The 136,775-nt window shown below is 37.9% G+C and overlaps 2 protein-coding genes across 5 annotated transcripts; both read right to left on the bottom strand.

Moving 5' to 3' along the window:
• Nucleotides 1–2,744: 2,744 nt before the first annotated feature.
• Nucleotides 2,745–7,657, bottom strand: LSM5 (LSM5 homolog, U6 small nuclear RNA and mRNA degradation associated). Its single transcript, XM_036327683.1, has 5 exons — nt 7,575–7,657; nt 5,441–5,536; nt 5,135–5,162; nt 4,329–4,401; nt 2,745–3,934 (listed from the first exon to the last, which is right to left on the bottom strand). Exons 1-5 carry the CDS (start codon nt 7,618–7,620, stop codon nt 3,902–3,904), a joined length of 276 nt encoding a protein of 91 aa, XP_036183576.1. The 5' UTR covers nt 7,621–7,657; the 3' UTR covers nt 2,745–3,901.
• A 12,177-nt stretch (nt 7,658–19,834) lies between these two features.
• Nucleotides 19,835–82,636, bottom strand: CD36 (CD36 molecule). 4 transcript variants are annotated; one of them, XM_036327681.1, is made up of 15 exons: nt 82,493–82,636; nt 51,440–51,532; nt 50,760–50,953; nt 40,640–40,800; nt 35,663–35,810; nt 35,051–35,230; nt 33,427–33,518; nt 31,199–31,245; nt 28,482–28,551; nt 27,188–27,375; nt 26,021–26,139; nt 24,999–25,072; nt 24,379–24,433; nt 23,380–23,544; nt 19,835–20,787 (listed from the first exon to the last, which is right to left on the bottom strand). In XM_036327681.1, the coding sequence occupies exons 3-14, from the start codon at nt 50,877–50,879 to the stop codon at nt 23,380–23,382; spliced, it is 1,419 nt and encodes a 472-aa protein (XP_036183574.1). In that variant the 5' UTR covers nt 50,880–50,953; nt 51,440–51,532; nt 82,493–82,636; the 3' UTR covers nt 19,835–20,787. The 4 variants fall into 4 exon arrangements, 3 of the variants coding, with proteins under 3 accessions (XP_036183574.1, XP_036183575.1, XP_036183573.1); XM_036327682.1 differs by lacking the exon at nt 82,493–82,636 and adding an exon at nt 76,654–76,751; XM_036327680.1 differs by lacking the exon at nt 82,493–82,636 and adding an exon at nt 58,701–59,117.
• Between the last annotated feature and the right edge of the window lie 54,139 nt (nt 82,637–136,775).

Here is a 136,775-nt window from a genome sequence, read left to right as displayed (position 1 = left end):
CCTCTTGTTTTTTAAATATATTTTATTGATTTTTTACAGAGAGGGAGAGGGATAGAGAGTTAGAAACATCGATGAGAGAGATGTGCCCTCAACCAAGGTACATGCTCTTGATCGGAATCGAACCCGGGACCCTTGAGTCCGCAGGCCGATGCTCTATCCACTGAGCCAAACCGGTTAGGGTTCACCATCCTCTTGGGCTCCAACAAAGTTCTGAGGAAAACTAAAAGCCTTGGCTTAGCAACTAGCTGCCTGTTCCACAGTGCCCTCTGGCGACCAGCTGATGTCATACATGTTTTTTCTTAAACTCAAGAGTAAAATGTCTAGTAATCAAAGATTCAGCCAGCAGCCCCTCGGATAAAGTAGATTGTGTTTTCCGACCATTCTCTGCTCCAGCCTCATGCCTGCTGACCTCACACTCCTCACGCCTGCATAGACAGAGCACAGACCTGGGGATGAGGCTGGCTGAGGGGAGTGCTAGCTACACCACTCAGCCGTCAGTGGGTGGGGCTCCGCTGCAGCTCCCAGGTCCTGCCTCTGACCCTCCCATTCTGTCAACCAGCCATGCCAGCCGAACTCAACCTAATCACCATTAATCCTTCCTTTCCACGTTTCACTGACTCAGTATTTAGAGGTGTTTTTTCCTTAGTATACATAATTATTATCTTTAAAAAAAAACAACTCAATCTTGAGGCTGACCCAGAATAAAATTCCTAATCAGAAGCTTTACGACCTTAGTCAAAGAGGTGAAGCCTGTATCCATTTACTACTTAATGCGCATAAGGGTTTTCAAAGTGTTTCTTACCTCACCACGTACATTCTCATAGTTGAATAATGCTTCGCTGTCCTTTATACATTTATATTTAATAGGTCTACCATTATCCCATTAATAACAAATCTACATTTATAAAGTCAATAAGAATATGATCTTTATTCCTAGCATCTCTCTGTAGAGACAGCTTCAATAGAGGAAAGAGACTAATGAAGTTCCACATTGGACCTGTTTTAGATATTTTCGTCCATGACTCATTCGCCACCAGTCTTTACCATTGGTCTCTCTTTGCTCATTTCTACATTTGTATCAATTAAAGCATTAATTCATTGGTTATAATTAAAAATACATGGTTCACAAAAACTCAACAAGATCCTTGAATATCCCTAATGTCACTTTATGAAATTGGAAAAAACATTCAGAAAAGAGATATTCAGGTGGTGGCAGCACTGGTTGTGTGGCAGCCCAAACTCTACAGTTTCTGACCCAACGGTGCCAGGATCTGTTTCCTCTGAAACCAGGACTTTGCATGGCATGAACTGTTTGAGGACACTGTTCACGACAGTACAATCCAAATCACTTTTGAAGTCTCCATGACCGACTATCACATATAAGCACCGAGAAGTGGTGGAAGGATGGGGGATCTTGTAGGACTTCCTGGAGGAAGTTAACTTGAAGAGAAATCGAGTAATGTTTTAAAGTCAAGGGCATTCCCACAGGGGCCCAACATGAGTAAAACCAAAAGTTCAAACAGTCAGCATTACAAATTCTGTGTTACTAAGGCAAGATCTAGTGTGGTTGTTAAGGTCAACAGGCATCCCTCCCTCATGGTCTCAGGGAACTTGGGCTTTTGTCGTGCAGAGGGTAAGTTCCTGAAAGATTTGAAAGACAAAGTGTCACATGACTATATTCTGCATTTTAAATAAACCACTCGAATGCTCTAATGGCCTGGAGGACAGATGCACAGGGGTGACAGGAAGCTGTCAGGGAGAGAAAGGAAGTATTTGTACAGCAGAGACTTGACTGACCAATAATCAGCAACCCTCTTCCAAGATTGAGTTCCGAACCAATTGAGAAAAAAGGCAAAATGGTAAAGACAGGGGTTGGAATATCATTTTTATTGACAGATGCTACATAATGTAGCTTTCATCTGTGGGCTGCAGTTAACTTGTTAGTCTGGAACTCCCAAATTATTCAAATGTATCACAAAACCACAGGCATGCTGGACACCCCCGACTTCATGGCTTCATGCAGATCCCTATACGTCACAGTACCTACTTGAATTTTGTAAAAGTGTAAGCAGATGGGAGAATCATACCCTCATCTTTATTACTGTTAAAGACTAGATTAAGAGACAGTTTATCTGTAGGCAAGTGAACTTCCTATTACTGAACCCCAGAAGTCACTGGGCCACCTGGCCACAGACAAGGTAACTGCAGGCCTCCCTAAGTGAGGTCAGGCTGCTCCGACACTCAGAGCATGTCGGAATCAAGAGCATGTGCTCCCTGCAGGCAACGAACTCCTGGAAGGAAAAAAGAAAGAGCTGGGCATGACCACCGCAGACAGAGAGTAAAGGGTGGTAAGAGGATGGTATTACATCAGTTAGCCTCCCTCCAAAAGGAAAGAAGCAACAGGAGGGAAAGCATTCCTCCAACAAAGGTGGGAAGCAGTGGCTCCTGAGAACCAACTGTTAAACTTGGGGAAGTTTGCAAGCCAGATGTTAAACCCTGGGCAGCTTGAAGTCAGCCACGGCAGGAGTATGTACACCATGAAAATTAAAAAAAAAAATACCACAGATCAGTGCTTTGCTTTTAGAAAATAAAGTTGGTCCTTTTCTCATGTGGAAACATTAAAACTGAAGATAGGTTCAAGATTTAAAAAGAAAATATAAAGTACCAAGAAAACATATCAGCAAAGGAGGTCTTTCTAATCATGTATACCATAGACAAAAACTATAAAGGACAAGACCAACATATGACTACATAAAATATTTTTTTATTTGTCAAAAAATGTACCCCTAACAGGCAAACTACAAACTGGGGAATTTACCTGCAAAATACATGACTAAGAGGAACTATTAAGAATTCTTACAAATTAGTAAGAAACAAGCATCTCAATGGCAAAAGCCTCATAGACATAATCCACAAAATATAAAATTAGTAAAGAAAATTTTAAACATACCAAGTTTTGTCTATCACAATGACAGAGAAGAGAGAACATAGCCAATGGTGGTATATAAAGTATGAAAAACTGCTGACAAACATTTTGTTAGCAACATGACAATATATACCTTTTGACAATATACACTTCTCAATTTCTTCTAAGAAAAATAAAAATGTATAAAGATTTAGTTAGACTACTGTGGCCAATAATAAGAATAGGCTAAATAAATTATGGTAAACCCATTTAAAGAAATACTGTGCACACATTAATGTTGCTGAAATATGACATGGAAAGGCATTTACCACTTAAATTTTTAAAAACTCTTCACTGGAGGCCACAAAACAGCATCATCAGGGCCAACATGTTTTTGTAAATATAAAATGTGTACTGAGAAAGTCTAACAGGACAGAAAGCAAAGTATGATGTTTCCCTTTTCATTTGTCTGCATTTCTACAATGTGCACAGATTACCTGTCTATTTTGCTTGTTTGTTTTTAAGAGAAGTTACTGAAACTTGAGTGCAGTGGAAAAATCCTCATTTCAAAGCACCACAGTTTGAACTAAATTGAATAATTTCAGGTTAAATGCACCTGTTCAAAATCCAAAGTTCACCATTTTGTTTGGAACAGTTTTTGAGAACCAAGTGGTCATGTAAATAAGGAAGCAGATGTAAAATGACAAGAGAGCAACTGACAAAATAATCACGAGCTTTGTTCCAATGGCTATTGGAGTATAATAAATAAAATGACAATTAACCAAAACCACCTTTATTTTAGTCTTCAATGTTCTTTTTTCCCCAAGATAAACATGATTAACTTAAAAAATGGCATTTACAATGCCTCTTCAAAGCATTCCCCTTTAACGGGAAACTTGGCTTCACAGAATCCAGACAGTGAAAGGTTTAAAAATAATTATATTTTGTTGTCATTATAAGACAAAACAGAATCTAGCGTAAGTCAAGGAAATCCATTCATACTTCAGGTCCTTCTCCTCCAGGAACCAGCTGCAAAAGAGAAAAAAGTTGAATAACACCACCACTACCATCATTTAAAAACACCTACTCAGAGCTCTCCTTGACCAAAGCCACTTTTGCCTCTGCCCCTCCCTCACATTCCCATTTTCTCCATGGCCCCATCACAATTCCACCATCAGCAATTAATACTTAGTGCCTCAACAATAATCCTTAGTAACATAAATTATTAAAAAGTACAGCAAACTCATCTTCAGGCCTAATGTCATCATCAATAGCTCAGCTTTCAAGCCCTGACCACCAGAGCATCCCTATCCCATCTAAAGCACCACTGGGCCATGAACACTTAGGCAAGCAAGGTAGCTCTGTAATCCCTTCCCCACAAAAAATGGTCTAACATCGAAATAAAACAGCTTTACTGTCTTACCATTGTTATGTTATTTCCATTTAGCAAAATCTGGTCTAATTTAGTGATCCTTCTTCCTTCTGGTGTGATTTCACTAAACGAATACATTAAAAAAAGAGTCAAGATAAACAGAGATAATCAAAGCCAACATTTTGACCCCTAAAAGTTATTATTGTATATAAATGAACATGAGGTCAGAAATTGTATCAACCGTTTTCAGAGACGCAGGCTATCTCCTGGATGATGTACTATCTTCCCCAACGGCGACACCGTAGACTGCCTGGCCTAAGGCCCACACCGACTAGGGCTGATCTTTATAAAAGAAGCTGAAATTTGCCAAGGAGATCAAATATGAAATAAAAGGTTTACTATCTTCACTCTGTTACTATTACTTAGTACTGATTCCTATCCATTAAACCAATCCACAGTCATTTCAATTTTGAAAGCAGATACTGGTTGCAATCTTCATGTTAATATAATTGAGCCATCATTTACATTTAATATTATACATAAATTACATTAAATGCTCTATCAATTCCTTGATTTGACCTGAGCCCTATTTTAGTATCTTTTATCTTAAAGATAACTTCCACTAAATTAGTCTCCACTAATTTCCTAGCAATTTAGTAACATTTCATTAGGTAACAACCCTCAGATCCAAATTTACTAGCATTGTGTCAGTTGATAAAATTTCTATCTTTAAAGTAATTCCAACAGGCAATGTTTTCTCATACATCATTTTACTGACTCAACAGCACTAAAACTGCCTTAAAGAGAGATTCTCCCCCCACCCCCACCCCAAGTCTTTAATTTTTAACACTACTTACAACTCAGTGACATCTTCCAGTACCATATCTGAAATTTGGTGTTAAGGAAATAAAGTAAAATTTACTCTGGCTTTCTGCCTTTATTCAGTTTCAATGGTAACATTTAACACAATAGCTTGAATTCAAAAAGCTTGTGATTGGTAGGAACTTTGTCTTCTTTCAGTTACACATCCACTTAAAATACTATTACAGCTTCCCTGAGAATGCATTGATTTTCTTATAGTTATCAGCAAGGAGACTGTCTATAGTTACTTCCGTTCTTAAATATTGAGGAAAAACTCATACCACCATTTTTTAAAAGGATACTGACAAAGTCATCAAATCCTAGAAGCGTGCCAACAATTTCCTTATCACTCTTCATCACAATGTGAATTCTTGATCCTATACACTTGTCCACAAGCTCTAGGTATTTTTTAAGAAAGAAGAAAAAGATTATTTACCAATTCATTACTCCAACAAATATTTGGGTGCCTATTGGTACTTATTACTTGCATATGATGAAAGATAAACTAGGAAAAGTATTCATTCAAAAACTTCAGGTTTTATACCACATACCTCTGTTCAATCACTCACTATATTACATTAAAGTTTCCTCTGCGCTCTACTCACCTCAATTTTGTAGCAATTTATCATGGTTGTGGTTTTATATTAGACCAGAGGCCCAGTGCATGGATTTGTGCACTGGTGGGGTCCCCCAGCCTGGCCTGCGGGGATTGGGCCAAAACTGGCTCTCCGACATCCCCCAAGGGATCCCACATTGTGAGAGGGCAGTTCTCGGGCAACCCATAATCAGGTTCCCTCCTCTCTGGTTCCAGGTGAGTCACCTGAGAACCACAGCTGCCAAGTCACCACAGCTCAGCAGCTCCTGCGTTGAGCATCTGCCCCCTGGTGGTCAGTGCGTGCCATAGCTACTGGTCGGATGGTCCAATGGTCGGTCGGTCGCTTAGGCTTTTATATATATGTGATTGCTTAACATAGAAACTCCTTTCTAGACTCTCAGCCCATGAGACCAGAAACAGGTTGTATTTCCTTATCACTGGGTCCTCAAGGGACAGTGCCTGGCAGATGCTGAGTATTCAGTTTGTCACGCACGGAGGGACCTGGAGAGCAGTAGGCTAAGCCAAGTCAGTCAGTGGGAGAAAGACAGGTACCACATGATCTCATTCATATGTGGAATCTAATGAGCAAAACACACTGATGAACAAAATAGGTCCAGAGACACAGAAGCATGGAACAGACTGAGAATCTCAGAAAGAAGATTGGGGGTGGGGGTGGGGGTTGAGGGAGAGATTAATCAAAGAACTTTATGCATATATGCATAACCCCTGGACACAGACAGTAGTGTGGTGAAGGCCTGGGGGGGAGCCGAGGAAGGGAGGGTTTGGGGGGGGGTCAATATAGGGGGGAGGAAGCGACATCTGTAATACTTTCAACAATAAAGATAACTTTTAAAAATAGTTTGTTATTGAAAAGTAATTTCTTGCCCTCGCTGGTTTGGCTCAGTGGATAGAGCGTCCGACTGCGGGCTGAAGGGTCCCAGGTTCAATTCCAGTCAAGGGCACATGCCCGGGTTTCGGGGTCCATCCCCAGTTGGGGGCGTGCAAAAGGCAGCCAATGATTCTCTCTCATCATTGATGTTTCTATCTCTCTCCCTCTCCCTTCCCCTCTGAAATAAAACAAATTTTCTTAAAAGTAATTTCTTAAAAAGATTGCCAAATGCAGAAAAAAACTTCAGTCACAGCCACACCCACTAACTCAATCACTCTGGGCTACTAAATATTAGGGCGAGAGGCACCACTGCCTTCACCAGAGCCTCCTGGCCGCTGCCCCCCTCACCCTAACTCTGGCCCGTCCGCTGCGTGGCAGCTCGCACGTCAATCAGCCGCCGGACGCTGCCTGGTCTGAGGTTTACTTGTCCTGTATCCTCTCTCCTCCGCTGGCTTGTGTGCTAAAGGCGGCAATGGCCGTGATTTCAATGTGTCCAATCGTGCCCAGCCACGGGGTGGTGCGCGGATGCTCCACAGCTGCTTGTTGAATGAATGAATGAATGAAGACAAATAGGGCGAGTTTCCAGTTCCCTCGGTTAAGGCTCATTCCAGAGCCCAGTGCTTCTCTCCATAAGCGGCCAGATCAGGGACAGGGTCTGTCTGGGGAGCTTCTCAGCGCCAGGCTGAGGAGTGGGGCTGCTCACGGCGAAGAAGGCGGGCGACGCATTTACCCGGCGCGGACCTTCCCGGGGACCCTGGGGTTCGGGCCTAAAAGGCCCTGCGCGCTCCAGAGGCGGGCGGCCTGGGACCGCGGAGACACCGAGCCTGGAGACAAGCCGCGAGGGGGACGCATTTTCCTAACCCTCGGCCGGGGCCGCCTCCGCCCGCGGCCCCGTGGCCCCCAACCCTAAGCTTCAGCTCCTCGCCCCCGTTTCCCGCAGGACCACCATTACCTAGAGGCAGCAGCTGCGACGGGTTAGTGGTAGCGTTAGCCGCCATGGCGACGCCGGAAGTGCATCGACGTCAGGATTGCAAGTTTGAAAGAGCGCGCTTCCGCCTCCCCGCCCCCGCCCCGCCCCCCGCAGCCGGGACAGGCTCGACCAATCTAAGGCCAAGCGTGCGATCGGGCCAGTCCACGTGGATCCCACCCGGGCCCTTCTTTCCCCGGCAGTGAGATCCCAGGCAATAGTTCTCTCCACTGACCATTCTGTGGTCTCGACAGGTACCCACTCTCCTCTCGAAGTTTCTGAGAGACATTAAAAATACCCTACCTTGTGAATAAATTCATTTGGAGACACTAAGGAATCCCACAATTGGCATTTTTTGAAAGCTTTTGTAGGGTGGGGATAATTTTTTTTTTTTTTCTGCTGTAGTTAGTTCATTTTTCTTAACCTTGTTATATCGAGGAGTCTAATTTTTTTAGACTTTTTGTATTCACTAATTCGTAAACGCATTGTCTAACGGGCAACCACCTGATGGCGCTCCATGTTAATGTCATCATCACTCTTAGGACACCTTAGCTTTTGCACTTTTTTGAATAGAAAGCAAATTCTCTGCCTTACTCTATTTTACATTTATGTCCTAGGAACTTAAAGCTAGAGTCAAACCAAGAGGGGCCAGGAGAACATTATTTAATGATATAACACATGGTTGTAAAGCACCCATCATTTACTCATTGAACAAGTAAGTATTGGTTGCACACTCTTTGCCCAGCATTTTGCTGAGTATAAAACAGTGTACAGAATAGAGCTACGAGCTCGTCTGCCTTGAAGAAGCTTAAGGTGTACGGGGGGGAGAGACAACGAACAAACATGTACAAGGCACATGAAATTTAATATGTTAAGCAAAAAGACCTCTTTCAGCTTCAAGATTTCTAGAGAAGTAGGTATGATTTAAGGCAGGGGTGGGCAAACTTTTTGACTCGAGGGCCACAATGGGTTCTTAAACTGGACCGGAGGGCCGGAACAAAAGCATGGACTGAGTGTTTGTGTGAACTAATATAAATTCAAAGTAAACATCATTACATAAAAGGGTACGGTCTTTTTTTTTTTTTTTAGTTTTATTCATTTCAAACGGGCAGGATCTGGCCCGCGGGCCACAGTTTGCCCACGGCTGATTTAAGGCAAATGTCAGTGAGGAGGTTCAGAAGCCCTCACAGAGGGGCCCTTGAGTTCAAAACCCTATAGGATTCAACCTCCTTCGAAACCCCAAGCCCGTCCTGGCTTTGTGCATCTCATAAATATTAAGCACCTACTGTGTGCCAGGAAACTTAACCAATACACTTACTCCTAATCTTTATGACTAGCCTTTGAAGCAGGTGTTAGGATGAAGTTCCTCATACTCAGAAAGATTAAATAATTTGCCCACTGACCAGATAGATAAGCTTGGGAAGCTTCAGAGGAATTAACAGGAGTCTAGTCATGGCAGACGAATAAGAACTGGATAGGCAGAAACGGGCAGGAGCAGCATTCCAAGTAGAGAGAACACCATGTGTCGTTAGTGTGTGCCCACCTCCAAACATCTCCTATTGCACTTTAATTTTAATCTTACATATTTTCTCTAAGTTTGGCATGAAACCCTTCCTTTCCCAAATGTTTACCGTAATCACTCCAGTCCTTAGTGATTTTACTTTATTACTCTTGGGATGCTCTGCCCCCAAGTTCTGAGAAATCCTGTTCATCTTTCAGGGCCAATGTGACTTTCTCTGGGAAGCTTCTCTGACTTGCAGGCTTGGTGGGCTCTCACTATCCTGCAGCAATGTTAATAGTTCTTGGAATGCTCTCAATATATTCTCTTCTAATTATCTGTCCAAGGGGTTACCACCTCCACAAAAACTGTGTGTTCTCCAGAGTCAAGAATTTTTCGGAAGCAGTATGATGATTACATCAGTTGGTTCTAAAGTTAAATTACTTTGGTTCAGATCTTGTCTCCACTACAATTCCTTCAAGTTATTTGACCTTGGGCCAGTTTAACCTTTGTCTTAATTTACCCATTGGAGAACTCTGCTTGTTGTACAATTGTTGTGAAGGTTAAATGAGATAATCCATCAAAAGTGGTTAGCAAAGGACTGGCACATTAGTGCTTATTTATTAAATTTGAGCTATTACTCCTTACTTATCTGCATTTCCTAACACCTAACATGATGCTTGGCTTTAGAGTGGGTGCTACAATAGCTAGTGTTGCTAGTTGCTTTCACTTTCATCTTATAGCTAGACATAAGCCACTTTAAGGCAGCAATTTCTTTTTTCTTTCTTTCTTTTTGAAATGCACGAAACTTACTACACACAGTTCCAGGTGTATGTTACAGTCTAATGAATGTTCTTTAAATTGATTCTCACTGCCCTGGCCGGTTTGGCTCAGTGGATAGAGCGTTGGCCTGCAGACTCAAGGGTCCCAGGTTCGATTCCGGTCAAGGGCATGTATCTTGGTTGCGGGCACATACCCAGTAGGGAGTGTGCAGGAGGCAGCTGATGGATGTTTCTCTCTCATCGATGTTTCTAACTCTCTATCCCTCTCCCTTCCTTTCTGTAAAAAAAATCAATAAAATATATATTTAAAAAAATAAATAAAGAAAAAGAAAATACTTAAAAAAATTGATTCTCACTATTTCAGTCGTACCCATCAATATCCTCCTAGATCTTCATAAGATTCTAAAGACAACCTGGCCGGTGTGGCTCAGTGGTTGAGCGTGGACCTGTGAACCAGGAGGTCACAGCGGGTTCCCCGTCAGGTGTACTCCATTCCTAGTGTGGGGCATGCAGGAGGCAGCCAATCAATGATTCTGTCTCATCATTGATGTTTCTATCTCTACCTCTCCCTCTCTGAAATCAATAAAAATATACTTAAAAAAAATTCTAGCCAAAACCGGTTTGGCTCAGTGGATAGAGCATCGGCCTGCGGACTGAAGGGTCCCGGGTTCGATTCCGGTCAAGGGCATGTATCTGGGTTGCGGGCACATCCCCAGTAGGGAGTGTGCAGGAGGCAGCTGATCGATGTTTCTCTCCCATCGATGTTTCTGATTCTCTATCTCTCTCCCTTCCTCTCTGTAAAAAATCAATAAAATATATTTAAAAAAAAAAAATTCTAAAGCCAAAGTAATGCCAAATTTGTTTGTGAAGCCCTTTTCTTTTCCTGGTTTCTCTTTCCTTGTTCTATTTTCTCCATACTGGAATGAGAGCAAAGACCAAATTCAAGTCATTACTTGATAGAGTTTAAAATTCACAAAAATATGCTTTAAGAAAAGTTAGTACTTTGTGTTCCCTTACAGTAATAAAATGACCATTAGCAATTTTCAATACTATTGATAAAGAAAGTCTCTTTATACAGTAGTTCTTGCTTATCTGAGGCTTTGTTTCCATGGTTTCAGTACACTTGGTCAAGCATGGTCTGAAAATATTAAATGGACAATTCCAGAAATAAATAACACCTAGCTTTGAAATTGCAGGCCCGGAGCAGTGAAGAAATCTCCCCTCATCCCTCTCATCCGATCTGGAAGTGATTCATCCCCTTGCCCAGCGTCTCCAGGCTCCCGCCCATTAGTCACTTAGCTGCCGTCTTGGTGATCAGATCGACTGTTGTGGTATCTCAGTGCTCACATATCCTTGTTTTACTTAATAATGGCCCCAAAGCGCAAGAGTGTCGATGCTGGCAATTCAGACATGCCAAAGAGAAGTTGCCAAGTGCTTCCTTTCAGTGAAAAGGTGAATGATTTCAACTTGAGAAGGAAAAGGGGGACTACTGTAATCTGAGAAAGGAGATCGAGTTCATTTACACGGTAGAGTTCATGGAGATTGCAGGAAGGGAGTGGTTTTATTTTATTGTGTTGTTTCCTGAGGCAAGATACAAAAAAAAGCAACAGGCTGATTCCAGATGGAGAGTTCACTTTTAATGAACTTGAAAACATGTCCTAGCTCGATGTCTCCAGGGTTTTCTCCCTTTAGCTCCCATAGAGCAGTCACAAAATAGACTTTATATCCAACGTAAATATATGTAACTAGAAGAGGCTCTTCAATGTATTATGTGTCCAGAAAAGCATTTCTAACTTTTTCCCTGGAGAAAAATACCATCAAAATACAAGCAAGTTTCCTGTCATAATAATGTTCAGAAAGTATTCCATTAACTCAGATTGTTATTTCCAATCTTGATAATCTCCTTCCAACACTTTTTCTAATAGAGGATAAATTTCTGGTTTTTTTCTCAATACATATTTGTCCTTATAGACATCTTATTAATGAATTTATTATTTTAATGCAACTCAAAAAATGTCACATCTAGCTGAAGGTGATTGATGGGGACTCATGAAGACTAAGTTTTGCTGTTACATGTTCACAGTGCCAGACTAATACTTGAGCCTGGGAAATAAGCCTCCCAGAGTAGCTTTAAAACTTCTTGCCCCCCCCTCCCCAACTTCTTTAAAAAAATGCTCTCTAAAGAATTCTGTACTGTATTTCTCTTCTAAAAATATGAATCGTTCAACCAGGCTCCTGGTGACAGATGGGTTTCCTTTAAGCCAAGGTTTTTTTGTTTGTTTGTTTGGTTGGTTTTTTGTTTGTTTGTTTGTTTGTTTTGTGTGTGTGTATGTGTGCGTGTGTGTGTGTGTGTGTGTGTGTGTGTGTGTGTGTGTTGGGGGTGGGAGGGCAGTTCTTCTTCTTCTTCTTTTTTTTTTTTTTTGCATTAAACAAAAAGCTAGTGATGACTTCCATGTGAAAACAAAGAGCCATAGTGTCAGCCTTGAAAAAAATTATCACAAATTGATAAAAGATCAAGCTCTTATTGACATATTTCATATATAGCTTCATAACTATATGTGATGTGAAAGAAGACAGAACAAATGTCCCCAGTAATCCATAAATTTGTTAGCTTAGCATCATAGAAGAAAAGTTTTGATTCCCTCACTTCTTGGACACAAACTCCTGGACAGCAAATTTGTGTGGGCTTTCTATTGGGGAATGGAGGAGAGGACTGTTCAGGTGGTTTATCCTTAATCAACACCAGATTATCTTAATTACTATAGCTTTATAATGCTTCCTGATATTTTATAGGGTAATTATTCGCAGATTTAGATCTTCCTTAAGACTATCTTACCTATGCTTTGTACTTCAATTTGCACTTTTTTGACTTAACTTTTCAAATTCCACAAAGATAATATTTGGGGTGTTAATGGACACTGATCAAAGTATTGACCAATTTGATAAGAATCGATATCCCTACAATATTGAGTCTCTGGACTTCTTGTTCATGGTATATTTTGATATATTTTAGTTTTTTAAAACATCTTCCAGTAGAATAAAGGTCTATAAGTAACTTTGTTAAATTTCTACTATGTACTTTACATTTTCAATGATATTATAAGTGACATCTTAGAAAAGTTAAAATTTTAAATTGATAGACTGTATTTTTAAAATAGTCTTAGACTTACAGAACAATTCAGCAGATAGCACAGAGAATTTGCATGTGCCCACCCCTGCACCATGGTTTTCCTTATTCACATCTCAGTGAGTATGGTGCATTTTTATAATTGATGAACTGATATTGGTATGGTAATATTAACTAAGTCCATAATTTATTCAGATTTCCTTAGTTCTGACCTAATGTCCTTTCCAAAAGTCTCAGGATCCCATCTAGGGCACTACATTGCATTTAGTCATTATGTCTTTTTAAACTCTTTTTTGCTGGGACAGTTTCTCAGGTTTTTTTCTTTTTGATGGCCCTGCCTGTTTTTGAGAACTACTTACTATTCAGGTATTTCATGGAATGTCCCTCAGCTGGGATTTGTCTGATGATTTTTCTCACGATTAGACTGGGGTTGTAGATTTATGGAGGAAGGCCGTAAATTACATTTTCATTACAACATATCAAGGGTACTTCCTATTTATATGATTCATGACTGTTGACGTTGACCCTGATCACCTGACTGAGGTGGTGTTCATCAAGATTCTCCGCCATTATAAAGTTACACTCCCTGCTCTCCCTCTTTTCTATTGTATACTTTTGGGGGGAAGTCACTATGAACAACCCACACTTCAGGAATGGGGAGTTATGCCCTCCAAAATTACATTTTTCCGCTTTATTAGCATCAAATTCTTGCTAAGTGACCCAAAACATAACCACAGATCAATTTTGTGACAGCTAGGAAATATATAATTTCCGGTTTGTGAAACCATCTCCTCTCCTGTCTCCTATGTATTACTGGGTTTTCCTTCTTTTTTGTCTCTAGCAGTTCTTCCCAAGTCCTCATTCTCCTCCTCTTAACTATGGAATCTGTCCTAGGCCTTCTCTTCTTTTTTCTTAATATGTTTTGTTGATTTTTTTTAGAGATAGGAAGGAAAATAGAGATGATAGATAGATAGATAGATAGATAGATAGATAGATGATATATGCATAGCCCATGGACATGGGCAATAGGGTGGTGAAGACCTGGGGCATGGTGGGCAAAGGGGGAGGGATGGGAAACATCTGTAATACTGTCAACAATAAATATATATATATATAAAATAAATAGTCACGACCATTTTTCTCCCTTCGCAGCCACTGTATTTAACATTGGATTTATTCTGCCATCTGGTGGAATATTGACAAACTACAAGTAAAACCTAGGGAATTCCCTGGAGTGGGTATTCAATATTTTTTTAAATTAATGTCTTTATGTCTTCATCTTTACCCTACCTCTTTAAAACACTTCTATGTGCAGATTATTTTTAGTCTCAAAAATTAGTCATTGTGCTTTCATCTTGAATTTTTGTACAACCTAGTGTTTTTGTGTTTATATTTTTAAATCTTTTCATTTTTTCTTAATAGACTTACTAGTACAAGTCCAGGAAACTCAGAGTCCCGAACAAGAGGAACAAAGAGACCCACACCACGATAGATCATAATTAAAATGCCAAAGGTTAAAGACAAAGAGAGACTCATAAAAGCAACAAGAGAAAAGCAGTTAGTTACCTACAAGGGAGTACCCATACAACTGTCAGCTGATTTCTCAACAGAAACTTTGCAGGCCAGAGGGGGTGGCAATAAATATTCAAAGTGATGAATAGCAAGAACCTACAATCGAAGTTACTCAGCAAAACTAGCATTTAGAATTGAAGGTCAAATAAAGAGCTTCACAGACAAGAAAAAGGTAAAGGAGTTCATCACCATCAGCACCAAATTAGTATTACATGAAATGTTGAAGGGTATTCTTGAAGCAAAAGAAGAAGAAGAAGAAGAAGAAGAAGAAGAAGAAGAAGAAGAAGAAGAAGAAGGAGAAAAAGAAGAAGAGGAGGAGGAGGAGGAGGAGGAGGAGGAGGAGGAAGGGTAGTGGAGTGACACTAATTACCATGTTTCTCTTTTATTAGATTAGATATTCCCCCCCCCCCCTCTATATTTGTAATCTATATAAATAGTGACAATTTTACTTCTTCCTTTTCAATGTGGATATCCTTTATTTCTTTTTGTTGCCTAATACTACTGGCCATCCTTTTCTTTTTTCTTGATCTTAGAGGAAAATCTTTCAGCTTTTCACCATTGACATGTTGTTAACTGTGAACTTGCTATATGTGACCTTTATTATGCTGAGGCATATTTCCATTATACTCAATTTGTTGAGAGTTTTTATCGTAAATGGTGCCCATCCAGGGATAGAAAGAAGTTGGTGACTTCTAGCTTCTATCCTTGGAAAGCATCCCAGCAGGTTCCTACTATATGTTCAATTAGATGCCTGCCCCTCAGGCCAACACTTTAAGATTAACAAATGAGCCTCTTTCACACAAAGCCTGGACCCCTTGAGCTGGGTCCTCAGTTCAGTGAGTCTGAGTGTGAAGCCCTTTAAAAGCTGTTTCTCAGTTTGCTATAGTCTTGTAGGTCATATGGATATGAGAACCACTGGCTTTAAAGGCTAGATGTTTCGGGAGCGCATCTTTCAGGAACAGGTCTTAAAAGTTGGGGTGTCTCATACAGGGTTCAAACCTTTCATTCCTCAGGCAGAAGCTCCAGGTTTTGCGTCCCCTCCTGAATGTGTGTTGCCATGCCACAGGTGGGATTTACGGCAAGATTGGGTATCAGCCTCTCCTACCCTCTTCAATGTGTTTTTTTGCTTGTTTTCCCAATGTGTAGGAGTTGGTAAGCTAGTTTTTAGTTAGTTTGTTTGTTTTGGAAAAAGTTGTTCCATATGCAGTTACAGATCTGGTGTGTCTGTGGTAGAAGGTGAGTTCAGGGTGCTTCCATTTTAAACCAGAACCAGAGCTGAATATCCTATATAATAAAGAGCTAATATGCTCATTAGACCGGACGTCGGAATGACCTTCCAGAATGACCAGTGGGCGGGGGGCGGCACCTCGGGGCCTCGAGGCAGCTGGGGACGCGAGGGCCAAGCCCCTTGCATGAATTTTGTGCATCGGGCCTCTAATTTCTAAATAACTCAGCAAACATAAATAACACAGCAAGATAACACATTTAGCAAGAAATTATTTGCAGGAAAACGTTTAGAATCAAGTGATCCAACTGTCCATTTAGTTGGGTACTCTACTCTGGTCCCTGTGTCCACTTGCCTGGCTATGCAAACTGCTACATGTGAGCTGGTGGCAGGGATGGGGGGGCATGGGACAGGGGAGCGGGGGAAGGGAAATCCCTACAGTAGTGGCCAATATAGTCTTCACAAACTTATAGGACCGTTATTTTTAAATGATTAGTCATAAATCTCTGGGGGATCCTGTTACACTGCAGATTCTGATTCAGTGGACATGCATGTTCAACAAGTCTGCAGGTGACGCTGAGGCTGTTGGCTCAGCCGCAGCACAAGTAACGAACTATTGTAAAATCTATGTTTTTCCTAGCTTTGTCACAGTTTCCCTTCTTAAGTGTGTAGAATGGGGGATTTCTGGAATGTGTAGACATAAGCTTACTAGCGTCTGAGAACAGTTGGCAAAGGAAATAAGAGTAATACGTAAATAGCCCATGAATAGACAATAACAGCTGCTTATAGTAGCGATATTAAACACCATTTCCATAATCAAAAGTTAAAAAGAAAAAGCCAAATTATTTTTCTGATAACAAAAGTATTTACAGGCACGCCTCAGAGATATTGGGAGTTCAGTTCCAGACCACTGCAATAAAGCGATAAAGCGAGTGCTACAATAAAAGAGCGTTGTAATCTTCTTTTTTTCGGGCAGAGGGGTCTTGCCTTCAATTTATATAAAAAAAAAAGCAACATCTGTGAAGCTCAATAAAACCAGGTATTTCACGAATACTTAAAAATGCAGCTACCTTTGAGCCACAAAAGAAGAAAAGCAATGTTCATGTGTGTATTTGATACAAATACAAAACACTCATTTTTAGTTTAGCTCAGATCACTCCAAATAACTCAGAAAAACCCGTCATCAGTAGTTTTGTTGACATATGCAGAAAAATGTAACGAGTAGTGGTTTTTTAGGTAGCGTTCAAAATCCACTTAACATGGTAGATAAGCCGGAAGAGGTGGGTATAACGAAACAGCCACAGTGTTGCAAGCATATTAGACTTTAACTACAAAAAACTGAGTTGTCGGCTCAAACCAAAAATGAACTCCAGCTAAAAAGATATTGTGGAGCTCTGACCGTTGACAGTATGCTAAAAGATTGACAGAATATTGCATGCATATAAATCCAAACACAAATCTCCTGAATGTTCAGAGTAAATTTTCAGAAAAAAACATTTCTTTTCCTGATATGATATTCACTCTACCTCTTTTTATCCTGAACATTAAAAACTGTATAGATTGTTCTCTTTCTTTGTGCACTTGTCAGCAACAGTAAGCATTAACCCATTTTCACAAGCTATAGATTTTCAAGCTTAAGTTATGAACAGCAGTTATAATTTTTGTGATAGTTAAACATAGTTTGAAATGAAAATGTGCCTCTCTACCAAATGGTAGAGTTTTCTATGGGATAAAATATACAAACTCATCCATGTACAGTTATAAGTATTCAAACATCTACGTTCCCTGCGCACCATACTATTTCTTTAGAGCAAAACAAAAGGTATTTAGTTAAGCAATATTAAAGGTACATTAGTCAAAACTTTTTCCCTCATACCTATGAACTGAGATGCATTTCTGTATGAACATTATAAAATCTGAGTCATTGATTGAATATACAGACCTTACTTGAGGTGACTATGTATTTTCTCATCCAATTCTTTTTTTTAAATATATTTTCATTGATTTCATAGAGGAAGGGAGAGGAAGAGAGAGAGAGAAACATCACTGATGGGAGAGAATCATTGATCGACTGCCTCCTGCGTGTCCGCTACTGGTAATTGAGCCCACAACCCAGGCATGTGCCCTGAGTGGGAATCGGACCATGACTTCCTCATAGGTCTATGCTCAACCACTGAGCTATGCTGGCTAGGCTCCTCCTCCAATTCCTTAGCCCAGTGCCTACTTTACATAATTTAGACCATCTCAGTTCAAGAATTAAAGAAATTTCCTTTATATTTCTCTTAGATCAACGTGTCCACAAATATCCTAATGCAAAGAGAGTAAAGTTTTCTCTTAATCCTCAGCAGAGGATTTCTAGAATCTCATCTTACACTTCATTATCTTAGGGCAGTGATGGCGAACTTTTTGAGCTCGGCGTGTCAGCATTTTGAAAAACCCTAACTTAACTCTGGTGCCGTGTCACATATAGAAACTTTTTGATATTTGCAACCATAGTGAAACAAAGACTTATATTTTTGATATTTATTTTATATATTTAAATGCCATTTAACAAAGAAAAATCAACCAAAAAAATGAGTTCGCGTGTCACCTCTGACACGAGTGTCATTGGTTCGCCATCACTATCTTAGGGGGATATATTTCCCCCTGCTGGTTACTGTAAATGGAAAGATACTAAGTCAGTGTGCTTTGAGTACCTTCGGATTTTTGAAGGATCCCTCTGAACTGGTGGTGTCTTGGTTGGGGTATTCATTATTTACCCTGGAAGCTAAAATTAAGACCAAGTAATTCTTAGTTTTATTATCCAAATAAACCTGTTTCTAATACTTCATCCTATAAACCTCTCTGTATAAAACACAAGACATAAAGTGGCTCATCTTCTCTCTATATAAAGAGCTTTTTAGGTAGACTGGTGCTCTCTGCAATAACTGAACCCTTGCTAAAGAAACCAGGATTACCTAACAATCTACAGTATATATATATAAAAAGCCAGTGACCATAACGGCCATAACGACCTTAACGACCAGTTGCTATGATGCCCACTGTGGCCAGCGAACTGGCCCGATCAGGGTGTGGGGCCAGCTGGCCAATCTCATGGCCCCTCCCCTCGCCGGCCTGCCCCTGATCGGACTCTCCCACCCTGATCAAGAGCAGAGTGGGCTGGCCAAACACCCCCTCCATTCCCCGCAGCCAGCCCCGCTCCCAATCAGCTGGCCCCACCACGATAGGCCCGCAGCCCCTCTCCCCAGCGGCCTGCCCCTGATCACACCTCCCCACCCCAATAGGGGGTGGGGTTGGGTGGCCAACCTCCTGCAGCTCCTCCCCCACAGCTGACCACTACCCTGTTCAGCCTGAAGCTCCTCCCCCTGGCCGACCCTGCCCCTGATCTCCCCCTACTCCAATAGGGGGTGGGGCCAGCCAGCCAATCTCCTGTAGCCCCTCCCCCCACCCTGCCACACCCCAGATCAGCCCCCCAACCCTGATCAGCCCCCCAACCCTGATTGGGGCAGAGCCAGCCGGCCAACCACCCATGGCCCCTCCCCCATGCCACTGGCCCCTGATCGGCACTCCCCACCCCATTCGGGGGCAGGGCTGGCTGGCCCATTGCCCACAGCCCCTCCCCATGGCCAGCCCTGCCCCCAATTGGCCCCCAGCCTCAATCAAAGGTGGGGTCCACTGGCCAATCGCCCATGGCCCCTTCCCCCAGCCAGCCCAGCCCTGATTGGGCCCAGATCGGGGTGGGCCAGCTAGACTCCACCTGTGCACGAATTCGTGCACTGGGCCTCTAGTAGGTCTAATAAAAAAGAAATCTTTCCCAGTCTAGAACTTAAGTCATGCTGCTATAAAGAATTAAACCAAATATCTTTTGGTTGTCTTCTAAATGACTCAAAAATTAGGCTAGGACAAAGTGTCAGTATTAAATTAGAAAGAATATTTCAGAAGGAAATATGGATTCACAAAGAAATATGGATTCAAAGAAAATACTTTAAACAGAAAACTGGGGTAAATGTTTTGTGACACAAGAGGAACTAGGCAAAGTGCAGGAGTTTAAGTAAGAATGTCTTTTAATGGTTGAAATCATTCTGTCTGAGGTGACAATGAAAGCAAAAATGATTACAACAAATAACTATTAATGCATTCTCTTCTTCGTCATCGTTCATACATTAATTCCTTTATTCTCATTTACATATTTTCATACTAGGACAGCATTCTGAAGTCATGAAGCATAAGTTGTATGTAACTGAGTAGAAAGATCATAATCAACTCAGATTTCCAGAAGAGCTGCAGAAGGTGGAAAATTACAAAGACCTTAACATGGAAAGCCAAATGTGCTACCAATGACTCCCGTCTGCGTAATCAGTGTTAAAAATAGAAGCCCATATTGTTATAAAGTAAGACCATAATTATAATGCCTGCTGTTGCTATGCAAAGAATCCCATAGAGAAGGAGATTTAGGTAACATATAATAAATAACGCACAGGCTAATCATTTATTTTCCATTCTTAAATGTCTTTCAAAATAATGATGCTCATGAAAATGCAATGTACTGACAGTCCTGGGGTCTGTTGCAACGGAACAGGGACACTGCCGAGAATGATGCTGTCTTCCCTTGATGAGAAAGAGAAGAGTTCAGGGTCCAGAATTTGTTTAGAATGTCCACTCCTCTGCTGAATTTGTCACCAGGGAATCAATTAGTGAATCAGCACCAAATAAAAATAATTTGTCCATGCTAGAACCTGGTCCGTAGAAACTGTGCACAAGATGAATTTTAAAAGGTGCTGGTTACTTGTTCAGATTATGGATTTTAATGACATCTTAATAATCGTTAGAATTGTATTGCTGCTTATTGCAAAAATGAATGGTGCCACCATTTCATCAACTATAAGATTAGGTATGTTTTGAAAAAATAAAGCGTATTAAATCTTCATTTGTAGTTCAGTATTCACAAAGGTCTTGATGTTGCTGGTACATAAATGTAAAAATTCATTTGCTGTCTAGAAAGTAGAAGAAATGTTATTGTTTATCAGGAAGCAGTGGAAAAAAAACAAAACAGGTAATACTCAAATTTTATATATCCAAGATGCCCTACTTCCTGTTATTCAGCATAATTTGTTAAGCTGCAGAGAAAAGCTCTCTGGTGGACTGTATAGTAAGACAATGCATATTCCCATTAAAGAAGGATAAGCTTCCCAATTCTAAAGACCCGCGTGTAGCCAGGTAAGGATTGCACCAGTGAATCTGCTCTGGGCAAGCATTTCTACTCTTGGCTCTCCCTTCAGGCCATCTCCCATTTGGAGGTGTCTATACTATTCTATTCTTTTCGAAGGGACTATTTGCTTGTGCTCTTTGTGATCCATTGAATAAAGCCACTCTTCAGCTCCACCATCTTATATTTTATTTCCTTTTGTAAATCTATCTTGTTTTTCCAATTGCTTACAAATCTTCCCAAAGGCATAAGTTTATAATATTAAAAACTGAGGCTTGTTTAAGGAAATCTACATCTCCTGTGATTCTTCTAAATCTAATGAATCAAATAATCTACAAAGAAAATATTTTTCTCTACTTGTAAAAGAAAGGCATATAGTTTTATAAATACCAGCCACTTTTCCTCAAAACAGTTAAGGGTAAAGAAAACGAATACATTTGTTGACAGAGATGCTCTAGAGAGTTTTCAACCCTTTACCCTAATTTGGCCACATAGAGATCCAAGGAATTTGACATTCAGGGCTCACTGAGCAGTGATAAAATTTATTATATAATTTTAAGAGAGAATACTTGTTAAAATAAAAACTTTTAACTACTATACTTTCTTTTGAAAACATGCTTTTCCACCAGAACAAGTTTTTGTTTTGTTTTATTTGTTTGTTTTTCAATGGATTATTTTTTATCTCTTATATAAATGGTTATATGAATATCTTGGTTTAATCATAACATGTTTGTTATTGGACTAATGGTCTTAACAGTGACGCAATATTTCCCTTGTTTATTATAATGTGAATATATTATACGGTCATTTTGAATACATCCTATTCAAATAGATTGTGGCCATAATTGCTTAGCCTTCTTTTCAGTGACTAAATAGTGCCAAACATGATCAAAACAAAAGGTTGGGTTACCTTCCTATACACAAGCACTCAGTCACACACACATACACACACACACACACACACACACACACACACACAAATAGTGTTCTGAAAATTCCACTTAAAAATTATCAATTTGACTGGTTCACACTTTGGAAAATGGACAATTCTGCACTGTTAAAATTTACAATGTTCTGGAGTGTCTGCAGAAGATAGAACAGATGCTGATGAATCCCCGGCTATTAGAAACGCATGAAATTGTTTTAGGGATTCAATGTGATAGTACATATTACAGATTTAGCATGATCTTGGCACATAGTAAAAGCTAAATAGTTATCAGTGGCAGCACCAGAATCTGTATTTAAGACAGATTAGGGTCAACAGTCTGATTGAAAGTAAAATAAGAAAACTCGTTTTAAAGTTGTGATTTTAAAGCAAGTGTATTGCTTTTACCTTTTTTTTTTTTTTTTTTTTTTTTTTTAATGCGCCTGGAAAGGAAAGGCTGATGAGAATTATGGATGAAGTGAAAAATTCTCCCCCAAAGGCTACACCAGTGGCACCTATAATGATTACAGAAAGGCTTCCACTTAGGCACGATAGGATCAGGCACTCATTCCTATTTGTGTGCAAGGGGACACAGACACTAACTAATAACTAAACCAGAGGCCTGACTAACTCTGGAGTTCTGCTAAAACGCAAATGTCCACATTTACATGATATTCCCTCTAAACCCTGAGTAATTTGGTTTTCCTGTGTTGAACATGACTTTCTCCTATTCTCTTTCACTGTTACATTCCAATTTTAGCTCATGAATTTTAATTGTTAATCCTGCTTCCACATTAAGCATCTAGGGAACACACCCTGATATTGGTATGGCCAGCATGTCTGTGAAGCAATCCTGTATTTATAGTAATGTTATCTTCATTTTAAATTTCATTTTAATGCAGTATTTATTTTAAAGGTATATTTTATCTCTACCATTTATTATCAAGTTTTTAGTCTCTTTTTAATTTCTAGCTTATTTAATTTCTCTTTTTCTTTTCTTTTCCCTTGTAGATTTCAATCTCTCCAAATATCTACTATTTTCAATTTTACATAACCTTTCCTAATCAATATGCTAAATTATTTTTTATTTTTTAAAAACATAACTAGAAATAATCGATAAATGAAGTCAGAATTCTGCAAAAATCTATCTATGTACTAACTTTTCAAAGTTGAAAATTATCTCTTATCCCTTTCCTCTCAGAATAAAGATGGAATCTATTGAACTGCTTGAGATTTATGGGCCTTTATTTCCTCAGTCCTCATTTATGTCTTCATTTACATTAAGTATCTCAAAACTTCAAGAATGTATTAAAAACAATAATTGGCTAGACATGTCCAGAAGGAGTTACAAAATAACTTATAACCCCTCTTTGATAAAATGCAAAAAAGTAACATATAAACTAATATTACTAAAGTAGTATACATACATATATTTATATTTTTGTATATACTTACTTATTTTGTTCTCATTGATCTGCATGCACAATATGAGATCATAAATGCAACAAATAGCACCACACCAACACCGAGTAAGGTCATTTCTACGACGCCAAGGAGCTTTATTTTTCCAGTCACTTGGTTTTTAAACATTTCTGCCTTCTCATCGCCAATGGTACCAGTCTGTAATCAAGTTAATAATTAGCATTATTTGCGTAGATCATTATAGCAAAATACTTAAAACCCTCCACTTATGTATCACTCCCCCCCCCCCCCAACATCTATATAAGTATTAGTCATCTGTATCTGTAAGACAAGCCAATGAAATTCCCTTTGCATGTTCAAGGAGGCAATACATGCCAAGGTAGAATACAGAGTGAAATATAACCCACTTCTCTTTAAACATGTTATCTGGCACTCTTCAACATGCTAGCTCCGTTGATCTTTAAAACTGTCTTACCAAAATCGTTCACAATTTTCCAAAGTGTTTTTCCTAGTGACATAGGAAAATGGCAAGGGTCAACTATTTAATTCCCTATAAAGACTTGATGCATTTCCTAATTCTGTGGCTAATCAATTCCATAATTCCATGGTTTACACAAAAAATATCTTGTCAGGCAATAGGATAGACTATCTACAACTGCTTTAACCTGGCTTTTGTAAGCTTGGTTGGCTTTTGTTAACTATAATATTCAGTGAGCCTTGAATTATTTGAAGTTAGATATGTGAATGACTCTCTCTAACACAAACATATGACAAGAAAAAATGTTTAACAGATGCATTTTGAAAATAATCTAAAATGACAAAAAGGGCACAGAAAATTAAACAAACTTGATATTTCTGTTTGGTTCTCTCAAATAGCTATAATTAATATTATGTAAACTCATCTATATGAACAATGAAAACACATACAACTTCCAATATACATTAAAGGTATATTCAATTTTAAAATGTCAAAAGTATTTTTATATACAAAGAAGTTTATTGCTTTTCATACTAATAGATAAAAATACTAACCTCATTAAGCCAAAGAATAGGCACAATGTAGTTCCTAGTCAGACGCTTTAAAACCCTGTAATATACATTTAAAAATTATGAAAATGTATTACACATATAGGACAGAAGTTTTAGTAATTACCAGTGTCAATAAATATTCAGAAATTAGTTACTCTTGCAACTTGGTTAAGTTCCTTGATTTTTGTTCCCTGTAATGAATCATTTAGGTTTTCATATGGTTGTTTCTCAGGTATCTTCTATTCTAAAAGCCTTCATAACAGATTTATAATTGATTGACTCTTTCTAAACACAGATTTTTCCTTTAAACAAATTCTACTCAGGAAAGTAAAATATGAGTTTTGGAAATTATTATCATAGAAATATTTGGAGAGTAAGCAAAATGTGAGATGCCACCTAATACTTTAAAACATTCCAAACTATATATAAATTCACTTCAGTGAACAGATGTACTTCTAAATTACAAATGAAAGTTATAAGCATTTAATAATTATTATATAATATAGTCAAGCCAAAGAGAAGTTGAAGTTTTATATTATTTTCACTTACTTTCATAGATTTACTCACATTATTACAAGAAAATACTAAAAGCATGTAAAGATAACCTTGGTCAAGAGACTCACTCAATTTTTTTTGATTGCTTGACCAATATGTTGACTTGCAGCCGTTTTGCAAATCGTAAAGTGAATCCAGTTATCTAAAAAAAGGAACAAATTAAAATTATTTTTAACTTCTTTGGAAAACATTCTTTTATAATAGCCAACATTAATTTGTAATGTTATATAGAACTTAAGGTAAATCTGTTCTACTTGAAACTTGTGTATTTATTAAATAAGTAATTGGACATGTTAAATATTTCCTACATAACTATCCATAGTTGCATTATGTGAATATGCATATATGTATGTGCATGCATATACATGCAAGCACACATGCATATACATGTACACACACATATAATTTCTTTGCCTACTCTAATGTCTAATGTTTTAGCTAGGTTTATGATGTTTACCAGAAATGGTTTTGGGGAATCAACAATGATATAACAGTACTAAAACATAAAAACATATACAGTTTATATAGTTCCTAAACTATGCAAGGTCAAATATATATTCAGTCATAATTCATATATCTTCAGTTTAATCATACTACTATCATTATTGAAATAAAATAAAAATTGCTACTAAAATTCTGGCATTCCATTAAATTTTTGAAAAGTAGAACAGTAAAATAATTAAAACTGTTGTGCTTATAAGATTTTTGTAAATTTTTCGTGACACTAAATATAATAGATCTAGCCCCCAATTCACATATACCTATAAAATCTCCTTTTATTCCTCATAATATAATATAAAGGGTTTCTTCATATAAGCAATGATTAGAATCATCCCCATCACTAGTATTCCTGACCCATGATCCATTAAAAATGCTTAACAAGTTCAATATTCTTAAAAACTAAAATTGTTACCTTGATATTTCATAAAGTAATAGAAAAAAATCAATGTAATTTTCATTGAAATAAAAGTAATTTATCAATAAATATGATCAATAAATGTAATTGACAAGGATAGAGTTTATTTTTTTCTTTAAGTTAATTAAAAAACCACAATATTAAACAAGGCAGATCAATAGTATATTTGCTTACAGGTTCAACATCTAAGTATGTGCTGTGTTCTTCTTCATCTGGATTTAAGCCTTCAATAGTTTCTCTAATTTCAGGAGAGGCATGAAGGAAATGAGGAAGTGAAATGATCACAGGTTTTCCTGAAAACAAGATTTAGGAAGATAATTGGGGATAAATATTTCACATAACACTAAAAAAAGATTTTTTGAAAATAAATTTTTAAAAATTTAAAAAAATGCATAGCTGGGTTTGAACACTAATTTGGGGGGATGAGGGTGAGGGAGAATTATAACATCTGATTGCTACTGTACAAACAAAATAACAAAATTCTCCATTATTTTACTAGCCAGTCAGTTGATTCTGTTGTTTATGCCTTAAGCATTAATTTTTAATATGTAAGGTTTAGCTGCTGAACACAGTTTTGATCACATACGTTTTTGCTTTAGGTAGTAATATATCTATGAACTGAGAATTGATTAAGAGGCTTTTTTCTTTCTTTATTCTCACCACTCCAATACGAAGAAAGTGAGCAAACCAAGACAGAACACAAATTGTGTGTAAGTCAGCCTTTGTTTCAGAGACACACTGAAAATATACTTATTTTTATTTACCATTTTCAAAGAAAGAAAAAATGGCAGATACATACGTTGAAATACTCATAGTATTCTGGGAATTATTTTCCTTTTACCCTAAATGTAGAAGGAGCACAAGGATTCTATATGGCAAAAGAAACAACAACAATAACAACCATAATAATAATAAGGCTAAGTGGAATGGGAGAAAATATTTGCAGACTAGATATCCAATAAGTAGTTAATATGCCAAAATCCAAAATATACAAGGAACCTATACAACTCAAAATGACAATGAGCAGCATAATAATAATAATAATAATAATAATAATAATAATAAAATGGAAAAGGGCCTAGACATTTTCCTTAAGTAACACAGAGAAATACTAGTATGATTTCATTGACTAATAACTAACCTGTGCAGCACTGAAACACAATTAGGACTTTGAACACAATACAAAAAAACACAGAAAAATTTCCTACCATCACCCTTACTTTCTGTCCTTATTGCTTTCTCACTTAAATTTTTTTGTCAAAGGGATCCTGGGTAAAGGTTACATTTTAAAGAACACTGAAAATTACAACATGAACTGGAATACTGAGAACATTTACTCACCTTCTTTGCACTTGCTAATGTCTAGCAAACCATAAAATGTACAATTATTTGAGATCTCTGGGTCTGTGCAGAAACAATGGTTTTCTGGATTTTGAATTGGAGATGCAAAGGCCTTGGGTGGAAGAATAAATCTAAACACAGAAATTCCTTTCAGATCAAGTTCGGCTCCAAACACAGCATAGATGGACCTAAACACAGAGAAAAGAAAGCTTCACTCCAGGGATCTGAACTATATTTCAGAGATTCATTTTTTCTTAGTTTTAGATTTATATTCTTACTCTAACTTGGAAAATCTAATATACTCTTATCAGAATTCTTGCTTAATTTTTAGGGAAAACAAATCCTTATAAAATTTTAAGGCATATCAGAACTCAATACCTGAGTATGAGCTATCCTTACCTGTATTTTCAAAACCTTCTAAGAATAATTTTTGCTTGTGAAGTGCCATGGTGTATTGATACTAAAGACATTTTTTCCAGTTTATTTCCTTCATAGATTAACTATTTATATGGCTGCCTCAAATACTTTTTTGTGTGTGCCCACCTCAATAAAATAAAAATAAAATACCTGTCTTTCAAAACAGTCATGAAGAGAAAGACCACTTCCTTGTAAGTGTGTGCGTGTGAGCTTAATATGCTGTATTCTATACCTCCATCATTTACCAAGTGTCCACCATAATCTTGGTAATGTGCTGGGGCTCAGTAAATGTTTCTTCCAATCCCCAGATAACTCTCTAAGAAGAAACACTGCTCTCCAACTTTACAGATAAGGAAAAGATTCAGAGATATTAAATACTTGCTCACAACCACACAGCCTTTGGGAACAGGGTTAGGATTTAAGCATATTGGTGTGGGTTCTAATGCCTGTGGTATCTACTAGGCCCCATCAATTGGAAAAGATGCTGTAGGGGAGGTAGAACACATTAATTAACATAGTTCTGTGACAGTGACATCATCTTCTCTGGACATCTTAGAAAAATTGGGCATAGAAGGATAGACTTGACTACTATTAAATATAATGAAAGTTTAGTAAAAGAAAGAAAGAGTTCTTGCTTAGACATAACAAGAAGAGAAAATGATTTATATTATGTAAAATATCTTTCTACATCCTTTACTTTTTTTAAAGCATTAATAAACATATTATGACTGTCATATTTATTCTTAATAAATGAAGAAAAGTTTCACTACATGTATTTTATTTCTCTCAAATAACATTAAGTATGAGCTTCTTGGCCTGTGTTTTGTTACATGGGAAAATTTTCTGACTCACAGAAATGTATGTGTCTTTGTCTTACCTGCAAATGTCAGAGGAGAAGAATTGCAGTACCCGGGTCTTCTCAACAAAAGGAGGAAATGTGGCTGCATCTGTTTAAAAATTAAGCCAGTGTCAAGTGATTAGATGTCACGTGTGTCCTGGAAGAATGTAGAAATCTCTATTCCAGCATGGTCAATAGAAAGAGTAAAGTCAATTGTTATCTGTAGCTTTAAAATTCTCTAGTAGCCACAATTTTAAAAGTAAGACAAAACAGGTATGTTTTATTTAACCCAATATACCCAAAATATTGTCATTTAAACATGTAGTAGAGTGGCACTTTTTTTTTTTTTTAAGCATGAAATTGATTTAGCATTCCTTTTCAGTTTGCATTGTACCTCTGATAGTGATTCATTCATCTGCTCTAATGGCTGACTAATATTATTGAAATCATTTTTTAAAGTCCTCTCACTAAGAATTTCTTGCAAATGGTTTGAAAACATATCCATCAAACTAAAAAGAGCATTTTTTGAATTTATTGAATTTCTGCTGTGGTCATGATCCATGGCACACTCTGGATATATGAAGAAATAATGAGCTAACTCCTCCATTTGCTCCTTAAAAGAATATCACCAAACTGAGCCACCACGGAATGTTTTTATCTATAATGATAAGACCCATCCTTCAATTATGAATTCTAGGTTATTTCTCTGGTAAGTCTCCAACCTTGTAATCTTATTACCTTTCACTTATACTCTTGTGATAAGTACAATGTAACAGAAGATCACAATGAACTTGATCCTGCCATTAAGGAACTGAATATTACAGATTGGCTTAAACTCCCCAAATAGGTAACTGAATGGGCATTGCCTACAACTGTCTTACCAAGTCTTAACCATTAATGAAAAAGAACATTGAAAAGATTTAAAAATCATTATCTGAAACATCACTGAAGCTTACATCATAATCATACCAACAACTAGATAGCTGATATTAGCAGGGTATTAAAAAAAATCATTCAAATGTACATTAATACTTTCATTGTACATCTCTTCCAACTTCCTGAAGAAGGCAGAGGAAGCCTTTTTAAGTTGTGATGAAAACACATTGCAACTTTTTCTGTTTCGTGACCAAAAAATCTGTCTTACAGGGATCATAGCAGAGTCCCCGACCCTGTCCAACCTACCTCTGCTCCTGTTTGGTTTTTTTTCCCTCTTAGATCTTGTAATTTCATACCAGTTTCTCATATATTTATACTATTGTCATTATTAAATATCCTGGCTCCTCTTTTAAAGCTTCTCTACTTCTTAGCTTTGGACAGAAATGTTTAATACTTTTTTTTTTCTAGACTCATAAAGAACCCATCAGTACTTAGGAACAGCACAGTGCCTTTCACTCTGCACCTAAGGACTGAAGAATTATGCTTATGCAATTACTAGAGCTAGTGGTATTGAGACACTTTACAATTGATTTGCAGAAACACTTTACTTAGAAAGGAATTTATTTATTTTTCTTTCTTCCTTTCATCCACCCTCATGGCTCAAAGCATCACCAATAAAACCCATGTTTGTTCTGTTTTTCTATAAGGGAGTGATAACAAAATTAAATAAAAAATGCCAAAGTCAACAACACTTTGGTATTCCTCTTTATTACCTATTTTTTTGCATAATTTTGTATCTAAAGTTCTTCGTCTTTATTATACCGTTTTCCTGCAGGGTATTGCCTCACCAACTTTGCAAACATCAGTCTCCTGCCTCTACTTCTTCTTCTTTTTTTTTTTTTTTTAAATATATTTTATTGATTTTTTACAGAGAGGAAGGGAGAGAGATAGAGAGTTAGAAACATCGATGAGAGAGAAACATCGATCAGCCGCCTCCCGCACATCTCCTACTGGGGATATGCCCGCAACCCAGGTACATGCCCTTGACCGGAATCGAACCTGGGACCCTTCAGTCCGCAGGCCGACGCTCTATCCACTGAGCCAAACCGGTTTCGGCCTGCCTCTACTTCTTAGGTGTTGAAAGCTCACCTCTGTTTTAATTATTCATGATGTTTGATTCCTCTTGCTCTTTAAAATCTTAATTCTTAAATTAATGGGCATATGTGTACTTTCGTTTTTCTTCAAGGAGTACAATCAGCCAGTTCTAACCATACTATAAGTTCATAGTCCTGTGTTTTTCCCAAATCTTATTCAGAATGTTCATCTTTGCATACATTTTTCATGGTTAGTAGACACCTAACCTTGTTTTTGTTGCTATTTTCTCTCTCATTCTGACCACCTTATTCAAATAGACAGCTCTGTCTTGCAACTCTATCGATCCTACCTCAGCTTGAAACCTTCCTTGGAACCATGATTCACCTTTTGTAGTTACCTTGATATTTTTTATTTTTTTTCAATTTTAAATTATTATCTGTACAGTATTTACAAAGGATGTGAATAGTAGCTCCTTTTCTAAGTTTTTTAATCCATGACTTCTATTGTCAGGAAGGCAGTTCATTAAGTAAAGCTTTTACAAAGCAAACATTTCCCTAGTAACTCAATAAAGGCCAATCCTTGATGCTTAGTCTTCAGAAATCCTATCACATTAAGCAGATATTTACTGAACCTGTTAAAGAGTAGAGACTCTGACGTTATGGTCTGGGGTACAAAGACAGGTAAACATATACTCTCCCCTACAGAATCCTCTTGGCATAATGGTGGATTTGTGGGAGAGAGGCAGGTGGGTTCATTGTGATCACTGCCAAGAAAAATGCCCTTACCTGTACCATTGATCATGTCACAATAACTTGGCCAATAGCCGAGAGTCCTTAGGAAAAAAAAGAAAGAAAATGAACAAACATTCTCATTTCAAGAGCACCTTTCTTATGTTACTTTGTCTATTATGATGCAATATTGCTAAAATAAAGATTAGACGTGACAAATGCTAAATTCAAGAAATGTTGTAACTCCTTCAGTCCATATTTTCTTTGAAGCTTTCATCTTGTTGAAATAAATTAAGTGCCTGATACCATTAAGTAGCCAGATTACAAAATAAAACTGTTTACATAGAAACAATTTGGAATAGACACCAGTCTGAAAAAAGGAAATTGAGAAACGTTGACCAGAAATTTAGATCTCTGCTTAGGAGATATTTTTTTTCCAATGGGAGAAATAAATTATTTGGTGGTATGTTGAGTACTTAGAATGAATAGAAGAAAAAATATTCAGTGGGCAACTGATGTGAGCTCAGTATGAGAGGAGAGGGTAATGGGGAGGAGGAAAGAAAGAGAAGCAGATGTTTGATTAATAGAGATTGGAAACATGCAGTTAACCAATTTATAATCCCCCTTTTAGTTCTTGCATGATCTGGCATTAAAGTAGGACAGAGTTTATTAATTTATGCTCCCCTGTCTAGATAAGATATATATACAATAAAAAAAACATAGTAATAGTTTCTCTGTATCCTCAGCCACTTTTTGGTGATAGAAAAACTTTTTTCTTATTCTTAATATGTCATCCAGTGAGATATCAATGCAGGTTGATGCTTCTTCTTAAAAACAGAATAAGCTGTTCATCATGCTCAGTGTTGCTATGATCAGTTACATTAACCTTATTATAATCTTGAAATTATTACTCTAACTAGGAGCCCTTAGCAACTCTCTTCAAAATCTCTCTGTAATATTGAGATGGAGGAAATGTTCACGTTCTTCGATATATAAACAATGATGTGATTTCCCCGTAAATGAGCATTTAGAAGTGTTTGTTTTCCTCCATTAAACTTCTCTATAAAAACATGTAAATATGGACTCTGTAGAAGAAAAAGTACCACAGTAGTGAAAACTCAACTATTGTCAATTCTTCCATTGGGACTCAGGTGTGAGGAAATTGTTAGTTATATTAATAAAAACATTTTATCTCTTTCAATATTTTTGAGAGAGGGAGAGGGAGAGAGAGAGAGAGAGAGAGAGAGAAGAGAAACATTGATCTGCTGCCTCCTGCATGTTCCTTGACCAGGGATGGAAGCCTAACCTGGGTGCGTGTCCTGACAAGGAATCGAACCCACCACCTCTTGGTGTACAGGAGGACGCCCCAACCAAAGAAGCCACCTGGCCAGGCCTCTTTCTATTTTGAATACTTTGATCTTTTCAGAAAACAAGTGGCCTAAAGCATATTTATTAACATCGAGGAGAAGAAAAGGTTTTCTGCCCTGAAATGTATTAGGGTTCTTCTTATTTTACTCATATGATAAATTTCCTATATTTCAGTTGAATAGGCAGGATCTAGGAAAAGAAAGAAAATCATGGCTGGCGATATGAACATACCACATTCTATTACTACTTCAAAGGAAACATGCTCTTTATTTCCAAGTTTAATATGCAAATTTTAAAACTACTTAAAACATAACGAACTACTTAAAATATAAAATATTTTGTATTCTCATTGATAAGAATTTTTAAAAAGCTAAGCTATCATATGTAGAAATTATTTCAAGAAGTTTTTGAAGGGGAAAGTCATGGAAGTGTTAGCATGGATTCATTAAGCTTTTATCTTTATAGGCACATTAGGTCATGTCAATGGAATGAATATTTTTGTTTGATATACTCCACAAACAAGTTTAAAAAGCCAGTAAAAGATATTTTTATGTCTCCTAGATGATCAGTTGATGCAGTGATTTTCTCTCTTTTCATTTTGTGGTTATCTAATTGCATGGGGCACTGTAATGCTGGTTACACAGCAGAAATGAAAACAGTCCCTTTGGATTTCTTCATGTAAGAGAACCTGGGGCTGATTTTCAGCAGCAAGGCACTAGTACAACCAGCTTTCATACATAAAGGGCTAATGCCTTGTAGAACAGGAATTCTCAGAGCTGAGATAGAGGCAGGGCTGTTGCAGAGGTGGGTGTCTATGCAACATCTGCTTTAGAGTACCCTTGTAAAACACACACACACACACACACACACACACACACACACACACACACACACACACACTTTACCTGGATACTTACCTTTTACCTTTGTAAGTGTCAATTATGGCAACTTTGTTTACATTGTCTTTTCCATTGAAAACTTCATAAACACCATCTGCAGTATCGTTGTACTGAAAATACACGTATCAAGAAAAAATTATTTCTAGAACAATACATACTCTCCAAGTTATAAAACATGTAATTAACTCGTGTTTGCATTTCTCAAAGACTGGTTATACATAATTATTTTATATGGTTTAAAATATATAGGCATTGAAGTTTTAAACTTGTTCTTTAACATGTTAAAAAGATAGAATATAAAAGGTTCCAAGAGGTAAGTGCTAGATGCTGAGACAAAGGAAGAAAACATATCAAAAGTTGATATAACCCAGACTCTAGTGTTCTTTTTCGTAATTAAGCCAGTAAAACAGTTTGGATTACTATTCCTTTTATATTGAGGTGAGGAGATATTGAACAAAATCTATGAGAACAATGACAGATTTCTAGAGGTATTCTAAATATTATGATCTTTAATAAGTGGTTACCAAAAACTAGGTATACAAAATTAAAAACAAAATTACCCAAGTATTTGAGTTAAAAAATAATAACTGGACCTTGCCAGCATCTCTCAGTGGTTGAGAGTTGACCTATGAACCAAGAGGTCACAGTTCAATTCACAATCAGGGCACATGCCCAGGTTGCAGATTTGGTCCTGTGTGAGTCATGCAAGAGGCAGCCAATCAATGATTCTCTCTCATCATTGATGTTTCTATCTCTCTTTCCCTCTCCCTGCCTCTCTGAAATCAATGAAAATATATGAAAATAATAGTAATAACAATTGGTCAATGGAGGAAAAGAGGACATATGTCATACTTTCAACAATAAAGATTAAAAAAAATAAATAACTGAATCTCTGATCCCTTAGGCTCTCTACATTGATACTTAATTGATAATGTTGCAATCATGAAAACTTTCTAAAAGTAAAATAACAACAATGAACTGGAGAATATAACTAATAGCACATAGAGTGTCAAATCATTGTCAAAATTCCAATTCGAGGGTTAGCTTGTCTTATTTATAATTCAAAACATTGAGCTATAGCTAAGTCTATCACTAAGTTCACATTTTCCTTAATCTTCAAATTGTCATTTTGTTTATAGACCAGTAGGAATTATTATTAACAAACTCCATAAGATAGGACATTGCTAATTTATCAGTGTTGTGTGTGTAAATTTAGGCTTTAAATTTACATTAAAACAATGTGTAAGAGGTCTAGAGAAGGAGGAATGATAGAACTAATACATTTAACACAATTAAAATGTTGGCACTAAACTTGATTTTTTCAGAAGTCAAAACTAAAAATAGTGTTCAAAACCTTACCAGCATAACTGAATTTTAGACAAATTGTTTATTTATCAAATAAAGAAATCCTGATTAAATATCATCTTCTTAATTAAAAATTTAATTGTTAAATTTATATAAGTAAATTTTATAAACTTGAAAAGCTGCAGCATGTGAGAAAAATGATTTTTAAAAATTAGAATATATATTCCCAGATACTAAATAGGGCTAACACACTAAATTATAAAATTATAGATTTCCAATGCCATTTTATTTATCCAATGAAAGTAAAACAATATCAACATTTATATTTGGTACTCACGGGATAAAACACACCAACTGTTCTAGGAATTGGGTATGGCACCAAAGTCAAGAACGGATCCGTATAGCCCCACAATAGTTCTCTCACACTTCTCCTTTGAAACAGAGATGACTTTGACTTTTTGATAAGTGAGTTGAGTACCACTTGAACAAATGGATTTGGATAGAGATGGGCTGCAGCCTACAAAAAAACAACAAAAAAAAACCTGTAAAGACACCATTTATAGTATTAAATATTTAACAAATAAATGGATTAAATATGAGAATTAATTTTAATAAAAAATTTAAAAAACTATTTTTCTAAAATTACTGCCAAATCTTGCCAGAGCTAAAAGTATAATTTTTCTAATCCCTAGATAAGCACATTTGAGTGCCTCAGTTTCAGTTACAAGAAGAAGTCTTTCAAAATTAAGTCCTATTTTTTCCCAAGGATACACTTGAAGTGGTCTTCCAATTCAGTTGATTTTTTTTCATCTTTCCTAATGACCAAAACTCTATTCAAAGAAGGACATAGGAGCAGAACAAATACTATCTAGTGAGAGTTCTAATATTGAGATTAATTATAGTGGGCTCTAGAGCATTTCAAAACAAATCATTTTGTTTGCCTACTCACAGCGACAGCCAGATTGAGCACAGTGAAAGTGTCATTCTCTGATCCAACTGACAGGGAAGGTTCAAAGATGGCACCATTGGGCTGTACAAAAGAGACTGTGTTGCTCAGAGGGTCATGGGTTATGTTTTCCTTGGAGAGATAACGAACTCTGAAATACAAAAGTAAACAAAATTCAAAATTATTGTTTCACGTGAACGTTAGGCCTCAAATGTCATTCATTCATACAACAAATATTTTTGAATATATAGAATACATCAGAACTTACGCTAAACCAGTGGTCGGCAAACTGCGGCTCACGAGCCACATGCGGCTCTTTGGCCCCTTGAGTGTGGCTCTTCCACAAAATACCACGTGCAGGCACACACGTACAGTGCGATTGAAACTTCGTGGCCCATGCACAGAAGTCAGTATTTTGTGGAAGAGCCACACTGAAGGGGCCAAAGAGCCGCATGTGGCTCGCGAGCCACTGTTTGCCAACCACTGCACTAAACCATTGGCATTAGCCCATGCTGGTTCTCTAGCAAATTAGAGAAAGGGGTCTTAAATTTACACATAATAATATGTGTTATTTCAGGAGTTTACAGACTTCATGGTTAAAACAGAACAGATACAAATCCAGACTTGGGATGGTCATGGTGGGGATAAGGGTCAAGACACATTTTGTAGCAATTCCACATACTGTAAGTGGTCTGAATTACAACAAGAGGTTTAGTTGGGGAAAACAGGTTTGAAAGTGGCACATATAAGGTAAGAAGAACCTGGTGTATTTTTAGAAATGCCAATGGTAGAATTTGGTTGGATTATAAAGTGAGAGAGTAAGGAGAGTGGTAGGAAATAAGCAAGATCTCAAACATAAAGGCTTGTATCTCACACTCAAATGTTTAGCCTTTATCCTAGGGTTAGGAGGGGACAGGAGAAAGGCTTAATCAGGGGAATATTAAGAACACATTGTCTTAGAAAGAATGCTCAAAATATATAATCTACCCAGCGCTGGCTGTTCCATATTTTTCAGTACTTTAATGAGAATAAAGATAACTAATGGAATATAATTTACTCCAGACTAATTTCCCTCCCTTTCCCATATATTGAATCCTGACTAGTATTAAATCAGTGTTCATTGGCTCTAACATCTCTAGTTTCATGTTACCAACTACATTTTAGGAATGTATTGAAGGGTGATTACTGTGGAGAAAAAAATCTTGGCAAATACAAGATATTCACTGAGATGAAATAATGGACACACCATTTGTTGCACTATAATATAGTTAATGTTTATGATGTAAGGTGAATAGTTAACTAAGGTAAAGACTGATAAAAACATGTAATTGAAATGTAAAAACCAATACTTTTCACTCAGGTATAAAAAAATGTAAATTTCTGTAGGGTATGGATTATGAGTGTTTTGTCCCTCCAGCTCAGTGCCTGGTGCATGGTGAGTTCTCCATAAATATTTTTGAATGAACAAATTAATTAATGGCTCACATTATTTCAAAAGAGAACTCCCAATCATCTAGAAAAAGATTTTATTTTTAATATCATTTAATCAAAGCTTTATTATTTATTCTTATGGAGGTACTAAATACATACAAAGAACATAAAAATATAAATCAGCACCCAGGACAGTATATTACTAGTAATTTACTATTTTCTCTTATATAGATGTAAATTTAAAATTATATTACATGTTATTAACATTTAAAGTTGAAATAATAGGTATAAAATTGTGACCTAAATTCTAGCTTATTTAAATTGTACTTACAACATTATACCAGTAGATGGCACTCACTGAGAAAAATCCTTTAAACTGTGGCCTGCTAATAGAATGTGCTTTTTTAAAAAAAACATAATCACTCAATTTTTTGGTTTAAAAATTAGAATGTAGGCAGATTTTGGAAAGTTTTGGTTAAGAATGTCAAAGGGAGTAATCTGCCTTATATTTTTCCCAAGACTGCTTTCTTTGTATTCCTGCAAAAAACAAAGTAACTCAAACATTATATATGTTTGAGATTTGAGAATATTCTGAAGGATTTACTAAATATTCATAGAGCAATAGAGATGGTGAATGTCGGAATAAGTGCCATTAAGATCTCAGTCCTGGAAATTTTAAGCTTTGCACCATGTCATACCTCACCAATAAAAATTTCATCGAAGTCATTCAAGCAGCCATCAGCCAAATAAGCCTGTGGTTCTGTTTGAGACAGAATACCTTCCTACACTGCCAATTTCACCTGGATTCAGAGCATAATTTATGGGGCAGTAGCTTCACCTCAACAGATGTAAGATTCTCAAGCTATTAACTTTTTTCTGAAAGGTGGTTTCCCATGACTTAAGGCATGCCAGCAGACACTAATGACTCAATTACGATGACATTTGTGAGACAGGATGACCCCAACCTGATCAAAAATCTCTTTAACATTGTGTGGATGAAAAGCAGCCACATGCTAATCTGACTGGCTCAATGAAGGCTTGCATGGCATCCTTATACACTCAGAGAGCTAGAGTAACCACAAAGGATGGCTCTGAAATTAAACCCTCTTTAGCTAAAAGCAGTTTATGGTGGGCAGTCATGTCCTAGGCTGGTATCTTCCCTGACAAAGGTCGGTATTTACCTTAACTAAGCCCGTCTATTGTCTTTTGCATCTGAGAACATTCCTTTGGAATGTCAGGGTAACTCCCCTTTCCCAGACCTCACAGGGCACAACCAGTACTGGGACAGAGACCAGAAATCCTCACTGTTTTATCATGTTAATTGTTGACTGTTAACTAGCCTGTACCCACCTATGCAAAAAATGCATGTGTCTATCATTTTACTTTTCATCCAATCCTAGAGGTTTCCCACTGTGCTTTCTCCCACCCCCCTAATCTATCACCAATGGATTTCATGTAACCCACTTGCAGCATCTCTTTTGAGTGTAATGTATAAAATAAGATGCACAGCTGCCATTCTCAGGAGCTTTATCTCAATCCGTTGAGATTTTGCTCCCCAGTCATTGTCAACAATTAGGCTCAAAAAAATCTCACAAAAATTCTTCATAGGTTTGAATGTTTCTTATGTTGACAATTGTTATATAAGTAGAAATTTATTGAAACATTAACTGCAAATCCAACCCTCCCATCATCGCCTCTTCAAATGAATTGAGTGTATCTAACCCACCCTCTTTTGTCCTTTAGAGGTTAGAGCCTCTAAGAATAAAATATGTATTACTTGTCACCTATCAGAGTAGGGCTAGGACTAGATTCAATATTCCATAAAGTAAAAAACAAACATAACTTCCCCACAAACAAAAATTTAAACAGAAAATATAAATTTTCAAATTCTAATAACTATTCTTTTTCCTCACATGCATTCAATTAATCAGATTATGATTTTTAAGCAATATGCTTCAATATTCATTTGGTCACATGTGACTTCTAGATTGTCATAGGTACACATCATATCTGCAACATTTTTTGAAACAAGATATTCATATAGGCTTTTGATAATAACACAAAACTATAAGAGCATGAAAAAAATGAATATTCTTTCTAAAGTAAGCTTGTTTTTTTTTTTGTAACAACAAAAATCAAGTCTTCTTGGACAGAGTTGTAAATGGTGACAGACATATGCACTGACACAGGAGACATGGAATAATTGCTAGGACACAACAAGCACCATGGCCTTCTATACATCATGTGCTATTACAACAGGCACTACCTTCACAAGTATCATTATTTCATCATATTTTGAGTGTGAGTTGTTACTATAGAAATATAATAATAATATGTGGAGAGAAAAAATATACAATTATAGATGATCTAAAACAAAAAAGATACTAAAACTATAAATTATTTAAAAATTGTTAAAAATATATATTTGTAGTAAGAATTGATTATGGTATGTAACTAGTTGTAATCCTTGAGAAAAAAGATATCACACCTTTATATATCAAATGATAGAGCAGAATTTAATTATGTTTCCATATGGATCTCATAAATATATGCCTAATCCTTGGTTAAAGTTAGTGTTTGTAACAGCTCAATCTCTGCTTTTTTTTCTTACTTTGATAGTGGGTAAAAAGACATAGTCTATAACTTAAGTAGGGGAAAACATACAAAAATCTAGGAGTTACCAGTTCCTAGGTTTGTATGAACATGAACAAATCCTATCACATCCCTGATGTCAGTTTTGTTTAATTACAAGATGAAAAGTTCTGGCTATTATTTCCCTCTTAGTTTTAATAGTCCAAGATGCCATTCCAAAGCATGTTAAATTATTAGGAAATTTAGGATAAAGTTATAGCATCTTCAGTTTCAGCACTGGGAAATATGTAATAACGAGTCTACTGAATAAATAGAAACCCCCATTTGATCTGGGAATTACTAGTAGTTTGAATAGAAAACCTTAGTAGCTACTGCAGTTGTGTAACATCAGTTGACTGTGGTTTTTAAATTTGAGTGTGTATTGGCATCACCCAGAGAGGTTTGTAAAACTTATTTCTGATTTCTAACCCAAGAGTCTTTGATTGATTTGGTCTGGGATACTGGGATAGAGTCTGAAAATTTGCATTTTTACCAAGTTCCCAGTGTGATGCTGATGCTGCTAGCCTAGGGACCATACTTTGAGAACCACTAATGTAATCTATACATTCACTCTTAAAATGTTAAAGTCGTCTAGTTTTTAAAATTCTGATAGATATCTTTTTCTATGGATCACATATTTCACAGTCGTGGAGAATATATTCCACAAGTGTAAAACACCTGCAACTCCTTAAACGTAGGAGTTAATTGATGCTAGTCAATTTAAACCTAAATAGATACTTCTTATAATCAGTAAGTCTTTAGATCAGGATTCTATACAGGGATAAACAAAATATTTCAATGTATATGATTGACAAGATAATATAAGTCCCTTTCAAATCAATGGCATTTATCATATGGAAGCCTTTTCAGAAATACATACGGTCAAGGAAAGAGTGGCACTTACTAGAGGGGACTCACCTGTATGTATAAGGACCTACTTGCTTAACCTTGACATTTGTGCTGTTAACCATCACTTCCTCTGGATTTTGCACATCAAAGATCCAAAACTGTCTGTAAACTTCTGTGCCTGTTGTAACCCAGTTTTTAAAAGCAGTTGTACCTTCTTCAAGGACAACTTCCTATGAAAAACACACACAAAACAATCTTGGGTTATTTCTTTGTAGTAAATAAGGGCACTCCTGGGTGTTTTCACCTGTAATTAGCCAATGAAAAGACCAGGCGCAAGTACCTTCATACATGAGAACCTTTGCAATCTTGCCACTCACTTGCAACAGAAATGTTTCAACAAATCATCGTAGCAACGTCTTTAGTTAACCTTTTACAAAAAAGAATCTCTGTGTAATACTGCACACATGTCTGCTGATCTTAAGGCCAATCATTGGCAAGCCTTCGACAGTGACCCTTTGGCAATATTGCAGCAGTTAGGAACAACACAATTTATTAAGCAAATTGTATGAAAGCTCTTCCAAAAAGTTCTTATCATGTGGAACATTAACTTTTCTCCTGCAATAAGTGAGTTGGGCTGATGAGGCAAAAACAGAAAAATTGAGAGAAAAGTCTAGTGGCCATGGACACTATTTGCTTTTCTTCAAAAGCTGGAGACTTCAGGGGATGATCACTTAAGGTTAATTAAATTAAGAAAACAAATGCTTCTGAATAAGAAACATACAATTGACCTCCTCACTTCAAAATCATGCTCAATATGGCTTCCCCTAACTCTCAGTATATCTGCAGCAACCCAACAGTACATGTACCCAAACATTCCAATAGTCTAATTCATTATTATTAGGATACTATGTTTTCAACAAAAGGATTAAATAAGGAAGTCGTCCTAGTATTCTTTCGTGAAATCCATGAAACGTTGTGGACACTCTTTGTAGTGGAAAAACAAAATACCAATGACAGAATGAGAAAACCCTATTTTAGAAATCCGTCCCTTTCTTTAGGAGCTGTGGGACTGCGTGGAAAGCCACCAAACCCCTCAGGGCTAACCTCATTATCTGTAAAAGAAGGGAATTTTAGATGCTCTCCCAGTTTCCTTCTGTGGCTTTTGCTCTTGGGGCCGGAAGTCTATGAAGCTGTAGTAACTAGTGCCAACAAAGGTGATTTTGTGGCAGGCAGTGTTTCCAATGAAGAACCTTGTAAAAATGCCCAGGTAGAAAGCTCCAACTTCCCTCCGTGTGCTAGAGGAAGAGGAAGAAAACTGTTTCACAGAACATGAACCTAAAGAGGCCCATAAATATAGGAACACAATCTGATCTATTTGTTTCCTTCACCTGGAAGCGTCAGTTCATAGAATGATGAATCAGGGAAGGACATTGGACATTATTACCACATTTTCTAGTACCGAGGCTCTGAGAAGCCAGGGGGCTGGCCCGCGGATAATCTAGGCATACCGTCGTAGAAGCACACTGAGAATCCCAGGCCCTGACCCTTAGACCAGTCCTCTTTTACACCAGGCTATTTTCTGTCACCTCTGCACTTAGTTGGTAAAAGTAAAACTGAGTTTCATATCTTCAGGAAACTTTACATATTGCTTAAAGCAAAGACTAAGGCAATTCCTTGGGGAAGAACAAGGCACCAATTGAAAATGCCATTACAAAATCCCTGCTGTTGCAATCACTTACACTGGTTACACTGGAGCTGCTAAAGTGATGGTGGGCCCTACTCCTTTCACAACCAATTATCCTTGAAAAACTTCTATTCTCTCCCAGAAAGTTAGATGCCTGTACTAACAAGCCTCATATTAAGACAAAATCACAGGCAGATCATGTATCATGGCTATTTTTCTAAATGTAAAGCTGTATAATGAGGATGCTGAAGCTGAAATCTATATAGAAGCTGTGTGCTGTATTAATTTACCCATCTCAAGAGACGTATGAGAGGAAAACACACACGAACCTATATTTGTACATATTACTCTCACACTCCCAAGAATCTTAAGGACTAGTGCAATATCAATTATTTATCATGTACCTCTCAAGCCACTTATCTTAGTTCAGTTCTTAATGAAAGAAAATCAATAAATGCTTATGGAATTGAAAAGGGAATATGATGGGATATCCTTGGTAGGACAGAATATCTCCCTCACCCTAATGCATATGTATTTAATCTTGAAAGACCTAATATGCCTTTCTTCTAAAGGCCAATACACCACTTTGCCTTAATTATTAATCAGAAGATATTTTTTTTTTCTTTTAAATGCAAACATTGAAATGAATGCTTTGATTTGCCAATTGTTAAATTTAGGGTCATCTAAACCTATCCAGTTTTTTTCATAGGTAGAAATGGGTCCTAGAGAAAACAGAAAACAGATGTCTGATTCAATGACATATGACAATTTAGTGGCAGATAATAAAGAAACTGGGTATTTTCACTACAATTTTCTATAGTTTCCATATTGTCATGATTTGTTCAGAGACAAAAATATTGCAGCAATCAAAATAGGAATGCATTTCTTCTGATCCTAACATTACTCTATGTATTAGAACATTGTATAGACACCCTTTTACCACCAAGACTGACTATGTCACAAGTTCTTTTAAAAGGAGCAAACGATTTTATGCCTTTGTGAATTTAAAATTGGATTTGGGCTATCTAGCCTATTTTACAAATCCTTGGCTAAATTTGAAGTATAAAGCTGATTATTATGTGTCCAGTATCTGTCTCTGACTTTAAGTATACAGACTATCCAGCCCCAGCAATGGCTGGATTCCAACCTGATGACTCCTATGGCACAATCTCCAGCTGGGTTTGAAAGCCATTGGCTTTGAAACTTCTATTCTGTTTTATTAACTTGAAAGCAGATGTTTGTGATAGTAATATCTTCTCTCTAGTCACATGCTCGCTTTATTATTGTTGCAGACAATAGTACTCATCTACATGACTGACAACTTTAGTGTATGTAATTATTAAAATGACCTTGATGTCTTCTTATGTGTTTAATATGGACAGAACAGTTGTAGAAAATATATCAATTTCTCAAGAATATTATCTACACTAAAAAAAGACAAAGATGCTAATTGACCATACCTTTGCTATGCCCAAGCCATGCCCATCAGCCAATCAGAACGACTATATGCAAATTCACCCAACCAAGATGGTGGCCAGCAGCCACCGAGCTGGAGCAAGCAGGAGGCTTGGTTTCCCAGGCGAAGAAGGAAGCCAAGCTTCCTGCCTGCCCTGGCCGGCTGTGGCCTCCACAAAAGGCAATAGAGTTTCAATTATAGAAGCTAAATAAATCCCAGATACCTGCTTCCAGCCAGCCACCACTGGGAGCTTGGGTGGCTGGTGGCTTTGGCCAACCTGCAAACAGCCATCAGCCCCTCACCCAGGCTGGCCAGGCACCCCAGTGGGTACCCCCACCCTGAGGGGGCTGTGGTCAGCCTGTGAACAGCCATCAGCCACTCACCCAGGCTGGCCAGGCACCCCAGCAGGGACTCCCACCCTGAAGGGGGTGTGGCCAGTCTGAAAACGGCCCTCAGCTCCTCACCCAGGGTTGCCAGGCGGGGCCCCCACCCTGATCTGGGACACCCTTCAGGGCAAACCAGCCACCCCACCCCCCCATGCACCAGGCCTCTATCCTATATGATAAAAGGGTAATATGCAAATTGACCATAACAGCAGAGCAACTGGGAATCACTAGTCACTATGACACACACTGACTACCAGGGGGAAGACGCTTAATGCAGGAGCTGCCCCATGGTGGTCAGTGTGCTCCCACAGGGGGAGCTCTGCTCAGCCACAAGCCAGGCTGATGGCTGCCAGTACAGCGGTGGAGGTGGGAGCCTCTCCTGCCTCCTCAGCAGTGCTAAAGATGTCCGACTACAGCTTAGGCCTGCTACCCACTGGCAAGTGGACATCCTCCGAGGGCTTCTGGGCTGCCAGAGGGATGTCTGACTGCCAGCGTAGGCCCAACCCCCCAGGGAGTGGGCCTAAGCCAGCAGGTGGTCATTCCCTGAGGGGTCCCAGACTGCGAGAGGGCACAGGCCCGGCTGAGGGACCCTCCCAAGTGCACAAATTTTTGTGCACTAGGCCTCTGGTAAAACAATAAGAGGCAGAATCAGGTATAGCAGATTATAATCTGTGAGTTAGATCCCCTTATCCTATCCCCCCCCCCCCCCCCCCCTTGACCAAGTACAGTGGCTTTTTCCCTCAAAGCATAGAATGAAGTGGTCAAAATGAATTTAAGATGCTATGAGTTTGATCCTCAGTTTGGTCTTGTATTAATCATTTAAACTCAGGCAGTTTGAATTATTTTGTACCTCAGTTTTCTGATGCGTAAAATGAGAATAATAATATTAGGTTAAGCCATATGAATTAATATTTTTGAAAGTCAAAATTAGTTGAATATAGTTTAATTAAATATTTATCTTTATAGTTTGTTATAAATATGAGCACTTAAAAAAGAGTTAGAACATAGCAAGCATTCAATAACCATGTTAGCTATTATTACTATACAAATCCTACCCTCTCTATAGAGGGAAAATGCTAATGTGATTTATTCCCAGACTGCTTTAATAGTGTCATTTATATTATTTATTATCTAAACAAGTCATGTGGCAATAAGTCATGCACTATCCCATGAAACTTATTTTTCTGCTACTTAATTATTTTTATATTTATACTCACTCCAGTAAAATAAAAACTTCTTTAAAAAGCAGCAACTAAAAATAATATTTTTTCTCCCCACTCACTACCAAAACTTGTTCTGTTAGGATCAGTTACAAGTAATTTTCCCAATTTCAAAAACAGTTCTCATTTTCATATGCATTATGTGTGTGTGTGTGTGCTGAGTCAAAAAATGGCCTTAATCTCAGATTATCAAGTTACCAATTAAAATCCAGAATAAAATTCAGTGAAACAGATTGAACTTAATATTTCTAAAATTCAGGAAATTTGCTCCCAAAGTTTATGTGGTAACTTAAAATAAGAGATTTAGTATTTGGCATGAAAATTATGTTCGTATTATATTGGGCTGGAGGAAGAAAATTATATATGCTTACCTGCTATTTCTTGAAACATTGTTTTTAAGTGATTTTATTAATGCAGTTAAAATGCAATATTTCTAGTGTTCAACCCATTTTTACTGCTATATTAATTTAAAATTTGTTCTAAATTATTTTATGTACTCAGATATTGTCACTAAATTTTTAAAAATCCTACATTATTTAACAACTAATACTTCAGACATTTATTTTTAAATTTTAAATGCTAGAAAATGTATGACCTATTTTGTTATATGTAGAAATACTATAAGCATATATGTGAAATTAATATAAATATAAATTAACATATATTATTAAAATGTGGTCTATTGATTAAAAAACCTAGTCATTTTAGTGAGCAGAGATAATTATTATTTCAATTTACTTTTTCTGAAAGCATTTATTTTAAGCTACTAAAAGGATCATTCTTTCAAGAATTGGAGGAAAAAAAGGATGGTATAATTAAATGATGATATAACTGAACATTTGTCTTTTATAGGCAAATAAAAGGAAAACTTTAATTCCATTCTTGGTGTTCTATGGTTAATATTCTAGGGAAATTAAATTAAAATGTATTTAAAATTACTTATGTTACACAATATTCACTAAGCATTTATCAAGTAACATTAACAAAGTGAAGTGATAAATTATCTTTTGTAAGTGGTGGCAGAACTTTGACCTTTTTCCAAAGTGCCTTGCACATTTGTAGCAGCTTGAGCCATTGGCTTTTAATCTACTTAGCAAGATTACATAAACTTGCTGACTCAACACAAATCCATTAGAAATCACAGTATAAAAAATTGGTAAGAAAGTTTTCCACTATGATCCATTAAAAAAGCATGAAGTCCCTAAAAAACATCCCTTGGAAATAAAGAGTAAACTTCATATATGAAAGAAAATTTCTGAGCTAGTTTAGACCATTTCAAATGCTAGTGTCAGGGTGTCAGTTTTTAGAACTGGATGGTATCAGAGATTCCGACCCTATATTTTATAAATAACAACAATACAAGATGATTTTCTAATATTTTCCAACTAAATACTTTAATTCTTTTTTTTAATAATGCTAGTGTACCGATAATAACTTTATCAATTTGCTATTAGTCAATTCAATAAAGAAAATCATTTTCAATAAGTTTTAATGGTAAACACAAAGTGGCCAGTACAAAGTCTTGTACATATTTTTAATATAACAGCAATATCCTAAGTGCTCCTGAGGCAGGGGTAAGACAATCGGCTCCTGAATTTGTATATAATTCAGCCATTTGACTCTTCTATATGCTAAACAGATACATATGCCAGTCTTGTTTAAAAAATAGTTTTGTAAACTAAAGGGAAAAAAATGAAGTCTTATTTAAACAAAGAAAAAGTTCCAGCATCTTAATGTGACCAAAATTGTCAATTCAACATGATTATATAGAAACGTGAGACAAAAATCAGGCTCAGTAACAAATGTACCAAAGACTCTAACTATTAAAGGGATTCTGATATTGTCTTAGTTAATGGATATGTAACTGGGATACGATGTAAACCATCGTTTAATAGGTTCGGGGAACTCATTCTTCTCTTAAATTTCAGTTTTGTACCTCTTCCTTCTTCTAGAGTCTAGATTCATACCTTTTGTCTTGTAAAAGATTGCACAGTACACCCTCATTTCAAAACAAGAAGAGAAAAAACTCTATTTCTTTATTTCATGCCCCCTTTACTACCCTATCCTACTGAAATTATACTTTCAAAATTATATTGACCATGTTTTAACCATTACTTCCTTGATTTTCGTCTGCCTGAGAATATTTTATTCTCTTTCCTTGAGTGTTGGCCTCCTATTAACTGCCCCCAAATTACAACCTTTCGTTTTTATTTCTTCATTTAAAATCATTTCTTTCCATTTTCTGTTTTGTCTTCCTACCTCTGAATGATGCACAAGTCATAGAGTATTCTCTCTGCCCCTTTTTCTCTACATTCATATTCTCCGGAAAGCAAATCCAGTTTAGTTTTATCTGTGTAGTCATAATAAAATCCACCTGAACTCTGACATTTGAAATCTGCACCGGTGTTCATATCAGACCACTGATAATAAAACCTCTGTGCTGTATTCTTCTAAGGTACACATTTCTCTTAGTCACGAGACTAGATATGTAGTTTGTTCTACTCTCTCTCCTAACTTAGTCCCTCCGTCCAAACTGCCACTGCATCTCATGTCCCGTCAGCTCTTCCTATGGACTATCACTCTAGAACAATGACTTTTGTTACAGACTGTGCAAAGATCTTTCTAAAAGAGAGTCATCATCAATTCTCCTTGAAAAGTTTTTCCCTGTTTAGCTGTGTTGGGTTTTTTTTGTCTTTTTACTTTCCAACGCTGTCTACCATAGCTAGAGCACAAGACTTGTATCATCTACTTTCCGCCTTGAGATTGATTGGCTAGTTTTGGAAACTGAATCCTCCTCCTCCTTTTGGCTAGGTGAGTTGGCAAGTGTTTTTTAAGATCTTGTAATTGTAAAATGGGTAAAATAATAGTACCTTCTCATGGATATTTGTAAACATTAAATAAATGAGTATATGTGAAGCTCTTAGTAACACTAAATAAATGCTAGCCATTTGATATCAACTTCTAACTGCACAGCTATCATAAAACATACACCAATGACTATTGCCTAGAACATCATTAATTATTCTTCTGCTCATGTTCAAAACTTCCTAAATCTTACCCCATGTTGTTGTCTTTCTAATCATCTCTTGTTAATCCCATATTTTTGGCACATCCTCTATTTTCCTTATTTCTTCTTTACAACATTTCATTGCACTCTCACAACTTTTTCCATAGCATTTATCAGCCCTTTCATGCCTTTATTGCAGCCTCCTTTGAACTTCTACAATTCTATGGTACTACAAAATCCAAATCAAATTTCACTTTCTTCTTGAAGTTTTTGAATATGCTGAGAGCTCTCCTTCTAAATAGCATTTATTTTTTCTATGTTATACACTTTCAAATTCATTTATGAGTCTCATAGGTCTCTCTATATTTTGTTTACAATATGCTTTCCCCCAGTTAAGTCATACATTTGTTGAGATAAGTTTTATTTTATTCTTTCTTAGTCTCTATACAAAAGCAAATTTTTAATTCTTAAAATTCTTATTTCCTCAGGGTTAGCTATTATGAACATGAGATAAATACTGAACAATTAAAATAGATGCAAGTAGTTTGCATGCCACCTAACAAAGGTTCTATAGGTACTACTATTACTGAATAAATTAAATAAATGATGATCAATAATCAGCTACTGATTGTCAATTATGTATTAGAAAAAATAGTCTTGGTCTAAAACGCTCTGCAGTGGGACATTATTGTGACATTTCTATTCTGGAAACTTTTCCAAAAGGTAAGTTGTAGTCTCTGTGTTAGCACACACGCTGCATCTGTTCTTTCCCCACAGAAATCCAGGCGGGGGTGCAGATGACAGAGCAGGAAGGATATAAAGCAATGGCGATCCCATCTCACACAGTCACATAAGCTTCATCTCACTGAGACCTATCTGTCTCTATCAAACCACATCAAAAGTAATATCAATAAAATTGGGAATTCCAAAGAAGTGGATGACATTCAATTTATAATATTTTAATTAAATTCTCAGAGCTGAAGATTTATGATCTGTCAGCAATAGGAAAGCCACAAACCTCAATATTAGTATGGAGCAAATATAGCATGCAAGTACAGGAACTATAACCTAAAAAATGTCCTATTTTTCCATAAGACAGCAGCTGTAATGGAACAGTGAGGTTATTTATTTTAACTTTATAATTTTTAGCTAAATAAAGGAATAGAAAATAGTAATTGTCATAATCAGAAACAGATTTAAAATGAATTCTTCATATTAGTCAATTAAGTCAATGCTTCTGTGAAATGAAATGGTATTTATTTATATTCCTCGTAAGAAGAAGATGTCAAATATAGATAAATGGATGAGGAAGATAAAGGACTTGGCAGTAACAGAAATTTCAGCATGAATTCGTAGGTATAGCCCATTTTATGATTTAATTCTTATTGTTCTCAATTGTGCACTGTACTTAACCCTCTGTCTAGGCCATTGACATCTAATCAGGCTGAGAACTGAGGCCAGTACTCCGACATGTTTTCTTTGGCCAGAATTATGTTTTGAAAAAAAGAAACATACATGTATTCAGGTAGGGCACACATTCTCACATTCACAATAGTTCCTGTTCTTCATTTTCTCTTGTTCTTTACAGCTTCACTTTTCTTTTCTTTTTTTTTTACTCTGTCTCCAAATTTCTGAAATTGTTTGAATTTGCCATCCTGGGTTTAGGACTCCAGCAGGTCGGTATGTCCTTATCCTAGTCTTTCTCTCTCTATCAGTTGAAGATGGTGCATGTGAAGCTAAGGAACTAGGGTGGGAAATTAATTCTAGTTTTTTGTGCAAACCTATCTATTGAATTACTCTAACTAGGTTACAACTACTCTGCTGTTGCATATACACTGGCATATGTCCTATATAACATTTCTGAAAGCATTTTCTAAAACATAAAGCTTTATAAATAGGAAATATTTATGACAACCATATATTTTTTACAATAGTACACATATTGTAAAAAAACCACAGTAGTTTACCAAATAAAAAATAGTTATCAGCTTTACCAAAAATTTCTGATCCATTATTAAACATAATTATGTTTAAATGACTATGTATATGTGTTTATATATTAATATTATACATGTTCTATATTATATATTATACATACACATTTACTTTTCTCAGTTTTAACCAAGATATTTTTATACACTTACCTATTTTTTATTCAAAAGCATACTTTTTTAGACATAAACAATTATTTCAACTTACCTGTGTACCTATGAACAGCTTTTATCAGAATTTGAATATTTGTACCTAAGTACTTACGGTACTTATACTTTTAACATTTTTCTATTATGTACAGTTGTGGTAGCCCATAATCACTTTTGTCCTGAGGACACAAAGTTACCAGTTACCATAAAATATAAAACAGGTACCCAAAGCAAATAAGGGAAAGAAGATAGAATGAATCAGGCTGACAAAAAATATCCTTTTGACTACTTGTACCTTTTTAATTGTCTTCTTAATAAGTAAGTCTCCGACTGGCATTAGAATACCGCCAAACACAGCCAGCACTGCGCCAATGACAGCGCCAGTAATGAGCCCACAGTTCCGATCACAGCCCATTTTTCTTGTTCAGGGAAAAAGTAAAGGTTCGGCACCTGCTCCTTTCAAACTCCCGGGTTCCAAGAACTCTGGTTCTATCATTAGGAAGAGATCATAAAACAGACGCTTAAATATCAATACAAACAGATCAAAGTACAAGAAAACACATTATGAAACAGATTATTTTCCCAGTTATCAATAAACAAGTGCTTTTCTTTCTTTTGTTAAGAAACTGATTTTCTAGATCAGGCCCTCCCCTTTCTTGCCTTTTACTATCTACCAGGGGTAGAAATTAAAAATATTGTCATATGCAGCATTTAAAAAAATTCTCCCCTTCGTTTTCTTCTTATGGATAATTAACATGAAAATCTTATCTAAGGAGAACATGCTTACTGTGCTCTCACCCTAATCTACCTTCTCCCAGCCTGTGACAGTTGCATCCTCACCCTCTTTTGGTTTATCCACTCAAACACACCTGCCATACTCTGTCTGGAGTTTCCCTTCAAACTGAATGTGAGTGGGATGATGCCTGCTCCATCTACTAGCTAAGCAAATGTGGTAACATGTTCTCTTTACTATACCTTATTCACAAATGAACAGCAAGATATGGGTTTTATGGAAAGTGATTTGATGTGTCTCAGAAAGAATCAATTCTTCCAGTCATTGTCAGCTATCTGTTAAAACAAAAAAAGAAGCATGGATAAACTGGGGAAATACAATATTACAAAATGAATGCTAGAATACTAATATCACCAAGATTATCATTGCTATGAAAAGAAAATCCCATTTTCATGACTGCTGAACTTATGCCTAAATTGTTTCTTGAATTGTTGAAAATATTGAAATATTTTAAAGAAATGTCCTTTACTTTCAATTTTATTGTTAATTATTGACTTTTAGATAGACTAAAGGTGCAAAGAATTTGAAGAAATTATATAATGTAAATGATGCCTAGTTTTAATGCTAAGCATTGCTTTGTTACTCGTCTCAAATAATTTTTTGTACATATTCAGGTTATATTGTAATATTATATTGTCATGGGCAACTGATCCATGCCAACTGTTAAAATGAACTTGTTTGTGCCAGTATGTATTTCACCTGGCCAATTTTTTGGTATCTTTCTACTATGTGTTTATTTCATAAAAATGGGAAGAAAATGATTGGTGGAATGAATGGTTCCTCTTGTAACAAAGTTAATAAGAACTTATTACTTCTAATATTTGAAAGTACATGATATTATGATTGTAATCGCATTTAAAAATATTTTTCATTGATTTCAGAGAGGAAGCAAGAGGGAAAGAGAGATAGAAACATCAACGATGAGAGGGAAACATTAATCGGCTGACTCCTACCCACCCCCTATTGGGTATGGAGCCTGCAACCCAGGCATGTGCCCCGACTGGAATGGAACCATGACCTCCTGGCTCATAGGTCGATGCTCAACCAAGCCATGCCATGCCATGCCAGCAGGGCGCTAACAGCATTTTTTAAAGTGGGGTTGACTGAACATTAGTGAACAGTCAGAATGCTTTGTAGTTTATACACAAATATTCTCTACTTCAAAATGCCTATGGCCAAGGAAAACATACATACCAACAGAACATAGGGTACAAAAAAAGATTCATGCACAACATATTTTTGTCAACACTTTAAATGTAATAATAAAAATTATATTTTGTTCGGGTCTCAGATTTTCCTCCGCAGTTTTATTGCAACAGCTGTACAAGTCTTATAATTTTATTAATATTTATTTCTACTGTATAACCATTTAGTTTTTCAAAAGTATTATTTGCATAGCTAAGAAAATAATGGTAAGACAATAAAAAGAATAAGACTTTTTTCCCCAAATGGAGAAAGATAAATGTTACAAAAATTTTCCATGGCAATTTTATTTATTTATTTTACTTCTTCTTATCCATTGTGATTTCTCTCTATATATCTTCTTATACCTAGGATGCTTCCACAGTAGTCAGGATGCAACAAACTCATTCATACCGAGGTCCTGGTGGCTAAGAGGCTTGAGTCATGAGTGTCACGTGTTTTTTCAAATATAAAATGAAAAAACACATAAGCCTACACTTGACATTTTCCCTGTGGAATTTCGTGTCATTGAGCAAGTGGGGTTGGCTTTTTTATTAACTGCTTGAAGGTAGAGTGTGAAGATAGGTTTCTCTCCCCTCTAAAATCATACAACATGCTACCAAATATGGAGTTGGCTGTGCTTGCCATAAGACAATAGACCAAGTTATTTAAAGTTTATAGTAAGAACTGGATAATATCAAGTAGAATTGCCTTGCAAAGTATAACTAAACAGCATCTTAAATTTGTCTTGAAACATAATCTTGTAAACAACCATAGTAATTGGTTGTGGGTGCAGGAGGGAGTTCAGAAGTAGAAGGACTTTGGGCCTGAGCTGCAGGAGCTCTGGTGGGAGGGAGGCAAATAACCCTATTCAAGATAGCATATACGTATAGCTAAATGACTGCTGTTGAGTCAGGTCCAGCTGACCAGCTAGCAGCTATTATGCATATTAACTACCAGAGGGCAGACACTCAATGCAGGAGCTGCCAAGTGACAACTTTGCAGAGTGCCCTCTTGCACTCTGGGACCCCTCGGGGGATGTCAGACTGCCAGGTTTGGCCCAATCCCCACAGGCCAGGCCAAGGGATCCCACCTGCTGGAGGGACCCCAATCACTTTGCAGACGCCCTTTGAACCCCGGCACTGCCCCAGGTTCTGCTGGCCAGAGAGGTTGGCTCCAGTGCATGCCCAGCTGTCTCACCCAGTCCCACCCCGCCGGCCACCTTCTAATTAATTTCTTTTCAATGTGCACGAATTCATGCACCAGGCCTCTAGTTAAGTAATACTGAGAGCCAATTGCATAGACCATCTCTCAACTCTTATTTGCAAGTTATAACCTAAAGTTGCGCTCAAATGCAGGGATCCAACCTAATGTAATTGTGATGAAACCAAAACCTGATTTTCCACTCTCTTGCTAGGTGACCATGAGTAAGTCTTTTAATCTGACTATACCTCAATTTCCTTGTGTGTAAAACGAAGATATTAATACCAGATAAGGTTCTTTTCATTTTAATTTTTGTTAATCGTCACCTGGGGATATTTTTTCCATTGATTTTTTGGTCTTTTTTAGAGAGAGAGGAAAGGAGGGGGAGAGACAGAGAGAGAAACATCAATGTGAGAGAGACATATCTTTTGGTTGCCTCCTGCACACGCCCCAACTGGCACTGGGGATTGAGCCTGCGACCAAGGTACAAGCCCTTGACCAGAATCTAATCTGTGACCCTTCAGTCCACGGCTGGTGCTCTAACCACTGAGAAAAACAGCCTAGGGCAAGACCAGATAAGTTTTTAATTTAAGCAGCTGAACCAGTTCGTTACTCAAATTCTTACATGGAAGACCGATAGGCAGATTATTATGATTACAGCAGGGGTGGGAACCCAGAGGCCCTGATTTCTAACTCAGTTTTCCTGATACTCTTCTTTCTACCTTTAAGAAGCTCTAGGAGAATCTCCGTGGAAACCGATGGCTTTGCAAAGCCATTTAAAAATTGAGACAAAAAATCCATAGTGTCAAGTTCCAGTTTTGTTTATGTACTATCATGAAACATTTTTTGAAAACACAAAGACCAAGTCATCTTTGTTGGAAAGTTAGTTTATCTCCTATGTAAGCCACTAAAAATTATTCAATATTAATGTTATTCGCAAATTTGACAGATGGAATGTAAAATGATTTGCAAATTTAAAAGTCTGTTGGTGCTAAAATAGGTATATCTGCATTTATTTGTTTCTTTCCAGATTCCATGCCATAATGTAGTCATGAATCTATCTGACTTACTCAGAATCGTTCTCCTTTATTCAAGTAGCCCCTTGTACTACAGGGAAGAATTTCTGCAAAGAGCAAACAGGCCTAAGTATGTCCACTTGAGGCCCCAGAGGGGAAGCACACACCTCCATCTCTACAGCTAAAAACTCATCATTCTTACTTCCGAGAACCCTGGGCCCAGGGATGTCAAGAATGGGGGTGTCTGGCCCTAGCCGGTTTGGCTCAGTGAATAAAGCCTCAGCCTGCGGACTGAAGAGTCCTGGGTTTGATTCTGGTCAAGGGCACATCCTCTCCCTCTCCCTTCCTGTCTAAAATTAATTAAAAAAATATTTTTTAAAAAAATATGGATATCTGGGTACTGCCTACCTACACTCTGCCAGCTGTGAACTTAAAACTTAAGTGAAATAGTGTCCATGTCCCACTGCTGTTGAGTCAGGCTCATCAGAAAACAGAAGTGTCAGGAAATTTATTCTGTAGAATCACATGGTTGTACAGTTGTTAGTCCAACACCAGTCTGGATGATTATATAAGCAAAGATAGAAGTATTCAAACATGTACTGATTTTTTTTTTTGAGAGAGGTTAAGTTTATCTACTTTTTCAAATTTTCTGATTGATTCAATTCTGTTAACATGATGTAAGTTTCCAACATTTTTTCCTTAAGCATCGGCAAGATATTTGACATACTTGGGTTCATTTGTTAACCTCAGTGCCTTGACATAATCATGAGTAATATTAATTACAGCTACTATAATTATACTTTAACCTTATGCTTCCTATTTACAAAATTACAATCAGTTTTACTCACCTGAGGCAGAGGAGGGCCTAATATATTATGTAAGACATGTATTGTGTAAATAAGGGAAAAGTTCAGACTCCATCACACATTCTACTCAACAGTGCCTCCACTTACGTTTACCCTCAGGGGGAAAAAGTGTAGTTTATCCCCACTTTTCTTTCAAATTTAGATGTTGAGAGCATGCAAAACTTGTGTCTTACACACTGGTTTTTCTTAATAACACAGCTTCTTACATATTAAAGTAGGTAATTTATTTCATTTGCTAACTTAGGATTAATTCTTATTCTGTATTTATTATTTTCCTTCATACAAAATAGAGAAGACATTGATATCTGTAATACTTTGCTTCTTGCGTAAAGTACCTAAGTTTAGAAAGCAAAGATTGATCACAGGTACAGAAAAGAAAACTTATTGAGACTTCTGTAAGGAAGAAAAAGGAATTAAAAGGCCTGTTTGAAGATGTCACTATTATACCTTTCATGAGTCTACAGGGAAATTAGCTGTACCCTCTCAGTTTTTAGATTATAAATCTATTTCCTTCTGTAGAATTAGTGAGGGTATTTTATTCCCTTGGGTTATATTTAAAAGAAGAAAGAAGAATGGAGTTTTTCTTTTTTCTATTTTAACTGTTAAATCATCAGAGTATTTCTAGAATGACTTTATGACAGGGGTGGGCAAACTTTTTGACTCGAGGGCCACAATGGGTTCTTAAACTGGACCGGAGGGCCGGAACAAAAGCATGGATGGAGTGTTTGTGTGAACTAATATAAATTCAAAGTAAACACCATTACATAAAAGGGTACGGCCTTTATTTTTTTTTTTTAGTTTTATTCATTTCAAACAGGCCGGATCCGGCCCGCGGGCCGTAGTTTGCCCACAGCTGCTTTATGACCATTATGCCTTTCCAATATGTTGAGAACCTGGTGGTAGAGAAGTGTCTCCAATACATAGGTCAGAAAATCAGAATATTCCTAGAGAATCTGCAATTATTCCCATGTGTATGTGCCCTGGGAAACTCCATCCAGAAAAAAAGTATGGTCCAGAGGTAAAATTTCCTGGGATGTGAACTACAAAACTTGAAAACGTTTCAGATGATAAGAGTACTTATATCATAAATGAATGTCAAGACCTGGATGACATTTTCTTACGCATGAGTGACTAGTACCTCAAATTTCCTATTCTATCTGTAAGCTTTCCTTCAAATTTCCTTAACATAGAAAAACAGTCCACATACGCCTCTATTATGACTCAACTTTCTCTAAAATGGGCTTATTGTACATTAAATAAGGTAGAAAATAAAATTAAATGAGGTAATATATAAAAAAATTCCTATCACAGTAAATGTTATTGTTATTTTGAAATGTTATAAAACATTATGTTAAACAACTATAGCATAATGTTATTTCATATTGACCAAGTAAAGTATTATTATAAAAAGTCTGATAAATGTATACAGTTTATGCAAATAAGAATGATTATTTGTAAAACATTTAGTTTACAACATAATCTGATAAAATGATTTAAATTTTATATATACAGAAACTTAGAATAACATGCAAATGGAAGGAAAACTACTAGGTTAGAAAATGCTACGTGAAACTTTTAACCCATGACTTGGGCCAGTGAACTAAAACACATTGTGATTCGATCAGAAAAAAAGTTACAAAGTGAGTTCCTTCAGGAACAAAAGGATCCATAAGATTCAAATGTGTTTGAGTAACCATGACCAGATATTTTCCTACAAAAATAAGGGTGGCAATTATAATAATTTCAGAGGTAAATTTCAAATTTTCAGTACACTCTGTCCAAGTATCTCTTCAATTATAATTATGATATTCCTCCCAGGTTAATCTATTATATGATGACTGTGTGTTTGATGTATTGTTCTGGTTTAATAATAATTCTGGTAAATGAAAAAAATGTCTTCATATTTCTTCTTTCATAAGTTTCAATGGACTGCTGGAGTCTCTATGTAACAAAACTTTTAAAAATTTAATTTTGGTTATTTTGCAAACCAATATTATAAGCAATGCTTTTTTTAGATCCAGGAGACATTACTGGCAAGGGTTTAGACTTGTGAGGTTTGTTTGGGTAAAGAATATAAAACTTCTGATGGATCCAGAGAAACCTGGTAGGAATACTATAAAAGATACATACTTGGAAATTGAATAAAAACAACTCTGTACTAAAACAAAATAAAACATTACTAACTTACAATCATATAGGAATGGATTAAAAAGTACATGCAAACAATTTAAAAATATATTTCAATATGTTACTTGATAATCCAAGTAATTATTTGAGATTCACTCTAAAGAATTTATGCCATTTACAGTTATAGATGGATTCACTTAGTGTAATTAAATTGAAACTTTTAATTTCTTCAGAATAATTTATTTTTTATTTATACTTGGTATCATGATTCAATAAAATAATTTTTTTTAATATTTTTAATAGCCCAAAACATCAGTTTTGTTTTATTTTTAGTCTGCTAACAAATTTTATATAATTTACACTTGGGCTAGTGATAAAATCTAGAATCATTATTTGGAATTAATATAATTTACCATTCCCAGGACAATTATAATGTTTGTTAATTTAAAAAAATAATTACTCAGAACATATCTAAATATACATTGTATTTAACCATGCAAAGTCAAATTCACCAAAATTGTGTAATTCAGATAGAAAATTAAGTAGGTTAATATTCTATAAAGTAATAAGTAGTTAACAATTGCATATAAGATAGCATGTTGACATAAGAGTGGCAAGTCATTTATAACAACTAATTCTACTATATTGATTTCATTTATGATTGTTTCTATTCATAATTTAAATTAAAAATCATGTATAAGTAGCCTAAGTATACAGTGTAAGTTTTATAATAATCTAAATGTATTGTAAATCATTTTAAATATTAACAAATAAATGTTTACAGAAAAACATAACATTTTAAACATCAAGAAGTGAAATGTCATTGAGCATTAAACAAGGTTTTAATATTGTTTAAAACACAAAATGTAGAAAATTGATGACTTAGAAAACAACACAAACCTAATTTTTAAATAAAGCCTAGTGACTAACAAAACAGCTACTGCTTTTTGTTGTTGTTATATAACTTCTTAAGAGTATTTATATAGTGGTGTCATCCATCATTTGGGAGATAGAAATCTCTTACGCTTAAAAAAAATCATATGACTTACCTTTAAAAAAGCTAAGAAGGATTTTTCAATCAAGTGCTCCAACATTTGAACAGACAATTCTTAGTAGGATCAAATGGTATTCTGCAGAAAAAACCCTGCACTGAGATCCTCATTACAAAGTGTGTGAGTTTAAATATGCTTAAAAAAAAAAAAAAAAAAAAAAAAGGACCACAACGTCCGTCAAATCCCAGTGAGTGGTTTGTTGCCAGAGGAATTTAAAAAAAAAGAAAGAAAGAAAAAAACCCCACACACATCACACAACTGGTATGGCTCTTAACGGTCTATTTTTGTGGTCTGGAAAGGACCCCTTACCTATATCTGAGATACACAGCAGCATTTTAGTTATTTACTTTTGGCCATTTGCCTATCCAACTAAGTCAGAGGCCAGGGCGGAAAAAGAACTGAAGCTGCATGTGATACATTCTGTTTCCCCACAGTCATTCCTCCAAACGATGAACTAGGGGTACGGGTGTGAGGAATGTAAATTAGGGAGAGTAATGAGAGGTTCCCTTCACTGTCATGACCAGCTCGCCAAGCTCATTTCACGAAGTTTAAATAGAACACTCTCTCCTGTACAGCATTAATCTGAAGTGCATCGAGACTAATATCTTGAAAACAGTTGGAGACTTTGTCAATCAGCAAAGATGACAAACAGACTCTAAAAAAGGAAATGGCCCATTGTTCTAACTGGAAATTCTTAACTATTTATCATATTCTGTGAGTCCTATAAAAATTTCATGGGGACAGCAAAATCCACCTACAAAGTTCACAATATTAAATTTCTCTTAATTTGTTTTCAGCCAAAATGCAATGATCAAATAACTTGTAAATAGAATTACTATTTAGAATGATCTTTTAATATATATTAAAAAGTAGATACATGAGTTACTTTAAAAGAACGTCATTCATTTTATATCTAGCCAAAATAGAAGGCCTTGCACTTTGGGGGGAGGGGAGTCCGGGGGAAGGACCCTCAATCTTAAGAATCCATCCTTACAAAGAAATTTTCGGAATCCTACAGGCAAAATCAAACTATTCAGAAGGTTAAACTGTCACCTGTCGGACAGGCCTTTAATAAATGCTCCCAAGTCAACCTTGAAATAAAGCAACAGGACAAAAACAGGCAGAGATATACTTAGTTCATTACATCATATTGTAGCCAGTCCTTATCATTGGCTTGCTCTTGCTAGTCCCCCTGGGCATGCAGGGAATCCTATCATATGTTAGCAGTACAACTGAAGGAAGGAATCCAAAGCACTCTTTTTACATTTTTTTTTTTCATGTATTGCTTTCTTGTTCCAAGGCATTTTTACTGACATATTTATTTAAAAATTAAGAACATGTTATAAAATACTGTAGGTATTTTGGGATTTCCCCGCCCCCCTCAGTTTTTCAGACTGCTTAATTAGGTTAATGTAGAAATGGCCTTGCACAATTTCATTATAATTTATGCTTTTCATTTTAAAAGAATAACATACAGAGATCTTTAGTTACCTTAAAAAGATGATTTCCTTATAAAAGCGAATTAAATATTTTGATTAAGCATATCCATTTTATTTAAAATGCTCTGATATATTTTATTCTCAACCTAATTCTCTCTCGCAAACACACACACACACACACACACACACACACACACACACACACACACACATAAAACACACACACGCATACAACTATGACAATCCAGAAATAGCTCACCAACACAGGAGTTCAGATAGAATGGTTTGAAAAACGAGTATATTTTAAACATATTGAAAAATAGTTAGATTATAAGGAAACTATGAACAGTGTTAGAGAAAGACATATCAGAATAAATACATGCAAAATCGATGCCTAAATTGGCCTTGAACTTACTTGGATCACTATTTAATCAGAAGCCTAATGCCATCCATCCAATTCCGCTGTCTCTGGAGAGGAAAATGTCACACACTCCCATGAGCAGTCCAAAGAATCAAATTTACATTCCCAGAAGCAGCTGTTTAAGTGTTCAGTCCCGTAGAGGACAGTTCCTGAGTGGCTTAGCACACAGGCCCAAAAAGCGCACAGCTAAGTAAAATCTACCATCATATACTTAGATTTTGAGCAAAATCTACACCTTGAGCAGCAAGGCAGGAAATTGCTGTATCCATTTTAGAGTAAAGAATGTTGAGGTTTTCATTTTTACAAGATTATGTATCCACAATGTTTTGAAGGGATATGCTTTATATGACAGTATACCCTTGCCTTATGTAAATCCGCTATCGCGCTAGATACTTTTGGTAGAATAAAGGATACATTTTTTCAATATAATAAAGTCAATCTAGGCACAGTTTCTTTAGGAACTCTTTTTTTGTGAGAGACTGCATAGGGTTTGGAATCAGACAGACATAAATGAATTCTGATTTTATAATCACTGAGGATTTATATAACTACTTCTTCTTACTTTCTTAATCAAAAAGTGGAGAAAACAAAATAAGAGGGTGATGATAAGAATGAAATGAGGTGAGTTTTGTGCAATACTTGACAGGGGACTGACTACTAGGCACTTAACTATGTTTCCCTTCCAACTGGGCTCCTGCCCTTCTCCCTTCTCCACTTTATTTCCTGCAGATTATATAGCATAGCACCACGAGACTTGCACTTGACCTATTTTCTTGTCCTGTCTCTGCATTAGCTGGAATGTTGGCTCTGTGAGGAGGGTGACAAGGGGAACACTTATTGTTTAGTTTACTGCTAAATCCCTAAAGCACAGACCAGGCTCAAGCTGGTTGAATGAATGACCTCACACAACAATGATCTTAACCATAACAATATTTCAAAGGGGTGAGAATATCCAGAAATCCAGGGTTATTATGCTGCTTTGTGCCTACCATAAATATGCCATTGTTTTATTGGAATAGAACATTTGATGTAAAAGTGAATGGACCTGAGTTTGAACTTGGCATCTATCACCTCCTAACTGCTTTGCCTCTCTTGGTCACAATGAAAATATCTCCTTTAGAATTTTTATAAAGACTGAGAGTGATGATATGAAGGACTCTGCAGTATCTGACATAAAGTACTTGTTTCATAAATGATTGTTATGGTGATCATTGACTATTAAGCACATGTTTATTTTAGAGAATTTATCAAAGTATTATATACAACTAAGAAATATTGAAAAGATATAAAATCCTATCAAATAAAAGAGAAACATGGTAATTAGCATACATCCGCTACCCTTGCATTGGCTAATCAGCGAGATTTGCAATTAACTGCCACCCACCCAAGATGGCGGCCGGCAGTCAGGCAGCTTGAAGCGAACATGAGGCTTGCTTGCTTCACTGGCAGAGGAAACCAACGTTCCCCGCCTGCCTTGCTGGCCTCTGAGCTTGCAGTTTGAAACACTGTTACAAATATAGAAGCTAAACAAACCCCCAGAAACCTGCTTTCAGCCTGCCGGGATCTCAGAGCTGGAGTTGATACAGTGTTTCGATTATAGAACCCAAACAAACCAGATACCTGCTTTCAGCAGCAGAGGCCTCAGAGCTGGAGCCAGAGCTAAAGCTGGCCCAGAATAAAAAAAAAAAGAAAAAAAGGAGCAGTTGGGAGCTTCAGTCATCCGCCAGCCTGAAAACAGCCCTCAGCCCCTCACCTAGACTGGCCAGGCACCCCAGTGGGGACCCCTACCCTGATTCAGGACACCCTTCAGGGCAAACCAGCCGGCCCCCACTCATGCACCAGGCCTCTATCCTATATAGTAAAAGAGTAATATGCCTCCCAGCACTGGGATCAGCGGAGCCACGAGGCCTCCCAGCACCGGGATCAGCGGAGCTGAGAGGCCTCCCAGTACCAGAATCAGTGTGACAGGGGGCAGTGGCCAAACCCCCTGATCACCCTGTGGCTCTGTGTGTGACAGGGGGCGGGGCCATAACCTCCCTATCTGCCCTGCTCTGTTCGTGACAGGAGAAGGCGCCCCAACGCCGTGATCAGCCCTCCTCTGTGCCTGATAGGGGGGAGCTCTCCAACCCCCTGATCGCCCTGCGGCTCTGTGTGTGACAGGATGTGTCACCCCAATCCCCTGAATGGCCCTGCTCTGTGTGTGACAGGGTGCGGTGCCCCAACACCCCCCCGCCCCCACGGGCCCTGCTCTGTGTGTGACTGGGTAGAGCCATAACCTCCCCATTGGCCCTGCCCTGAGTGTGACAGTGGTGGTGCCCCAACCCCCTGATCCGCCCTGCTCTGTGCATGACAGGGGGAAGCTCCTCAACCCCCTAATGGGCCCTGCTCTGTGTGTGACAGGGTACAGAGCCCCAACCCCCCTGATGGGCCCTGCTCTGTGAGTAACAGGGGGCAGCGCCCCAACCCCCTGATTGGCCTTGCTCTGTGCGTGATAGGGGGTGGCGCCGCAACCTCCCCATCGACCCTGCCTTGAGTGTGACAGGGGGCGGTGCCCCGACCCCCAAATCGGCCCTACCCTGAGCATGACTGAGGGTGGAATCGCAACCTCCCAATCCACCCTGCTCTGTGCATGACAGGGGGCCGCGCCCCAACTCCCCAATCGGCCCTGCTCTGAGCCCGACCAGGGGCTGCACCTAGGGATTGGGCCTGCCCTCTGCCACCCGGGAGCAGGCCTAAGCCAGCAGGGCGTTATCTCCCGAGGGGTCCCAGGCTGCGAGAGGGCACAGGCCGGGCTGAGGGACCCCCTCCCCCCCCCCGAGTGCACAAATTTTTGTGCACCGGGCCTCTAGTAAGATATAAAGGAAAGATCTAAAATAAGAAGTTTTTTTCAACTCCTAATTCTATTCCTCAGAAGTAAAACATTTTAGATATGTTCTCTCCACCCCAGTAATTTTATTAATTTTAACATTATATACATATGTATATGGGGTAACATATATACTGAATCATACTTTCTGGAACTTGTCTATTCTCATATTATGTGCCTTGGAGATATCCTATCATGAAGAAACTCTTCTATAAAATTAAAAGATAGTCCACAAAAAATAATATAGTGTCTTAATGATCAGTCTCCTATTTAATAGACATTTTTAATTGCTTCTAAATCTTGATCTTACAAAAATCAATGCTGAAAATTCAGGTACATATAGTTTTGTTTAGACTGTAAACAGCAGAAAGTATAATTTCTAAGTAAAAAATGTGAACTTTATTTTGATAAGGAGAGTTTCACTAAATTTCTGTTCATACATGTACACAATGTATGAGATTGACTATCTTCACACATCACTCACACTGGTTTATTCAGAACTTTAAGACTGTTAACAAGTTTATTTTTTAAATATATTTCTTTATTGATTTCAAAGAGGAAGGGAGAAGGAGAGGGATAGAAACATCAATGATGAGAGAGCCTCATTGATCAGTTGCCTCCTGCATGCCCCCTACTGGGGATCGAGCCCACAAACCAGGACCCTTGGCTGGAATTGAACTCAGGACCTTTCAGTCCACAGGCGGATGCTCTATCCACTGAGCCAAGCCAGCTAGGAGTAACAAGTTCTTTTTTATTGGTAAATATTTTAGTGAAGTTTAACCTATTTTCTTAAGTATGTTAGCTATTTGTATTTTGAAATATTTGTGATAATGTCCTTATTTATTCTTTTGCATGGGTATTTTTGTCCTTATTAATAGTAAGGAAACAGTCTTCTAACATTTGACAATTTAAAAAATGTTAAATTTTTTTTAACTTCATTATTTTTCACATTTCACAGTCCTTTTTTATTTTTTTACTTTTATTTCTTATTTTTATTTTATTGTCTAGAGTTTTACATATGTCTCCTTTTTCCCCAATTGACCTCCTTCCCCATCCCTTCCCAGCCTGGGCAAGCCCCCACCGCACCAGTGTCTATGTCCATTAGTTATGTTAACTTCGTTTTTATTGTATTTTTACTTTTATTTATTATTTGTATGAAAACTTTGTAATGTTGGCCTTCCTTGGCCTTCACCAAACTATCATATTTTTAAATTACCAAATTTTTCCATTTTTATGCCCTTAACTTTCATAGTATTTTTTTTAAGTATTGAATCATGCTTTGAAAGTTTTTTTCTACTTCAACAATATAAACAGAGTAAAGAAAATTTACTCTAGCATTTGTAAGGTTCTTAAAAATCCTTTATAACATACTTTTAGATCAGCTGACTCATGGAATTTAACACGTGAAGTAAAAAGGGAAGACTAAAGTTGGGTAAGATAAATATTGCAACATATTCAAGAAGCTGATGATAGTTGTATTATAAGAGTTCTAGAAGAGGAATCACATGGCCCACGTGCTGATCACAGCTTTATTAACAATAATAGAATTGTGAACTAGGCAACACATAGTAATCATATTGCTGATTTCCCTTCTTGTCAAAAAGTATATAACTATAAAGTCTACCTACACTCGAGTTGAAGATCAAATCAGATGGTACATTTACATATGTACTACTATTGTAATACTTTAAACAATAAAAAAGAAAAAATATATTAAAAAATACATTGAAAAATGTAAAGCTGTATGTAGGATCTATGTAGTAAAGACTCTTAACTAATTAATAAATTGTTTTGCAATTCAGCAAATGAAAAGAATGTTAGTATAATATATGTTATAATTCTAGATTTTATAAATAATCAAAGACATGGATTATGATGGTGATTCGATAACAGAGTTTACATATATTGGGGGCTTGCTATCTGCTAACTCTTAAACTAAGTAGTTCACATGTGTTAGGTTACCTCATTGACCTATCATATCATCTTACTAGGTTTTTTAGACAGCTAGCTGAGGTCACCCTTTAAAGCATGCCAAAACAAGGATTAAAACCTACATAGCCTGAGATCCTATACACTTTTCTGAGAAAAAAAAAGATAAATAAGTACTTGGCTAATACCTAATTTTACATATTCTTTTCAACACATTTATACAAATCGAATAATAATCTATAATAATAAAAGCATAATATGCTATTTAAACCAGATGACCTTCCAGACAACCTTCCGGATGAAGCCACGGCTGTGAGGACTGAGGCAGAGGCAGCTGCTGTGGCTGCGAGGACCGAGCCCTTTGCACAAATTTCATGCATCGGGCCTCTAGTTTAAAATGATTGTGTGACATTTGATATTGTATTAAGAGGAAAATGTATCTAAACACAATAAACAAGGAATGAACAGTGATCATATTCTGTAAGTGGCAATTAACAGAATTATTTTGAGATTAAAACAATTAAGATCTATTCTAGCCGAACCGGTTTGGCTCAGTGGATAGAGGGTCAGCCTGTGGACTCGAGGGTCCCAGGTTCGATTCCGGTCAAGGGCATGTACCTTGGTTGCGGGCACATCCCCAGTGGGGGGCGTGCAGGAGGCAGCTAATCGATGTTTCTCTCTCATCGATGTTTTTAACTCTCTATCCCTCTCCCTTCTTCTCTGTAAAAAATCAATAAAAAAATATATTTTTTAAAAAAAAGAAAAAAGATCTATTCTAAAGACCTGTAAACTACCTCAAAATTTTAGTTACCAGTGTAAAACCTATCATAACTAACTTAATTAATGACCAAGAATATAATCATTTATTGACTTTTATAGATTGGTCTTCATCTTCTACTCTATGAAGCAAAGGATTGCTGGTTACCAGAATAATACAACAAAATTTTAACAAGAAAGCCCACTGCATGGGAGAACATATTTGCCAATGTTATCACCGATAAGGGTTTAATCTCCAACATTTATAGGGAACTCATACAACTTAACAAAAAGAAGATAAACAATCCAATCAAAAAATGGATAAAGGACCTAAATAGACACTTTTCAAAAGAGGACATTCAGAAAGCCAAGAGACATATGAAAACATGCTCAAAGTCACTAATCATCCGAGAGATGCAAATCAAAACAACAATGAGGTACCATCTCACACCTGTCAGACTGGCTATCATCAACAAATCCACAAACGACAAGTGCTGGAGAGGATGTGGAGAAAAAGGAACACTTGTGCACTGCTGGTGGGAATGCAGACTGGTGCAGCCACTATGGAAGACAGTATGGTGTTTCCTCAAAAAACTGAAAATGGAACTCCCATTTGACCCTGTGATCCCACTTCTAGGAATATATCCCAAGAAACCAGAAACACCAATCAGAAAGGATATATGCACCCCTATGTTCATAGCAGCACAATTCACCATAGCGAAGATCTGGAAACAGCCTAAATGCCCATCAGTAGATGAATGGATTAGAAAACTGTGGCACATCTACACGATGGAATACTATGCTGCTGTAAAAAGGAAGGAACTCTTACCATTTGCAACGGCATGGATGGAACTGGAGAGCATTATGCTAAGTGAAATAAGCCAGTCAATGAAGGAAAAATACCACATGATCTCACTCATTCATGGATAACTACAGCGGGAAGGCCGGGGAGGGTTGGGGGGCAGGAAGGGGGTGGGTAAGAGATCAACCAAAGGATTTGTATGCATGCATATAAGCATAACCAATGGACATAATACACTGGGGGGTAGGGGAGGCCAGGGGAGTGTCAAGGGTGGGAAAAAAAAGGACAAATATGGAATACCCTTTGTAATACTTTAAGCAATAAAAAAAAATTTGTTCTAGCACTTTAATTCTTGGGTATAATTAATCATGGAGATTTATATACACACATACATATTTATGCACATGTATAATATACCTGTTACATATGTGTGTGTGTGTGTGTGTATGAACATACACCTATTTTTTCATTTTCTGTCATGTTCATTTATAGAAACATTAAACCAGTGGCATGTCCTACTTGCTTAGTCTGGTGAAGAGGGGATTTACATGTAAAAATAAAAATGAATAAATATATATGAACATAATTTAATAAGAGAATGTTAAATGCACAAGACTCAATGGTATAATGTAATGCCAGTGAAAGCTTGAGAGTCTAATATGAAGGGTTTTAATATCACCTTTAAAATAATATTTCAAAACATTAGTAAAGATAATATGAAGAATTTCAGAGTAAAGTTTAGATTTAAACCATGTACTCTAATGAACTGAAACAGGGATGAAAGCAAACATACTGCATTAAAAATATAAAATAGCTGAAACCAGTTTGGCTCAGTGGATAGAGCATCGGCCTGCGGACTGAAAGGTCCCAGGTTCAATTCTGATCAAGGGCATGTACCTGGGTTGCGCACATCCCCAGTGGGGGGTGTGCAGGAGGCAGCTGATCGATGTTTCTCTCCCATCGATGTTTCTAACTCTCTCTCTCTCTCTCTCTCTCTCTCTCTCTCTCTCTCTCTCTCTCTCTCCCTTTCTCTCTGTAAGAAATCAATAAAATATATTTAAAAAAATATAAAATAAACTTATCCATATGTTTAAAAGAAGCCCTGGTAAGTGTGTGTAAAAGCGAAATTAAAGAGAGCACCTTTGTGGATAGTTCTCATGTGGTAGGGTCAGATCAGTAGGTAAATTTCATAGGCCATCTAAATATGTTGATAGAGCCAATCTGTACTTGAAATGATTGCACAGCTGACTTAACTTTCTAAGGAGAGGGGGGAAAGTCAACATTTAAATGATACTGAGAAACATAAGGAAATGTTATGATGCGCATAGTTCTCAGTAAATTTCGTATTTCTTTGGTAGATGGAAAATTATTGGGAAAGGGGAAACAAATATTCAGGTAAAAGAATAACTAGGCCTCAAAACAGTGGTGAAATAATAGGGAAAAAGTCAATAACAAAAGCTAGCTTTTAGTTAATGAATGCCAAATAAAAAAAAGTTTAGAAAAAAATTATGCAATCAATATTCACAGAACAGAAATATAGAAAGCTCATTGAATTGAGGTAAAAACAAATTTTAATGTTGATAAATGTAATCTAGGTTAGAAATAATCCCTAAAGTGGGATTTTAAAAATAAAATAAAGAAAATATTTTTAAGAAGAGATAGAGAAATCAGTTTACATTTGCATTGGTTCATAGCTTGATCAAAATGATTTGCTTTAAGATGCTAAAATAATACCAAGTTTTTGTTATTCTGGTTAAGCAACATTTAAAAAGTTAAAGAGCATGATCAATATATAAAAACATAAAAAATTATACAAAGAAATCAGATAGGTAATGAGACAAAGTGATTTTGTTCCATTTGATGAAAACACATACCACACCAGCAAGTCTGTCTTCGAAAATTTAATTATATTAACATTTATGCCACCTGACAGTCTGTTATTTTAAATTTAAAGATATCCAACACTTGAGCATCAGATTTCTGAAAGCGTTAAACACACATACATCCACACGCACACACGCACACACACACACACACACACGCACACACACACAACACACACACACACACGCACACACACACACACAACACACACACACACAACACACACACACACACTTAGCACACACACACACACACACACACACTTAGCACACTTTTTAAGGACTTGGAAGCATACCTAATTACATTTCTTTTTATTTTTTAAAATGTATTTTTATTGATTTCAGAGAGGAAAGGAGAGGGAAAGAGACAAAGAAACATCAGTGATGAGAGAGAACCATTGATCGGCTGCCACCTACACACCCCCACACTGGGAATCAAACCCTGACCTCCTGGTTCTTAGGCTGACACTCAACCACTGAGCCAAGCCAGCCAGGCTAGATTTCTGTTTAACGCTGAACAAAAAGTTTCTAAGAACCACATTGTATAACAATTCTTTATTTTAAAAATCACTACACAGGAAATAATCCATTTTAGATCTCTCTCTCTCTCTCTCTCTCTCTCTCTCTCTCCCTCTCTCTCTCTCTCTCTCTCCCCCCCCCCCCTCTTGTTTTGGGATGGAGATGTTTGATCCTTCTCCCTGACACTTGGAAGAACCATGTGGCACAAACCCTGCTGTATTTGAGTGACACAGCGGCTTCTGCTAGGAATTTTAAAGGACTATAAAGCAGTCTATCAAAACCTATGGTGAAATCAAACCATCATTTTCCAAGTTGATTCTCAGTGGGATTTTGGAAAAACCAGGGGTTTCTGTCTCCCAAAGACCAGCGGGCTGGTTTTAGAGGCTACTTCTCAGATGAACCCCTTGCAAGAACTTGAAATATATTCCTAAGATTTCCAAGAAGCAAATGTTTCTCTGAAATGTCATGGCTCATTTAAACTCTTTTTTACATTCTAGGAATTATAGAATTTAGAATTCAGACGGAATAAAAAGTGGCAGACTACTACTCTGTAATGTATAAGACAGATATTATATGAATTCAGAATAATTCTAAAATATCAAAACCCTGCACATGTCCTGTGATAACTGGTTATCTGCTTAAATGAGTGCCATGAACATTTCTCAGAGGCAGAGTCAAACCCTCCCTTTGTAATCTCCACACTTAAATTTGGAGAAATAGGGAAGTTTGACCTATTAAACTTCATTTTAGCCCTGACACTAGTATCTGCATTAAAGTTTGCTTAGCATTATGGAGCATAGGAACTGGACTTGATAAAGGAATTTACCTTGTGATTAAGTAGGAATAAATAATCCATCCTTCTAACTCTACTAGTTAGATTTAGGTGGCATCAATTCTGTCTCTATGCAAGTGTTTGTTATGTTCCTTGTTCTCCAACAAACACCAAAGGACTCAAAACATGTTTATTGTGACCATCCCCTTTCAGACATTTGAATGTCACTCTTCTCTTTTGTTCCGATGGTCTGATTTAAATAAACAATAGGTATGGAATCTGAATTGCTATTGAATGTCACCCTTCAACACCTCTGCTATTCCTGCTAGTTTTACACAGCTCAATCAGTGCATCTAACCTGCTAGGGCACAACTGTTCCCTTGGCTTTGAGGCTCAAGGTCTCTCAGTTGTGGTATTTAGGTAAACCTACTATCCTACTCCACAATGCTTCCAGTTTATGGACAAAGATACAAGTGTGAACTGAGATGCTATGCTGTCTGAGTATGTTTCTGTGTATTTGTAAAACTCCTTTTATTAACAACACAGTGCTTTCCTGTTTACAGTGAATACGCTGAGAATATTATTGTTTTCCCAAGCTGCATATACAAGACTTGCAGCAGTATCCTCCATGTATTCCAAGCACTGAAAACAGTTTCTGGACATTGTCCAAGCTTGTTGCTAGGCCTGTTTTTCCTCTCATTTTCTATAACTCCTCGGGGGAAATTGGGTAACCACAGAAGGTTGGAAGACAGAAGGCTACAGTGAGTAAAATTTGGAGGTGAAATAAGTCCACAAAACATGGAAACAACACCATTTTATGCAACTCAAAATTTAAAACCATTAAACATTTTCCATGTTATAAAGAGGCGTGTCCCAAATATTGTTTTTATAAGCTTCAGCATAAACTCTTTTCTCTTTCACAAGTTTCTCTTTTTAAGTCTTCCTTCTATTCTTCCTTAATTACCTACATTTATCTGTCCTAATTGACTTTTGTATGACAAATCATTTTTATCTAATATTCTTTCAAATAGTTTTTGGTATGTAAATTTGGAATTATGTCCAAATTGACTTATTGTAATTTCACTTACAAAAGCACAGCTGCCCTTAAATCAGCAGAAATCTTTGGTCCTTCACTCCTTTTATGGAGATGCTCACACACCCACAGATTTTATAATATTTCTGTCTTGAAAGGCATCCCACCTCCAATGGCAGTTCAATACGCAATCATGGGTTTCCAAATATCACCAAAGAACATTTTAGTCCAAACAAACTTTATTCTGCCACTTATTTTTTTTAAAATATATTTTATTAATTTTTTACAGAGAGGAAGGGAGAGAGATAGAGAGTTAGAAACATCGATGAGAGAGAAACATCGATCAGCTGCCTCCTGCACATCTCCCACTGGGGATATGCCCGCAACCCAGGTACATGCCCCTGACCGGAATCGAACCTGGGACCTTTCAGTCCGCAGGCCGACGCTCTATCCACTGAGCCAAACCGGCTTCGGCTGCCACTTATTTTTAACTTTGTATTTACCATTGTGTGTAGTAGATAATATTTAAATTCTCCAACCTATGAAACTAAAAATTGAAGATTAAGTTAAATTTATGCTATTTACTAAATTTTTTTCTGGCTTATCAGCCATGTCAGTTAGATTAGGGGTAAATAATACTGTGGTGATTATTGGTGCAAATTTTGGTGCAAATTACTTGAAAAACCTGTTGTTTTTTTTCTACCTTGCATATGACAATCTTCATCCAATCCTAAGTGAATAAAATTGAAACTGTGTTTTGAAAAAAATTCCAATACATGAGTATTAAGATGTGTTTTGGGGAATTGGTTTCAATTTTTAGTTGAGGATGAAACATAATAGATAAATCTGACTAAATTCAGCTATTTCAATTGACTAAATCATAGTCCTTAAGGGATACTTCCATTTCCCAGAAAGAAAAAAAGGTAACATTTCTCTAAGAACTTAACATCCTCGGGTCTTTAGTGCATGCTGTGTAGAGAGCAGCCGTCTGGGTTCCAGAGCATGAATGGCTGACTTTGCTTTCAGAGATGCTCTTTAATATTGAGCTCAGAAGGAAAGATTCAAAAGCTGCCTCCATATTTTGATTTTTAAAATATGTATTAACATGGTATTGCCATTAAGGATGCCAATATTCTATTTAATATTTTTCTTTATTTAATTCAATAGCGAGTGTTACAGAACATGCATTTCCCCCCAGGACCCACAAAACCCATGTTCCTTTTGTTCAGTATTGGTGGAAACCAATTTTTCTATTATCATCTCTTTCCCATCCCCATCCTCAACCTGTGCTCATATTGCTGGGAGCCATTTTAGAGCTTCATGGAAAGTCACCCTGGATCAAAGCCAACACCCATGTTAAGAATGAGAAAGTGAAGAAGAAAGAGCCAGCGGTTTGATCCAGCTGTGCCTGAAGAGGACTAATTCCGCAGTTTTCAATTATATGGGCCCCCCAAGTCCCCATATTGATCCAGCTAGTTGGAGTTGAAAGCACCCAAACTGTTACTCTCAGAACCTATGTGAAACGTTGACCTTAGCTCATATACTTTAAACAAGTAAACCATCTCACCAAAAGTGTTATCATAAAACATTATCTAATGAGTAAGCCTCTAAAACAAAAAAAGAAAGAAAAAAATATCTCTGCAATATGATTTCTACACCGTAGATGCTGAAGAACCTATACTATAGGTATCACAAGCATAGATTAAAAAGAGACATAGGTATGGTAAATTCTTTGTTAGGAGATAAATTGTTAGAAGAGGAGATAACTTTGCTTTTCCAAATTATCTGATACCAATTTAAAAGGACTGGTTATCTTCCTAATGTGCATTTTGAAATATTGGTAGATACCAGGAACGTAATGGAACAAAAAAACGAATATAATCTGCTTTAAGCAAAATCTGATTCTCCCACATTAGAAAATATTCTTTCGAAGGGTTTTAGTACTTCTTTTATTCCAGACGTTTATTGAGTAACTGCAACAAGAATGAATGACAAGCTCCTATAAATAAACTTTTCTCAAACATTTTAAATGATCTATGTACCGACGGTGTTTATGTGTCCATTGCCAGAGTCATAATTGATTAAAATAAAGATTTCTAAAATTTATTAGAATAATTCAATCACACAAAAAAACCCGTTACTGAATATTAAATGTAGATAATTAGTAAGTGGTTACATTGTTTTTGTTTTCCTGCCTATTAAAAGTTCTTTCCAAGTATCTTGAATATACTCTGCCATTTAATTTGTTTACATGCCAATCTAATATCTCTTTATGGACTAATATGTGTGGTCCCTTGCTAATAGTGAGGTTCCTTTGGGTTGTTTAGTGGATTTGTTCTGGACTGCTCATTTATTTTGTTAACAGCGGGCCTTTATAGGACTACCAAACGCACCCGGTGTGGGTGTCAGAGTGGCCTAGTAGTTACTGCCTTAAACAGGGACTCTCAGAACAGCTTTTCTGCTCTGATGGCAGTTAATTCAAGAACAATAGGTTAAGATCTGTCTGGACTCTTGCTTCCATCTATGAGTTGAGGCTTATCATCATTAATCTGGGCATTACTTAGTTCAATGGACATACTACAGGATAAAAAGTATTAATCAATTTCAGAATTCTGTAGAAATGAATGAAGAGTAAGGAAAAATGAAAAAAAAAAATCACCAAATGTATCCTTGTGCCATAAAAAACTCGAGTCAGACTGATTCTTTTATTCCCAGGAGAAACTTTAATATGATGAACTCTTAAATATCAAAACAAAATGCATAAACGCCAAAACCCAGGAGAAAAGGACCGTAACTAGCACTTTGCAGCAGCCCTGTCTCAGGGGAGGCTGCTGGCTCTGCCTCTGCTAGTGAGTGTGATAAACACAAGTGTTGGAATCAATAGGGAGATAAGGAATACTATGCCAATATATGACGAGGTACAGTTTATATATGGCATGGATATGAAAAAAGAAGAAGAAGGTGTCATTAAAATCTGAAAACATGACTCAAATCAGAAAGGGCAAACAAGCTGAATATGTACTGCAGGGAGCAAATATTCAAACTGAGGATGAGTATATGCCCCTAATGTGTTTCCATTATGGCAGAAATTAGCTTTTTAAATAAATTACTTTCTAATATGTTTTTGTGTTCGATTATGTGGTATATTATTTAAGGCATAGATTTTAAAGAGAAATAATGTGGTCACATATTTATTGTATTTATATGTGAATAATGTAAAGTGAAAATATTAAAATATACTACATATATATGGATAAGTTTATAGATTATTTGTTTAGAAGTATTAATAGAAGTCAAAATTACAGAATCTTCTATTACCACAAAGATTATATATGATGCAAGTCTTACATACTCATGCTTTTAATTTAATGCAAATACACACACACACACACATATATATACATATATATATGTACATATATATGTATATATATCTATGGGCTTAGAAAATGGGATAGTAACCAGTAGACAATATATTTGAAATAACTATAATTACATGGTGAATTTAAGCTTAATTTGTATGTAGTTTCTATCTATTATAAACTATATAAATGACTTTTAAAAATAAATTGTAATATTACTTAGCTTGTAATATTAGTAAACAATAAAAATACTAATATGATAAAGAGCTGATCTAAATATTTTTACCAGCAAAATACTTGGCATAATGCCAGTGAAGTGAGTTCTGCATTCACTGATAAATTGGGTTGCCATAGCAAGACCATAGTCACTGAGTTTCTAAGCAACCTGAGACTCCACAGACTTCAGAATCTTAGGAGTCCACTGATCTTTCATCAGCCTTACGCGAGAAATATGAAAACCTGTGGTATACCAAATTCAATGGAGGATTTCCTGATTACCCAGTAGATCAGTGACCACCCCCGCACAAATTTTCCCCTGTATTGATAGTCATTTAATTTATTAAATAATAATATTCATTCTTGGGAAATAGATTACTCAAAGTGCTAAGTGGACAAAAATTAAGTACAGAAAATGGTCAGTACCTACTTTGTGCTGGCTAAACAAACATTTACTAAATAAATAAGGGAGATGAAACACATAATCCAATTCTCTAGAAACAAAGTCATTTGCATAATGCTGGCATTCATAAAGCCCTTGCCTTTTAATATAAAAAATATATTTGTACATTTCAATTTTTTCTAGTAATTACTTACATTTAGGTAACAATTTTAAATCAGTAATTGCTTGTGATCTGGTGTTGAACTTTTAATTATAGCTTGTCTAGATGGCTTAAATAACTATCCTAACCCCCCCAAATGTCAAACAAAATTGTACATGTGTGAGCTGTAAGCAAGGTTATAAATTATTCCTTGAATAATTTCCTGTCTTTGCTTCTGTTAAACATTTTCTTCAGGCCCCTAATTTCACACAATATCACCCGAGGCAAATCATTGTTTCCAATGCTCTCTTTTCACTCACAAGGCTCAATTTCCAACTATTTAGGATAATCACAATGAAATAAAGTGGAGGCATATAATATTGTTTGTCCTTATAGAACATTATATCACAATGCGGGTCAGAATAAAAGATCACTACTAGAAATAGTCATATGTGATTAGTAAAATAATTATGCCTAGAACCTATAAAATGTCACCTAATTCTAGTACCTGATTTTCTATGCCTCCCTTATCATTCTGTGTAGCTAGTTATTACCAAGAAAAAAACATAGGAATGATTTGCACATTGAAAACTGGCTTTAGCTCATTAATCATTAGTTATTTTTTAACATCATTTTCTCTATCCTGTTAGCTGTTGCCTCAAAGATGCAGGAACATAAGTCAGGTTTACTCTATGATGAAGAGTTCTCTGACCTAGCAGTAACAGAGTAATAAAGCCACCTCTTGACTAGAGCCATTCCAGGAACGCCAGCAATAGAAACTGCCTGCATCTCTACTGGTTACTGTTGACTATAAGAAAAGGAGGAGGGGGATAGATTTGGAAGACAGCCACCCTGCCTCACAATCTTAATGTAATAGAGCCCAAAGTTATTATTGGAATTGCATCTTCAGGTAAAAAGTGACCCTCTACAAGTTAACAGGAATCCTTAGTATATACTTAGAAATCAAAAATAGCTGCACATGAATTTACCCTTTTAGTACGTTTTTCTACTAAGATATACCTGCATTGTTGCATGTATACTAACTAGTATAAGTGCATGTATATTGGAGGGTATGGATCATTCCAAATATTTTGAATATCTCCTTATCACTTACTATTGTAGTTATTACTGACAAGATCATAGTCAAGTTACTACACCTGACCAATTGCATCCATTTTCTTGTATATATAACTTCTTATCTAAAAGCTTAGAACAGGTTGCTCGAATGCCTATAATATCTCATATACTCTATTTCCTGAAAGAAGAGAAAAATGAAACTATAGCTTAAAATGGACAAGAACAAAGCAAAAATCAGATCAAAGTGAGAGATTTTTAGTATTGCAGGCACCAGTAATGAGTCCTACACTGTTAGGAAAGATAAGTTTACAAGGAATACATAGGCATAATTACCAGTTAGAAGTCCGATGCGAAAATGTAAGGCCACCAATGTTAATGCACTTTCAAAATGCTGGTTGGGAGACAACAGGATTAACACTGATGAATCTGGTTGTGTTTGCCCCAAGTGCTGGGTCAAATCACTGCTGTACATCAGTCAGCCCCACCTCCAAGTCGCCAAGAATGGCTGTGGAATTCTGATTGGCACTCCAGTGAGGCAGTGGGATTCCTAAACCAAAGTAAACCCTGCAGCCAGTGTTTGCCAAGCTCTCCAGCTTGAAAATGAGCTGCTCTTCACCCTGGTTCTTTAAAAAAAAAGCAAGGATGCAAGAAAGCAGGAAAGAAGAAAGAAAGAAAGAAAGAAAGAAAGAAAGAGAGAGAGAGAGAGAGAGAGAGAGAGAGAGAGAGAGAGAGAGAGAGAGAGAGGGAGGGAGGGAGGGAGGGAGGGAGGGAGGGAGGGAGGAAGGAAGGAAGGAAGGGAGGAAAGGTGGAAGAAAGGAAGGAAGGGTTACTCTGTGATGTTTAAAAGAACACAGAAGCAGCTCCCTCTCCAGAGATATCCTACTTATTTTCCCATAGCAATTCCCCTGACTTTTTTTACCCTGTGTCTTAGTTATAGGACTTTACAGTCCTCAGAGGAAGCACATAGCAACATGCACATGGGTCTTTGGGATAAAGAACAAAGCCTCAATGAATATTCTAGTTGTGGAAAGTTGGAGATCAGAGCAACATCAGGAGGGGCTTTGCAAAATGAACAAGTTAGACTTACAATAGTTACAACATTTTTTTTTTTTTTTGCCATGTAAGAGAACTAAAATACTAATATTTTGTGGATATACTAATATTATGCAACTCACAAGAATAAGAAGCAGCCAAATAAAAATAAGGACATTCTGAAAACAAACCACGCTATGAGAGTATATGCTAAATTAGACAAAAATACTTCCCATGTCACTTAAGGTGGTACTTCTTTGGGGATTCACATTGAGAGCATTCATCCTCATACACACACATACTCAATGAAGATTTTATAATGTGGCCACTGTGTGTGCAGAACTCTGCCCAAAAGAGGGAAAAAGTGTGATTTTTACTGTGAGGTTTTCTGTAATGTACTTCAAATGCTTCCATATAAAATACAATGTGGAAGTATTAAGTACTTTTAATATACCTTCTCAAAGTGGGCCCCTACCCTAGTTGTGAACATGCATTTAAAACCTGTCTACTTAGAATGTAAATGAAGCCTATAATTTAGCTCTCTTTATCTCTTAACATCTAGAAAATCGCAATAGTAACTGTAACAATGACATTTTCACTGGTGAATTAATTATTTCAAAAATTTATGAATTGGCTATAAATATTACTGGATAACTCCTTACCCTTACATCACAGGCTATAGCAACCCACCAAGCTCAATTCAAAAATGACTCATTGACTAGCTTTTGATTTCAGGGCATTCCTGGTTGCCTGGCTATGACTGGATAGTTAGCTGGGTTGTTAGAATGTTAAGTGTGTGCCTCTGATGAATCCTCCATGCAAGAACGACTGGGACATCTCAAAGCACAGGGAGCTGGGACTTCAAGGAGCATAACGAGCAGGTGGGGTTCCCGCTTACTACTCAACTGTTTCAGTCAGAAGCCAATTAGAGAAGGCTTTTACTGTACCTGTTTTGAGGAGAACAGCTATACCTCTCCTACTGTTATTTATTGAAAGCTACCAATATTTACTAAAAGAACCCAATGATAGTTTGTGCCCAAATTGACATGGATAGTTTAGCAACACATACTTTCAAGGAACTTGCATACCAGAGATGCAGCTCACCCACAGAGGACAATTCCACATGAAGATTCTAGGCAGAAAACCACAAAGTCTCTTGGGCTCAAAGGACATCCACATTTATTCAGATAAAAATAGCTGTGACTCTGAGTTCAAAGACCTTTCACCCACTTCATTTTTTTTCTCTCTTGTTCATGACCTTTATATTGCAGAAATGGAAGGAATCTTAGGAATCAGCAAGTCCTGATCATTGAACAGATGAGGTTTTAGATATCTAGATAGCTGGAAAATCTTGTTCTGCCTTAAAGGTTATGAGAGATGAGGGCAATGCTAGGAGCCAGATCTCTCTTGCCTGAAGCTCAGATGGGGTTCATTCAAAGACAATCTAGGAACTCAGTGAACTAAGTTTGTTTTTATCTATAGTAGAATTACTATAGCTTTACATTTGTGATGCCTAAAAAGAATTTCTAAAAAACAATAAATTTTGGTTATATTTCTGGGGGAAAAAATGGAGAAAAACAAATAACCTCTTCCAGAATACGACTTTCTTTTTCTCCTTATGGTTCTATTTTTTTCCATTTATATCCTTTTTCGCAGATCTTTGCCAAGGTTCTGGACTGATATTTGTTAAAATATTGCTTTATTTTTGTGTGCATATCATTTTTCTTCTTTTTTATTCTTTAGTAATGTTAGTCAAGTTAATAGTAAGGTCCTGGATAATTGGAATAATTTACACCTCTTTTTGATTCCCATTAACTATACCCTGTTATTGGAGTAAAGTTAACTTTTTAAAACTATTCTGATTACAGTGCACTTTTGACTTTTCTAATTTTGTTTTATTTTAAATATTTTTGAAGTAGAAGAGGGCATAGAGTGATAAATGGTAATGAGAAAAAGAAAAAAGGAATAATAAATAACTTTTTAAAAAAATTATTTAATTTAAATTATATATAAAAATATAATAGTTCTATTTGATTAAAATATTATGTTTCTTCCCTTCACATAAGGCAACTTGAAAAGTTCTAGGAAAGGATAAGGGAGAAGACAAATATTTCTTTTTTTTTTTTTATTGCTTAAAGTATTACAAAGGGTATTACATATGTGTCCATTTTTTTTCCCCCGCCCTAGACAGTCCCCTAGCCTCCCCTATCCCCCAGTGTCTTATGCCCATTGGTTATGCTTATATGCATGCATACAAGTCCTTTGGTTGATCTCTTACCCCCCTACCTCCTGCCCCACAACCCTCCCCAGTCTTCCCACTGCAGTTTGACAATCTGTTTGAGGCAGCTCTGCATCTGTATCTATTATTGTTCAAAAGTTTATAATGGTCTCTATTATCCATGAATGAGTGAGATCATGTGGTATTTTTCCTTCATTGACTGGCTTATTTCACTTAGCATAATGCTCTCCAGTTCCATCCATGCCGTTGCAAATGGTAAGAGTTCCTTCCTTTTTACAGCAGCATAGTATTCCATCGTGTAGATGTACCACAGTTTTCTAATCCATTCATCTACTGATGGGCACTTAGGCTGTTTCCAGATCTTCGCTATGGTGAATTGTGCTGCTATGAACATAGGGGTGCACATATCCTTTCTGATTGGTATTTCTGGTTTCTTGGGATATATTCCTAGAAGTGGGATCACAGGGTCAAATGGGAGTTCCATTTTCAGTTTTTTGAGGAAACACCATACTGTCTTCCATAGTGGCTGCACCAGTCTGCATTCCCACCAGCAGTGCACAAGTGTTCCTTTTTCTCCACATCCTCTTCAGCACTTGTCGTTTGTTGATTTGTTGATGATAGCCAGTCTGACAGGTGTGAGATGGTACCTCATTGTTGTTTTGATTTGCATCTCTCGGATGATTAGTGACTTTGAGCATGTTTTCATATGTCTCTTGGCTTTCTGAATGTCCTCTTTTGAAAGGTGTCTATTTAGGTCCTTTGCCCATTTTTTGATTGGATTGTTTATCTTCCTTTTGTTAAGTTGTATGAGTTCCCTATAAATTTTGGAGATTAGGCCCTTATCAGATATGACATTGGCAAATATGTTTTCCCACACAGTGGGTTTTCTCGCTGTTTTGTTGATGGTTTCTTTTGCTGTGCAGAAGCTTTTTATTTTGATGTAGTCCCATTTGTTCATTTTCTCTTTAGTTTCAAGTGCCCTAGGAGCTGTATCAGTGAAGAAATTGCTTCGGCATATGTCTGAGATTTTGTTGCCTTTGGATTCTTCTAGAATTTTTATGGTTTCCTGTCGTACATTTAAGTCCTTTATCCATTTTGAGTTTATTTTTGTGTATGGTGTAAGTTGGTGGTCTAGTTTCATTTTCTTGCATATATCTGTCCAATTATCCCAACACCATTTATTGAAGAGACTATCTTGGCTCCATTGTATGTTCTTGCCTCCTTTGTCAAATATTAGTTGAGCATATTGGTTCGGGCCGGACAAATATTTCTTAATATAATGACATAGATCAGGTGGCATACTGAAATTTTTCCATGTGTCGTTATTTAAGTTACCAAAAAATCAACTATAATAAGGTATTGCTAGCCACGTTTCTATAGAGGATATAAATGACACAGGGAAAATTAGGTAAATGATAAGATTTCCAGAGTTAGTATGAAGTAGGTGACCTTGAATTTATGCATCCAGGTGACAAGGAATATCAAAGATTAGTCATAAGACATAAGGATACATGATTAAGTACAAGCATTTTCTCCCCCAAACCTAAATCCTTATCTTTCGTCAATATAACTCTCTCAGCACCTGCATTTTTTTGCTGTGTTGTTTTAGAATTATTTTCATTACTTTTTACACAGATTACAGTTAAAACAACACATTTACTCACAAAATTATTTAATAAGCTATTCTTCATGAGTGCTGAATATTTCTAGGCCCAGAGATATGAAAACAAATAAAATAAACCCCCAACTTCATGGAGTGATAGTTTATATAGACATGTAGAAAAATTATTTAAAATAGTAGAATAGGTGGTCTAATGGAAGGTTTGTGGTATAGCAGAAGACCTACAGAGGGGGGAGGTTTTAGAGGGAGAAATGACAAGCTTCATAAAGGAATGAACCAATATTCCAGCTCCTTCGTCTCCTTTGTCAAGCATAAGTTTGAGATTAATGTCCATGTATTGACCAATACAGAGAAGGGGTACTGGCAGAGGACCTTGCTCTGTATTTAGAAAGACAGCAATTTCTACCAGAAGCCAGTGATTTCAAGGAAGAAAAACAAACAGTTGTTGCAGCAATGTCAAATAAGTTGAGAGAGAATTCATCACAAATTATCTGAGTGCCTGCTATGTTCAGGAAGTGTTAAAGGGAGAGGAAAAGAAGTTTTACTTCAGAATTTAATAGCAATTGATATCAAATTGCCAAAAGTTGTAACTTTGCTTATATAAAGAAGCACAAGGAACAACTAAAGCTTTTGCTTCATAGTGTAAAAATTACACAAAGGCTGAAAAAAAGAAGAAAAACATGCTGGGTAAATTTTACAAGTATCTCTTTTTTGTTATTTGGTACTTTTATAGATAAAGAAAGGCTCATTTAAATTTAGAAAATGAGGGAAATATACTATTATAAAAATATTTTTTTTATTTGAAAGTCATGAAGATTCTTCTTATGGATAAAGCATATATTTCATCCTACTGTGAATGTTAGGGCTGAGAGAAAGCAAACATTCACCTTCAGGCCTAAGAAAACAAGAAACCTGAGGTTGTATAAATACTAATTCACAATGAGGTAAAAACCTAAGTAATGCATTTTTATTTAAATAAATTAAAGGTAGGGAAAAATTTATTTCCATTTGAAAAGTCCAGAGGAAAAATTTTTTGAATAAGAATTTCTTTGTCCTCCTATCATTCCCCATAAAACGTTCCTAAAATGTGGGTAAGCTATACTGTAGCACTATGTCATGGAAGTTGGCTTTTAAGAAGTACTGATTTCCCCCTAATCTTCTTTATTCCCCTCACTTTAAAAGTCTTCTGATAATCCCAGGTCACTTGTTTTAAAACTTACCCTACAGGTGCCACCTAAGCATAATGATCTCTAGTCACATTCATTTCCAAGTTTACTAACCTTAGCAGACGCAGAGACAACGTGAGGACAGCAGACTGTGTGTGTCAGCCTCGCTCTGGCTTCTGTCAGGCAGTCTGTCCCAGAGGCTCTCCCTCTTCCCTATTGCTCAACTCGATTAGGTAATAAGAACAAGAGTCCTGCTCTCTCTCCTCTGTCAAACAGGTAACTCCTAAAGTTCCTGGGGGCAGGACTGATTCCTCTTGACTGAATTTCACTGAGCTTCAACACGGAAACCCACAAAGAAATGTTCAGAGATAGAGACAACCTCCCAGAATGAGACAACTGGGCAAATCATGATTGAAAGGTAATTGTAAACACCACCCAAAATGGTCTTGTGATGCTTCCTCATTTAGGCTAAGTGAGTATTTTTAAAATTCATTGTGCTTATTTCCTTTATTCTGTCCTATCCAGCATATTTCACAAATCTATTGAAGGGCAGGGGACATAGTCTTGTTGTGTGTTGACTGACCTTTAAAATAGTCACATCATTATTGTTTTTCCTTGTAATAACACTTTGTATTTAATTTATGAAATGATAATCTTATCAGAAGCACATTTTTTAAGTTTTTTTAAAGTATATATTTTTTAATTTTTTTACAGAGAGAAAGGGAGAGGGATAGTGAGTTAGAAACATCGATGAGAGAGAAACATCAGCTGCCCCCTGCACACCCCCTACTGGGGATGTGCCCACAACCCAGGTACATGCCCTTGACCAGAATCAAACCTGGGACCCTTCAGTCCGTGGGCCGACGCTCTATCCACTGAGCCAAACTGGTTCGGCCAAGTTGTGACTTAGGGCTGAAGCACATGTTTTGAAAAGCCCACATTGTGCCATGTTATGCTAATGGCTAACACTGAGGGCACTTACCACACAGGCCAGACATCATTCTGAGAACTTTATGTGAATTATTTAAATTAATCTTCATGACAGCCATTTGAGGTAAGTATTACTGTTTTCCTAACCTTACAAATGGCAAAAGCAGCAAAAAATACTGAGAGCCAAAAGAACTGAGAGGGTAAGTAAATTATTCAGGGTCAGAGCTCAGCTATGGTTCAATCAACCATGAAGTTTTTGTCTGCAAGCGACAGAATACGCCAATAAAAGTATCTTAATATATGGAGTAACGTGTACTAGCCAAGCAATAGATATTAAGAAATAATTATTAGCTTCTAAAATGCTAGCTCTTCTCCAAAGCAGTCATTTTAAAATATTGGACTGACGTACCATCATGATAACACTATTATTTGCTCAGTTGCATATGTGTATGCACATGTAACAAACTCAAAATAAAGACCTTAGAAATACCACAGGCTCTCCTACCACCCAGAAGGGTATTTTCTTTAACAAGAGAAAATGTTACATGTTAAAGCTTCAAAAGCAAATCAAAGTTCAAAAATAAAAAGCAAGTACAAGTTTTCATCATTCCTGGAAACATCATTGTCTATCCTGACAAAGGGAATGTGAAATACAACATGAACTAATCTAGAGCAACTTGGACAGAACTAGCACAGTTGGACCCTGGGGATGGCTGAACATCACTGAAAAGGAAGTGAGTCTCACAGTTACAAACTCAGAAATGCAGGTAAGAAATTCTATTTTTCTAAATTGCATTTTTACCTCAAACCTCTATTCTGTCCAATCCAGCATATTTCACAAATTCATTGAAAGACATGTCCATTTTTTGTGTGTTTCTCAGTCATTTCAGATTAAAACTCAATTATATTTTTTTGAATAGGTGTTATAGTCAGAGAGAATAGAAGAATAGTGAGCATACCCTCTCTAAACTCAGACTATGCCTTGCCCTTGGCCTGGCCATGCTCACTTCACAGGTGAGGGCTCTCTTTTTCTGTTTACTTTTACAACCTCCTGGGGCCTAAAGCACAGTATTAGGGTCCAAGGGGCTCCACGGATTTGCTTCTAAAAGCTGTCTATGCACCACACAGAGCCCATGATACTGCACTGCCCTGCTGCCATGATTGATGGAATGTTTTTGGGGCTTATTCCCTCTGAGTGACACCTCTGCTCTGAGATCCTCAGACTTGCCTCTGAATGAATGAATCTACTGCAGGGCAGATGGCAGTTCTCTCTGGGATTCATTTGCATTTAAGCTCTTGCGTTTCCATTCCTATCCAACCTTAATTTATTCTGGGGTTGTGTTGAGAATAACTGTTTTGTGTTCATCATAAGTGCTTTCCAAATCTTTATTAACCTGAATAATAATATAATTTCAGTTTTTTTTTTCTGTTTTTTTCTTTTTCTTCTCTCTAATAAAGTCCTTCCTCTAGTTGAAGCTTCACTTCTTGTAGTCCAAAGAATGGAGAGGGTGGGAGGGACAAAGCCACATGGATTGATACCTTATACTATTATTTTATCATATTACAAAAACTATAAATTATGGGAAACAAACACATGATAGAAGTTTAGTTCAGAGATCCATGGGGACTGAAATCTTAAGAATATGTTCACAGAAATCTTAGATACTTAATCTTCCCTATGTTAGTTGAATATAAATGAGTAAAAGAAAGTAGGATTCATAGCAAATAAAATTAGGTAATCACATAAAGCTTTCATCACTGTAATTGGTATGGTTGAAAAAAAAAAAAAAAGGCATGTGAACAACCGAAGCCTGGTTTGATATGAAGATTCAGATCTATAAGTATAGGGAAGTAGCTAACCTGGTTACAGGAGTCTTAAATGACTGTTCATAATCTGGCCAAACACATTGAAGAAGGAAATGATGAGATAATTTGAAAGTTTAAAATCATGACCAAGACCTCTGGTTAAACATGGCAGATTGAATACATTTTGCACCTGAAATCTTCTTGAAATTAAAGTGATAGAATTTATAAAAACTTGGAACACATGTTCAGGCCTAAGGTTTAAGTGAGACAGGATAGAAAACAAGCCAATATTCAGAAAGCAAATGGACTTATGATAATTGCTCAGCAGACACTAAAGTGTCAGATTCTAAACATATAAGTCTAGAGCAGAAAGACGACGAGAAGTAAAAATGAATCTTCGATATAATCTGAGATAGGGCCATGAACTAACAGCATGGGGTCTAACTTGGTAGAATAACCTTTAGAAGACCTAAGCCTTAGATCGTCTCCCTCTATACTCTACACAGCCTGCCTGCTCTTTCCTCACCTGGCAAAAGGTAGTGTGTTGGAGGCCGAGTGGGGGGATGAGGTAGATCCGTGCTGAAAAACGTTTACCCAAAAATGTACCTACAGATACCCTTTCCACTGCCACTTCCAGAACTTGAGCAAGCAAGAGATTCCAGTATTCCTTTATGGGGGAACTGACTAGAGCAAGAGAAAAGACTTGCTGATACTCCCTTTTTTCATGGATGTAGGGTAGTGAGAGAGGATACTGAAATGGTCATGACCTTATCTGGTCATTCTAGAGCAGTAACGTTCAATAGAGGTAAAACATGAGCCTCATGTTATATAGACTTTTGAAATGTACAGTAGCCATGTTAAAAAAAATAAATACACCTGATATTACATTTTCCTTAGCCCGGTATCATAAAGACTATCATTTCAATCAATATAAAATTATTAGTGAGATATTTTACTTTCTTTTGGTGCAAAGTCTTAGAAGTCTGGTTTTTTGTTTACTCTTATTGCACATCTCAATTTGGACTTACTTCATTTCAAATTCTCAATAGCCACCTGTGACCAGTGGCTAACACATTGGGCAATGCAGCTCTAGAATGATATTGTATTCATTGGTCACAATTTATACATAAGTGAACAATTAGAAAATATTTCAGCAACACCTCTGACGACATGCAAGAAAAAAATTAAAAACAAATAAGCAAACAATAAGAGCGAATATAAGAAAAGGGGATAAAAACACTAAATATTTTTGTGACTAATGTTTCAGACAACTAAGAGAAGATATTACAGCATGAAACTAGGAAAACAGAAAACCATGAAATAATTTAAAACATGTAAACAAAAAGGCTTGTAGAAATAACATCGTCAGGAGAACAGCTGGGCCATCTGAGCAGTAGCATTACAGTTCAGGGGAGCCTTTAGAACAACATGAGGCTGGTAGTTGCAGCAGCACATGATGAGATTTTGACAGAAAAAAGAATAAGAATCAGAACAAAATGGGGATATAAGAATAGAGTTCATACCCTAGACGGTTTGGTTCAGTGGATAGAGTATCAGCCCAAGATACCACCCAGCTACAGCTCAATAGATTAAAAGGGCCACAGACCATGGCCTACCTGCCAGTCTTTAGAATAAACAGAAAACCTTAAAAGTCTTTGATGGGCTTGTGAGTAATGTCTCATACAAATCAGAAAACAAACAAACAAATAAACAAACAAAAAACAACCCAGAACTACTTTGATAGCAACATTGGGAATTTAGAAATCAAATGAGCCATCTCTTCAAAAATCTGAGGGAAAATGATTTTCAACTATTATTCTACCAGAGGCCTGGTGCACAAAAATTTGTGCACTGGGGGGGGGGGGGGGGGGTCCCTCAGCCCGGGCTGCGCCCTCTCGCAGTCTGGGACTCCTCAGGAGATAATGACCTGCTGGCTTAGGCCTGCACCCGGGTGGGTGGCAGAGGGCAGGCCCAATCCCTAGGTGCAGCCCCTGGTCGGGCTCAGAGCAGGGCCGATTGGGGAGTTGGGGCGTCAGCCCCTGTCATGCACAGAGTAGGGCGGATTGGGAGGTTGTGATTCCACCCTCAGTCATGCTCAGGGTAGGGCTGATTGAGGGGTTGGGGCACCTCCCCGTCACACTCAAGGCAGGGTTGATGGGGAGGTTGCGGCGCCACCCCCTATCACGCACAGAGCAGGGCCAATCAGGGGGTTGTGGCACTGCCCCCGTCACGCACAGAGCAGGGTTCATCAGGGGGGTTGGGCTCCGTACCCTGTCACGCACAGAGCAGGGCCAATCAGGGGGTTGGGGCGCTGCCCCCTGTCACGCACGGAGCAGGGCGGATCAGGGGGTTGGGGCACTGCCCTCTATCACCCATAGAGCAGGGCCAATCAGGGGGTTGGGGCGCCACCACTCTCACACTCAGGGCAGGGCCAATGGGGAGGTTATGGTTCTACCCCATCACACACAGAGCAGGGCCCGTGGGGGCGGGGGCGGTTGGGGCACCGCACCCTGTCACACACAGAGCCGCAGGGAGATCAGGGGGTTTGGGTGCTGGCCCCTGTCGCACTGATCCTGGTGCCCGGAGGCCTCTCAGCTCCGCTGATCCCGGTGCCGGGAGGCCTCGAGGCTCCGCTGATCCTGGTGCTGGGAGGCATATTACCCTTTTACTATATAGGATAGAGGCCTGGTGCATGGGTGGGGGCTGGTTGGTTTGCCCTGAAGGGTGTCCTGGATCAGGGTGGGGGTCCCCACTGGGGTGCCTAGCCAGCCTGGGTGAGGGGATGGTGGCTATTTGCAGCTGGTCACACACCCTTCAGAGTGGGGGTCCCCACTGGGGTGCCTGGCCAGTCTGGGTGAGGGGCTGAGGGCTGTTTTCAGGGTGGTGGGTGACTGAAGCTCCCAACTGCTCCTTTTTTTCTTTTTTTTTTTATTCTGGGCCAGCTTTAGCTCTGGCTCTAGCTCTGAGGCCTCTGCTGCTGAAAGCAGGTATCTGGTTTGTTTGGGTTCTATAATTGAAACACTGTATCAACTCCAGCTCTGAGATCCCAGCTCGCTGAAAGCAGGTTTCTGGGGTTTTGTTTAGATTCTATATTTGTAACAATGTTTCAAACTGAAAGTTCAGAGGCCAGCAAGGCAGGCGGGGAACGTTGGAGTCCTCCGTCACTGAAGCAAGCAAGCCTCATGTCAGTTTCAAGCTGCCTGGCTGCCGGCCGCCATCTTGGCTGGTAGTTAATTTGCATATCTTGCTTATTAGCCAATGGGAAGGGTAGCAGATGTAGCTAATTACCATGTTTCTCTTTTATTAGATAGGATATACAAACAAAATTTTAAGAATGAGGATAAAGACATTTTAATATTAATATAAATCCCAAATTTTACTTCTATCTTACCCTTTCTTAGGAATCTCCAGGAGCTCTCAGAATATAAACTTCATTAAAACAAGGAAGTAAACCAAGATATTATATAATAGCTCAGAGAATAGAGGAATAGTTGATCTGATAAGTAAAAGGGAATTTCCAGGAAGAAGGTGAAAGGAGGTTTCAGGGTAACAAATATGTCACAGACCTAGGAAACAAACCACTTATTATTGGATCAGGAGGACGAGGACTTAAGGAAGCAATTATCATCACCAGGGAAAAATAAGTTATTCCTTCCCCCCCCCCCCCCAAAAAAAAAGCACTCATTATATACTTCGTGGCTCTGCTGTTCAGAAACTTTCTAACAATAATGTAAGTGGTCAATAATATTTTTTTTAAAAAAAGGAATTACATTGATTGAGTTGTTAGAAGAAAATCATTGTGAAGATGGTAGGTGGAATGGGTGAAGTGGTATTGCTTGTGGAACTATAAAAGCTGGATACTTTCTTACACAGGAGGAAATACTAGGCTAACATGTAAAACAAAACAAATTTTACAAATCAAGGAATAGCAGTAACAATATGTTATCTAGAAATAATTCAGAGTATTTTCTCCTGGAAAGAGACATGAGAATGGGAGAAGGTAGGGAAAATAAAGCAACTGTCTTTTAATGTCCTTTAAACTTTAAGATACTATTTGATTTTTCAATGACAAACATTAATTTGATATTCAAATACATTTTTAAGCAAGATTATATTTGTATTGAGTTGTGCTCAATAACTGCTTACCAACCCTTTACTATTTTTTTTATCTTGTTACTTTGCACTTAGTTTTGCTGAAGTGAACCTTCTTTATTTTCTAAAGCATTTCCTTGAAAACCTATCTTTTCAGGATATTATTTTCTACTTTACTGAAAAGATTGAGGCCATCCACTATATAATCTCAAAATCTCTACCAAAAAAAACAACAACCGCTCATTCAGTTACTATAATCCCTCACCTGGAACCCTCAGCTCTTATGAAGGTCTTTTCATACATGGATAGCTGTTCAAATTAATGTCTTTAGGAGGGAATGGGTACTAGAAATTTTTGGAACTGCTATTTCACTGACATAATTCCTGTGTAGTCAAAAATTTTATTGAAGTCTTTATAAACAGTTGCCGTGTCTCTCCATTTAATTTTCTGTACATCAGAAAATCAACATATACACATTTACATCTTTGTTGGTATAACCAGTTGCTTACCAGCTCCCAGTCACCTCCACTGTAAAATCTAGAACACATAGCTCTGTTAAAATCAACTTCATCAATATTTTTAAAAACGTACTTGGGAAAGTTTAGTGTAATAGTATATACAAAAGAAAGGAGAGAGTCATAGATTCAGATAGTAGATGATCAAGTAAACTTCAATTGGAAAATACTTGATAGATTATCTGGTACAACTTCCCATTTTAGCTAAAAAGCAGAGATGACATTAAAATTTACTTTCTCAATGTCACATAGTAAGAGAACAGGGATCAAGCTCATGTTTCCTGATTCTGAAATCTGAGAGGGATATTAAAAATCACTTGGTCTAAATGATTTATCAGATGAGAAAACAGTTCCAAATTGTTCACTTACAGTCTGGCTCTGTGGAAACAAAAGGTGCCGCATACTAAACCTGACAAGCTTAGGGGAAACCTGGAGAGTGTGCCTTACAAACCCAGAGACCAGTCACCACACAAGGTGGTCGGGATATAAAAATTGCTAATTAAAAGTGAGTCATGGTGGGTAGTCAAGTCTTAGGCCTGCCCCTTCCTTGACAAAGGTCAATCTTTCCCTTTGAAATTTTATTTTGTCTTTGTACATCAAAGATAACATACCTCAGAAATGTCAGAGTAATCTTTTCCAGAGCAAAAGACCACATTGTTACCTTGTTGCCTGTATAGTATCTGTGTGTGCTATAAATGTTCATTATTAACTATCCTGCACCCACCAATGTAAAGGAAGTGTCTCTTCATTTAGTTTTTTATCCAATCTCAGAGATTTCTCCACTTTGCTTTCTCTGATTTTGCTTCCCAGCAACTATCATCAGTTTGGCTCAAACAAACTCTTATAAGACTTTTTCTCAGGCTGGTCATTCTTTTGTCAACACTTTTTAAAATATTAACCATAGATAATTTTTGCACCCATTTTATAGATGGGAAAACTGAGACATAGAGAAGTTAATAATTTATTCAGGGTCACAAAACTAATATGTAGTACTTGAATTCAGATCGATCCAATGCCATATAGCCTATAAATTTTATACTTGGGAACTGCTATAAGGGAAAACTCTTAAGAGTTTTCATGAAGTTTCCTCCTTAAGTTTGTGTGTGTGTGTGTTTGTGTGTGTGTGTGTGTGTGTGTGTGTGTGTGTGTGTGTGTGTGTGTGTTTGGGCTGGAGAGACATTATAAAGAGTAGAAGTAAAGACAATTCCAAGCTTTGGGCTAAATGGGAAAAAAGGTATTTGGCAACTCATTCTTTTAAACATTTACTAACCATTGACTATATCCAGACTTTGAGCTTGGCACTAGGATACAAAGATGAATAAAATATTGTCTTTAATAGTTGTGGTTTTGTTGAGAGAAGATAGACCATAAAATAATGGAGGGCTTCAATGGATAAATAGATACTATCTAATCAAACAAGAGGAGGCAAGGTCAGTACAGCCAAAGAACAGCATGCATAAATGCAGAGGCAGGGAGAAATAATACTAGTACATTTGCAAAAATCAAAAAAATTGTTTTTAGGGAAGTAGCAAAGAGTAAGAAAAAATGGCCAGAGACCAGATTTTGAAGCCTCTTGCATGATATTATAAGGAGCTTAAATTTATTCTGCAAGCACAACAGAATCATTGAGTAATTAAGTAGGGGAAGTAACAGGATAAGAGTTTTATTAAATATGACCTTTAGTAAAAGGTCATATTAAGAGCAGTAAATTAGGATGAGAGTCTACATGGAAGACTAATAAAATAATACTGGAAAGACAAGGTTATAAATTAAAATTTGCATTTTGCCTAATGAAGAGAAGGTGGGCTTATTCTAGACAGAGTTTGATTAGTACTTGCAGTTTATGGTGGCAGCTATGGACCAGAGGGCTGTGAAACTGAGAAGCAAGCCCTAAGAGTCATTATCATAAGTGGGAGAAACACTCTTGCTAACCTTTTTTGATGTCACTCTGGGACATAACAGCAGTGGCAGAAAAAAGGGAAGTAATGAAAACTGGATTAAGAACTAAAGCGACAGTTCCAGTAACAGCAGAAAAAAACCCCACACCACACAAAAACAAAACACTAAAGGCCAAAGGAATCTGGGAAGTTAGCACTTCTATTGTTGGCTCTGGTTGAAGTAACAACTGGAGTAAAAAGCTAACAAATAGCTGAGCAGGTAGTAAGGCCTGGCACAGACTTCAGTTGGTATTAGGAAGTATTACATCTTCTAATTTCTCACTTTCCCCACTTCTCAGCCCAGCTGGGGTTTGGCCCCCAAGGCAGTGCAGAATCAGAAGAGCACTTCTGTGTCACAGGGTTGGAGGAAAGATGAAGGGGATGAGGACAGGGAACAAAGACAGGGTTCCACTGCAAACAATCGCCACTGAGAAGTGGCCACTCTTGGCCTTTATGGCTTAAATCAGGGGTCCTCAAACTTTTTAAATAGGGGGCCAGTCCACTGTCCCTCAGACCGTTGGAGGGCCGGACTATAGTTTAAAAAAACACTATGAACAAATTCCTATGCACACTGCACATATCTTATTTTGAAGTAAAAAAACAAAACGGGAGCAAATACAGTATTTGTATTTGCATGTGGCCCGCGGGCCGTAGTTTGAGGACCCCTGGTTAAATGCTCTGGAGAAACATGGATTGGATGTAAACAAAAAAGAGAAAGCTGCTATTTTATTCTGGCATAGTTATACAACAAATATTTCTTTGTATTGTTGACAGTATTAGAGATGTCCCCCATTTCTCCCTTTTTAACTCCCCCACCTAGCTCCTGCCCCACCCCAGGCCTTCTGCACACTGTCTGTGCCCATGGGCTATGCTGTACACTGCTGGTGGGAATGCAGACTGGTACAGCCACTGTGGAAAACAGTATGGAGTTTCCTCAAAAAATTTAAAATGGAACTGCTGTTTGACCCAGAGATCCCATTTCTAGGACTATATATCTTAAGAACACCAACCAGACCCCGCTGGTGTGGCTCAGTTTGAGCTCTGATTTGTGAACCAGGAGGTCACAGTTCCATTCCAGGTTAGGGCACCTGCCTGGATTGTGGGCTTAATCCCCAGTAGGGGGCGTGCAAGAGGCAGCCAATCAATGATTCTATCTCATCATTGATATTTCTATCTCTCCCTCTCCCCTTCTCTCTGAAATCTATAAAAATATATATTAAAAAAACCCCACACCAATCAGATAGAATATATGCACCCCTATGTTCACAGCAGTGTTTATTTACAATAGCTAAATCTGAAAACTGCTCAAATGCCTATCAGTAGATGAGTAGATAAAAAAAGGTGTGGTATATTTACACAATGAAATACTATGTGCTGTAAAAAAAATATGGATCTCTTACCCTTTGCAACAGCATGGATGGACCTGGAGAACATTATGCTACATGAAATAAGTCAGTCAAAGGAATACAAAAATATCACATGATCTCACTTACATGTGGAATCTAATGAACATACACCTATTTTAAAATACATTTGATGTGTAAAAACTTCTCAGAAACACACCAAGTGCAGGAAATATTTCAGATAATAAAACTGATTAACCCTAATCCTCTTTTATTTCCATTTTGCATAGGTGCCTGTTGCTAAACTGGGCACACAAAATTCTCCTTTTTACCATCACAAAAAGCAGTAACAAGTGTTCATCTGTAGTGTAGTGCTACACAGTAATATTAAAAAAATATACATATCTTTATGTACATATTATGCAAATTTGACCCTGCATAAAATAAACAGTGGATTCCAAGAATACTAATTTCCAATTAACTAATGGATATTTTAATATTTTGATGTTATTCTCTTATTATTGTTAACAAGAAATTAAGTTAGTTATCAGGATTCTACTCTAACTTAACTATTGAGTCATTCACATTGAAGGTTCAAATAGCTGCCATTGGTTGTAAAGACCTGAATGAAACCATATCACCTCCCATGATGCCTGTCTACAAAGTAAAAAGAAATTAAGCCTTGTTGGTCAATTAAAAGTTAAGATGTTTAACTGTAGTTTTAACTTCTCAATTTTAGTTTCCTGTTTAGTAAATTATTATATCTGGCTCAATAAAACAGAACTACATGTTTTCCTTGAAAACAGGAAAGATAAAATAGCAAAAGCATAAACCTTAAGGAGAAAGTGAAAAAATGGTCATGTTTTTTAGATCATATTTTCAAAGGTAACTAAAGGGCAAACTCTATAAAGTTTAATCAAAATAACTTATGTTTATTAACAAGATAATATGAGGAAGTGATTTGAAAACAAATCACTCTATTTTTTGAATGGCCTTTATATATTTTAAGACTAATCAAAGAAACTTAGTGATGGAGAAACTTAATCTTATATGTGGGACTGAAACCTTAAATTTATTATGCAGTTCATGTTTACAAAGAAAGTGCTATATTTAACAATATTCAAAGTGTCTTAAATATTACATTATGAAAAAACATTTTTTCTGTGTGTGTTTTATGGAATCAAGCTTAATAATATAGAGTTTATATCATCTTCTCCTCTCCCATTTCATATCCTATAAGCATCTCCTTTACAGACTTATAACAAGTTACAAAGCAAATTATAAGCATGGAAATTTGTCAATGTTTATAGTCATTTTAAATTCATCTAGAACATCTAAATAAAATGTTTGCTATATATATTTTTAACTTAATTTATATAATTTCAACTTAGGTGCATAATTCCAGAATTATGTTTATTTACAATAATTTCCAATGAAAATATTCTTCATAATCTCTGATTAAGATCTTTATGTAGTAAGTGAAAAGAGCTCTTAATTTGCAAGTAACTTTCACTAACTAAAACTAAAATTTTATTCTCTATATTTTATATATGCCAATGATATATATTTTTCACTTATGTAAATTAGTCTTTATGATATAAGTGTAAAAAAGTTAATTAATTCCCAAACAATTTGTGCTCCTGATAGTTATTATACACAGGAGATTTCCTCTTGTGGTTCTTGTTGCTCATCAAAATGCTAGCATAAGAGGAATGAACTTTTGTGTTAAAATACTCAAATTGTTGAGCACTCCGTAGTGTTTAGGGAGAAAAGTACAAGGAAATTCTATGAGAATTTTACCACCAGAGTAGTAGAAAGTAGATTTCATAGAAGTAGGTTTAAATCCTGAAATAACAAAAGGAATTTTTCATGAGAAAGAGAAAACAGCCCATGACATTCAGGCTGTGGTCTGGTACTAGGCATCCCATTGTTGAGTACAAACAATTTCACAAAACATCAGCTCTAAACAAGGCCTCATGGTCATGATGAATCAGACAAAAACTAGATCCTGTCTGAAAAGGGACACATTTTTAACATTGTCTAAGCTACAGATGCCACACATTTTTTCGTTTTCCTCATGCACGCCAATTTTTAAAGAATTACTGTTAAATCTAGTCCAATTTAAACAGCTGTTAAAACTGAGCTAAGTGGTATGAGAAAAAAAACTTCTCATTCTCCAGTTCTCGGTATTCACTTGGCAGTCCTTATTTTCCAAAAGAAAGAGGAATTTAAAACTAGATAAGAGCCTGGTTGGTGTGGCTCAGTGGTTGACCCAGGAACCAAGATGTCACAGGTTCAATTCCCAGTCAGGGCACATGACAGGGTTGCATGCTTGATTCCCATTCAGGACACCGATGTTTCTCATTGATGTTCCTATCTCTCCCTCTCCTTTCCGTTCTCTCTAAAATAATCAATAATAATATATTGGAAAAAAAACAAAACAACCAACAACTAGATTAGACTGAGTTTGGGTCGCCTATCATAGTACATGTCCTGCCCTAATCTTATTTTGCCCTCAACCCTTTGCCTAGTTAGCGAGCACCTGCTGAGCGGTCATGGCAGCAACCTGATCCAACTTCTGATTTGGCTCCCTTCACCACCAAATCACAACCCAGAAGATATGCAATCCTTGCTACTGTCTTTTGTCATTATTTTTACTGGTTCAAATACTGGATCATTTCCCCAGTCAAATTTTTTCTCATTCTTGAAATTTCCAGATAACTTTTGAAGCTACTTTTAAAAAATCATAGCGTAAATTATTAACTTTGTTTTTATTTATGCTTTTATTCCTCATTAACATTGGCAAATGTTTTATTAATATAAAACAAAATAGATTTCTTAATATGCTTTTAATATCTTTTTACTGATTTCAGAGAGGGGCAGGGAGAGGGAGCCAGAGATATAAACATCAATGATGAGAGAGAATCATCAATTGGCTGCCTCCTACACACTCCCTAGTGGGGATTGAGTCCACAACCCAGGCACGTGCCCTTACCAGGAATCAAACCATGACCTCTTGGTTCGATGCTCAGCCACTGAACGACACTGGCCAGGCTCCTTAAGCATTCATAGTCTGAAATTTTAATTGGGATAAAATGAGAGAATGAACAAAATGAGAAGCTGATACTTCCCCTCAAGTAGCTCACAGCTTGATTAGGAAGATAGCTTCAAAAACAGACAATTATAATACAATGTGACACCTACACCCAAGTGAGAAGAGTGAATGTTGGGTTAGGGAAGGCTGTTAAAGGACAGCTAGTAGAGGAAGTGATAGCTCACTTGAAATATAAAATGCAGGTCTAATTGTAGGGGAAAAGCTTTCGGTTTTTCACCATTGAGTATGATATTAGCTAAGGGTTTATTATAGACTAGAGGCCCGGTGCACAAAAACTTGTGCACTCGAGGGGGTCCCTCAGCCCAGCCTGTGCCCTCTCGCAGTTGGGGACCCCTCGGAGGATGTGCACCTGCTGGCTTAGGCCCACTTCCTGGGGTATCGGGCCTAAGCTGGCAGTCAGACATCCCTCTGGCAGCCCAGGAGCCCTCAGGGATGTCCATTTACCAGCAGGGACCAGGCCTAAGCTGCAGTCGGACATCCTTAGCCCTGCTGAGGAGGCAGGAGAGGCTCCCACCACCACTGCTGTATTGGCAGCCGTCAGCCTGGCTTGTGGCTGAGCAGAGCTCCCCCTGTGGGAGCACACTGACCACCAGGGAGCAGCTCCTGCATTGAGCGTCTGCACCCTGGTGGTCAGTGTGTGTCATAGTGACCAGTCATTCCCAATCGTTCTGCTGTTAGGGTCAATTTGCATATCACCCTTTTATTATATGCCTGGTGCATGGGTGGGGGTTGGCTGGTTTTACCCGAAGGGTGTCCCGGATCAGGGTAGGGGTCCTGCTGGGGTGCCTGGCCAGCCTGGGTGAGGGACTGAGGGCTGTTTTCAGACTGGCCACACCCCATTCAGGGTGGGTGTCCCTGTTGGGGTGCCAGGCCAGCCTCGGTGAGGGGCTCGGTGAGGGGCTGAGGGCTGTTTGCAGGCTGGTCAAGCCCCCCCAGCAGGGACCCTCACCCCTTGAGGGTGTGGCCAGCCTGGGTTAGGGCTGATGGCTTTATGCAGGCTGGCCACAGCCCCTTCAGGGTAGGGGTCCCTGCTGGGGTGCCTGGCCAGCCTGGGTGAGGGGTTGATGACTGTTTGCAGGCTGGCTAGGGCCCCCAGCCACCCAAGCTCCCAATGGAGGCTGGCTGGAAGCGGGTATCTGGGTTTATTTATCTTCTATAATTGAAACTTTGTTGCCTTAGCGGAGGCCACAACCGGCCAGGGCAGGTGGGAAGCTTGGCTTTCTTCATCTCCGGGGCAACCAAGCCCCCTTCTTACTTTAGCTCTGTGGCTGCCAGCCACCATCTTGGTTGGGTTAATTTGCATACAATCGCTCTGATTGGCTGGTGGGCGTGGCTTGGGGGCATAGCAAAGGTATGGTCAATTTGCATGTTTCTTTTTTATTAGATTAGATGGCCTTTATTATGTTGAGGCACTTTCCTCCTATACCTATTTTATTAGGTGTTTTAATGACATATGGATAATTGTATTTTATACATGTTTTTTTCTGTATCTATTGATAAAACCATATGATTTGTATCCTTTATTTTGTTAATATGGTGAATCACATTGATTGATTTGCATGTTAACCATCTTTGTGCCCCTGGGAATGAACCCTACTTGATAGTGAGATATTTTTTAAATATATTGTTGTATTTCATTTGCTAGTATTTTTACATCTGTATCCATCAGAGATATTGGTTTGAAGTTTTCTTTTTTGTTTGTTATCCTTGCAAGGTTTTGGCATCAGGGTTATGCTGGCCTCAGAAAATATCTTAGGAAGTATTGCCTCTCCTTCAATATTTTGGAAGAGTTGGAGAAGGATAGGAATAAAATCTTCTTTGAATGCTTGGTAGAATTCATCAATGACGTCATCTGGTACTGGACTTTTATTTTTTTTGGAAGGTTTTTATGGTTGTTTCAATTACCTCACTATTGATTTGTCCATTTAGATTTCCCAGTTATTCATGATTCAGTCTAGGAAGGTTATATATTTCTATAAACTTATTCATTTCTTCTAGATTATTAAATTTGGTGTCATATAGTCTTTTCATAGTATTCTACTATGATTCTTTGTATTTCTGTGATGTCTGTGGAAACTTCTCTTTAATTTCTCAATTTGTTTATATGAGTCATTTCTCTTTATTTCTTAGTGAGTCTAACCAGGGGTTTGTCGACTTATTAATATTTTCAAAGAACCAGCTCTTTGATGCATTAATTTTTTGCACACAATGCAATATATAGAACATGTATCATAAAAATGTACACTTAGTACCTATATGATATTATTAACCAATGTCACCCCAATAAATTTAAATTTTAAAAGCTTCCCCAAAATACAGGTCTGGGTAAAGGAAACAAAGGCATTCTCCCAAAATATAATTTCATAAGAAAACATACAACTGGGAAAATATAGGTATTTTGGTAAGGCCTGGGTCGAGTGTATGAGTTTTGGAAAGACAAGAGAGGGCACTGGAGAGGTAGGCACAGATGACATAAAGAAGACCTAACATAATGCATCTATCAGACTGATGTTTTGCCTGAATACCTAGAAATTATTTTTAAGAATTTATCTTGAAAGCACTATAGAGCTACTAAAGGATTTTAAGGAAGGAGTACATGACAGAGTTTGGGTTTAGGAAGATGTCTCTGACACACGTGGAGAACAGACTGAGGAAAAGCCAGAGGGAATATTTTGAAACAATCTAGGCAAGAAAATACATGGTCTGAATTAAGGCAGTGGCTGGGGAAGAAGGAGTTGGGAAAAATTTCAGAAATATGTAGTATAGACAGGGAGATATTTATAAGGTAATATGAATAGTGGTAAATACAAATCAAGAATGTGTCATAGGTTTAGACAGGAGTGACAAGATTTAAAAAAATAAATAGAGGGGAAATAATAGGACTAGATTTGGGAGTGGGGATTAGGTCCAGCTGGCATTGTGGCTAACTAACTATATATGCTGGACCAGTTTCATAATCTCTCTGAGTCTGTTCATACATTCTATTTTTTTCTAAATTTTATTTTTTAATATGTTTTTATTGATTTCAGAGAGGAAGGAAGAGGAAGAGAGAGATAGAAACATCAATGATGAGAGAGAATCATTGATTGGCTGCCTCCTGCGTGCCCCTCACTGGGGATTAAGCCTGCAACCGGGGCATGTGCCCTCGACCGAAATCGAACCTGAGACCCTTCAGTCCACAGGCTGACGCTCTATTCACTGAGCCAAACCAGCTAGGGCAGTTCATACATTCTTAAAAAGAGAATAACACTACCCACTTTAACTTTATTATAAGAATTAAATAATAATAGAACTTATTATGTAGAAGGTACTTGTGCATTTTACCTATGGTGATTTGCTTATTTTGAATAATTACTCTATGAAGTAAATACTATTATTATCTCTATTTTACAGATGAGGAAGCAGAGGAACAGAAAGGTTAACTAATTTGCCCAGATCCACGTCTCAAACCTATTTATTCTGGCTACAGAAAATGTAATTTACAATGCCTCTTATGAAATGCTAGGCACTTGGCACAATCATCATCAGAATGCCTTGTAAGCACCCAGTAGGTGATAAATAGCTATTATAATTATTTAACCCATCCATTTATTTTAAAAGTGTTTACAGGGTGCATGTAAATGTACTGCACACCAGGATAGATTCAAACATAGTAAGAGACAACCCTATCTCGTGGATATTTACAATTTAATTTTGTACATAAAAGGCTCATCAGAACACAATGTGTTGAAGAGTTTAGATAATTTCAACTCAGGGTGTAGACCATCCACATCTGGAACTTGACCAGCAGGCACACAGATATATGAGTCTGAAACTCAAGAAAGAGATTATTAGATCTGAGATGTAGCATTGGATCTGATCAATATATAGATTATAGGTGAATACATAAAAATTGGTAAGATCATTTAGAAGGTGTTGATGGGGAAGGAAGCCTAGGAAAACACCAGAAAGGGAAACTTGGGGACTGGCAACCTAACGGCTAGGCAAGTTTTAAAGCTCACTTAACTTCTATGAGCCTCACAGTCTTTACTTGTGAAAATTAATGGGTCTTGGTTTAAGAGTATTCTAAGTACTATTCCAACTTGCAATGTTTACCACTTTTGCTATGAACATATGTGAACATTGGGAGAGTAGCTGAATGCACACTTCTACTCTTAAACCTCAGAGAACAATAACACAAAAACAGCTTTATAACTGTTGCTTTGCCATGGTAAATAATTATTAGGTAATTTTCTTTTTTACACAAAAGGCTATTCATATTGTTTCAATTGCTTTTATTTATCTACAGGACTTCAGCTTAAGAAATGCTCTTGCTGTTACTATGTGCAGAAGTCCTGCATGGGGGATTTTAGAGAGAAAACAAGATGGCATCTTTAACACCCACGAGGAATATTAATGGGGTAGAGAAAATAGTGCTAATGAGTATAGTATACTTCCCTTCATTTTGTCTCTATCCTGGAATCACTTTTTTTCTTTACTAAACCTGTTTTTCCTGACTTCAAGTGGTAAAATACATATTTTTATTGAACTACTAGAGGCCCAATGCACGAAAATTCATGCAAGAGTAGGCCTTCCTTCTCCCAACTGCTAGCACTGGTTTCCCTCCGGCACTCAGGACCGTGCTGGCTTTCCCCCAAGCCCCAGCTTTATCAGGAAGGATGTCCAGAATGATGTCTGGAAGACATCCATTCTAATTAACATATTATCCTTTTATTATTATAGATTAAAAGCCCAATACACAAAATTTGTGTGAGAGTAGGTCTTCCTTCCCCTGGCTGCCAGCACTGGCTTCCCGCTGGCACCCAAGACCTGGGTTTCCCTCGCAGCCCCAGCTTCATCTGGGAGGTCGTCTGGTCTAATTAGCATATTATGCTTTTATTATTCTAGATTATAGTAGGACTGCAGTACAAGGATGAAATAAACAGAGGTCTGGAAACTAAAGGTGAAGAAACTTCAAGAGGCTCTCAATGAAGTCAAGAAGGAATTCTGACCAGGGGATTGAGGAAGAAAAACAGAGGATGGCTTTACCTCTACCATTAGCCAGCCACCACCTCCACCCCAGAGAGGGTTTTGAGAGCTATGTGACTAGGATAGCAAACTTAAGTTTTGGGACAGTTGAAAATTTGTATATAATCTTCAAGTGCACAGGGGCTGGGTACCCCATCCTTGGTGTTGTTCAAGGGTCAACTGTATTACTTTATGGTAGAGAGATGTCAATTTGATTATTACAAAAAAAAGTGCTAAGCATAAGAGATTCAAGAAATAGATTTTTAAATTATTGAAATGATCAAAATTTTTAAAAATTTTAGTCCTAGAAAAGATTTAGATATAATATTTTGAATAAATGAACCAAATACAACTATTGAGTGCTTATTATATGTCAGGCACTGGGCATTGCTGACACTGAGTTACAAATGACCCCAGCCTTCCTGGAGTTATCAGCCCAGTGGGATCTGTTAAGTAATAGCAAAGGTCTGTGTGCAGTGCCCTTATCACTGTATATGGCTCTTATCACAGCTCGTGTCCTCCTGCATTGTAATTGCCCATCTACGTGTCTGCGTAGATGTAACTTTTGACCAAGCAGCTCTTAAAAGGAAGAGGGTTGTAGAAACTAGAGGTTTCCATAGAAACCAGAGGTCTTCCCCAAGCTAAAATTTAGATTAGTGTTTGTTCCCTATTGCAGACTAAACAGTTCAACAAGAAATAAATGTAAGAAGCAATCAAACCTAAGGCTTACAATGTACACCTCTTTAACTTATTTTATTGTGGAGGGGTTTCCATGTGCTGTATGTTCCTTAGCATTTTAACAGTAAGTAATGCATTTAGAAAGACAATGGAAAGAAGCTAAGAGTGCGCAAAGGAAGCAACCCTGTATCTTCCTTCTACTCCTCCCGTAAATAAAACAGTCGCTTGTTTGGCCTATTTTTTTCAGGAGATTGATGGTTCATTAAGAGTTCTGTTTGTGTGCTGTGGTGGGGGAAAGTGTCCACAAAATCCAGCCTATGTTTTCATCATTTACAAAGTTAACAGATATTATTTGTAACTTTCCAAAGCTTTCATCCTACATAAACTAAAATTTGGAACAACCACCTGTAAAAAGTTCCTGGATCCTTATAAGAAAGTTTAGCACAATATTGTTTCTAATAACAGAACAGTGTCTGACACGTGGTAAGTGATCAAAAATATTTAACAAACGTGTCAATGAAAAATGAATCTGAATATAGTGACTCCATCGTGTAGTCAATAAAAAAATAGTGGTGTCTGCTTGTCATTTTAGGGTTCAGTCTTTAAGTAAGAATACTTGTCAAAGGGATCTTGCTTACTTACTAAAATTGTATGGCTGCTATAAACAGATACTACGTTAGGGTCCATGCTGTAGGACCAATAGACTGAATAAATTAACTTTTATAACTTCTAAATTTCTTAGAATGAGACCAAGAAGGACACCTTATAATGGCATCTGTTACATTTTTAACAGAATAATAATGAAGTTCCAGAATAGAATGAAATGGACAGCCAAATAAGTTTCTACTAGTCTGTGTTCTTAATTTATAAAACCATGACATGACAATTAATAGCCTTTCTGATTTCCTAAAATTAAAATGAGAGAAATATAAGATTTATGCTTAAAAGATTTAAAGAGATGAAACTAATATATTTTTAAAAAACAACAACTGTGCTTAATCCACTTTTAAACTTCACAAGCACTGAAGGACAAACAATGCTTTTCTATTTGTGCACACTCTGGAGTCCTTGGTGAATGTAGCCAAGCTGTCTGCTATGTCCCCTCCGTATGCTTGCCAATTTTCTGTCATTTCCTCCTTCAGATGATAGGATTTGTGTGACAAAGTTCTCTGGGTATATTTCAAAACAGCTTAAGCTATTAAACAGCACCTATTTAAAAGTGTTATTTGTTCTCCACAAGGCTAAGTTTTTCAGAGGACACAAAGCAGAATTCATGTTGGCCTTCTCCAGAAAGAAATGGCCAGAAAGCTCATTGTAGAAATAATGACATACTAATTGCACTTTATAAAAGAAGAAAGTTTCCAGTGGCTTCACCAATTCCTGTACTTTGACAAACAACACACAAAACAGTAAAACTAATTATTTACTAAACTATATTTCTTTTTTATTCTCTATGCGCTTATGCTAGTTTTAGACTATTTCCTTTTCCTGATGAACAATTCATTGTGAGTTAAGAGGATTGCTTTGGATTGGGCCTTTTTTAGGATTCCAGTAATCTGATATGGAAACACAGAGTCACTTCTCTTCTAGTACCCACAGCTTCTCATTCCAAATCACTCCTTTTAGGTTGTCATAAAGTGGTGACACAGTTCACAATTTTTATCCAAAAAGCAATCAGAAACACATGGGCAAGTGACCTATACAAACTTGTACCCTTTTCATTCATTAAAGCATTTCTTTGTAAAGAATTTGACTGCGAAGCTTAGTTTATAAATACTAAGACTATTAGATTAGGTTCCTTAATTAGTAATCTTAATTAACAATTTGTACCTAAAACAAAATTGGCTATAATCACATCCACAGCAATATATTATTATGTCTTTCTTCACTCTCAGAAAAATATATTCTTCCATTTAGTTAGCCCGCTCTATAGTCTTATATGGTCTTTACCACTGATTTTTAGCACTTTAATGCTTTTTCTCCCCCTCCCCCTCCCCAACAACGATTCTTGTGAGTCCAGGAGCTTATTTTGATCCCCAGGTAGAAATTGTTTGATTATCCTCAGGTGCTTTCTTTCTTTCTTAAACATTCAGAACAGTTCACTGCAAAGTTGTCATTGTCCTTTACAAAAGGATCTGATTCCAGATAATTACTGTTTATGATGTGCATCACTTGAAAATATTTCTCCTTTTCCCTTGTCAGGATTACACGGGTCTCATATATTACCCAACAAATTCCACTTTTATTATTTAGTCAGGTATACCTGAGAACAGGTTGCCTATTTCTCTTCACCTGATCCCAAACCCATCTGAGTGCTGTATTTTCTCACAGGAAGAGAACAAGAAGTGAGCACATATATAAGTACCAGCCCAGAATGCTTTCCCCAGAATTTAGCACGGTTCCAAGCAACCATTCTCCAAAGGATAAAAGGAAGTGAGCGTCTTTAAAGGTACAGAAGCCTATCCAATTCATTCCCAGGCTTTGTAGAACAGCTCAAGTTAAATGCTGATATAAATGCTTCTTTTTGTATCAGCATTTAACTTTGGTATCTAAACATATAAAGCCTTAAGTTTCCAGTCTGCGTAAGTCACTATCACTCTTTGCAGTGTTTCCTTCTCTTCCATAGCCATATTATGAAACACACCATATTACAAAAGTTCTGTTATGCAACAAGATCCCCTCCCGCCAAAAGAAAATACCTGGTGCCTGCAATCAATACAACATCTATCATCACTACTGATCAATAAGTTTATGTATGAAAAGATTATTGTTTTCTTCTTTCTTTGTAGGAGTCAATTTGTAGAGAGGAATGGGTTTTTCAACTGATTTCTTAAATATCCTTGTCAGTCTTGACAACACTGCAAAAAGAATTCTCATAGTCTTGTGAACAAAGGCTATTCAACTTCTGGTCTCACTAAACAGGTGGTTATCCAATTTGGAAGATAAAAGTCTAATTAGTCAGATTTTTAGAGTAGTACTTTTTAAAGAACAACAGTGTCAAAGCCTATAAGAAAGTAAGCTATTTTTTTAAAATCTGAAATCGGTCTAGATTAAGCACATGCCAGATGAATTTAGAAAACCTGAAGGAATAACAATTTCCAATAAAATTATATTTTTAAAAATAATTAGAAATTTACATTTTCTGATACTTTTAAATAAAAGGCATGAGAATATAAAAATGGAAATTTCAAATAAAATAAAACTAATTAACAGTTATTAATAAATAAATAAAAATGGAAATTTCATAGGATGAATTTAGAGACTAGTGGAAATGTAAAATGTATGTTAAATGTTTATTTCTTCATCCATTTAGTTGAAAGCTTATAAATCTTTTAAAAGACAATTATTACACCAGATAATATTTACTTTTTCAAAGTTAAAAATCATAATATTATTTACTAGATAATAGTCCAGTAACTATTTATAGCCTCATCCCTAAAAAAAAAAAAAAAAAAAAAAAAAAGTCTGCTCACCAAATTCGACAGGATCTTGCTTGCCCAGATGTAGGATTTTAAAAGTGGCATCCGAGAGACTGTTGCAGGAGGAGATGCAGAAAATACTGTAAACACGTGATTTCTACAGTACAGCTGCTGAGAACTCAGAAGGAGGCATGGGGTCTTGACCATTCATCTATCTTTAAGTTTACTCTGACCTCTGAAAGCAATTAGCCTGAAACTTCCAGTACTTCAGACGCATGCCTAACACCAGATAAATATAGATTCCTGACACCTGAGCCGGATGAAATTAAAGTTAACTTGAAAAATCTCACTCATTTTGTGTCTCAGCGGAGGAAAATAAAACCCTTAATCCTTTTCCCGTTAAAACCTGTTATAGTCCTTACCAGATAGCTGTTGTGCTTATGAAACATGGTAATTCAAATAATCAATCACTAATAATCAATTGGCTTCTCTCCTTGATTACCATTTGTTGTGATAGTGTCGAGAAAGGTTCACATTTTCTTTTCTTCATTATATGTAAGGAAAGATAATAGGGAATATTAAGTATTATTTATTTAACAAATTTTTTCTTTAGTAACTTTGTGGCGAGTACTTGAAACGTGAATATTTTTTGATAAGCTTTCTAGAAATATTTTCTCCTATCTAGTGTCAGTAGTAATGGTCCATTTTTGTTTGCCTCAATTAATGTGGCAGAAAGTGTTATGCAATGTTAGGGTGCTTTGATTTAAGTTAAGCTTTTGATATAGTTCTATGTTGTAGTTAATTTAGATTGAATTTTGCTTAGTACTATTTTGCAAAGTTATTACTCTGAAAATATAATGACAACATTTTTAACAATAACTCACTTTCTGGGACTCACTTATTAATAATATAATTTCATATTAAAACAAGCTGAACAACGGGACTATAAAAGTCATACTATTCTCCTGCGATTTTGAGGTATTATGTGGTTTTCAGTTAGTATTATATTTTATAGACTGGCATTCAGTTAATGTTATCTTTTACAGAACAATCAATTTTGGAGTTACTGTTTTCTAAATGAAACTGATATGTAACTAATAGTACCTACTATTTCAGAAAAGAGAATGACTTTTTCTTCAAACTACCAAAATTATTATTTTTTAAAAATATATTTTATTGATTTTTTACAGAAAGGAAGGGAGAGGAATAGAGAGTTAGAAACATCGGTGAGAGAAACATCGATCAGTTGCCTCCTGCACACCCCCTACTGGGGATGTACCTGCAACCAAGGTACATGTCCTTGACTGGAAATGAACCTGGAACCCTTCAGTCTACAAGCCAACACTCTATCCACTGAGCCAAACCGATTAGGGCCCAAAATTATTATTTTCATATTTTAATAATAGGTCCCATATATTAAGTGCTGTCTGCGTGCTTGGAACTTTGCTAGGTAGATATCATATAATGTCATTCTCTTTTCATAATTCCAAAATATCCTTCCAAATCACATTAATATTTCCAGGCCCCATTTTATAAAAAATAAAACTGAAATGAAAAGGTTAAATATTGAAAATGGACTAATGGACAATGGTGAATAAGTGGTTCATATGAGAGTGTAACCCTTACAACTTTTACTAAAAGCACGTTTCACATTCTACAATATAGTAAGAAGTCTAAAATGAGTTTCACTCGTGCTTTATCTGTATCAGATTAGCCATCCTACAAGTAACGTAAAGACTTCTTTAATTTTTTTTTTAAAAAAAGCTATGAAAGCATAGAAACGGTCCCTATGGAGTATTGCTAGGACACCAGGGAATCCCCAGAAGGATTATGTTCCTAAAACAAGGAAAAGATAGAAGATCTGTAAAGTACAGTTCTAGCCAGGGGTATTTCTCATACCTTTACATTTTTCAATTTGTCCTTGTCAGTTTGTACAAGTGGAGTTTCAACTACCAGATCCCAGAGGCCAGTTCCAATGGCACCTATCAGCCCTAACACCACAATGGGCAGTCAGAGGCTGAATACGTCACCTACATGAGGAATATCTACGAGGCAAGGAGTCATCAGATGAGGGCAAGTGGTCAATATCAGGGAGATCTTTGCAAAAGGAGGGCCAACTTCTCAGCTACCATAGAATGCAACCCTTTTCATTATAGAAAAAAAGTGTTGTTGGTGTGTGTAAAAAGCTCTCTATTACTTGAACTGGAAACTTGCTAAACAAAATGTCTTATCAAAAAAGCGAGAAGACAAACTAAAAATTCAGTGAATGCAGGATCACACACATTCTGTAACTCACAATAAATACCATAGCATGTCTCCAACACTGTAAGCACCATCATCTTCAAATATAGATTATGTTCTATAAATAGGAATAGGACATCCTGAATTTCCTTTCCATGAATTATATATTCATTATCATTAAATTGTTCATTCCCTGCTGGGCATCAATTCATAAGGGGTAGGTGATGAGGTAAAGGGAATAGTGATGGATTGAGCTAAAAAAAAAAAAAAGACTGTGACAAGACCCTGACCTTCTTCATCCAGAGAATAATCAGAAGTTTTCTTCTGAATTTAACTTAAAAAATAAACATTTCATTAAAGAATGTCAAATAAATCCAGGAATTCCCTTTCCTTTCAAGTGTTTATGAACCTAAAAGTTTGAAGTAGGCAAAGTCAAAACCTTGTCTGGTTTGTGTTGCACAATGAGTGACATAACTTTAAGGCTTTACAGTTGACCAATGATCCTGGTGCTAATAGCAGCTGTTGCCAGCTGTTAATAGAATGTTCCTCTCAAGATATCATTGTGGAATTTCCTACTTCTGTGTGAAAATGTTTTCTAGAACAAGCAATTAAATGTACCTGTATGTATGAAAAGCATCACTGACACAGTGGCAGAAGTAGGACTCATATTTTCTCTCCCTCCCAACACCTCCCCAAATCCTGCTCCTCTGATGTTTTCAGGATACTCTCCTTCTTTTAGATAGCTTTCTTCTCCATTCAGCTAGCATTGTCCAGTGTACTTCATCACAAATTAACAGCATTGGCTTTCTATTTCAGTATGTCATGGTGAATGTGTTTAGGACTTTTAATAATAAGATGCTTTCAAAAAAATTCCCTTTAGAGAGAATTTTAAACCAAAGATTTGCCCTTTATTTTATATTCCTGGCCATTGTGTAAAAGTTAACAGTAAACAGTCCTTGAATCCCTGGCTCTGTAGCATAACATAACAAAGGAAGAATAGTTTGTGGCCTTGTCAGGAAAATTTGGCATAAACCCCTGTACACACTTGAAAACAATGAGAATATTCACTAGGACTTTTTAAAAGTATTAACCTGATAACTTGTTTTTAGGAAAAACACATTTGGAAAACGCCCCTGGATTATTATCAGTTTGCAGAAAGGATATAGTCAGGATCTGAAAGACATTTTGGAGCTAGTTTGTAACTGATTTATTAGCACGCTGTTCTTATCAGGATTTTCAATTTGTGTGTCTATTCATGGCACCATGTTAGCATGGGATAAATAATTTCACATAACACCTTCTTCATAGAAAGCATTTTCCTTCTGGATTGCTGTGACAAAAGCTTAACTTTTATTTTCTCTGCTTAACTTACTCTACTGATATCTGTACATGTGAAACGTCTTTATTCTAAACATCGGCTTAAGGTAAAGCTTTTATTGTCATTTACTCTCCAAACTGACTTTAGGGAAGAGTGCGGGGTATATGTTTCTTATTCTATAATAATGAGGATTGATGGGAAATCTTTACTATTGAAAATCATCTAATGGAGTAAGGACTCTAAAGTTATTGCTAAATTTTATATCCTTATGTTTTGCTTCCTCCCAATATTATCTTCATTAGTTATAAAAGCCTTATCAAGAATGTGCATAAAATAATATAACCCCAAAGCAACGTTATTTCCTTTTAAAGTGGATTGGCAATCATTTGATCATTTATTAATTGAACAGCAAGATATACTGAGATTGTATTTGTGTGCATGACATTGTGCTACTCCTTTGAGAAAAAATGCTAAATAAAGAGGCAAAGTTTAGCTCTTGAGTATCTTTTAAATAAAGAGAGACTTTACTGTTTGTCAAATCATAATATATTATCATAAACATGGAAGAATAATGAAATAAAGTTTCATTGTGATAAGTTGAGCTGAAGAGTCAGAGAGGTTTTCTCAAAATACATAGACATATACTGTATGCGTATAGTATATATGTGTGTGTGCATATATGTATATGATTGTGCATATATAGTATGAATTCGTTTATATATGTTTATGAGTGTACATATATACAATATGGATATTTTATATATGTGTGTGTATGGATACATGCATATATATTATATAGAGAAGCCTATATATTAGGAAAGTCTCTCTTACCTCTCAGCTTACCTCATCACAGTGTACCATTCCTTCACAATGTATCCCAGTTTATCATAATATCTTATCATTTCTTAAATAATACCTATCTCCCTTCATGAAGCAATAAGATACTTGATAACACTCAATTTGGCTTTTTTTTAAAAAATATATATTTTATTGATTTTTTACAGAGAGGATGCGAGAGGGATAGAGTTAGAAACATTGATGAGAGAGAAACATAGATCAGCTGCCTTCTGCACACTCCCTAGTGAGGATGTGCCCACAATCAAGGTACATGCCCTTGACCGGAATCGAACCTGGGACCCTTGAGTCCACAGGCCGACCCTCTATCCACTGAGCCAAACCGGTTACGGCTCAATTTGGCTATTTACTTACTATATATCTCTCACATACACATATAAATATCTAAAAATGAGTAGGTATTAAGTGGCAAAGAATTAGGAAAGCATTCAAAGGTTAAGAGACCAGCAGATGTATGAAGCCTGCCATAGACAGGAAGAAGCATAGTAGACTCAAGTAACTGAAAGCAGGTCATAGAAGACCAATGTGACTGGATGAGAGAGGACAGGGCAGAGTAATATGAGATGATAGACAAGTGTTAGGGAAGAGCCAGATGGCATAGGGATTTGTAGGGATTTATTTTAAGAACAATAGGAAGACATTGAAGAATTTTAATCAAGGGTGATACATGACTAGATCTGAATTACATTGAAAAAGCAAATTCTCTAACAGCACATGACCGATGGATTGAAGAGACGTAAGAATGGATGTGAGGACACACTAGCTGATTTGGCTCAGTGGATAGAATGTCAGCCTGCAGACTGAAGGGTCTCAGGTTTGATTTCGGTCAAGGGATCATGCCTGGGTTGTAGGCTTGATCCCCAGTAGGGGGCATGCAGGAGGCAGCTGATCAATGTTTCTCTCTCATCATTGATGTTAAAAAAAAAGAATGGATGTGAGGAAACTGATAAGGCAACTATTACTGACTTGTAGCTTGTTCTAAAATGGATGTGGGAAAAAACAACATAGACTTAATAAATATGTAGAAGGTAATATCAACAGATTTGGGTGGTATATGAAAAAAGGAGAAGAATAATAATTGAGGTAGTCTTTAAATCAAAGCTGTTCTAGAAATCATTCTATACCCTAACACAAACATTTATTCTCCAAATAATATATGAAAATGGATCTAGCTAAGTGATTAGCACATAGCTGGTGATGAAACAACATTACTTGAATGAAATAAGTGAGTGAATGGAACTGAGTACAGTATGAACAGGAGTCAGCAGTTATATTGCATCATCAGTATACCATTTTTGTTTGGGTTATCAGGAAGTTTTCACAAGACTCTGACAGGGAGAGTCACAATGAACCAAGTGATACTTAGAGATAAAAAGTCCAGGGAGATAATTTATCTTACAGAGGAAGGACCACAGGAAACTGAATGAATCCAATCCTGAAAGAAGAAAATTTAAAGTGATTTAGAGAAATTGTGCAAGCGTCTTGCAAAATCTGGCTATGTGTATAGAGTTTGTAATCTCATGGAAACTTGTGTCCCTCTGGACCAAGAACAAATAATATCCACAGAACATAAAGTCCTTCTCTAGCACAACAAAACAACAGGCCAGTAGCCAATTATGGTAGCAACCAAGCAGATGTCCCACTGGTTTTTAAATCATACAGAGCTTTGGTTTGTTATAATTATTATTTCCATACTGAAGCAATTTCTGTTTATGAAATTTTGTTTCAATCTTATCACATAATAATCAGCTAATAATCAAACAATTCTTATGTACTTTCTTGGTGAACAATTGTACAAAGCAGTGTCTAGTACACTATAGCTCTGTGCTCTTTTTTTCAAGAGAAATGGGAAGACTGAGTAGGACAAATCTCAGTAAATCAAGATTCTTAGAAAGCTCTAGAATGAAGACCTCCAGCCCTTAGATTATCTGTCACATATGATTCCTCTGTTCCTGCTTTTTTTTTTCTTTCTTCTTCATGTAAAGATCAGACACTCATTTTCTTGGCTATCCTCTCCCTGTTCAGTTATGGGTTCTCCTTGCTCTGTTTGCATTCTAGTAAGAATCTACTAAGGTTTATGCCTATTCTTTCTCTTTTCTTTCTTTATCTTCTCTTCCATAGCAATGTACGAGTTTCTGTGGACTTAATTTAGCACTTTTGCACAGCTAATCCCCAAAACTATTTTTACCCCTAAATTCTATCTTAATAGTAAATTTAGTTAGCATTTTTGAGAATTCTATATGCTAGTAAAGCTATGCCAATGCCTGCATTATCCATTTAATTTTTTAAAAACTCTGTAGATATAACCAATATTCACAATTTTACAAGTTTAAATGGAGACTTAGTAAAGTTAAGTCACTTACTTCACTGTTCCAATGTTCCAAAGAGCCAGATTTGGGCCCAGCTCTTCATGGCTCTAGGTCTTGAGCTCTTAGTGTTGTGATTGACTTCATTGTGATACAACTGCATGTCAGCTTTCGGTGGACATCCCTACCCAGCCGCCTTAAACACACATTTCCCCTTCTCTACCTTTAAGTCTGTGTTCTCAACCTGTAAAATGATGTCATCATACTTCCTATTACCCAGCCTAAAACTGTTCCCCATATACCCAATTATCTTCCAATCCTAACAACTCTACTTCACCATCTATTTTCCATTTGTCTCCTGTGTTTTATTTTCACTGTCTACCTAAGTCAGTTTTTTATTATCAACTATCTTGACTATTGCCATAGTCTCCTAATTGGTTTTCCTGCATGCAGAATTACTCCTCTCATTTGTCCTCCCCATGCTTTCAGACTAATCTTTTAAGAAATGCAAATTGGATGTTTTGCTTTATTTATGTAAAATTAACATTAATAATACCCATTGCCTAAAATATGGATTTTAAGCTTCTTCTACCATTATTGAAGGCCCTCTCAAATATTGTTTCTATTCCTGCATAAACTCTATAGTTCAATGAAATGGTCCCTGTATTCTCACCTTGTATTTCCCACTGCTTCAAATATTTCTTCTATCTAGAACTTTTAGGGCTTATGTCCAAGATGGTGGCCTAAGAAGACGCTGTAAACACATCTTACCTATACCTACAAAGTACTAGTATAGGTAAGTAGAGAAGCAGAGAGCAATCACTAAAGGGCCTGGGAGCTAACTTGCCGACCCTGAAGTACAGTGAAAAAACAGTGGTTTAAAGGGCAGCTAGATGATACGAAAGGAAATCCATTGACACTCTAAATCATCTGCCAAATGGGAGTGGACTGCAAAGAAAGTTTCTGGCACTGAAGACTGCCATCTGTTGCCCTCCCACCACCCCTTGATCACCCAGGCAGGAGCACAATCCAGGCACTCTAGCCACACAGCCAAGGCTGACAGAGTGTACACAATGATCATACCAGCTTGGAAACTTGACCCTGGGACTCCTCACCATCTGCTTCCACTTCATCTATAGCTCTAGTCTAGGCCCTGGCATGGCTTACCCCAGGACTCCTCAAGGCTCATACCCACTCCAGCTTCATCTCTAGCACCCAACCCCCCCATGTAACTTATCTCTCGGACTTCCAACAGATCACACCCACTTCAGCTCCAGGTCCAACTGCCCTGTCAAGGTGGTTGTAATGCAGCTTGCAACCTCCCTCCCCCCGCCACCCCCGAACTGCACATGGCCCTTGCCCACTCTAGCTACAACCTGGCCTTCAGTACAGCTTGTCCCCAGGACTCCCTGCAGTCTAAGCCTGCTCCAATTCCAGTTCCAGCTAGCCTGTCAAGGTGACTCCAATGACATTGACCCTGGCAGACATTGTGGCCTGAGCCAGCTCTCAATACAGCCCCAGCTGTCTACTAAGGTGGCCCCAATAATGCCTGCCTTTGAGACACTGCATGGCTTGCACCTATTCAAGTTTTAGCTCAAGGCCCTGGTACAGCTTCTTCTTGGGCCTTCCCACAGACCCACCTATTTCAATCCCAGCTTCAGCTGGCCTGCCAAAGTGGCTCTGGTGCTACATGCCCCCAGGACTCCCTTTGGCTCATGCCTACTCCAGCTTCACATCCAGCTGGCCACCAAAAAACAAGTAATAAAATGGCAACATGTAGGGATCTATACATAATTACTTTAAATGAAATGGACTAAATGAACAGTCTCAAACTAAAGGGATGGAACAAGATATTTTTTAAAAATACAGAAAAATGGGAAGGTTAAACAGCACTCTACTAAGCTGTCAATGGGTCAATGAAAAATCAATAGAAAAATCAAAACATATCTTGAGGCAAATGAACATCAAACACAGTGATTTATAATCTTTGGTACACAGCAAAAGTTCTAAGAGGTCCTCTTAGCAATACAGGCCTACTTCAAGAAATCTACATATGGATTACTAGAATCAGTAAAATTGAATCAGTAAAAACAAACAACAACAACAACAACAAAACAAAAAACTCCTCAAAAACAGAAGTCCAAGTCCAGAAGGCTTTGCAGGTGAATTCTACCAAGCACCAAGCAAGAATTAATACATATCCTTCTCAAACTACTCCAGAAAATTAAAGAGGCGGGAACCCTTCCAAACCAATTGTACAAGGCCAGAATTACCCTGCTGCCCAAACCAGATAAGATACTACAAAAAAGAGAAAATTACAGGTTAATATCTCTGATGAACATAGATGCAAAAATCCTCAACAAAATATTAGCAAACCAAATTCAGCAATACATTAAAACATTATACACTCTGATCAAGTATTTATTTGAGCAATGAAAGGATTGTTTAATAACCACATATCAACCATGATGTGCCACCTAAACAAAATGAAGGGTAAAAATCATATGCTTATTTCAATAGGTTCAGAAAAGGGATTTGATAAAATCTAACATGCATTTATGATAAAAAACTCTCAACAAAGTAGTACAGAAGGAACATGCCTCAATATAATCAAGGCCCTACATGAAAAACCCACAACTAACGTTATACTCAATGCTGAAATTGTTTTCATTAAGATCAGAAACAAGACAAGGATGGCCACTCTCACCATTCATATTAAACATAGTATGGCAAGTCCTAGCCACAGCAATCAGACAGTAATAATAATAATGATATCCAAATGGTAAAGGAAGAACAAAAATTGACATTATTTGCAGATGATATGATACTATATGTAGAAAACTATAAACATTCATACTATTAGAACTAAGAAGTAAATTCAGTAAAGTTGCAGGATACAAAAAAATATTCAAAATCTGTTGTGCTCCTATAAACAAATAAATTATCAGAAAAATAATAAAAGAAAACAATCCCATTTACAATTTCATCAAAAAGAATAAACTATCTAAAAATAAATTTAGCCGTCACTGGTTTGGCTCAGTGGATAGAGCGTTGGCCTGCGGACTGAAGGGTCCCAGGTTCGATTCCGGTCAGGGGCATGTACCTTGGTTGCAGGCGCATCCCCAGTGCGGGTGTGCAGGCGGCAGCTGATCGATGTTTCTCTCTCATTGATGTTTCTAGCTCTCTATCTCTCTTCCTTCCTCTCTGTAAAAAATCAATAAAATATATTAAAAAAAATAAAATAAATAAATAAATAAATAAATTTAACTAAGGAGATAAGACCCGTACTCTAAAAACTATAAGACATTGATAAAAGAAATTGAAGACACAATAAAAGAATATACTATGCTCATGGATTGGAAAAGTTAACATTATTAAAATATCCATTCTACCAAAAGCAATCTACAGATTTAATGCAATCCCTACTAAAATACCAATGGCATTTTTTCACAGAATTGAAGAAAATAATCCCTAAATTTATGTGCAACCACAAAAGATCCCAAATAGCCAAAGCAATCTTGAGAAAGAAAAACGAAGTTGGAGGTATTATGCTCCCTGATTTCAAACTATACTACAGAGATAAAGTATCCAAAATAGTATGGTACTGGCATAAAAACAGATACATAGGTCAATGGAGCAGAAAAGAGGACCCAGAAATAAACCCGCACTTATATGGTCAATTAGTCTCTGGCAATGGAGGTATGCAATGGAGATAAGACAGTCTCTTCAATAACTGTTGCTGGGAAAACTGGGCAATAACATGCAAAAAAAAAAATGAAACTAGACCACTTTCTTACACCATACACATAAATAAATTAAAGATTAATTAAATACTTAAATATAAAACCTGAGACCATAAAACTCTTAGTAAAAAACATAGGCAGTAAAATCTTTCACATCAGTCTTAGCAAGCTTTTTCTTTTCTTCTTTATTTATTTATTTATTTTTTGGTATATCTCCTCAGACAAAGGCAAAAAAAAAAAGTAAAAATAGAACTATATCAAGGTAAACAGATTTTACACAGAGAAGGAAATCATCAACAATATTAAAAGGTAACCTACTAAAAGGGAGAAGATATTGGCAAATGATATACCCAAAATATATAAAGAATTTGTACACCTCGACATGAAAAAAAAATCCAAATTAAAAATGTGCAGAGGACCTGAATAAACATTTCTCCAAAGAAGACATACAGATGGCCAAGGGACACATGAAAAGATGCTCAACATCACTAATCAACTAGGAAATGCAAATCAAAACCACAAGATATCACCTTAAACCTGTCAGAGTGGCTATTATAAAAAAATAGCAAATTACACAAATGTTGACAAGGTGGAGAAAAGGGAACCCTTGTGCTCTGTGAGACTGTAAATTAGTGCAGTCACTATGGAAAATACTATGGAGATTCCTCATAAACTTAAAAATAGCACTACCATACAATTTAGAAATTTAACTTCTGGGTATTTATTTGAAGAAAACAAAATAATAATTTGAAAATATGTATTTGTATCCCTATGTTAATTGAAGCATTGTTAATAATAGCTGAGATATGAAGGCACCTAGGTGCCCACTGATAGATGAAAGGATAATAAAGATGTGATATATTACTCCATTGTAAAAAAATAAAATCTTGCCAAAACCGGTTTGGCTCAGTGGATAGAGCGTCGGCCTGCAGACTGAAAGGTCCCAGGTTCGATTCCGGTCAAGGGCATGTACCTGGGTTGCGGGCACATCCCCAGTAGGAGATGTGCAGGAGGCAGCTGATCGATGTTCCTCTCTCATCGATGTTTCTAACTCTCTATCTCTCTCCCTCCCTCTCTGTAAAAAATCAATAAAATATATATTTAAAAAAAAATAAATAAAATCTTGCCATTTGTGACAACATAGATGAAACTATTATATTATCTTAAGTGAAATAAGTTGGACAGAGAAAGACTAATACCATAGGATTTCACTTACATGTGAAATCTAAACAATGAAACAAATGAACATACCAAATGAAACAGAAACAAGCTAATAAATAAAGAGAATAAACTGATAGTTGCCAGAGGGGAAAGAGGTGGGCATTGGGCAGAGAATGAGAGGGGATTAAAAAGTGCTAACTTCCAGTTTTAAAATAAATAATGGGGATATAATGTACATCATAGGGGATAGAGTCAATAATATTATTGTACAGTGACAGATGGTTACTAGACTTACTGTGGTGATCACTTTGTAAGGTATATAAATGACGAATCACTAAGTTGTACACCTGAAATATAATATTGTATGACAACTTTAATGAAAAATCAATTTTTATAAATTAGAATTTTATACAGTCTGCCAAAATGTTACTCTTATTCTCCAAATAAATTCAATGATTCGTAACATGGTGTGCATTGAAAGATTTAAAAAATATAATCCATGGGCCATTCCCTCTACTTCAAACATTCTTAATTGTGTGCTGATCTGCTCCCACTCTTCATTGAGCTTCTCTGTTCAAATGTTCTCTTGTCCATCTCCAGCAGGTCCAGGGGTTCCCAAAGGTGTGGACAGAGTCGGTGAAGACTATCCACCCTCTTCCTACAGTGGAGTCCTATCCGTCCCGAGAGTGGGGCTTACTTAGGGGAATGGGAGGCTTACCTAAGGGTCCCTATTTGGGTGCCAGATATTGGGGTCCTGCCCAAGCAGGTCCAGGGGTTCCCAAAGGTGTGGGACAGAGTCAGCGAAGAAGGAAGGAATGACACGGAGGCCGTGTTCAGATGATCAGCATAGTTGGTTCTCTTCTTATTGTTCTGTTACATCTGTATTTATACTATTTGATCCTATAAGCACACCTCTATAATCACATCATGGTATGTTTTGGGTAACGTTCTACAGTTCCTTGTTTCTTATCTGACCTTTTCCAAAAATCCTGTCTCTATCTAGTTCTGTTGATTTTAATCTTGTCTAGGTTAATCTCTGTGTTCCATTACAAGGGCTATTCCAAGGTCACTGCTCTACTGATAGGCTACAAGGAAGTGACTAAAGGAGATTATCCTACCTAGTAAAGGTTATGTCCTCCCAGCCTCGCTTCTTGCCTTCCCTGGGACTGCCCTGTGTTGGTGCGTCTCCAGGGATATAGGCTTTGGTGCTTTCCCTGGTGGGCAGACCCCTGGGGATGTGGGCCCAACAAGTCCCAAATTTATTGCCAACAGTCTTAGTCTAAGTTCTTTATAAGTAGTACATGGTATTTCTGTAACACTAGGGGGATTTACTGATTTATTCTTTTCCTTAGTCCTGTTAATCCCTAACCTGGGGAAACAACCTTTCTCGGGGAGGTGGTCCCGTTTAAAACACATAGCGCCTAAGAAGGGGAGCGAACATATGTCATATACGCCAGGTCCCTTGAAACATAAGCTGTGCAGATGTTTCTTCCCTGCAGCGACTGTGTCAAGCAGCAAGGGTGGACCGGCTTCCAGCATTCTCTCTCTAGGGCCACTGTATTGAAAAGAACAATCGCCGAAACCGGTTTGGCTCAGTGGATAGAGCGTCGGCCTGCGGACTGAGGGGTCCCGGGTTCGATGCCGGTCGGGGGCATGTGCCTGGGTTGCGGGCATATCCCCAGTGGGAGATGTGCAGGAGGCAGCTGATCGATGTTTCTCTCTCATTGATGTTTCTAGCTCTCTGTCTCTCTCCCTTCCTCTCTGTAAAAAATCAATAAAATATATTAAAAAAAAGAAAAAAGGAAAGAACAATCTTTCCCCATACTTTGTGTTCTAACTTCACTTTATTTCCTGTATTATGCTACCTGATTTTATCACATGCAGGGGTTGGAAAAAGTAGGTTTACAGTTCTTTGGATGAAAAAATAATAAATAGTAGTAATACAAATTAATAATAAGTCATAATACAAATATAAACTCTGTTTTGCATATTACAACTGTAAACCTACTTTTGCCAACCTCTGTATTTGTTTGGTATTTTTAAAATTTTTAGTATCTTTCTGCCATATGAAAATATAAGTTCCTGGAGGCCAGGGAATTTTCACTGTCTTATTCACGTCCATATCCCACATTAAGAAAAGTACCCAGTACATGGAGAGCATATCAGGAACACTTGTTCCCTATTTAAATAAAATATGCTTAACACATTTATTGCTTTAACCCTCAACTAATATGCTTAAAATTTAATATTGAACCTTAATTTCATGAAATAATTTCCGTGGGGAATAGAATGTCTACAGCCTAAAAAAAAACTTTCCTATTATTTACCTTTATACAGCAAATTATAAAAATAGCAAAAACAAAAAGCCATAATTAACGTACTAGTTTTCTATCCTATCTAATAAAAGAGAAACATGGTAATTAGCCGTACATCCGCTACCCTTCCCATTGGCTAATCAGGGCAATATGCAAATTAACTGCCAGCCAAGATGGTGGCCGGCAGCCAGGCAGCTTGAAGCGAACATGAGGCTTGCTTGCTTCAGTGATGGAGGACTCCAATGTTCCCTGTCTGCCTTGCCGGCCTCTGAGCTTGCAGTTTGAAACATTGTTACAAATATAGAAGCTAAACAAACTTCAGAAACCTGCTTTCAGCCAGCCGGGATCTCAGAGCTGGAGTTGAAACAGTGTTTCAATCATAGAACCCAAACAAACCAGATACCTTCTTTTAGCAGCCAAAGCCTAAGAGCTGGAGCCAAGCCTCAAAGCTAAAGCTGGCCCAGAATAAAAAGAAAAAAGAAAAAAAGGAGCAGTTGGGAGCTTCAGTCATCCGCCAGCCTGAAAACAGCCCTCAGCCCCTTACCCAGATTGGCCAGGCACCCCAGTGGGGACCCCCACCCTGAAGGGTGTGTGACCAGCTGCAAACAGCCATCATCCCCTCATACAGGCTGGCCAGGCACCCCAGTGGGGACCCCCACCCTGATCCAGGAGACCCTTCAGGGCAAACCAGCCGGCACCTACCCATGCACCAGGCCTCTATCCTATATAGTAAAAGGGTAATATTCCTCCCAGCACCGGGATCAGCATGAAAGGGGGCAGCCCCCAAACCCCCTGATCGCCCTGCGGCTCTGTGACAGGGGGCAGGGCCACAATCTCCCTATCCGCCCTGCTCTGTTCGTGACAGGGGAAGGCACCCCAACCCCCTGATCAGCCCTGCTCTGTGCCTGATAGGGGGGAACTCCCCAACCCCCTGATTGCCCTGCAGCTCTATGTGTGACAGAGTGTGGCGCCCCAACCCCCTGATCAGCCCTGCTCTGTGCCTGATAGGGGGGAACTCCCCAACCCCCTGATTGCCCTGCAGCTCTATGTGTGACAGGGTGCGGTGCCCCCACCCCCCCACCCCCACGGGCCCTGCTTCATGTGTGACGGGGTAAGCCATAACCTCCCCATTGGCCCTGCCCTGAGTGTGACAGTGGCGGCGCCCCAACCCCCTGATCGGCCCTGCTCTGTGTGAGACAAGGTGCGGCGCCCCCCCCACCCCCATGGGCCCTGCTCTGTGTGTGACGGGGTAGAGCCATAACCTCCCCATCGGACCTGCCCTGAGTGTGACAGGGTGCGGCGCCCCAACCCCCTGATCCGCCCTGCTCTGTGCGTGACGGGGGGGAGCTCCCCAACCCCCTGATGGGCCCTGCTCTGTGCATGACAGGGGGGAGCTCCCCAACCCCCTGATCGACCCTGCTCTGTGCGTGACAGGGTATGGAGCCCCAACCCCCCTGATGGGCCCTGCTCTGTGAGTGACAGGGGGCAGCGCCCCAACCCCCTGATTGGCCCTGCTCTATGCGTGACTGGGGGTGGCGCAGCAACCTCCCCATCGACCCTGCCTTGAGTGTGACAGGGCGCGATGCCCCAACCCCCCAATCAGCCCTACCCTGAGCGTGACTGGGGCGGCGCCCCAACTCCCCAATCAGCCCTGCTCTGAGCCGACCAGGGGCTGCACCTAGGGATTGGGCCTGCCCTCTGCCACCCGGGAGCAGGCCTAAGCCAGCAGGTCGTTATCTCCCAAGGGGTCCCAGACTGCGAGAGGGCACAGGCCGGGCTGAGGGACCCCCCTCCCCACCCCACCCCCAGTGCACAAATTTTTGTGCACCAGGCCTCTAGTTACTTCATAACATATCACTACAAACTTAGAAGCTTAATGAAAAATCCATTTATTATCTCTCACTTCTGTCTGACACAGAGTGGGCTTGAAGTAGCTAAATTCTCTTCTCAGATGCTCGAAAGCACAGTTTCTGCCACACTACATTCTTGTTTGAGATATGGAGTCTTCTAACCTCATCTAATGGATAAAGTAAGATATGTGTGGTCCTAGAGCTAAATTTCCTGAATCCTGGCTTGCTGTTTGCCAGAGATTGTCTGAGATCCTAGAGTTTACCCTCAGGTCCTAGCTATACTTAACCCTCACAACACAGCACCTTACTTCTCAAAAACAAACAAACCCATTTCTCACACTTCAAATCTCTGTCCGCTGTTAAAGGCTCCCACCTAATTGACTTCCTTCAATTTTGCAATATAACCTGAATGTTGGAGTGACAATTACCATATACACTCAAGAGCAGAGAATTAAATCAGGTGTGTGTATTAGGAGCAGGACTGTGGACCATCAAGGAATTCTGTCTACCACACCTCATATACTACTATTCCAAATCAAGTCCAATCAAAGCTGTTACTATTCACATTCAGAAGAGCAGAGAGATAAATGGCTGCTTATTTCTATGGAATTGGCATAGCGATTGCAGCTTCCTAGTCTAGGAGACTCATGTTATTTAAATTTCAATATCTTTTATGTATTGGCACAGGTTGAGGCCAGGGGACCCACCACCACTAAGGACACAGATGCAGACTCTGGACCACTGAGACATTTATTCCAGACGTGCTACTGACCAAGGAGTGGGGGAGGGTCCGGGTCTGAAAACAAATAAATAGGGGGAGGGGAAAAAGAAACCATTGTGCTTGTTTTTCCATCTTAAACAAACTATTTGATGTGAATTTTAAAATAATATACGTACTGCTCGCCATGGATATTGAAAATTAACATGTTACTAGTCCAACAAACTAATTTATTTTTAGAGTTATGCATTATATTGAAAACAGACTAATTCTTATACCAAGGATTTCTAAAGCAGGCATCAGGCAATGCAAATCCCTGTTCCTTGTTAGGACATCTGCATAATTTTAAGGCATATGTTCTCATGCTAATGGAACCGAAATGAATGATCCTAAAATTCCATTGCTAATATAGATGTATTTTATTATTCAATAATTATCTGTGGACGAAAGGGGCCACACGCTGACCTGACAAGCTCAGGGTAGGCCTGCATGGCAGCCTAGCAGACTCAGAGACCTGAAATAACCACAAAGGATGGTCTGAAATTAAACTTTCACTAAAAGCAGTTATGGTGGGCAGTTACGCCCTAAACCCATATCTTCACTGATAAGGTCAACCTTTACCGTAACTGAGCCTATCTGTCTTTTTGCATCTAAGATAATATGTCCTTGGGATGTCTGGGTAACCTGTGACTTCCCTGTATCTGGAGCCCCTGGGGCACAGCCAGGTGTGCTGGGCCCTGGCCAGATGCCACAGATTCTTTCATTTATCATGTTAATTGTTCCTGCACCCATCTAAGTATGTGTCCATCATTTTACTTTTTAACCTATCCTAGAGGTCCCCCCCCCCCCCCCCGCTTCATCCCACCTCCTTAAATCTGTCACCAATGAATTTCATGTAACCCACCTATGTTACTCCTTTGATTGCAATGTATAAATACGAATGTAACCCTGCCATTATCCGGAGCATTATCTCAATTTGTTGAGGTTCTGCTTCCCGGCATATGTCGACAGTTTGGCTCAAATAAACTCACAAAAATTCTTTACAGGTTTCAATGTTTTTTTTTACGTTAACATATCTAAAAGTAATCCCAGCACATTTTCTCTTTTCATAACAGCATTCAGTCATGTTTATAGAAAATAGTGGGGAAGCACACAATGAACTGGGACCTATACAATTCCTTGCCGGACCTATGTATCTTTTGAGGTGAATATTACACAAGAAACTGGACTTTGGGATGCAGGCATGGGAAAATCAGGAAGAGTTTCTGAGTTTGTGAAAAATACCTAGGTAATACTATATCTTTCCCTTCATTAACCAAATTCTTACATATTTATTGATTATTCATTAGATTGACTTTCATAAAGAAGTATTTTGCCTTTTTAAAACATTCGGTGCAATGCATTTTAAGAGATAAATGAGCCCTAACTGTTTTTGGCTCAGTGGATAGAGCATCGGCCTGCGGACTGAAAGACCCCAGGTTCGATTTTGGTCAAGGGCATGTACCTTGGTTGGGAGCACATCCCCAGTAGGAGGTGTGCAGGAGGCAGCTGGATCAATGTTTCTCTTTCATCGATGTTTTTAACTCTCTATCCCTCTCCCTCTCTGTGAAAAATCAATAAATATATTTAAAAAAATAAATAAATAAAAATAAAAGATAAATGAGCTGGAAGACAGTTGTTTTGCAAACTCCTGAGGAGCTTCTTGGGTATAATCTGAAGCTGCTCCCCATATGTGGAGGGCAGGGAGAGACCAAAAAAAGAGACAAACCATTCCAGATTGGTAGATGGCAGTTTTAAAGAGCAAGAGAACTTACCTATGAGGCTTCTATTGGGTGGCTGCAAGATGAGTAGTTTTCCGCACCCATCCACCAGATCTTAAATGTTTATAGAGAGGCCAGAATTGGTTGGTTACTAGTCACTTTCACCATCCAGATCAGGGGTCCTCAAACTACGGCCCGCGGGCCACATGCGGCCCGCCGAAAACATTTATTCGGCCCGCCGGTTGTTTTTGCCGCTGCTGCCTGTCCTGCTTAGCAGCCGACTGGTCCTGGGCGGCAGTGCACATGTGTGGAATGTCTGAGGGACAGTGAACTGGCCCCCTGTTTAAAAAGTTTGAGGACCTCTGATCCAGAGGGTATCAACACCACATTTTTATCTCTTGGCAGTATCCTTGGGGACAGTTTCTGGGAACAGGGGAAGGCAAGTAAAAAGAATGCACATTCCAAAGACGGGGAGGAGGAGTGCCTCTAATTGACCCAGTCAAGCTTGTAGGCCAACTGGCAGTCCGTCTTTTCAATGACCTCCCCCAACAAAGACTAAAGGATTAGCTTTAGTCTTCTTCCCTTAGTTTTCTGTCCTATCTAGGAAGGTAGTGGATAAAATAAACTACAGTGGGAAAAAAGTGTGATTGAATTTGAATAAATAATAGGGTAAAGCTGGGAAGAAATACCAACTTCCAGGATTTGTATCTTCCTCCCCAGCATTTCAATAAGTTGTATTCAAAGTAAAGCATGTGAATGTCCAAAAAGTTTGCCTAGAGATACTCATGGACATATTAGAAATAGTATTATATTTATTATTTTATAATTATCTTGTGCTCTCAGACTAAAGTTTTTGTGAAAAATTTCTTTTCTAATAACTGGCAGTGTTAGAATTCAAACTAAATCTGTCTGGCTTTACAGTCAATCTCTTCAACAAATCTTGCTATTCCCTACTCCTTCATTTATGCATTTACTCATCTACTGATTTATTTATGCATAATTTTTTGAGGAATGTAAAGTGTCAATATAGTATTTTCAGTTTTAATTATTTTTTGTTAATCAACTACATTCCTAAAAACTTGCCTGAACTGGTGCTTATTTTTATCATTATATATAATCTTCTAGTTATTGTTGTGCCCAGATTTCATGATTCCCAAGAACCCACAGGGAGCCAGCGAGTCCGATGCAAAAGCAAAGAGTCATTCATTTCAAACCTAGGTTTGGCTCCCCTGCCACACTCACCGATGCAACGGTAAGCTCCAGTGGCCGAGAGAGAGAGAACTCTGTGTGGAGAGAGGTTTTATAGGGGTTTGGGGTAAGGGGAGGAGAAAGGACTGTGGGCCCTGCTGATTGGCCAGGCGTGAGTACACAGGATGTGGTCATAGTGATGGCGTGCACTTCCCTTGACTATCTTCCGGGAAGAAGCTTGCTGAGCACATGGCCAAGTTAAGATGAAGGGCATAGCCCTTACCCTGGGGCAAGGTGGAGGGCGTACTCCTCGCCCTTTCATTCCCCCCTTGTCTTGGAACTTCCGGCTCAATCATGAGACGGACTGCATTTCTATTCCACCATTGCTAGAGGCCCATACTGGGCACACAGAACTATCAACTGAACTATCCCTATAAGCTTAACAAATGGCCCGGTGGAAGGGAAAGAAACCATTTTAGATTTAACAACTTCTATTGAAACAGGATTTTTCTTCTTAAAATTCCTCCATGGCTATCAAAAAGCCAAATCAAGATTAATTTATCTACTGTCCTGATGTTTGCATACACACAACAAGAATGGTAACTGACTACCTTTGCTGGAATTTCATGGTTGAATCTTAATGTGCCCCGTAGGGCCAGGAAGCCAAGCCATCCAGCTGCCATCAAGCCTGCCTGCAGTATCTGCTGAGTTAGGTGAATCCCTCACCTGTAGCAACTCCACCTGAGCCCACGCTCCAGGCTTTAAGGCCCATCTCAGTAGCCCTCCTACTTGTTGCGGCCCAGAGTGTGTGGGGTTCTGCAGGGATGCAGAGGCATCTTTACTGCTCCCCTTCTACTCTTACCAACCGCCAGTGATGGTAGGGCATCAGCCTGACGCTCCAGCGCCAGCCATCTTCAGGGCTCCCAAGCAGGATACCAGGCTTTCTTTGTGGCATTCTTAGTGGCTTCAAGTCTTTAGAGCTCAGATAGGGCTCTTCGAAACATGATACTCCAGTCAAAGTTTTCCGTTAATAAAACCACTATTAGGAACCAGTCTTACTGAATCTATGCAAAGAAACGTACTTATTTAGCATTGCCAGATTTCGGAGGAATTACATAAGGAGAAAAACATACTGATCTACTCTAAGATTTTCTGACTTTCCTTGCTAATTCCTTTTCATGGATTTAAAACAAAACAGTAACTGTTGGCATAAAACCTTCTTTCTATGCATAACCATGCCTCAGACCTTCTATTCTAAACAGGCTTTTTCCAGCTTTACTACCCCTGACATGGCATGGTGACTCAGGCCTGCAAGACAGTATTACAGGCTGCCAACTGTTAGCTGTCTCTCAAAAGAGACCAAAACCTGATGGGCACCCTTCCCTGCCCAGTTGGGCCCCTGCCCTCTTGGCAGCTAGGCACCCTTTACTTTTGGGGGTCACCCCACACAGCTCCCTTCCAGGACAGCCAACATACATTCAAACCTGCAAAAGAATCAAAGGTTAATATAACATATCAATACAATGAAACATAATATTGGCATCATGGCCGCTTCAGGCAGCCAAATCTTCTGCTACTAAACATGTGATCCTATAAATTGTCCTTGTCTCTTTGGATCCATGTCCATGAAGATGCAGGCATTATTACACAGTATTGTGGGGGCTCCTGGTGACAGGAGTGATCCCAAGTCATGTTACCGGCATCAGGCAGGTCAAGCACGCCGTAGCTTGAGCTTGAGCGGGTTGCGTTGATCTCGATCGATGCTCCATTTGGTGATGAAGTCTTTCCGGATGGACCCAGGTCGCGACGCTGTCTACCTTGAGAGCGGTGGGGGTCGTCAGCACCACAATGTAGGGACCCTTCCAACGTGGCCCTAGGGTCTCCCGGCGGTGCCTTCTGACGTAGACCCAATCTCCTGGTCTGTGCTGATGAGGAGTTGGGGTTGGGCTGGTCTCATAGATGGCGCGGAGGCGCGGCCAAATGTCCTCGTGCGCCCTCTGGAGCCCTCTCAAGGAAAGAGATTGTTAAAGAAAAGCCACCCAGTCCTCGCCAGTCTCCGAGTCAGACAGATTCCTCCTCTCTTGGAGAACTTCTAAGTCCTGATGGCTTCTAGGTAACCCTGTTTATCAGTTACAGCAGCAACAGGTACCAAACCCTTTCAGTACATTGGACCAGCTTCATTCCCGCTCACCTTTACAGATTCTAAGGCCCATTGTCTTCCTTTAACCAGCAAGCCAAATGACACTGGCCTGTATTATTTAATTCAGCACAGGCAGGGGGAAGGGCCCATGAAATCTCTGCCCTGAGGAACTGTGAGCCCCACCCTTAAATGTCCCAATCAGACTAGAAAAGCCACAAATACCTTTTAAATCTACCCCAGAATTCCAAAATCCCAACCCAGCACTGAATATCACATAGCAAATCAAAGTTCCCAGCAAACAAACAGACAGAGATGTTTACTAGTTAGGCGGGCAGATTCCACCTCTGACAGAGAGCAAGCGCTCTTGGGGCAAGCGTGTGCCTTTTTTTTCCCACAGACTTCCACACTTACATGAACAAATAATTATACCCAAGTAGACATACAAACATCAAATAAACATCCAACTTACACCCTTTCAGTGAGCAGACAGGAACAGATGTGGAGGCCTCCCTTTCCCACATCCCAGGACAGGACTTTTGACCTACGTCTCATCCAGATAGAAATGGTACTCATATTGAACAAGGAAATCAAGACTAAATAGACACAATAACTAGATACATTCCCCATTAAGAACTTCGAGGTGCATGCCACATTTATACCACAAAATACCAACAAATCAGTTTCAGTTGTGTCGAGATACAGAACAAGTCCCTGAACAGAGGCAGTAGAAAACTGCCTAGGAATGCTTCTTTTCTACCTTTTTAAAAGATAGGCCAGATTCGAACCCTTAGCCAGTCCGAGCTTTGACTTCCCTCCGGAAGTCCCAGAGACGGTGAATACCATCTAGAAGCCATTCCTCCAGATACAGGACAAGTACCTTAGAGATTCTTGATAATCTACATCAGTAATCCATTCACACAATCCCCCAAAAGTTAAAGAGGAAGGAAAGAACCATTCAATGTCCTTCAAGAGGATTTCGGCGAAACAACAAAATCGACAGATTTAACACATTGGAAAACCAAGGCCAGAAGTACCCTCAGACGTTTCAGGGGTACCAAGGAAGGAGAAGTTAGGCCACGTCCAGCCCTTTTCATAATCCACCATCAGTGACCAGTCCCAGCTCACTGGTCTACCATCCATTTAACATTTCTTTTTCCTCCCATCATACCAAGGCCATGCTTTCCAGGTAGCTAGAACTTTTAAACCACAGTTTCTACCTGAAATAATTGTACTTTACTTTAGAAATTGGATTACTGCTATCCTGGCATAGCTGCTAAATTTCAAAGTGGTCACAATTTTCCTGCTGGGGAATTCAAGAAGCAAACCCATAACTATTAGGGCCAAAACAGTCTCGGGTTTTTATTCTGTACACAGCAAAAGGTCAAGTTCAGCTCAAAATTATGCGCACTCGTTTTTAAACTGGCCTTTTCCTTTACATGTGCACAGAAATCCTGGATGCATTTATGAATTTGTAAAAGCATTTCAATTCTCTATCTACAAGCCCATTAAGAAATACAAGCTCTATTGTCGGCCCTTATAAAGCCAACTGCTCAAAACATTGGTCTATCATACCACTAAAATTATATTAAGACCATGATTGCTAATTTAGTATTAAATAAATCTGGGAGGCAAGCACACTTTCTGCCCCATCTGCATTTCCTTAGTAAAACTCCGCCTTAAAACTCCACCCCTGAAATCCCATCCTGCCTCAGTGAGCAGACATTCCTTTTGTGATTGACTAAGTCAGAGGGAGGGGCCTGCTGTTCCAAGATGGCGGCCCCCAGGGGCACGGCATGCCATGCGGCCAACATGGCAGCTGCCAAGTCAGGCAGCTCAACATTGTGGCGGTCTAAACTGTTCTCTGACAGAAAATATGATTTCCTCATTCTCACAATAAACAAGGGAAGAGCAAATCAAAACCCCTAAAAGAGAGATGGCCAACATTATATTGCAGAACTTTTTAAAATCTTAGGTAGCAAATTAAATATGCTAGCCCAAAACCCTATCCGAAAATGGACGGTGCGCACATTAGTTTTAAGCCAGCTTTTCTCCTAACACGTGCACAGAAGTCCCAGATGCATTTACTTGGGGAGGGGGTGACCTGTTTCCACATACCCTCACTCAGGCGGCCGCCCGACTGCCACACAAAGGAGGGGGGAGGGCAGTCCCCCTCCCTCCACACTCACACACTTTCACCAGACATTCATTCAGACTTTAAACAATCCATTCAATTCCTAACAACTTCCCAACTCCTGAGGGAGCTCTAAAGCCTCCCCCAATCTCCTTGAAATGATCAATCACAATACCCAAAGGTGCAGTCTGAGTCCATCCCATAACATCCGTCCAGTACAAACACAGAACACTAAACAGGGCCCGAAAATACAGGCTTCCAACTCCATGGAAGCAACTAGACGTTGGCCTTACGCCAAACCGGCAGGAGCGACCTGCCTCGTCTCAAATCCGCGAGGGGCATATCCATCCCTCGTGAGGGGCATATCCATCCCTCCTGGGGAGCGGAACGTCTTCCAACTCTCCCCTGCCTGTGGTCGTTCACGGCGCGTCCGCCTAGACCCCTCAGGCAATTACAGGTTCCAGAAACGAGCTCACACTGAACAGAACATACAACGACACACACATACCGCGGTCAGTCAGACTCTTCGGATCGGGGGTCCCTCGATGGTCTTGGGAATCCCGGACGAGCCCCCAAATGTTGTGCCCAGATTTCATGATTCCCAAGAACCCACAGGGAGCCAGCGAGTCCGATGCAAAAGCAAAGAGTCATTCATTTCAAACCTAGGTTTGGCTCCCCTGCCACACTCACCGATGCAACGGTAAGCTCCAGTGGCCGAGAGAGAGAGAACTCTGTGTGGAGAGAGGTTTTATAGGGGTTTGGGGTAAGGGGAGGAGAAAGGACTGTGGGCCCTGCTGATTGGCCAGGCGTGAGTACACAGGATGTGGTCATAGTGATGGCGTGCACTTCCCTTGACTATCTTCCGGGAAGAAGCTTGCTGAGCACATGGCCAAGTTAAGATGAAGGGCATAGCCCTTACCCTGGGGCAAGGTGGAGGGCGTACTCCTCGCCCTTTCAGTTATAAAAATATTATTTACTTTTAATAATATGAAATAAATATTTAGGTTTTTAATGATATTAGTAATTTTTAAATTTGTTATTTAATATTGCTATTAATAGAGAACTATTTTGAATTTTTCCTACTAAGAAGAAAATTTGACTTTTTAAAAATAATTTTGTTTTTCCAGTTACAGTTGACATTCAATATTATGTTAGTTTCAGGTATATAACCTAGTGATTAGACTTTTATATAACTTACAAAGTGATCACTCTGATAAGTCCAGTACCCATCTGACACCATACAGTTATTATATTATTGACTATATTCCTTATGCTGCACTCTATACCCCCAGGATGGTTTTTATAAGTGAAAATTTGCACATCTTAATCCCTTCCCCTTTTTCACCCATCTTCCAAACCCATTCCATTTGGCAGCTATCAAAATGTTCTCTGTATCTATGAATTTCTCTCTGTTTTATTTGTTCATTTATATGTTGTTTAAACTCAACATATAAGTAATATTTTATGACATTAATCTTTTCCATTGTTACAGATGGCAAGATTTTCTTCTTTCGTATATATGTACTGTCTCTTCTTTATCCATTTGTCTCTTCGTGGACACTTAGGCTGCTTCCATATATTGGCTATTGTAAATAATGCTTCAGTGAGCATAATGATGCATATGTCTTTCTAATCAGTGTTTTGGGTTTTGTTTTGTTTTATAAACATCCAGAAGTGGAATTGCTGGGTCTCTCTTTGCCTCTTATTATAGCCTTTGTTTAAGTCTATTTTGACTGATATAAGTATTGCTAATGAAGTATGGTAGCAATCATCTCAGGTAGAAACTATAGTTTAACTTTAACCCTGCTGTTTGGTTTCTGTACTTATTTGCTTGCTAAAATAATAGAAAAGTTATTTTAATTTTCTGAATTATATAAATCACCCCATTCTATTAAATACTCTATTGATTGTAATGTGAAATCCCATTGGTTGTGGTCATACTGGTCTTAGAAAGCACATTTTCCTTTACCTGGGAAGGACAGCACAGTTATCCCAAGGTCAGAGGGCTCCAGTTGACGTGTCCCTGTTGACTCAGTGTTCCAGAGACCCAAAAACTGTAATTTAGATAACATGCTTATGTCTGACCAGGTTCCTCATTCCAGACCTGAGGGCTCTAGATAATGTGTTTCTGTCAATCAGTGATCCGGAGACCCAAAACTATAATTTAGATAACATGCTGCTTCTGCTTCTGTAAACTGCTTTTTTGTATATCAAGTTCCTCATTCCAAACGTGGGGATGTAATCAATACCTTTGTGACCTTTGCCTATATAAATCTGATGTTGCGGCCATCTTATCACTATAAGATCTGGGAGAGCGAAATGCCCCCTCTAGTCCCGGATTTGCAATAAATGTGACTCTTTAATTCGACTTCTCGAGGCGTCCTTGTGTGATTCACGGGGCACATTACAACACTACTCCAGTTTTGTTTGTTTGTTTTATTTTGTTTTCATTTGCATGAAGCATCTTTTTCCATTTATTTTTTTCCATCTGAAGTAGCTCTCTGTAAGCAACATATGTATGGGTCTTGTTTTCTTATCCATTCAGCAACTCTAATTCTTTTTATTAGAGCATTTAATCCATTTACATTTAAAGTAATTATTAATAGGTATATAGTTATTGCCATTTTATTATTCATTTCTCCTCCTCCTTCTCTTCTTTCTTCAAGAAGTCCCTTTAACATTTCTTGTAAGGCTGGTTTGGTGGAGATGACCGAAATGATAAGCTTGCTGGGTTAAGTAATCTTGGTTGTAGATCCCTACTTTTCATCACTTTCAATATTTCTTGCCAATCCCTTCTGACCTGCAAAGGGTCTGTTGAGAAATCAGCTGATAGTTTTTTGGTAGCTCCCTGTAGGTAACTGACTTTTCCTACTGCTTTTAAAATTCTCTCCTTGTCTTTTAACTTTGTATTTTAATTATGATGTTCCTCAGTGTGGGTCTCTTTGAGTTCATATTGTTTGGGACTCGGTGAGTTTTATGGATTCATATGTCTACTTCCTTCACCAAGTTAGGGAAGTTTATCATTATTATTTTTAAAATAGGTTTTCAATTCCTCAATTCTTTTCTCTCTCTTCTCCTTTGGTATTCCTCTGATGCAAATATTGGTAAGTTAGTGTTGTTCCAGAGGCCGCTTAAACTATCCCCATTTTTTCAGTTTCTTTTCTTTCTTTCTTTTTTTTCCCCTGCTACCTTATCTCTCAAATTGCTGATTCAATTCTCTGCATTATCTAATTCACTGTTGATTCCCTTTAATATAATCTTCACGTCAGTTATTTTATTCTTTATTTCTGACTGATTCTTCTTTATGGTTTTCATGTCCCTTGTTATGTTTTTATTCTTTGTTGAAGTTCTCACTGAGATCATTGAGCACCTTTATAAGTCAGTGTTTTGAACTCTGCATCTGTTAAACTGCTTATCTCTATTTTGTTTAGTTCTTTTTCTCAAGGTTTGTCCTGCTTTTTATTTGACACATGTTTGTCTTCTTATTTTGGCTTCTCCCCGTGTTTGCTTCTCTGCATTAGGTAGAGCTGCGATAGCTGCCAGCCTTGGTAGTGCACTCTTATGTAGCAGATGTCCTGTGGGGTCCAGGCAGTCTTCCTGGTCACCTGGCTAGGTGCTCCAGGTGTGTCCCTTGTGTGGGCTCCTGTTGTAGTGGAGACTTGAGGGCGGTTGGCACCTCAGTGGAAGCAATTGACGCTCAGGCTGATGGCATATGAGGATTGGTCATGATTATAGCAGAGGAGCTATTGTGCCAGAGTTGAGCTCGTAGACCAGGATTCACTTTAATGGGGCCCGAGTGCCTACAGAGTCCACCCTTCAGGTATGTCATTTGTGGAGGTGATTGGGTGGTGCTCTGGAGTAGTCGGAAGCTAGCCACTAGGTGTGCAGGTTCTGGGACCTCTGGTGCAGGCCCAGGTCAGCCTCTGCCTTTGCTCTGTCCGGGGCCACTTGGTATGACCTATAAAGTGATCTGCAGTTATTTTCTGCTTATGCTGGGCTTGGAGGTAATGGGGAAATGCTAAGTTGTGAATTGAGGCTGGCTGGCACTAATGTCAGGTTTGGAGCAACTTAGCAAGAGATACAGGGCACCTCAGGCCAGATATTACTTGTTTGGGGTTATTAAACCTTTGAAAGATTTTAGGAAAGTCCTTACTCAGCATGAGCCAAGACAGACCATTTGTGTGGAAACGCCATTAAAAATGGCTGGGGTAGGTCCAAGAGTTGGGTGGGGTAGGGTCTCAGGGAATCACCAGGTTGGGACAGTGAAACTAGGTTGAGAGAAACTTAGATAAGGTATCCACCTACATATTCAGGGGGAGGGCTCAGCAATAGAACAGTGGCTCCTGCCAGCACTCTGTCTTGGAGAAAGCTGCCCCTCCAGCCCTTGCACTGAAGCCAGACAACTCAGTTCTTCCTTCTACGTGCCTGTGCTTTTGAAAGGCCGCTCCAGTGCTGGAGCTCAGAGCAAGGGAGTCAGAAAGAAGGTTCATTCATGGGCCCTTTAAAAGAATTGCCTGGGACTCAAGCAGCTCTTTTTCTCATTCAGCTGCAATCCCCTCTGGTTTTCACAGCCAGACATTACAGGGACTTCTCTTCTCAGCACTGGAACCCTGGGCTGGGGAACACAGTATGGGCTCAGAGGGTCCACCATAGCCAAGATATGTCCTTAATGTTTTAAGCACCACACATGGGTGTGGGACCAGCCCATTCTGTGCCTCCGCCCTTCCTACCAGTCTTGATGTGGCTTCTTATTTATATCCTTAGTTATAGGACATCTGTTCAGCTAGACATCTGTTCAGCTAGACTTAAGGTTCTCCATTATGGTTCTATAGTTTAGTTGTAATTTTGAAGTGGATGTGGGAGGATGTGAGCACACTATTTACCTACTCTGCTATCTTTAATGGATGTCCCAAAATTTTTGCTTTGAAATAATTAAATAATAAAGGGCACCATACATAGTTATTATAACATCCCCAAGGCTGTTTTGCTTTGCTATTTACATTCCCAAGACTGTTTTGCTTTGCTATTTTCAACTCTCCTTATTCTTCTTGAAATTATAATTATCTCCGGGTTTTAAAAAAGAAAATTAGAATAACATTCAAGATACCTGTAACTACATTTGCCTTAGTGTTACTAATATTACCTTAAACCAGTGGTTCTCAACCTGTGGGTCGCGACCCCTTTGGTGGTGGAACGACTCTTTCACAGGGGTCACCTAAGACCATCCTGCATATCAGATATTTGCATTACGATTCATAACAGTAGCATTACAGTTATGAAGTAGCAATGAAAATAATTTTATGGTTGGGTCACAACATGAGGAACTGTATTTAAAGGGCCAGAAGGTTGAGAACCACTGCCTTAAACTTTTGTAATTACTCTCCATGATCTTCCATTTTCATATTCATTTTCTACAAGTTATATGTTTTGCTTTCTGTTATTTTTGCCTTTTAGGTGGCAGAAAGCAATACAGTAGGTTGACTAAATTGTAGACAGTTGTCTACTATCATAATGGTGTTAAAAGTGTCATAATGAAGCAGTGACCTCTCTGATTAAATATAAGCTACACCAAATCTATTTAAAAGTGCACAGACTTAAATAGAAAATTTTAAGAAAAATGCCCATGTAGACTTAACTACTTATCTGTTAGTCCAAAAGAATCAGATAAAATATAAAGGCCAGTCCATAAAAGACTAGCTAGGTCATCATTTCAGCAAAAGTCAATGGTATAAAGACTGTGCAGACCCACTCTGACCAGTGAACTGTGGACACATTTTTTTTTTACTGATCCTGCCAGTTTTTGTTTGTTTGCTTGTTGTTTAAAATCTTTATTGTTGAAAGTATTACATTCAGTGCCCTTCACCCCCCTCCTCATTGCTTTGTTAATGTATTAATTTCTATGACTGCTTGTTCAGCAGTGCCTTTGATGTCAGACACTGCTATGGTTTTGAACCCTGGGTCCCTGGAAAATATCCCTGGGTGATAATTTTTCCTGAGACACACCATGATGGTGGAACTTGAAGATGTTTTCTTTAGTGTTTTCCTAAATATTTCCACAGCCCCCACAGGGAGTATGTATCCATCTTGAGGTCTACCATGCATTTTTGAGTGAAGAAAGACTGCAGAAATTATAAATGTTATATGGTATGGCTGGTGTAAGTGCCACAAATCTGCCAGCAGGTACTGTAGGTACAAAAATTGTTGAACATGCAATAATATAATTTATTTCCTTTTATTTTCAATTTAAATAGACTGGTATGTTGGGGGGGGGGCGGAGGAGGGACAGGGAAATTAAGGGGGAGTGCTTATTGAGACCATAAGTTTTTATTACTGATGAAGAAAAGGAAATTTTCCTACATCATTTTATCAAATTATTGGAATAAGTTTCCATTCAGAATATGTGAGGAATTAATCTGCATTGCTGGGCCTGAACTCCGCTGCTCAGCTCAGAGAGCCTGTGCAACTCAGACTCCCTTGCATATTTAATGTATTGATGGCATTGCTGACTGTATCATCTAGCTCTGAACACTTTTCTGAGTTTAACCTGACGTCCCATCACTGGACTTGGTGCTCCTAAGTTCTTTACCTGGAATATGAACCTCAGCTTTATCATATGGTCTTTGCTTAGGCTCAGTCCATCGGCAATTAGGGCTTCTTAGTATTTTTAGTGGGAAGTTTTCAATTAGGTCTCAGAACTTGGAAAAATCAATATTCTACCGTGGTACTTAGATGGTAACCAAAATGGCCACCCTGTGTGTAACAGTTTGGGGTTTAATAATAAAGTCCACTTGGGTCTAATTCCTTTATCGCCTATTTTTTTACACTCCTACATTATGTGAGGTATCTCAGTGGATGCCTTTGAATGGTTTCAGAGAATTAGTGAAAATTGTTGCCATCAGCTGACTTTCCATTGATAATTCTGTAAGTTCACAATCTTTCTTTTGCAGGCCTTTTAACAACCACTAAATGAACAGCATGCCGCGGGTGCTTTTTATCATTGTTTCCCTCAGGGAGGAGCAGTTAGGTTAACTATTTTGGTGGCTTAATAATATTTTTAAATGTTTTTATGCAATTGCAATGTAAGAGATTGAATCAACACATATTGTCAAAGCAACCTCTTTTTTCCTTTACCAAGAACCCAGGTCCTAGATAAATCTTCACTAATTTATTTTATGAGTAGGATTAATGGTTTTCTATTTTTCTTACATCTAGGAGTTTTCTTTTTAAGAAAGTTTTTCACATTTAAAGTCATATTATAGACACTTCTAATAATTTTACATTGTGGCCTGAAAAACAGATTTGTTAAAACATTCATTTTAAAAGAGAAATTTGATAATTTAAAGATATGTGTTTTAAGAATTTTTGATATACTCTATGTACATTTATAAATAAAACTAGAGGCCCGCTGCACAAAAATTTGTGCACTCGGGGGGGAGAGGAGGTCTCTCAGCCCGGCCTTTGCCCTCTTGCAGTCTGGGACACCTCAGGAGATAACGACCTGCTGGCTTAGGCCTGCTCCCAGGTGGCAGAGGGCAGGCCCAATCCCTAGGTGCAGCCCCTGGTCGGGCTCAGAGCAGGGCCGATTGGGGAGTTGGGGCGCCGCCCCCTGTCATGCACAGAGCAGGGCGGATCGGGAGGTTGCGATGCCACCCCTAGTCACGCTCAGGGTAGGGCCGATTGGGGGGTTGGGGCACCACCCCCTGTCACACTCAAGGCAGGGACGATAGGGAGGTTGCAGCGCCACCCAGTCATGCACAGAGCAGGGCCCATCAGGGGGTTGGGCCGATCAGGGGTTTGGGCGCTGCCCCCTGTCACGCTGATCCTGGTGC

This window comes from Myotis myotis, unplaced genomic scaffold, assembly GCF_014108235.1.
Source record: "Myotis myotis isolate mMyoMyo1 unplaced genomic scaffold, mMyoMyo1.p scaffold_m19_p_11, whole genome shotgun sequence".
NCBI lineage: Eukaryota > Metazoa > Chordata > Mammalia > Chiroptera > Vespertilionidae > Myotis > Myotis myotis.
The sequence above is the reverse complement of the archived record's forward strand: the minus strand, read 5'-3'. Positions and strand labels throughout refer to the sequence as shown.

What these genes read in the sequence shown, in the direction of transcription:
- LSM5 (XM_036327683.1), bottom strand. Translation starts at nt 7,620, where the DNA reads ATGGCGGCTAACGCTACCACTAACCCGTCGCAGCTGCTGCCTCTAG. An exon ending in CTGGAAGATGTCACTGAGTT is followed by an intron (nt 4,402 to 5,134) that starts GTAAGTAGTGTT and finishes GTATTCGTTTAG; the next exon opens with TGAAATCACACCAGAAGGAA. An exon ending in ATGGAAATAACATAACAATG is followed by an intron (nt 3,935 to 4,328) that starts GTAAGACAGTAA and finishes TCTCTTTTGCAG; the next exon opens with CTGGTTCCTGGAGGAGAAGG.
- CD36 (XM_036327681.1), bottom strand. Translation starts at nt 50,879, where the DNA reads ATGGGCTGTGATCGGAACTGTGGGCTCATTACTGGCGCTGTCATTGGC. An exon ending in GACACTTACAAAGGTAAAAG is followed by an intron (nt 31,246 to 33,426) that starts GTAAGTATCCAG and finishes TTTTTTCCTAAG; the next exon opens with GACTCTCGGCTATTGGCCAA. An exon ending in CATACTTAGATGTTGAACCT is followed by an intron (nt 25,073 to 26,020) that starts GTAAGCAAATAT and finishes TCCTTTTTTTAG; the next exon opens with ATAACTGGATTCACTTTACG.